This window comes from Phyllobates terribilis, unplaced genomic scaffold (assembly GCF_046119375.1).
Source record: "Phyllobates terribilis strain yellow unplaced genomic scaffold, ASM4611937v1 Scaffold_1__5_contigs__length_1240528914, whole genome shotgun sequence".
In the NCBI taxonomy this organism is placed as follows: domain Eukaryota; kingdom Metazoa; phylum Chordata; class Amphibia; order Anura; family Dendrobatidae; genus Phyllobates; species Phyllobates terribilis.
The window spans coordinates 996,052,834-996,197,012 of NW_027362761.1; positions in this window are offsets into that span (position 1 = coordinate 996,052,834).

The window sequence follows — 144,179 nt, forward strand, 5'->3', positions numbered from 1 at the left end:
TGGCATCATATCCTGCATACTGCCTAAGGAATTATATCTGGTATGTTGTCACTGGGTCTATAAATGTCTAAATGTTTTTCCCTAGGTGTAGAAGAGACCTGCGCCTTAATACGCCATACACCTGCTACCTTCATAATTACCCATGGTGACCTAGATATAAATGCAGTACCCAAACACTCACTATATAAAGGTGCTGCAGATAACTGTCCCAGACCAAATGGTAGACCGTATATAGTGGAAATTGGGATAGGAAATAAAATAATAAGTAATACACTGTTAAAAAAAATAAAGGGAACATCAAATAACACATCCTAGATCTGAATGAATGAAATATTCTCATTGAATACTTTGTTCTGTACAAAGTTGAATGTGCTGACAACAAAATCACGCAAAAATCATCAATGGAAATCAAATTTATTAACCAATGGAGGCCTGGATTTGGAGTCACCCCCAAAATTAAAGTGGAAAAACACACTACAGGCTGATCCAACTTTGATGTAATGTCCTTAAAAGAAGTCAAAATGAGGCTCAGTATTGTGTGTGGCCTCCACGTGCCTGTATGACCTCCCTACAATGCCTGGGCATGCTCCTGATGAGGTTGCGGATGGTCTCCTGTGGGATTTCCTCCCAGACCAGAACAAAAGCATCCGCCAACTCCTCGACAGTCTGTGGTGCAACGTGACGTTGGTGGATGGAGCATGACATGATGTCCCAAATGTGCTCAATCGGATTCAGGTCTGGGGAACGGGAAGACCAGTTCATAGCTTCAATGCCTTCATCTTGCAGGAACTGCTGACACACTCCAGACACATGAGGTCTGGCATTGTCCTGCATTAGGTGGAACCCAGGGCCAACCGCACCAGCATATGGTATCACAAGGGGTCTGAGGATCTCATCTCGGTACCTAATGGCAGTCAGGCTACCTCTGGCGAGCACATGGAGGGCTGTGCGGCCCTCCAAAGAAATGCCACCCCACACCATTACTGACCCACTGCCAAACCGGTCATGCTGAAGGATGTTGCAGGCAGCAGATCGCTCTCCACGGCGTCTCCAGACTCTGTCACGTCTGTCACATGTGCTCAGTGTGAACCTGCTTTCATCTGTGAAGAGCACAGGGCGCCAGTGGCAACTTTGCCAATCCTGGTGTTCTGTGGAAAATGCCAAGCTTCCTGCACGGTGTTGGGCTGTGAGCACAACCTCCATCTGTGGATGTCGGGCCCTCATACCACCCTGATGGAGTCGGTTTCTAACCATTTGTGCAGACACATGCACATTTGTGGCCTGCTGAAGGTCATTTTGCAGGGCTCTGGCAGTGCTCCTCCTGTTCCTCCTTGCACAAAGGCGGAGGTAGCGGTCCTGCTGCTGGATTGTTGCCGTCCTATGGCCCCCTCCACGTCTCCTAGTGTACTGGCCTGTCTTATGGTAGCGCCTCGATGTGCCATCCTGGATGAGCTGCACTACCTGAGCAACTTCTGTGGGTTTTAGAGTCCGTCTGATGCTACCACGAGTGTGAAAGCACAACCAACATTCAAAAGTGACCAAAACATCAGCCAGAAAGCATTGTTACTGAGATGTGCTCTGTGGTCCCCACCTGCAGAAACACTCCTTTATTGAGTGTGTCTTGATAATTGCCAATAATTTCCATCTATTGTCTATTCCATTTGCACAACAGCATGTGAAATTGATTGTCAATCAGTGCTGCTTCCTAAGTGGACAGTTTGATTTCACAGAAGTTTGATTTACTTGGAGTTATATTCTGTTGCTTGTGTTTCCTTTATTTTTTGAGCAGTGTATATTAATTTACCCTTTCATTATACATATGTGGGATAAACTAGTGGAAACAAGTGACTATTTAGATGACCAGATATGGGAAATATTGGGGATAGTAAACCAAACCAATACAGTGCAGGCCCAGATCATCATGGTGGTTAACCAGCATACAATAGTACTAAACTATTTTACTGCCAAGAAAGTAGGAATGTGTCAGATAATATTATAATAGGCCCTACCTGTTTTCATTATATAAGGTCTACAGGGAATTTTCAAGTAAAGTCCAAGATGGAGATAAAACCCCTTAGTGACCACTAGACGTCTTTTTACTGACCTGCAGTTTAAGAGACAAGCGTTCCCCGACAGGTGACAATCCTCTAGCTGTCACCTGTACATTATAGCTGACAACTTGCTGCATCAGCCACGATCAGTGTTGGCACCGACCATGCACGTTTAACCCCTTAGATTCTGCTGTCACTAGTGACTACAGAATCTAAATAGATAACAGAGTGCAGGAGGTTCCTCTTTAACCCCATTAGAATCCTGAGATCTTGATTGTGTGGTCCTGATGTTTGCCATGGCAATTCATGACAAAATAACGGCCTTAGAGTCTTCTGGCTATAGCTGCCTGTTCATAAGTTACCAAAATTTAGGTGGTAAAAATAAACTTTTCATTCTTATCATGACACTTTCCATTACTTCCTGATAAGAACCAGAAAAGTTAATGAACTACCTGAAATCAGTTTGAATATGTTGAGGGGTGAAGTTTTTAAAATATTATCACTTTTGGGTGGTTTCCAACATATAGGACCCCCAAAGTCACTTCAAAACTGAACAGGTCCCTATAAAAATAAATTTTGTAAATTTCCATGAAAAAATTAAAAATCACTGCTACATTTTTAAACGTTTTAAAATGCTAATAAAATAAAACAAAACTTTGCAAATGGTGCTGATGTAAAGCAAACATGAGGGAAATATTATTTAGTAATGTTTTTGTGTGGTATCACTATTGGGATTAAAGGGGTAGTCATTCAAAGTTTGAAAATTGCAATTTTTAAAACATTTTTGTCAAATTTCTGATATTTTTATAAATAAGCGCAAAACATATCTACATTAATTTACGATTATTATAAAGTATCATGAGTCACAAAAAACAATCTCAAAATCAATGGGATATGTTGAAGCATTCCAGAGTTATTACTACATAAAGTGACACTGGTCAGATTTAAAAAAATTGGTCCGGTAACTAAGGGGTTAAAGAAATAAGTGACAATTGGTAGCAGGAAAAACCTAAATACAAGGATTTCTGGTGGAGCAGCACCTTTTCAATTATTCATCCTGCCAAATGATTAAAGGGCATAGGTGCGTGGCTGATGGTCATCCTCCAAGGCATCCTACAGACTGGAATGTTGTTACTATTAGTATATGTAGCTTCCAGAATTGGTATATTTGCTATGACAAGATGTAAGAAGACATGCAAGATCAGGCATCATCACAGGCTGTCGGTTAACCCATCTGCAAAATATAATAGCACTCCCCCAGTAGACATATGTAATGAGATTTACAGGCAACATGCCCATCAGTAAATGGGAACAATCCCCTCCAGGCTATCTTACCTGATGGATAAAATGTCTGTAAGTAATAAAAAGGGAGTAATTGTAATGGATAATATTTTATAGCTTTCTTTCATTAGCATCTAAACAATATATATCTATATTTCTAGCTTTAATATAAAAACAGGATATTGGTTTACTGAAGAGCTGTTGAAGACTGTTGGAAGGTGTTTTATGCCAGTCTTCAGAAATCAGGTTTTTTTTGTAACGTACATATCCTTTCATGGAAATATACTCTAATTTCCTCTTTTCTGTGGGTACAATAAAAAACCTCTGTTCAGGGTATCTGAGACCAGACGAGCCTTGAACACTGAAAGATATGTGGTGTATTTTCTTGTCTCCAATACATCCTAATTTGACCAACACTGAGTGATCTGGAGACCCCTTGTGTCTCACCCCAAATTAGCTCTTCCAGGAAAGCATTTTTCACAACAACATGTTATTAATGTGAAAATAATGAAAAAATAAAAAAAAACATTTTTAAAAAGTCTTGATTTATTCAGTATGAGCAACATGTGCAGAAATATGTGCCCTTACACACCTTGGCATGCTATCAATGATATGTTTTGCCATGCTGAATGCACTTGGGCACACAAATCATAAAGGTCCACTTGTGACAGCTTCCTTTGTCTGACCTCATGTTGCTCATGCTACTGTGAGCAGCCAGGATGGTCTAAACATGCCACTATAGGCTGTAGCACAGTGTCCATTTTAGGACATGATCAGATATCAAAATTAAACATCAGAATGATGTCAGTTTGAGGCTAAATACCCTGTCTGAGAACTGATTTTGACAAGTGTTTTAGACGAGTGATTCTGACGAATGATTTTGACGAGTGATTCTGACGAATGATTCTGACAAATGATTTTGATGAATGATTCTGACAAATGATTTTGACGAATGATTCTGACAAGTGATTTTTATGAGTGATTCTGACAAGTGATTCTGACGAGTGACTTTTACAACTGTAATAATAAAAAAAAGAGAGTAACTGTTCGCTGATGGGACTTGGACCCAAAATTCTGAGTCGCAAAGCCAGTGCACTAACCACTAAGCTATTAACTTAGTTGTAAAAACCTAGGAGTTCTATTTGGTTATATGATTTTCAGTGCAAACTTGTCTAAAACTCATTGGGACATATGTACAGACTGCAAGCAAGCCAAATTCAAATGATGTTTGATTCTGATGTGTGAGTTTGATGTGTGACTTTCTTCAAACATCAGAATCAGAATCACAATTACTTTTAGTCACTTAGTATTTTCATTGTTGATCTCATAAGACAAGAAAAGCTCCCAGCTACTATTATTTGACTGGATAGCCCAATGGTAAGGCATTAGTCTCTGAAACTACAGTGTCAGAGTTCAAATCCTGATAGGAATAAGATTGTTATTTTTTATTTTTTTTTTTTAATCATGCCTGTTTAGCACACAAACTACAGGGGTGTTTTACTTTTAATATCTGACACTCTGATTGTCATCCTGACGGGTTAAGAGTATCAGACACGCTGTCTATTTGCATGGTAAATTACATAGCCAAAGTAAATTGGGAGGCAATAATTTACTACATATCTATTTCCAAGTGACTTTATATTTGCATAATTTCTTAAAGGGGTCTAATGATAAAATGTCTTTATTGTAAATATTTATTTCCATCCACCCAAGTACTGGCTGCAAACTCCCAATTTACTTTGGCTATGTAATTTACCATGCAAATATACAGCGTGTCTGAAACTCTTAACACATCAGTATGACAATCAGAGTGTCAGATATTAAAAGTAAAACACCCCTGTAGTTTGTGTGCTAAACAGTCATAATTAGAATAAAAAAAACAACAAAAAAAACATTCTTCTTCCTATTGGGATTTGAACTCTAACACGGTAGTTTGAGAGACTGATACCTTACGATTGCACTATCCAGTGAAGTAATAGCAACTAGTAGCTTTTCTTGTCTTATGAGATCAACCATGAAAATACTCAGGGTGACTAAAAGTCATTATGATTCTGATGTTTGAAGAAAGTCACACATCAGACTCACACATCAGAATCAAACATCATTTGAATTTGGCTTGCTTGCAGTCTGTACATACGTCCCAATGAGTTTTAGACAAGTTTGCACTAAAAATCATATAACGAAATAGAACTCCAAAGTTTTTACAATTAAGTTAATAGCTTAGTGGTTAGTACACTGTCTTTGGGACACAGAGTTTTGGGTTCAAGTCCCATCAGCGAATAGTTACTTTTTTTTTTTTTATTATTATTACAGTTGTAAAAGTCACTCGTCAGAATTAGTGTTGAGCCACCCCCGTAGTGTTCGAGTTCGGTTCGGTTCGTCGAACACCCGTGTGTTCGCCGAACTGTTCGTCGAACACCTTCGAACACCGTTAAAACCAATGGCAGGCAAACAAAAACACATAGAAACACATAGAAAACACCTTCAAAGGTGTCCAAAAGCTGACAAACTGCTCAGAAGACACAACTAACACATGGAAAAGTGACAAGTACATATAGTCATGCGAAAAGAAAAGAGGTGGAGGAGTAAAAGGAGGGGGAGTCACAGATATAGGCATGTCATGCCCTTCTAAAATCCAAAAAGTGAGAAGCCGACACGTTCAGTCCGCTCCTGCCCGTGCCACCTCCGCGTCGCCGGGTTTGTGCCAGAGCCGCGGTGAACCCTGACGGCCAGCCCCCCTCTCCCAATACTGGTGCCTGTCCGCTGGTGGGTCGAGCGAGCCCCCCTGTGGTGGAGGCAGCTCTAAGCTTTTTAATTTAAATTGTCTCTCTAATTTGAATGAATACACTTTAAATCCATTTACAAGGATCTATTGGAGGGGAAGTCTCATGCCAGCAGCCGCGTAATTCCAGCTCCAGTAGCGTCCACTAAAGCTGCTGCAGTTAAAAAGCTTTTATAAGGATCGAGCTCGGCTGTCCACCGCAAGGCATCCTACTGCCAGTCCCAGCCCCTATGCCTTGGGGTGCCTCCTGATGCTCTTCACTGAGTATCCCGTGGTCCCGAAGCATTTCCTTTGAAAAAATTAAGTGTCCAAACTACAGGTGGTGTAGCTTGCTTAACAGCCGGGATAATCCGCTGACTAGCAGACACTGCTATTAGGCACAAAGAATTTCCTGGGCTAGATGCAGTTAAAAATTTGTAATTAGATACTCTCGTTGGATGCTGAGAAAGCATTCCATAGAGTCTCCTGGCACGCCATATATGATTCTCTTAAAAAGCTTGGGGTAGGGGTCTAGGGGACCCTTTTATAGCCAAAATCACGGCCCTGTATCGCAATACGTCACCTAGGCTGAAGATAAATGGAACTGTAGCACCCTGAGGGCTCGGTTGCTACAGAGGTATTGCACCTCACCCAGAGGTGTGATATCTCACTCTCAGGTAAGGATGTAGTGTGGATCAGGACCCGACACCTGCATGCATTACACCACATTGCTGTGGGGCAGGGCGATCAATATGCCCCTGAGATGGGCACGACAGTCCCTGTCCCTGGCTGGAGTGGGGGGAGGGAACACTGAGGAAGGGGAACCCTGTTGTGCAGGAGCAGGGAGGAAGCAGTTCCTGGGTGCAATGAGAAGGGAGTATAAAAGGTGGGCACCATCTTAGTTCAGTGCAGAGAAGTCTGAGCAGAAGTGGCAGGGAGCAGGGGCTCTGCATGAGCTCTGCTCCGGAGGCGGGCCTAGTAACAGAGGCCCAGGCCTGGAAGAGGGAGAAGGAAGGAAGAGGAGCGGAGAAAGCTCCAGGAAGGAGGAACGAAGGGATCCCAGGTGTGCGGACGGGCGAGTCGCCACCGCACGCCCGAATCCACCTGCGTGGAGGGGTCAGGCCAAAGGGGGAGACCGGTCCCCGAAACTAGTGGAGGCAGGAAACGACCCTCAGCTAGAAACAGGAGGCTGTGACATTTTATGTGGCGCAGCCCCTCGCTACACCCGCTAGGAAGGCACCACATAGGGTCAGGGAAACTGGCGCCAAGTTTACCAAGAGGAGGCCCGAGGCAGCCGGACAGAAGGGTTGGTAAGAAAGGCCAGACAAAGGACACACAAAGGGGGTCCTGTGAAGCGCTCCAAAGTTATCTGGGAGTTGTCTGAGCCCCTCACCTGGTGAGCACAGTACGACGTAGGCAGCCGTTACCTGCAGACGTGGTCTGGATAATAAGAACTGTGAGTAAAGGCCCTGGACTGCATCACTGACTCCGTGTCGTTACTGCTGCTGCCCTGCACCATCACCCCCATCCTCCGCATACACTGCCCTGAGGCTATACTCCTCCCGTGGGGAGTTATGCTACACTCTGCTGCACCCACAACACCAGCCTCAGTGGTCTGCCCTGGAGCGGCGGTTCACTCTGACCGCAATCCACGGGTGGCGTAGTCGGACATTTAAACATCCAAACCACATAAATAGTTCCGCCACTGGTTTGACCACCCTGAGCCACGGAACTGGGTCGCCGCCACGGAGACTACAACCACCAGCATCCACCAAAAAGGGTCCGGCTCCGGGTGTCCCAAGGCCCAGGGGGCGCGTCAGAACATTTTCATCACCTTTCACAATCACCAATGGGACAAGGCAGGGATGTTCTCTGTCCCCTCTCTTATACATCCTAGTGACGGAGCACCTGCTCTCATCAATTCGCCATAACCCCAATATTAGGTGGATTGAGGTGGGAGGCACCGAGTACAAGTGCTCTCTATTTGCTGATGATGTCCTAGTATATATCACTCAATCACATATATCCATCCATGCTGTTATGGCTGAAATAGATCACTTTGTTACATGGTCAAATTTTAAAATCAATGCAGCGAAGTCTGAGGCCCTCGATGTCTCCCTCCCCAAATCCATATAGGATTCCATCCAGTCCAACTTTCCCTTTGCCTGGCCCTCATAGGGTAACAAATACTTAGGAATTCCTATTCATAGAGACCTCTCCCATCTATGTTATCTTAATTTTGGGCCCTTTATTGAACAACTCCATACAGACCACGGTTGGCAAGTTAGAACTGTAAGATTCACTACGTGAACCACTGGTGTTTTGTGGAAAAGCACATGTACACTGTGTTCCAAATTATTATGCAAAAAGTGTTTAGGAGTGATAAGGGAAGAATTTGTTTGTTTGTCAGTTAAACTCATTGATGGTGATGTGTGTCAGGGCTCTTTATATCACTGTAAGCAATTGCAGACACCTGTGCTAATTAGTTTGGCAGGTGTGTCCAATGAAAGGCAAGACTACTTAAGAAGGCTGTCTCAAATTATTAAGCAGCCTACATTTTCTGCCAAAATGGGAAAGAAAAAGGATGTGTCGGCTGCTGAGAAGCAACAAATTGTGGAGTGTTTAGGTCAAGGCATGACTACAATCAACATTGTGCGATGATCAGGATGAAGTGTCTTGGCAATCAAGAAGTATGTAGCTGATTCACAGTACACACGTGTGCTTGCTGATAAGGGCAAATTGAGGATTCTTTCCTACAGGCAATTACGTCAGGTTGAAAGAGCAGCGGCAAAAAAGCCTTGTCATAGCAGCAGACAAGTTTTTGAAGCTGCTGGTGCCTCCAACGTCCCCCGAACAACAAGATGCAGGGTCCTTCAGAGATTTGCAGCTGTGCATATGCCATCCTGTCGACCTCCTCTATCCACTTCACACAAGCAGAAACGGCTCCAGTGGGCCAAACATTACATGAAGACTGATTTCAAAACTGTTTTGTTCACGGATGAGTGCCGTGCAGCGCTCGATGGTCCAGATGGATGGAGTGGAGTATGGCTGGTTGATGGACACCCCACGCAAACACGGCTACAGCGCCAACAAGGAGGAGGTGGAGTAATGTTTTGGGCTGGAATCATGGGGAGAGAGATTGTCGGCCCCTTTAGGATCCCTGAAGGCGCTAAAGATGAACTCCATAATGTATGTGGATTTTCTCAAACAGCACTTCCTGCCATGGTTCAAGAAGAAGAACCGTGTATTTCACAGCAAGATCATTTTTTTGCATGATAATGCACCATCTCATGCTGCACATAAAACATCTGCATCTCTGGCTGATATGGGCATAAAAGGGGACAAACTTATGGTGTGACCCCCATGCTCCCCTGACCTCTACCCCATTCAGAACCTTTGGAGCATCATTAAAAGGAGTGTCTATGATGGCGAGAGGCAGTTCACATCTAAGCAACAGCTCTGGGATTGTATTCTGTCCTCATGCAAAACAATTGAAGCAGAAACCATCCAAAACCTGACAAATTCAATGGACGAGAGAGTTCAGAAGCTCCTTTCGAACAAGGGGTCCTATGTGAAAATGTAACATCACCTAGAATAAAGTTTTGAGTTGAAAACTGTTTGATTTCAGTTTCTAACAACCTGCTAATGCTTATAATTTAAAAAATGACCATTTTTTTGGTCTTTATTAAAATGAAAAGGTTGATCGAAAAGTTTGGGGGATCTAAGAGTGTGGCAACCCAGTAGTCATGATTACTTCGAATTCTGACAATATGAGGGTCATGCTGCAGGTAGTGCAGCAAGAAGGCACTTATGTGTCTTGCGCATCTCGGAGCCCCAAAATTATTTTCCGGGCTAGATGCAGCTAAAAATTATTATTAATTTTAAATCTGGTGAAGCTTTAGTATAGATGGCCTAATAGGATCATTGCTGCACACTGCTACAAAGCCCAAATTATTTTCCAGTCAAGATACAGATAAACATGATTAGTAATTTTAAATCTGGTGGAGCTTATTATAGATGGCCTAATAGAATCAGTGCTGCACACTGCTACAAAGCCCAAATTATTTTCCAGCCAAGATACAGATAAACATGATTAGTAATTTGAAAGCTTAAAACGGTTGGTAGGGTGATTTTAACCAATCATCAAGCTTTTACTCTCCCCAGGATGACACAGGGGTAGAAAAGTCGTTTCGGATCCATGATTTGTTCATCTTTATGAACGTGAGTCTGTCTACATTATCAGTGGAGAGCCGCGTGCGCTTATCTGTCAGCACACCACCAGCAGCGCTGAACACACGTTCAGACAGAACGCTGGCTGCGGTGCATGACAAGATCTCCAAGGCGTAAGTGGCTAGCTCCGGCCATTTATCCAGATTGGAAGCCCAAAAAGAGCAAGGGTCCAGTGACACAGTCATGGCTTCAATGTTTACTTGGAGATACTCCTGTACCATCGTCTCTAGGCGTTGACTATGTGTCAGACTTCTTGTCTCCTGTGGCCTTGCAAAGGATGGGCTAAAAAAGTGGTGAAATGATTCCGCAAAATTGATGTTACCAGCAGATACTGTGGTTCTGTTACGGTTTGAGTGCTGAACACTTGACTGTCCCAGGGTTGGCAAGTTGGAACTGTGCGATTCACTACGTGCACCTCTGGTATTTTGTGGAAAAGCACATGTAAGATTCTGCAACAGTCTCTGCTGATACTCCTGCATGCGTGCATCCATTTCTATGGCAGGAATAATTTCTGCAAATTTACTTTTGTACCGGGGATCTAACAGTGTGGCAACCCAGTAGTCAGGATTATTTCTAATTCTCACAATTCGAGGGTCATGTTGCAGGTAGTGCAGCAAGAAGGCACTCATGTGTGTTGCGCATCCAGGAGCACCAAGTCCCTGTTGTGTTGGTGGCGAGGTAACAATCATGCTTCCTTCCTCTGTCCTCTCCCCCCAACCTCGCACAACAGAAATGTGATCAAGGTCTCCCTCATCTGATGAGTCTTCCATCAGTTCGTCCTCCACTTCTTCCTGGGCTCCTGCACCTTCCTCACTAGTTTGGCTGCTACCATGCGCCCTGGTAAAACCATCTCCCCCACCCTCACATGCCTGCCGCCTTGGTGCTGCCGACCGTCTGGACCTTGCAGATGTTAGCCCTTCCGCTTACAACTCCCCCTCCTCTACTTCCTCCACCTCCTCTTGTGCCACCACCTGACTCCGAATTCTGTTTAACATGTGCTCCAGCATGTAAATCACCGGAATAGTCATGCTGATAATGGCATCGTCAGCACTAAACATCTTCGTCGCCATTTCAAAACTGTGCACAAGGGTGCATAGGTCCCTGATCTGAGACCACTCCTCCAGCGTGATTTGCCCCACCTCTGGATCTCGTTGGCCCAGGCTATACATCAGAACGTATTGCACCAGGGCTTGTCGGTGCTGTCACAGTCGCTGCAACATGTGCAGAGTTGAATTCCACCGGGTAGGCACATCGCATTTTAGCCGGTGAAGTGGCAGGCCCAACGACTTCTGTAGAGATGTAAGTCGCTGAGCTGCGGGATGCGAACGGCGGAAGTGAGCACACAGCGACCGTGCCCTCTGCAGAAGGCCATCTAGTCTGGGGTAGTGGGCTAAAAATTGCTGGACAACCAGGTTCAACACGTGAGCCATACAAGGCACGTGTGTGACATTGCCCCGGCGAAGGGCCGCACCCAGGTTTGCAGCATTGTCGCACACGGCCTTCCCCGGTTTCAGGTCCATTGGAGACAACCATTCATGAAATTGGTTCTCCAGAACTGACCACAACTCCTCAGCTTTGTGACTCACATTTCCCAGACATTTCAATGTAAAAACCGCCTGATGACGTTGAGCCCTACTGCCAGCATAGTAAGGAGGTGTGCAGGATCCCTTCTGCGCAGTTAGACAGCTTGTGGCATGACCAGACAGGCTTTGGGTGCAGGTGGAGGACCGAGAGGAGGTTGAGGAGGCAGAAGCAGTGGAGGAACTTTGACATAAAGAGGATTGACGCGCAACTCGTGGGGACGGCAAGACTTGGACAGCAGCCCCTTGTCCTGCTGTCACCATAGTTACCCAGTGCCCAGTCAGTGACATGTAACGCCCCTGTCCATGCCTACTCGTCCAAGTGTCTGTGGTGAATTGCACCCTGTCACACACAGAGTTTCTCAAAGAAGCGGTGATGTTGTGTGCGACATGCTGGTGGAGCGCAGGCACACCTTTCTTTGAGAAGTAGTGCCGACTGGGCATCTGGTACTGGGGCACTGCGACGGACATAAGGTCTCGAAAATCCTCTGTGTCCACCAGGCGGAAAGGCAGCATTTCTGTAGCCAAGAGCTTGCAGATGGTGAAATTCAACCTCTTAGCTTTCTCATGGCTAGGAGGAAATGGTCTTTTACTTGTCCACATCTGAGGGACCGAGGGCTGGCTATTGTGCTTAGACGGGGTTGATAAGGGTGTCCCCGGCAAACTGCCGGTCTGTGAGGAAGATGCAGGCGGACATGTTAGGTTGCCTTGATCCAAAGGTGGTGCTATCGATGTCGGACAGCGCTCAACACCAGCTGGTGTTACCACCTCCAAAGAAAATGATGACCTGCCAATCACGCTGGCTGTTGCGGGTAAAGAGGTGGCAGGTCTGCGCCCCAAAACAGGTGTGACTGCTGTCCCCCCAGTCACAGAGGATGAAGAGGCCGCGGATGCACAAGATATGGCAGACGGTGGTTGGCCCGGCCGGCTAGGCCGCATTGTAGCACACTGAGCTTCCCACTGCAACTTATGCTTCATGTCCATGTGCCGGTTCATGCATGAAGTACTCAAACTATGTATTTTTTGGCCTCTACTTAGCTTTTGCTGACAAATGTTACAGATAACACGAGTTGGGTCATCTTTATCGATCTGAAAAAATGCCCAGGCTATGCAAGGCTTAGCACCCATGCGACCTTAAGAGCCACCACGACTTGTGGTGAGAGGCAGAGTTGTGTTTGAGGATGCAGTTGTTGACGTGCTTCCAGTACTACGTCTCTGTCCAGGAAGGCGCAACCTGACCTCGTTGTCACTAGCATCTTCCTCCACCTCCTCTGCTGACCTCATCTCTTGGCTGACTGTGGGTTGACAGTAAGTGGGATCTCCAACCTCATCATCATCACCCTGTGCGTTATCACACCCGTCGTCCTCAGAGCCAACCTGTTCCTGCCCTGACAAAAAACGAAAGTTGTCGCTCCAATCAGGTATTTGAGTCTTTTCATCGTCTTCCTCATTGTCTCCACCAACAGGAGTTACAGTTTGGGAATGAGGGTCTACATTATGGTCAGAACCTTCTGCGTCTGGTCCTGGATCCGACTCATAAAGATTCTGGGCATCAGTGCAGATCATTTCCTCGTCTGGATTCACAGAAGCGCTGGAGTCGACCTCTGATTCCCAGGCTATAGTATGAGTAAACAGCTCTGCAGACTCAACCATCTGTTCTACCTCATACTCAGATGGGCAGCTGGAGATTTGGGAGCTGTGAGGAAGCAAGTGTGATTGGGGTGACACCTTTGAGGATTGGAGTATTTGTGATGTTGAAGTTGATGTGGAGGAGAGCCCACTTAAAGGAGCACTTGATATCCGTTGAAGCACCTGCTGTTTTTGTGCCTCATTTGGAATTTGTAGCGATTGGCGTGGCCGTAAGAAAGGGATCTTATCACATTGTCCGCTAAAAGAATTAGACATTTTAGTTTGGCTGGAAGATGGTCTTTCTTCTGCAGATGTTACTGTTGCTTTAACACCTACCCCACGGACACAACCTTTTTTCCCCTTCCCAACACGCCTATTCCCCTTTCCACCAGCAGCAGGCCTTTTTCCACTCATTTTGGTGGTTAACTAATTCACAACTCTGGAGTTGTTTGCACAAAAAAACAATGGATGGGAACCGAGCAGAGCTGAGTGGCCAAACTGTGGCATTAGGCCAAAACTATTGGCTGGGTTAGATGCAGAAAAAAATTATATTCAATTTGCAAACTGATGGAGGTCAGTATAGATGGACTAATAGAACAAGTCCCACACACAGCTAGAAGCCCAAATATTTTTTCAGAGGTAGATGCAGAAAAATTTTTTATTCAGTTTGAAACCTGATGGAGGTCTGTATAGATGGATTAATAGAACAAGTCCCACACACAGCTACAAGCCCAATATTTTTTCAGAGGTAGATGCAGAAAAAAAATATATTCAGTTTGCAACCTGATGGAGGTCAGTATAGATGGACTAAGAGAGAAAGTCCCACACACTGCTAGAAGGCCAAATATTTTTTCAGAGCTAGATGCAGACAAAAAATTATTTTGAATTTGCAACCTGATGGAGGTCAGTATAGGTGGACTAATAGAACAAGTCCCACACACTGCTAGAAGGCCAAATATTTTTTCAGAGCTAGATGCAGAAAAAAATTATATTCAGTTTGCAACCTGATGGAGGTCTGTATAGATGGACTAATAGAGAAAGTCCCACACACTGCTAGAAGGCCACATATTTTTTCAGAGGTAGATGCAGATAAAAATTATTTTTAATTTGCAACCTGATGGAGGTCAGTATAGATGTACTAATAGAGAAAGTCCCACACACTGCTAGAAGGCCAAATATTTTTTCAGAGCTAGATGCAGATAAAAATTATATTCAATTTGCAACCTGATGGAGGTCAGTATAGATGGACTAATACAACAAGTCCCACACACAGCTAGAAGCCCAATATTTTTTCAGAGGTAGATGCAGAAAAAAATATATTCAGTTTGCAACCTGATGGAGGTCTATATAGATGGATTAATAGAACAAGTCCCACACACAGCTAGAAGCCCAATATTTTTTCAGAGGTAGATGCAGAAAAAAATATATTCAGTTTGCAACCTGATGGAGGTCAGTATAGATGGACTAATACAACAAGTCCCACACACAGCTAGAAGCCCAATATTTTTTCAGAGGTAGATGCAGAAAAAAATATATTCAGTTTGCAACCTGATGGAGGTCTGTATAGATGGATTAATAGAACAAGTCCCACACACAGCTAGAAGCCCAATATTTTTTCAGAGGTAGATGCAGAAAAAAATATATTCAGTTTGCAACCTGATGGAGGTCAGTATAGATGGACTAATACAACAAGTCCCACACACAGCTAGAAGCCCAATATTTTTTCAGAGCTAGATGCAGAAAAAAATTATATTCAATTTGCAACCTGATGGAGGTCAGTATAGATGGACTAATAGAATGATGCTATGCCCAAAAGATTTTACTTCACTAGGTGCAGTAAAAAAATTGTTATTCTATACACAGGTGGTATATCTTGCAACACAGATAGGCTACTCCACTGACTAACACACTCTGCAATAGGCCAAAAAGGATTAGCTTTGCTAGATTCAGCCAAATGCTGTGAAAAAAACTTGCACAGCACTGGCACAGACCTGCCTGGCAAAAACTGATAGGAACTGATGTAACCTAGTCCTGAAAAGGACTCCAATTACAATTAGTCTTTACTCCCACAATCTATCTATTTAAGAGCACAGACCTGCCTGATAAAAGTCATAGGAAATGCTGTAACCTAGTCCTTAAAAGGACTGCAATCACAACTATTCCCTACTCCCAAGCTATCTGTAGATTTGTGCGAAAATTGGCTTGAAATTAACAAGGTATAGCGCACACAGCAACAGCGGTGCCGTCTAACACGCAGCTGCAGCAGTGAGAAAATGGTGGCGACGGGGAAAATGGCTTGGTCTTATAGGGCAAGGACATGTGACATACACTGCCAATGACACATGCCCTTGCTTGTGTGAAAAAAAGCACTTCGCTCCGTGTGTGCGCTGCTGATAGGCTGACAGATTGCACCTCCCCACTGTAAATGCGGGAAAGAGAAAAAAAAAATGGAGATCTTCATTGTTCCTTCAGAGATCCATCCCCTGCCCCTCCCCCCGCCCCGCTGTACACTCAAACTGCGTATTAACATTAATTTTCATCATTACTGAGAAAAAATCCAGTTATGATTTTGGTGCACGAACAGTTATCGAACATAACCTCGAACAGCCAAATTTTTCTCAAATTGTTCGTGTTCGCCGAACGGCTCGAACACCGCCCAAAACAGCTCGAATTTGAGATTGGTGAACAGTTCGAGTAGAACAACGCTCATCTCTAGTCAGAATCACTCGTCAGAATCACTCATCAGAATCACTCGTCAAAATCATTCGTCAGAATGACTCGTCAGAATCATTCGTCAGAATCATTCGTCAGAATCACTCGTCAGAATCACTCGTCAAAATCATTTGTCAGAATCATTCGTCAAAATCACTCGTCAGAATCACTCGTCAAAATGACTCGTCAGAATCACTCGTCAGAATCACTCGTCAAAATCACTCGTCAGAATCATTCGTCAGAATCACTCGTCAGAATCACTCGTCAAAATCACTCATCAAAATCTCTCGTCAAAATCATTTGTCAGAATCATTCGTCAGAATCACTTGTCAGAATCACTCGTCAGAATCAGTTGTCAGAATCACTTGTCAAAATCACTCATCAGAATCACTCGTCAAAGTCACTCGTCAGAATCACTCATCAGAATCACTCGTCAAAATCACTTGTCAAAATCACTTGTCAGAATCAGTTCTCAGACAGGGTATTTAGCCTCAAACTGACATCATTCTGATGTTTGATTTTGATATCTGATCATGTCCTAAAATGGACACTGTACTGCAGCTTCTCTAGACTTGTCTGCCTTCGAGCACATCAGTGACGTTATGGACCGGAAATTGCTAAGGGAGCTGACAACAGTGGATCATGATAATGTGCATGCCAAGGAGTATTCAGCATTGCAGAACATACCTCAGACAACCATTGATAACCTCATTGATATCATGCCAAGACGAGTACCGTATGTTTGTGTATGTCTGTGCGTGGCACTCATACTTGATGCTGACTAAACCCAGATGTTTTTAAAATGTTGTTTCTCTTTTTTCTTCTTTTTCATATCATTAACATGTCTGTAGATCCAGCAGCTTTTCCTTCTTGGTGCTGCAATTTTATTATGGAGGATATACTGCACATATTTTCCTCCAGATAGCTAAAATTACCACCAATTTTTAAAAATTCTGAAAAGTTTTCTCTCCAAATATTGACCAATCTTTGGAGCAAAATAGCACGTAATCGACATATATAAAAATCTTTCACATAAAAATTTACAGCTGAACTGGTAATCCATCAGTTGTCATTAGAGAGAATCCCATTAGTAGTTCTGACAAGGTCCATGACCCACAGCAGAGGACTGTGAAAGTAGAGTTGTGGAAGGTTTCTTGAAATGACTGTGGTGTGTGATAAAGATAAAGCAAAGCAGAGAGGTTTTTCTTCTTCAGTGAGCCAAAATTTAATAACACGTCTAGTTTAAAATTGAGCTCACACTCCAATATTTGCATTAACATATTGTGTTTGCCTTGCATTTTTACATTTAAATTCTTTTCTTATGTGATTTCCATTTTAACTAGCGAGCTTTCTTTATACATGCTGAGATAAAAATGGATTTAGCATGTAATTCTGAAGTAATGTACTTTTCATGTGTCCATTCAATCAGTGTTAAAATTGGAAACAAGAATGAACTTTAAAAAGGAATAATTCTTTCTATATAAAAAGAAATATACAATTTACTTAAACCTGTGTAGGGCTGCCGCTCATATGGAGGGAGAATTATTAGTGAAAATAAAAATCAAGAGAAAGAAAGAGACGTAGTGATGTAGCTTTAGCCATCGAGGTCCCTGAAAATTATTTTGCTCTGACATCAGCATTGGAACTTTGCTACAAATAGATTTTAACAAGGGATTAAATAGGTCCATAAGAAAAAATACTAAGGATTCAATCAATATTCAACATTTTTTTAACCCTCCCACTGGTATGTCAGTTTAAACACTTTAACCAACATAAAAAAAACCTTTTAAAAGGGGTAATATAGAATTTGATTGCCCATCAATATATATATATATATATATATATATATATATATATATATATATATATATATATACTAGCTATTGCACCTGTTCTATGCCCGGGTGGCGAGCATTTTTATTGGTAAATGCTCCCCCATCATGTTACGTGCCGCCCCCATCCTGTTACGTGCAGCCCCCATCCTGTTATATGCTGCCCCAGCCTGTTACGTGCAGCCCCCATCCTGTTACGTGCAGCCCCCATCCTGTTACGTGCAGCCCCCATCCTGCGCCCCCATCCTGTTATGTGCAACCCCCATCTTGTTATGTGCTGCCCCCATCTAGAGGCCGGGGGAGGAGTGTGGCGCCCGAGTACTCGTGCGCCCATGCAGTGCTGTCCGGCGCCAATATGTCTTCACTAAAATGGCGCCGGATAGTGCGCTATGTGGAAGCGCCGATTCCGACACCGCACTCCTCCCCTGGACTCCGGCCTAAACAGAGGTGCCACGGCAACATTCCTTCGGGTCAGGTATGTACTTATGGTGCGGGAGCTCGCGGTATGCATTCAGTGTCTATGCATACTGCGATCTCTGGTGCCATATACTTCTCTTACCTGTAACGGCTGGATGTGTTCTTCTGACCAGAGCCAGACTGCTCAGGTACGTCGTGCATGTACAGTCTATAGAGGCTTCGGACAGAAGGACACATCTCTGGTTATATTATAGATGTCCCCCAATTCTGTTAATATCCCCCATCCTGGTATATGGCACCACTCCATCCCTGTATGCATGACACCCCTCCATCCTGATATGCATGGCACCCCTCCATCTCGGTATGCATGGTACCCCTGATCCCTATCCTGGTATGCAAGGCACCCCTCATCCTTATATCCAAGGCCCCCATCATTCTTATATGCAAGGCCCCCCATTATCCTTATCCTGGTATGCAAGGCCTCCCTCATCCCTATCCTTGTATGCATGGCACCACCCATCCTTATACTGGTATGCATGGCACCCCTCATCCCTATACTGGTATGCATGGCACCCCTTTTCCTGGTATGCATGGCACCCCTCATCCCCAATTCTGGTATGCATGGCACCCCTCATCCCCTACCCTGGTATGCATGGCACCCCTCATCCCCTATCCTGGTATGCATGACACCCCTCATCCTTATCCTGGTATGCATTGCACCCCTCATCCCTAATCCTGGTAAGCATGGCACCCCTTTTCCTGGTATGCATGGCACCCCTTATCCATATCCTGGTATGCATGGCACCCCTCATTCCTATCCTCATACGCATGACACCCCTCATCCTTATTCTCGTATGTATGGCCCCCTCATCACCAATCCTGGTATGTATGGCACTCCTCATCCTTATCCTGGTATGCATGTCACCCCTCATTCCTATCCTTGTATGCATGGTACCCCCTCATCCCTCTCCTCGTATGCATGGTACCCCCTCATCTCCAATCCTGGTATGCATGGCACCCCCCATCCCTATCCTGGTATGTATGGCAGCCCTCATCCCTATCCTGGTATGTATGGCCTCCTCATCCCCCAATTCTGGTATGCATGGCACCCCTCATCCCCAATCCTGGTATGCATGGCCCCTCATCCCTATCCTGGTATGCATGGCACTCTTTTTACTGGTATGCATAGCACCCCTTATCCTCAATCCTGGTATGCATGGCACCTATCATCCCCTATCCTGGTATGTGTAACATCCCTGGCGGCGTGCTTGCATAGTGCACCACCTCCCACTATGCAAGACCGCAATCTTACCTGTCAGTCCAGCCTGAAAACCTTGCTCCAGTTCATGCTGTGTGCATGTCTCTTGTCTGATTGCTTAGGGCGGCGGCCCGGTTACTTCCTGATTCTTATAGCTGCTGTGGGCGCACTCCTAATGCATCCCCAGCCTATCGCTGTGAGTCACTGGATATTTAAACCCCCTCCACCCAGAAGGAGGTGCCTGAGCAATACCTTCACTCAGTTTGTCTTTGCAACTGAATTGCCAGGTCCTGTCCTGTATCTTGTCTGTTTCTGCCACCCTGGGGGCTGCATACCCAGGCCTGTTATCTCTGACTTCTAGTCTGTTTCCGCCACTCTGGGGGCTGCATACCCAGACCTGTTATCTCTGACTTCTAGTCTGTTTCTGCCACCCTGGGGGTTGCATACCCAGGCCTGTTATCTCTGACTTCTAGTCTGTTCCCGCCACTCTGGGGGCTGCATACCCAGGCCTGTTAGCTCTGACTTCTAGTCTGTTTCCGCCACTCTGGGGGCTCTATACCCAGACCTGTTATATCTGACTTCTAGTCTGTTTCCGCCACTCTGGGGGCTGTATACCCAGGCCTGTTACCTGTGACTTCTAGTCTGCTTCCGCCACCCTGGGGGCTGTATACCCAGGCTCGTTCTTGTAGCTCATTGCAGTATCAGTTCCTGTCTGAACTGTCTCCTAGCCTGTTACCTGTTTGTCTCTATGTCCGCACCTTCCCTTTTCTTGCAGTGTCTGAACCTGCACCTAACTCCAACTCGTTGTCTCTGTGCTTCAGTTTGTGAGTTTTGTGTCCACTCGCTACTTCATAGTAAGTACCTTGTGTGTATCTGGTTCTGCTTGTCCCTTTTCCCTTCCTCCGTATCTACCTCCTGTGTTCTAGCCATCTTCCTGTATTTTCCAGTCTGTTCCATGTGAACAGAGTCCAATCCTCTCTGCCTGCACCTTCAGCCCTGTTCGGCTCTGCTTGCTCACAGCGCCTGTGGTTTCCCTCTCCTCTGACTTGCCCACCGCTACGGCGGCATCTCTCTGCTCAGCCTTGCCCACCGCTCCGGCGGCTTCTCTCTGCTCAGCCTTGCCCACCGCTCCGGCGGTTCCGCTCTGCTCTGCCTTGTCCACCGCACCTGCGGTTTCGCTCTGCTCTGCCTTGTCCACCGCACCTGTGGTTCCGCTCTGCTCTGCCTTTTCCACCGCACCTGTGGTTCCGCTCTGCTCTGCCTTGTCCACCGCACCAGCGGTTTCGCTCTGCTCTGCCTTGTCCACCGCACTTGCGGTTTCGCTCTGCTCTGCCTTGTCTGTTTCCCAGTCTGTACTGGACCCTATCCAGCCTGCGCTCCAACCTGCTAGTACCTTCCTGTCTGCACTCCAGCCGTGCTTGCCAGTATCTTCCTGTCTGCACTCCAGCCGTACTTGCCCGTGCCCACCTGTCTGCATACCAGCCGTGCTTGCCAGTGCTCACCTGTCTGCATACCAGCCGCGCTTGCTAGTGCCCACCTGTCTGCATACCAGCCGTGCTTGCCAGTACCCACCTGTCTGCATACCAGCCGTGCTTGCCAGTATCCACTTGTCTGCATACCAGCCATGCCTGCCAATACCCACCTGCCTGTATGCCAGTCTAACCTACCTGTTCCTGCATTCCATGGTGTGGGTCAACAGCTGTAACCGGGGTCTGACCTGGAGTAGCACCTGGTCCTGCTGCTCGGTTCCTCCTTGGTTCATGGAGTCGACTGAGCCGCCATGCGACCTTGGTCTAATCGGGTTGATACTTAGTCACGCCCCTCCAGGCACTCCTCGTTTCATGGTACAGTGGGATCACTAATCACGCTCATGCCAGTCAGTCCGGGCACGAGCGTAACAGTATGCATGGCACCCCTCATCCCTATCCTCGTATGCATGACACCCCTCATCCCTATCCTGATATGCATGGCACCCCTCATCCTTATCCTGGTATGCATGGCACCCCTCATCCCTATCCTGGTATGCATGGCACCCCTCTTCCCTATCCTGATATGTATGGCCTCCTCATCGCCCAATCCTGGTATGCATGGCATCACTCATTCCCAATCCTGGGATGCATGCCCCTCATCCATATCTTGGTATGCATAGCCCTTCATCCCTATCCTGGTATGCATGGTCCCCTTCATCCCTATCCTGGTATATATGGCATCTCATCCATATTCTTGTATGTATGGTACCCCTCATCCTTATCCTGGTAAGCATGGTACCCGTCATCCCTATCCTGGTATGCATGGTACCTCCTCATCCCCAATCCTAGTATGCATGGTACCCCCTCATCCCCAATCCTGGTATGCATGGTCCCCCCTCATCCCAATCTTGGTATGCATGGTTCCCCCTCATCCCCAATCCTGGTATGCATGGTACCCCCTCATCCCCAATCCTCCCCCCTCATCCCCAATCCTGGTATGCATGGCCGCTCATCCATATTCTGGTATGCATGGTCCCCCTCATCCCTATCCTGGTATGCATGTCATCCCTCACCCCTCAATCCTGGTATGTATGGCGCCCTTCATCTCTATCCTGGTATGCATGGTATCCCCTCATTCCGTATCCTGGTAAGCATGACACGCCTCATGCCCCAATCCAGGTATGTATGGCCCCTCATCCCTATCCTGGTATGTATGGCCCCTCATCCCTATCCTGGTTAGCATGGTACCCCTCATCCTCCAATCCTGGTATGTATGGCCCCTCATCCATATCCTGGTATGTATGGCCTCCTTATCCCTATCCTGGTATGTATGGCCCCTCATCCGTATTCTGGTAAGCATGGTACCCCTCATCCCTATCCTCGTAAGCATGGAACCCCTCATCCCCCAATCCTGGTATGTATGGCCCCTCATCCGTATCCTGGTATGTATGCCCTCTTCATCCCTATCCTGGTATGTATGGCCCCTCATCCGTATCCTGGTAAGCATGGTACCCCTAATCCCTATCCTGATAAGCATGGTACCCTTCATCCCCCAGTCCTGGTATGCATGGCACCCCCTCATCCATATCCTGGTATGCATGGTACCCCCTCATCCCTATCCTGGTATGTATGGCCCTTCATCCATATCCGGGTATGTATGGCCTCCTCATCCCTATCCTGGTATGCATGGCCCCTCATCCATATCCCGGTATGTATGGCCTCCTCATCCCTATCCTGGTAAGTGTGGTGCCCCTGCGGGTCCAGTTGCCACAAGGGGTACTGCATCTCAGACAGAGGTGTGGTACCCCACTCTCAGGTAAGAAGGGAGCACTACCCAGGACCCACACACCTACATCCAACACTACACCGCTCCAGACCAGCAGGCGGGACAAGATGCACTTGGTCACTGCTGAGCCCTGTCCCTGGCTGGAAGGGCAGAAATCCAAAAGAGAGGGAACCATGTAGTGGGTGTGGATGGAGGAAGTAGTTTAGGGGAGCACTGAGGGAAGCATATAAAAAGAAGGGGGGAAAGATCTAGAAGGAGTTCTGCTCAGGGGAGCAGTTGAAGACAGTTTTGCTCAGGGGAGCAGTTCAGTTCAGTCCTGCTCTGGAGAGCAGAGGAGTGTGACCCAGTGAGAGAGGCCCAGGAGGAGAGTGAGCAGAGAAGACAGGAGCAGTGGGAAAGGCCCCAGATATAGAGGGGATCCTAGTGGCATGGCGAGTGCGGAGTCCACCCGTGCGCCCGAGTTCACGCTGAATGTGGAGGGATCAGGCTGCAGTAGGGGACAGGCCCCAGACTAGTGGAGTACTTTAAGGCTCAGCTAGAAAACCGGAGGTTGCAGTATCTTCAAGTGCCATAGTCACAATCCACACATAATCGCTGAAAAGGACGTTGCCACTGGCTTGGGACACTGTGTGTGAGGCGTAGGGCAGGAGGGCGAGAGGGAGCACAGAGAGACGACCTGGGAAGGTACATAAGAAAGGGGTCCCGTTCAAGTGCTTCCAAAATGTCTGAGAGTTGTCTGGATCACTTCCCCGGGGAACACAGGACAACGTGGGCGGTTACAGACTGGTCACTGTAACCTGGAGAACTTAACAAATGTGAGTAAAACCTGAAGACTGCACCCCACTGTGTCCTTGAATAATTGCTGCACCATCACCTGCCTTGCACTACACCAGCAATATCTGCAACATCCATCTAATATACTGCCCTGGGGCCTAGCTCTGTCCGTGGAGAGCTGAATTATCTTTGCTGCGTCACCATCAGCCACAGTGGATCTGCACCGCAGCGGCTGCCCCATATAGCCACATACCACGGGTGGCGTCACAAACTTATTCCCCAAATACTTTATTCCCCAATTTACTCTTCACTGTTCTTTATTTTATTTGGTTGCCCTGGGCCATGGACCGGGTCACTGCCACTGTGACTACCCCAATAGAAGAGGAACGGCCCGGCTCGCAAGTACCCCACAGTCCAGGGGGCGCGCCCTCTTCATGGTACCCCTCATCCCTATCCTGGTAAGCATGGTACCCCTCATCCCTATCCTGGTAAGCATGGTACCCCTCATCCCACAATCCCAGTATGTATGGACCCCCTCATCTCCCAATCCTGGTATGCATGGCCCCTCATTCCCATCACACTGCACACACACAATAAAGCAAACACTTCTACTCACCTTTCTTCCCTGTGCTCCAGCGCTGCTTCCCGTTCTGCCGGAGTCTGGGTGAGGAGTGTGGCGCCGGAGTACGAGCATGCCCATACCGCGCTGTCCGGCAGCATTTTGTTGAAGACACACTGAAAATGTGTCTTCAGTAAAATGGCACCGGATAACGCCCTATGCGCATGCGCCGACTCTGAAGCTACAGTCCACCCCAGCCTCCGGCCAGAACACAGGCACCGCGGCAACACTCCTACGGGTCAGGTATGTCAGGTATACACTATATATGCTGTGGGATTAACAAGTGCTACATTAACCTTTTATGGTGGTGATTTCTATTGCTACTACAGAGGGTCATATAGCTATCACTGATATGATATAGTATATTTTGAGTCTTGAGAGTACTAGACAGTATAGTTCTGGCACTTTTTAAGCTATATTAACACTTGTGGTGAATGGGGCTTTATTTATATTTTTTTCTTAGGGGAAAGTTAGGGCCTATTTGGGTTAGTCTAGTGGGGCGTTACTCCTTGTTTACCTGGAATGCCAACCTCTGTGGGTAGGAATGAGTCAGCTCTAGGCTATAACAGGATCTGTTATTATAAATGATTGGGGCCACTAATCAATCCTATAGTTACTAATTACTAACTTTGATAACATAGCTTCCTTCTTAGAAATTAAGCATCTGTTCCCGATATGGTATAAACCAGAACATTTTGGTCCAAAGGAGATGTCATCTGAGAGTGACATCATACATGTATAAGAAACATTGTCATTTTTCCTTTTATATACAGTACAGACCAAAAGTTTGGACACACCTTCTCATTTAAAGATTTTTCCGTATTTTCATGACTATGAAAATTGTACATTCACACAGAAGGCATCTAAACTATGAATTAACACATGTGGAATTATATACTTAACAAAAAAGTGTGAAACAACTGAAAATATGTCTTATATTCTAGGTTCTTCAAAGTAGCCACCTTTTGCTTTGATGACTGCTTTGCACACTCTTGGAATTCTCTTGATGAGCTTCAAGAGGTAGTCACCGGAAATGGATTTCACTTCACAGGTGTGCCCTGTCAGGTTTAATAAGTGGGATTTCTTGCCTTATAAATGGGGTTGGGACCATCAGTAGTGTTGTTCAGAAGTCTGGTGGATACACAGCTGATTGTCCTACTGAATAGACTGTTAGAATTTGTATTATGGCAAGAAAAAAGCAGCTAAGTAAAGAAAAACGAGTGGCCATCATTACTTTAAGAAATGAAGGTCAGTCAGTCCGAAAAATTGGGCAAACTTTGATAGTGTCCCCAAGTGCAGTTGCAAAAACCATCAAGTGCTACAAAGAAACTGGCTCACATGAGGACCGCCCCAGGAAAGGAAGACCAAGAGTCACCTCTGCTTCTGAGGATAAGTTTATCCGAGTCACCAGCCTCAGAAATCGCAGGTTAACAGCAGCTCAGATTAGAGACCAGGTCAATGCCACACAGAGTTCTAGCAGCAGACACATCTCTACAACAACTGTCAAGAGGAGACTTTGTGCAGCAGGCCTTCATGGTAAAATAGCTCCTAGGAAACCACTGCTAAGGACAGGCAAGAAGCAGAAGAGACTTGTTTGGGCTAAAGTACACAAGGAATGGACATTAGACCAGTGGAAATCTGAGCTTTGGTCTGATGAGTCCAAATTTGAGATCTTTGGTTCCAACCACTGTGTCTTTGTGCGATGCAGAAAAGGTGAACAGATGGACTCTACATACCTGGTTCCCACCGTGAAGCATGAAGGAGGAGGTGTGATGGTGTGGGGGTGCTTTGCTGGTGACACTGTTGGGGATTTATTAAAAATTGAAGGCATACTGAACCAGCATGGCTACCACAGCATCTTGCAGCGGCATGCTATTCCATCCGGTTTGCGTTTAGTTGGACCATCATTTATTTTTCAACAGGACAAGACCCCAAACACACCTCCAGGCTGTGTAAGGGCTATTTGACCAAGAGGGAGAGTGATGGGGTGCTACGCCAGATGACCTGGCCTCCAAAGTCACCAGACCTGAACCCAATCGAGATGGTTTGGGGTGAGCTGGACCGCAGAGTGAAGGCAAAAGGGCCAACAAGTGCTAAGCATCTCTGGGAACTCCTTCAAGATTGTTGGGAGACCATTTCCGGTGACTACCTCTTGAAGCTCATCAAGAGAATGCCAAGAGTGTGCTAAGCAGTCATCAAAGCAAAAGGTGGCTACTTTGAAGAACCTAGAATATAAGACATATTTTCAGTTGTTTCACACTTTTTTGTTAAGTATATAATTGCACATGTGTTAATTCATAGTTTTGATGCCTTCAGTGTGAATGTACAATTTTCATAGTCATGAAAATACGGAAAAAAATATATATATATTTGCTGTCTTATAAATATCATATGCTGATATATTAGGTTATCTCTGAGAGGGGTAAATAGGTGACCTATATATTAATGCCGTATTACACGTTCTAGGGACTCTAGTGCTGTATTTTAGGAATTAGGTCTTTATAATTTACTGTACGTCAGGCAGAACTCCTATGCACATCACATACCTGGGATGACACTGTATGCCTGATTACGGTAAACTACTTGCAATCTAGATGTACAGTTGCAATCATTTGTGAGAAATGGAATAATATTAATCAATGTGGCCAGTGTGAAGATTGCAAGATTTCAGGTTTTATTTTAATTCAATGATTTTAAAAATTGAGTAAAAAATGATCACATTTTAAACAAATACATTTTCCTTAAAAGTCTGTTTAAAACAATAGGCCATTTCCTTATGACACATTTACTTTAATGTTGATATTGGTTGTTTCCTTACAGAGAACATTGCAAATATTAAAGAACTCATTCCATACTATCAAATTACCTATTATGGTATGTATAAACCTAACAAAATGGTAGAGCTGTTTTATGCTAGTAGTTACCAAAGACAGCCATCCATAAAAACCTGTGCCCATGGGCATCACGTAAAAGATAAACAATAGCAAAGATTGCACTTTGTAATAGTCGACTTTGTAACAAAGTTTTCATGTTGAACTGGACACATGATGTAATAGTGGCTGCAGAGGGGGATCAAACAGTTTTGCTATGTTTTAATTTTGCCTTTTCATTGTGAAGATATTAGCAATCAAAATATTTGGCACCTAATGAGTTAACTTTTTAGAGTCCAAGTGGGTGTTATCATATAGTATTCACTGGGGGCTGCACTTATATTCCCAGTATGATGCTGACCAATCATAAGCAGTGTGACTAAGTCACTGGCAGAGTACTGGAGGGGAGATATGTTTCACTGCGGCTGTTAGCTTCAGTGAATTGAAATCTTGAAGTTTTCTCCAGCATGTTATGTGCTGGGGAATTAAGCCGCCATTTTAAAAGGGATTGGTTTTTGTGAATCGCCATAGTTTGGGTGGGAGGCCATTCATCATATCTCGACCCAAGGGTGTGGTCTGGGCTATATATAGCCAGCCTTTTCACTCAGGTGTTGTTCAATCTATGGAGAAGCTAGCGCTTGAGAGAGAGGAGCTTGTGTTTTTGTGCTAACCTGGACCGTGTGTTATTGTTAACCCTGAGTGGCCGGACCCCGGCCGACATCAGGACTGTTCTGTACCTTTTTCTTTACTGTTATGCCAAAAGGGCCATGTTTATTTTATGAACTTTGTTGTGATTTATACGGTTTAAATAAACTACCAAGAAATTTAGAGAGATAGTGTTCCATGTCTACCTCCAAGTTCAGCAGAGTGAGACAATCTACCACAGCAGCAGTAACATACTAGAGAAAAAACATGACTCTGCCTTTGCTTAGAGCATGGGAGGGCGGCGACTTTCCACCTCCCCTGTTTTCCAGCTAAATTCCTGTCTGCTCCTGAGTATGATCCAGAGAGAAGGGGAGGTGTGCCTGCACCCCACTCCTGGATCAGGGGCCACCTGACCACATAAAGTGTAGGCTGCACTGATAATGCAAGCACTGCATTATCTCTGCTGTCTCCAAAGGTAGAAGGGCAGAAAAATCTGTGATTATGTCATCAGGGTCACATGATCAAACACCATAAGTCCTTCTGCCAGCCTGAGTGTGCAGTCTAAATAAACCCAAACCATATTTTATATAGCACAGAATTGTCAAACTTTTTTTTTTTATTATGCTTTGCTTCTATAGTGCTATCATATTCCGCTGCACTTTTTATACATTACTATCACTGTCCTCAATGGGGCTCTCAATCTACGTTACTTCTACGTCTTTGGAATGTGGGAGGAAACCAGAGCACCTGGAGAAAACTCATGTGTACGCCATACTTTGCACAAAAGTGATTGGTAGAAGTGAAATAAAGGGAACAGAACAATACAGAGTACATTGATGGCGTGGGGGTATGTGAGCAAACATTCACTCAGTGACATAATTCTGTAGTAGACTCTTGGTTACAGTATATTATGAGGTTCTGTAGTAGCTGAGGTATATTATGAGATTCTACAGCAGCTGCTGCAGAACATGGTAATAAACACCTTAACTGCTGCAAGACTTCTGGAACTCATAATGCAACTCAGCTGCAGCCAAACCAAATAATATATACTCAGCTGCTTCAGAACCTCATATTACATCACAACTGCTGTAGAACATCAAAATACACACATGAGATGCTGCAGAACTTTGTAACACACTCCAGCTGCTGCAGAACCCCATAATACATACATCAGCTGTTGCAGAACTTTATAATACACCTCGTCTACTGCAGAGCCACATAGTGTGCCTCAGCAGTTGCAGGACTTCATAATACAGCTCAGTTGCTACAAAACCTTAATATAACACCTCAGCTGCTGCAGAACTTCATAATTATTATTATTATTGTCATTATTATTAATTTATATAGCGCCATTGATTCCTTGGTACTGTACATAAGGAGGGGTTACATACTAAATACAGATATCACAGTAAACAAACTAACAATGATAAAATGGTACAGAGGGAAGAGGACCCTGCCCTTGTGGGCTTACATTCTACAGGAATGTGGTGGAGACAGTAGGTTGAGGGGTTGCAGTAGCTCCGGTGTTGTTGGTTGAGGCGGCAGCAAGCAAGGTCATGGCAGGCTGTAAGCTTGTTTGAAGAGATTGCTTTCAGGTTCCGTCTGAAGGATCCAGGTGTGGTGGATAATCAGACGTGTTGAGGCACAAAATTCCATAGGATGGGGGATATTCGGGAGAAATCTTGGAGGCGATTGTGTGAGGAACGAATAAGTGTGGAGAAGAGAAGGAGGTCTTGGGAGGACCGGAGGTTGCGTGAGGGAATATATAGGGAGATTAGTTCAGAGATGCACGGAGGAGAGAGGTTATGGATGGCTTTGTAGGTCAGTGTTAGTAGTTTGAACTGGATACGCTGGGGGAATGGGAGTCAATGAAGAGATTTGCAAAGGGGGGTAGCAGAGGAGTAGCGAGGCGAGAGATGAACAAGTCGTGCAGCAGAGTTGAGAATGGACTGGAGGGGTGCGAGAGTGTTAGCAGGCAGGCCACAGAGGAGGATGTTGCAATAGTCGAGGCGGGACATGATGAGGTCATGCACAAGCAGTTTAGTAGATTGAGGGTTGAGCAAAGGACGGATTCTAGAAATATTTTTGAGCTGGAGATGACAGGAGGTGGCGAGAGCTTGGATGTGGGGTTTGAAGGACAGGGCAGAGTCAAGGGTTACTCTGAGGCAGCGGATTGTCGGTACAGGGGAGAGAGTAATGTCATTTATTGTGATAGAAAGATAAGGTGGGAAAGATATGTGAGATGGGGGAAAGATAATGAGTTCAGTTTTGTCCACATTGAGCTTGAGGTAGCGGGAGGAGAAGAAGGAGGATATGGCTGCTAGACATGCTGAGATTCTGGACATCAGCGTACAGATGGTACTGGAAGCCATGGGATTTTATGAGCTTTCCCAGGCCAAGGGTATAGATTGAGAAGAGTAGGGGTCCTAGGACAGAGCCTTGAGGGACTCTAACAGAGAGCGGGCGGGGTGAGGAGGTAGTGTGGGAGTGGGAGACGCTAAATGTGCAGTTAGAAAGGTATGAGGAGATCCAGGATAGGGCAAGGTCTTTGACGTCAAAGGAAGAGAGGATCTGTATTAGGAGGCAATGGTCAACTGTATTGAAAGCAGAGGACAGGTCAAGAAGAAGCAGTACAGAGAATTGTCTGTTAGCTTTGGCTGTAAGTAAGTCATTGGTGATTTTGGTAAGGGCAGTTTCGGTGGAATTGTGGGGGCGGAAGCCGGATTGACGCTTGTCGAAGAGAGAGTTAGATGAAAAGTGGGAGGAAAGTTAGCGTGAACTAGGAGTTTGGAGGCAATTGGGAGCAGCGATATGGGGCGATAGCCGGACAAGGCGGTTGGGTCGAGGGATGGCTTTTTGAGGATGGGTGTGATTATGGCATGTTTGAAGGCAGCGGGGAAAGTACCAGAAGATAGTGATAGGTTGAAGAGATGGGTTAGGGATGGGATGAGTGTGGGGGTGAGGTTGTGGAGGAGGTGGGATGGGATGGGGTCGAGTGCACATGTGGTGAGGTGTGATTTGGAGAGGAAACGAGTAAGGTCTCTTTCCGTGATGTTGGGAAGGGAGGTTATGGGGGTAGGGAAATGGTGTGGAAAACAAAGGGGTTGTGGTGGTTGGACAGTGAAGACTTGCCGTGTTTGGTTAATCTTGTTTTGGAAGTGTGTGGCAAACTCCTCAGCAGAGATAACGGAGGTCAGAGGGGGCAGTGGAGGGTGGAGGAGAGAGTTAAAAGTGTTGAATAGCTGTTTGGGGTTGTAGGATAGGGAGGATATAAGGGTTGTGAAGTAAGCATGTTTAGCAGAGGTGAGTGCTGATTTGAATGCAAGTGTTGCTTGTTTGAATGCAGTGAAGTCATCTTGCGTATGTGTTGTCTTCCAACGCCGCTCCGCAACCCTGGACGCTTGTCGAAGCTGTTTAGTGAGGTTGTTGTGCCAGAGTTGCCTGTTGACTCGTCGCGCTCTGCCATGCACAAGAGGGGCGACCGAGTCAATAGCTGATGCGAGAGTGGCACTTTCTGTATCATGGAGTGAGGATATGGATGTCAGTGGTAGAATAGAGTCAGAGAGTGTGTGAATGTCTAGATGTGCAAGGTTTCTGCGGGGGTGTGCTAGTTGCTGGACATGGGTGACAAGTGAGGAGGACAGGGATGATAATGTGAGAAGATGGTGGTCCAATATGGGTAGGGGGGAAGTTGTGAAGTTAGATAGGGAGCAGAGTCGGGTGAAGATCAGGTCTAGTGTGTGTCCGTCTGTGTGGGTGGCTGAGGAGGACCACTGAGTAAGTCCCATGGATGAAGTAAGCGACAAGAGTTTGGATGCTGCTGACTGGCGAGTGTCAGTGGGGATGTTGAAATCGCCCATGATGATTGTGGGAATGTTACCAGAGAGAAAGTAAAGAAGCCAGGTGGAGAATTGGTCGATAAAGGCAGTGATCGGGCCCGGGGGTCGGTATATGACAGCCACTTGGAGGTTGGAGGGAGATTAAATTCGGACAGAGTGGACTTCAAAAGAAGGGAGAATAAGGGAGGGAATAGGAGGAGTAGGGCTAAAGGTGCAGTTGTTAGAGAGGAGAAGACCCACTCCTCCACCATGTTTGTTTCCAGGACAAGGAGTGTGGGTGAAGTGGAGGCCGCCGTAACACAGCACAGCAGGGGAGGCAGTGTCAGAGGGTGTTAGCCATGTTTCTGTGATGCCCAGGAAGGAGAGATGACAAGAGGTAAAGAGGTTGTGGACAAAATGGAGCTTGTTGCAGACAGAGCGTGCATTTCACCGTGCTCCAGAGAGAAGGAGCAGCGGGGTGGGCGTCAGGGTGACTGGTTTTGCGTAAGAGAGGTTGTGGTAGTTTGCAGTTGGTTTGATGTGATAGGTGGGGGAATTGGTGGAGGGTGCAAGCTGTGGGGGTCCAGGATTGGGAGATATGTCGCCAGCAGTGAGGAGAAGCAGAGAGAGTGAGAGCAGGTGGGAGAAGGAGAGTGTCTGGCTTGTTTTATGTTTTGGGAGGATTGATCTGAGGTTGAGGAGCAGGTCTGTAGATGAGGTTCGGTGGGGAAGTAGGAGGGAAGGAGAGATGATGGTTTGGTTAGAGGGTGCTGGGGTTTGGGGATAGCAAAAGAGAGTGAGGATTAGTGGGGCAAAAACAGTAAGGGCATATGTAAGCATAATGAAAGTGTAAGGGAGAATGAGAAAGAGAATCTAAGTACAAATAGTAGATAGTTATCCGTACCTTCTGGTCACTTCTGACCTATATCTGGCATACTTCATTTTCAGACCCTTAAAAAGCAACCCTTTAAAAGCCAGACCCATCTGTGCCAGACTAGGCTTGATTGATTTATGGAGCTCTGGCCAGCACATTAGGTGGGTCAGGTGTGCAGGAGGGGAGGAGTCGCAGGGACACTGCTCACAAAAGCATGGGTGGAGGGGGGAGAGTAATTAGGACACAGAGGCTAAATGAATTCAGGAAACAGACAGATAGGGATCAGTGTGTATTGGGATCAAAGGATTGAGGTGATGAACATGCAGATTGGACCGAACATATCAAGGACAGATAGAATGAAATTATCAGGGATCAGTGGATACACAGCAGATAATGGATACAGGGAACGTACCAGGATAATTCACACCTCAGCTACTACCAGACCTCAAAATACACATCTCGTTTGCTGCAGAAATTTATAATACACACATCAGCTGCTGCAGAACCTTATAATACACACCTCAGGTGCTGCAGACCCTCATATTATCCTGTTAACAAGAGTTTGCTCTAAAATGATGTCACTGAATTAATGTTTGCTCTTATACTCTTGCTCATCAGTGCACTCTGCACAGAACTATTCATTTCAATTAATTTCTACCAATCACACCCTGCATTGCCCCTATGACTGAAAACTGGTGGCTTCCGGGAGATAATACAGCAACTCAATTTTCTCCAGGTAACTGCACTTTCAATAAGGCAGCATTGTAATGCTATTTACCTGCATATTAACCCAATACCTGCAGGTAAATATCATTTTCCAAGGTGAACTCAGATTTGCTATGCCAGTGACGGATGTCATATCAGGGGGCTTGTTTTCAGCTGTAACTGGAGCTCCATTGGATGCCCAAGTTACAGTAAAAACTGCGCTATTAAAATAAAATTAATTCCCTCCATGAATCTTTTATGACTTTTATGGACATATGATTTACCAAAATATATATCAAACAAAGTAGAGAAATGTAATAAAATATGTGATAAGAATAAAAAAGTTCCCCCTCCCACAAAGGTACAAAAATAATTCTCCAAATACATTTTAAATTGTAAATATTACATTAAAAAAATCTATTCTTATAAGTCATCCACATGTTTATGTGGCACTCAAGAGGGTCTGGTTGCCACAGTGGTAGTAATACCATGTCTGGGAGCAAAACAGGAGTTTCCTGGTCAGGGACACATGACATGCAACACCTCCTGTTCCAGACCAGAGAGGGGAGGATCCTGCCCTATATAACTGGATCTGGAGGCGGGGTTAGGGAGTCTAAGTTTAGTCTAGTCAGTGTTAGGAGTCTGATAGGACTAAGGAGCAAGGAGCTGAGGACTGGAGCTGTGCGGAGCTCGTCCTAGCCGGAGTAGATACAGAGGACCGGACACCGGAGTCCGAGGCTGTGGGACCCTTCAAGCCCAGCAGCAGATACCACAAGGCAGGAGATTGTAGGTCTCCAGGCCAACAGAAGCCCGGAGGCTCAGCCACACGAAAGGACCAGTACCGCCACAGAGGAGCGAGGAATACACGGGATCCGAGTCGCCAGCCATACGGGTGAGCAGCACGTTACACTCAGGGACGTGGGCTATAACATGACTATAAGTGAGATAGCCAAAAGAGTACAGTCAGAACGGCAGGCCTACAACTCAACCTGGCCAAGGGACTTCTAGGATTGCTCCCAGACTGACGAGGCCCTCATCCCTAGCAAGTACTCCCGTCGGGGCCTATATACTTGTGACCAGTAAAGACCCCAGGACTGCACTGCAAAGACTCCGTGTCATTATTACTGATTCAGGCACTATCACCATCATCATCCTTACACGCTGCCCTGAAGCTACACTCCAACTGTGGGGAGTTACATCACCCTGCTGCGCACACCACCAGCTTCAGTGGACTGCCCCGCAGCGGCGGTTACCAATAACTGCAATCCACAGGTGGCGTAGTCGGACTATCTATAACTGAGACACATAGTCTACCCTGGTTTGACCGCCCTGGTTCACGGACCGGGTTGCTGCCACGGTAACTACAACCTCCAGCATCTACAAGGCCGGTCGCCGGGTATCCCCATGGCCCAGAAGGCGCGTCATTTACATTACACAGTAATTATTGATGCGCGAACGAACGCACTCGCCACTGCTCGGTATTCGCCCGAGCATCCAGCTGCATATAATCCGTGCTAGGCAGGCAGGCAGTGTATGTTTCAGACTGCAGTGCATGATACAGCACAAAAGGGTCACTTGAACATCCTGTTAGTATAGGTATTCCACAACATACACTACCTTTCAAAAGTTTGGGGTCACCCAGACAATTTTGTGTTTTCCATGAAAACTCATACTTTTATTTATCAAATGATTTGAAAATATAGTCCAGACATTGACAAGGTTAGAAATAATGATTTTTATTTGAAAGAATAATTTTCTCCTTCAAACTTTGCTTTCATCAAAGAATGCTCCCTTTGCAGCAATTGCAGCATTGCAGACCTTTGGCATTCTAGCTGTTAATTTGCTGAAGTAATCTTGAGAAATTTCACACCATGCTGCCTGAAGCCCCTCCCACAAGTTGGATTGGCTTGATGGGCACTTTTTGCGTACCATATGGTCAATCTGCTCCCACAACAGCTCAATGGGGTTGAGATCTGATGACTGCGCTGGCCACTCCATTACAGATAGAATACCAGCTGCCTGCTTCTTCCCTAAATAGTTTGTGCATAATTTGGAGGTGTGCTTTGGGTCATTGTCCTGTTGTAGGATGAAATTGGTTCCAATCTAGCTCTGTCCACAGGGTATGGCATGGCGTGGCAAAATGGAGTGATAGCCTTCCTTATTCAAAATCCCATTTACCTTGTACAAATCTCCCACTTTACCAGCACCAAAGCAATGCCAGACCATCACATTACCTCCACCATGCTTGACAGATGGCGTCAGGCACTCTTACAACATCTTTTCCGTTGTTCTGCATCTCACAAATGTTCTTCTGTGTGATCCAAGCACCTCAAACTTTGATTCGTATGTCCATAAAACTTTTTTCCAATCTTCCTTTGTCCAATGTCTGTGTTCTTTTGCCCATATTAATCTTTTCCTTTTATTAGCCAGTCTCAGATATGGCTTTTTCTTTGCCACTTTGCCCTGAAGGCCAGCATCCCGGAGTCGCCTCTTCACTATAGTCGTTGACACTGGCATTTTGCGTGTACTTTTTAATGAAGCTGCCAGTTGAGGAGCTGTGAGGCGTCGATTTTGAAAACTAGAAACTCTAATGTACTTGTCTTGTTGCTCAATTGTGCAGCGGGGCTTCCCACTTCTTTTTCTACTCTGGTTAGAGCCTGTTTGTGCTCTCCTCTGAAGGGAGTAGTACACACTGTTGTAGGAAATCTTCAGTTTCTTGGCAATCTCTCGCATGGAATAGCCTTCATTTCTAAGAACAAGTATAGACTGTTGAGTTTCACATGAAAGTTCTCTTTTTATGCCCATTTTGAGAGTTTCATAGAACAAACAAATGTAAGGCTCCAGATTCTCAACTAGCTCAAAGGAAGGTCAATTTTATAGCTTCTCAAATCAGCCAAACCATTTTCAACTGGGCTAACATACTTGTACAAGGGTGTTCTAGGGTTTTCTAAACATCCATTAGCCTTCTTACACAGTTAGCAAACACAATGTACCATTAAAACACTGGAGTGGTGGTTGTTGGAAATGGGCCTCTTTACACCTATGTAAATATTGCAATAAAAACAAGACGTTTGCAGCTAGAATAGTCATTCACCACATTAACAATGTATAGAGTGTATTTCTGATTCATTTATTGCTAGCTTCATTGAAAAAAAATGTGCTTTTCTTTAAAAAATAATGACATTTGTAAATGACCCCAAACTTTTGAACGGTAGTGTGTTATGGGTCCGGGTGGTGGAACCTCTGTGCCGCGGTGCAAGGAGGAACCCAGAGGAGCGTAACTAAGTATCAACCCGAACCGACCCTGGTCGGATGGCGGCTAACGACTCCGTGACCAGGGAGGATCCGGGCAGAGGGACCAGGTGCTACTCTTACGACCTTGTAAGAGAGCAGGTGGCTCCCACGGGTCAGATGGCTGGGACTGACCGGTATGACGGATGGACACAGCAAGCAGGCAGAAGTCTCTGGTATAGCTGACAGGTGGTCACGGTACGTGACAGCAGAGCAGGTAGTTGTCTCTAGGTTTACCAGGCGGGTGGTCACGGAAAGTGACGGCAGGAGCCTCCAGGTAGGCTATCAGGTGGTCACGGCAAGTGACGGCCAAGCAGGGTGAAGTCTCTAGGCTAGCAGGCAGGTGGTCACGGCAAGTGACAGCAGAGCCTCCAGGTAGGCTAGCAGGTAACACACGGGTAACAGGCGAGCGCTCCCAGGTGAGCGGGTTAGCAAGCACTACAGGTAGCAGGCAGGTGACAGGCAGGTTCTTCCTGGTAAGCAGGTGGACTTGCCCATAGACAGACTGGCGGATGACCGGAGACAGAATGTCGGGCTGGAGAGTAGACAAGCTGGCAGACAGGACTGGTAGTCAGGCTGGCAACGGGACCTGAGGGCTGAAGCAGAGGTAAGTATACTTGTGCAACAACTTTTGCTCGGCACCTCCATTTTGGAGGAGGTGCCTTATATATGGGAGGTCCTCCAGCAATTGGCTGGGGACTCCTTAGGACGGCACGCGCGGCCCCTTTAAGAGAGAGGGAGCGTGCGCCCTAAGCACAGTGCCTGGGAAGGAACGCGCGCCGGCCGCAGCAGGAAGAGGAGTGCTGGAGGACGCCGCGCGGGGAGCGGGGAGGTGAGAGGGACTGTGTTTCTGCCTGGCAGGAGGCAGAGACGCCGATGCTACAGTACCCCTGCCTTTACGCCCCCTCTTTTTTAGGCTGGCTAAAAGATTTTCAAGGAGAAGCGTGGAATGGACGTTCTCCCTGGGTTCCCAAGTTCTCTCCTCTGGGCCAAACCCCTTCCAATCCACCAGAAAAAAGGTTCTCCCTCTTACCCCCTTGGTGGCCAGAATATTCTCTACCTCAAAAACGTCCTCAGCAGAAACCGGAGCAGGAGGAGTATCTGAATTATTGGAGAATGAGTTAAAGACAGCAGGTTTGAGGAGAGATACGTGGAAGGAGTTCAGCAAATCTCTTCATCCGCTCGGAGGACTGAAGAAGTGCGGATCTAGTACTCTCCCAGTTAGTGGAGAATTCACTGACCAGAGACTCCGCAGCAGGGTTGTTCACAGAAGCGGAGACGGGAAACGGAATCCGAGGGTGTTGGCCATAGACAATAAAGAACGGGGACTTGGAAGTGGATTCTCTCTCATAATTGTTATAAGAGAATTAGGCCCATGGTAGGAGGTCCACCCAATCAGTAAGGTGGGCATTGACAAAGTGCTGGAGGTAGGTGGTAAGGATCTGGTTGATCCGCTCTACCTGACCATTGGACTGTGGTTGGTAAGCGGAGGAGAAATACTGGGTGACACCCAGCAGCTTACAGGTAGCTCTCCAGAAGCGTGAGGTGAACTGAACCCCTCGATCCGACACGATGTGGAGGGGTAGGCAATAAAGACGAAAGATATGGTGAAAAAAGTCCTTAGCAAGCTCTGATGAGACCAGGCAGAGGAATGAAGTGGGCCATTTTAGAAAAGCGATCTGCAACCACCCAAATGACTATACAATCGGCAGAAACAGGGAGATCGGTAATAAAGTGCAAAGCAATGTGTTGCCACGGGGCAGCAGGTACGGGAAGAGGCAGGAGATGACCGGCTGGTAAATGTCTGGGAACTTTGTTGCGGGCACAAGATGAACAAGCTGAGATGAAGTCTACCACATCCTTACGCAGGGTAGGCCCCCAGTAATGCCGGGTAATGAGCAGGAAGGTCTTCTTTTGGCCAGCATGGCCAGATAGTTTAGTAGAATGACCCCAGCGAAGAACCTTCTCATGGTCTGGAACCGCTACAAACGTCTTACCGGGCGGAAGAGGAGTTACATCCAAGGGGGCCACATTCATCACCTTGGAGGGGTCAATGATGTGCATAGGTTCCTCCTCTAGATCGGAGGACAGGAAGGATCGGGACAAGGCATCGGCTTTGACATTCTTGTCCGTCGGGCGGAAATATAGGATGAAGTCGAAGCGGGCAAAGAACAAAGACCACCGGGCCTGACGCGGATTGAGTCTTTGGGCATTCTGGAGATATGCCAGATTTTTGTGATCCGTATAGATGATCACCGGGTAAAGAGCCCCCTCAAGCAGGTAGCGCCACTCCTCCAGCACCAATTTGAAGGCTAGCAATTCTTGGTCACCTATGGATTAGTTGCGCTCAGATGAGGAGAAGATTTTGGAGAAGACGCCGCAGGTTACTATTCTCCCGGAAAAAGATTTTTGGGTGAGCACCGCTCCGGCTCCGGAGGAGGAATCATCAACCTCCAGGTAGAATTGTTTATTGCAGTCTGGAAGGTGCAGTACTGGGGCAGAGGAGAAGGCTTGCTTTAAGGAAAGGAAGGCCTCCTCGGCTTCGGGCGACCATACCTTGGGATTAGCCCCCTTACGGGTGAGCGCAGATATGGGAGCAGTCCGGGACGAGAAGTGTGGAATGAAGAGACGATAGTAATTGGCGAAGCCCAGGAATCGCTGAATCGCCTTCAACCCCTCCGGACGGGGCCACTTTAGGACAGCAGAGAGTTTCTCGGGATCCATTCTTAAGCCTGTCTGAAAGATAACATAGCCCAGGAATGGAAGAGAGGTCTGCTCGAAGAGGCACTTCTCGTATTTAGCATAGAGGTGGTTCTGCCTGAGCCTAAGCAGGACCTGACGAACATCCCTCCGGTGTGTGGGAAGATCCGGAGAGAAGACCAAGATGTCGTCCAGGTATACCACCACACAGGAGTAAAGAAGATCACGGAAGATGTCGCTGACCAGTTCTTGGAAGACGGCAGGAGCATTGCAGAGACCGAAGGGCATCAGACGGTACTCATAGTGACCGTCACGGGTATTGAATGCCGTCTTCCACTCGTCTCCTTTCCGGATACGGACCAGGTTATACGCTCCACATAGATCCAGCTTGGCGGTCAAAAAACGCGGAGATGAGTGGCAGGGGGTATTTAATGTTTACCATGATCTTATTGAGTCCTCTATAGTCAATACAAGGGCGTAGCGAGCCATCTTTTTTTCTGACAAAGAAGAATCCGGCTCCAGCTGGGGAGGTAGACTTCCCGATGAATCCCCTTGCCAGATTATCTTCAATGTACTCAGACATGGCCCGGGTTTCGGCCGCAGACAACGGGTAAATACTCCCAAGGGGTGGAGTGGCGCCAGGTACCAGGTCGATCGGGCAATCATATGGCCTATGAGGGGGCAATGTCTCTGCTTCTTTTTTACTGAAGACGTCTGCATAGGGCCAGTAAGGAGCTGGAAGACCGGGTAGATTAGCTGGGGTAGGTGGGGGATGAACCAGGCGAACCAGAACCAGGCAGGTCCTATGGCAGTCGGGCCCCCACCGGAGTACTTCACCGGATTGCCAGTTCAACAGGGGTTCATGTGTCTGGAGCCAGGGGAGACCTAGCAATAGGGAGTGAGAGAGTCCGGGTAGCACATGGAAGGAGATTTTCTCAGAGTGCAGCATTCCCACCTGCAGGGTTATGGGTTCAGTGACGAGCAGGATGGTCACCGGAAGGTGTCCTCCATCCACGGAGGTGACTGACAATGGTTCAGCCAGAGATTTGGTGGGAATACAGTATTTCTCTACCAGGGACCAGGGACCAAGGAAATGAGGTTTCCAGCAGCTCCAGAATCCAGGTGGGCGAGTTCAAAGTGATGGTTCTCTCCCCAGGAGATAGAGACAGACAGAGTCAGAGATGGAGAGGGCTTACTTTTGCCTAGGATGACCTCTCCGTGCGGTCCTAGACACTGGCGTTTCCCCGCTTCTCCGGGCAGGAACGGATGAAGTGCTCTTTACTGCCACAATAGAAACAGCTTCCTTCGGCTCGGCGTGACTCTTGGCGAGATTTGACCATCTTGGTCTGGTCGGTCAGCCTAGGTTCAGGCAAGTGCGCCTGGGGAGTGACTAGTTAAGAGGCAGGACTCAGGAAAGAAGGAGCAAGGCGAGAAAAGTCTCTCTCCTGGGAAGTCTCTTTGGCACGTTCTTGGAATCGGATGTCAATCCGGGTAGCTAGTGACACCAGGTCATCCAGGGTGGTAGGAATGTCCCGAACAGCTAACTCGTCCTTAATCCGACCGGAAAGACCCTCCCAGAAGACAGACACCAGAGCCTCATTTTCCCAGGCAAGCTCAGAAGCGAGGGTACGGAACCGTATGGCATATTGGCCCACGGTGAGACTCTCTTGGCGGAGACGTAGCAGAGAGGAGGCAGAAGAGGTTTTCCGTCCAGGTTCATCGAAGACTTTCCGGAAAGCAGCGAGGAAAGACGACAGGTCGGACACCAGGGGGTCCACTCTCTCCCACAGGGGATTCAGCCATGCCAGTGCCTCCCAAGTGAGATGGGACATGATGAAGGCCACGTTGGCCCGGTCGGAGATGAACTGGTATGCCAAGAGCTCAAAGTGCAGGGTGCACTGGTTTATGAAACCGCGAGCTAAAGCGGGGTCGCCGGCAAAGCGTGGAGGTGCCAGGAGCCGAGGTCCATAGCCGGGTGCCATAATGGGACTGGATTGCGGTGCCGCAGGAATAGGCACGGCTGGGCCAGAGATAGACACAGACGAGTCAAACAATGCGCCTAGACGAGAGTTAACGGACCGTAGATAGGTCAGCACCACCTCCTGCTGAGTTCTCTGACGTAAGACTTCCTGGTGCAGATCGTAGATCTAGGGGCCACAGGGTTCCATGGCCTGAGTAAACTGTTACGGGTCCGGGTGGTGGAACCTCTGTGCCGCGGTGCAAGGAGGGACCCAGAGGGGCGTAACTAAGTATCAACCCGAACCGACCCTGGTCGGACGGCGGCTAACGACTCCGTGACCAGGGAGGATCCGGGCAGAGGGACAAGGTGTTACTCTGGGGACGACCTTGTAAGAGAGCAGGTGGCTCCCACGGGTCAGATGGCTGGGACTGACCGGTATGACGGATGGACACAGCAAGCAGGCAGAAGTCTCTGGTATAGCTGACAGGTGGTCACGGTACGTGACAGCAGAGCAGGTAGTAGTCTCTAGGTTTACCAGGCGGGTGGTCACGAAAAGTGACGGCAGGAGCCTCCAGGTAGGCTATCAGGTGGTCACGGCAAGTGACGGCCAAGCAGGGTGAAGTCTCTAGGCTAGCAGGCAGGTGGTCACGGCAAGTGACGGCAGAGCCTCCAGGTAACACACGGGTAACAGGCGAGCGCTCCCAGGTGCGCGGGTTAGCAAGCACAGCAGGTAGCAGGCAGGTGACAGGCAGGTGCTTCCTGGTAAGCAGGTGGACTTGCCCATAGACAGACTGGCGGATGACCGGAGACAGACTGTCGGGCTGGAGAGTAGACAAGCTGGCAGACAGGACTGGTAGTCAGGCTGGCAACGGGACCTGAGGGCTGAAGCAGAGGTAAGTATACTTGTGCAACAACTTTTGCTCGGGCACCTCCATTTTGGAGGAGGTGCCTTATATATGGGAGGTCCTCCGGCAATTGGCCGGGTACTCCTTAGGACGGCACGAGCGTGCCCCATTAAGAGAGAGGATGCGCGCGCGCGCACCCTAAGCACGGTGCCCGGGAAGGAGCGTGCGCCGGCCGCAGCAGGAAGAGGAGCTCTGGAGGACGCCGCGCAGGGAGCCGGGTGGTGAGAGGGACGGCAGGAGGCAGAGACGCCGATGCTAAATAGTGTATATCTATTAGTGTTGAGCCACCCCCGTAGTGTTCGAGTTCGGTTCGGTTCATCGAACACCGGTGTGTTCGCCGAACTGTTCGTCGAACTGTTCGTCGAACACCTTCGAACACCGTTAAAACCAATGGCAGGCAAACAAAAACACATAGAAACACATAGAAAACACCTTCAAAGGTGTCCAAAAGCTGACAAACTGCTCAGAAGACACAACTAACACATGGAAAAGTGACAAGTACATATAGTCATGCGAAAAGAAAAGAGGTGGAGGAGTAAAAGGAGGGGGAGACACAGATATAGGCATGTCATGCCCTTCTAAAATCCAAAAAGTGAGAAGCCGACACGTTCAGTCCGCTCCTGCCCGTGCCACCTCCGCGTCGCCGGGTTTGTGCCAGAGCCGCGGTGAACCCTGACGGCCAGCCCCCCTCTCCCAATACTGGTGCCTGTCCGCTGGTGGGTCGAGCGAGCCCCCCTGTGGTGGAGGCAGCTCTAAGCTTTTCAATTTAAATTGTCTCTCTAATTTGAATGAATGCACTTTAAATCCATTTACAAGGATCTATTGGAGGGCAAGTCTCATGCCAGCAGCCGCGTAATTCCAGCTCCAGTAGCGTCCACTAAAGCTGCTGCAGTTAAAAAGCTTTTATAAGGATCGAGCTCGGCTGTCCACTGCAAGGCATCCTACTGCCAGTCCCAGCCCCTATGCCTTGGGGTGCCTCCTGATGCTCTTCACTGAGTATCCCATGGTCCCGAAGCATTTCCTTTGAAAAAATTAAGTGTCTAAGCTACAGGTGGTGTAGCTTGCTTAACAGCCGGGATAATCCGCTGACTAGCAGACACTGCTACTAGGCACAAAGTATTTCCTGGGCTAGATGCAGTTAAAAATTTGTAATTAGATACTCTCGTTGGATGCTGAGAAAGCATTCCATAGAGTCTCCTGGCACGCCATATATGATTCTCTTAAAAAGCTTGGGGTAGGGGTCTAGGGGACCCTTTTATAGCCAAAATCACGGCCCTGTATCACAATACGTCACCTAGGCTGAAGATAAATGGAATTGTAGCACCCTGAGGGCTCGGTTGCTACAGAGGTATTGCACCTCACCCAGAGGTGTGATATCTCACTCTCAGGTAAGGATGGAGTGTGGATCAGGACCCGACACCTGCATGCATTACACCACATTGCCGTGGGGCAGGGCGACCAATATGCCTCTGAGATGGGCATGACAGTCCCTGTCCCTGGCTGGAGTGGGGGGAGGGAACACTGAGGACGGGGAACCCTGTAGTGCAGGAGCAGGGAGGATGCAGTTCCTGGGTGCATTGAGAAGGGAGTATAAAAGGTGGGCACCATCTTAGTTCAGTGCAGAGAAGTCTGAGCAGAAGTGGCAGGGAGCAGGGGCTCTGCATGAGCTCTGCTCCGGAGGCGGGCCTAGTAACAGAGGCCCAGGCCTGGAAGAGGGAGAAGGAAGGAAGAGGAGCGGAGAAGGCTCCAGGAACGAGGAATGAAGGGATCCCAGGGGTGCGGACGGGCGAGTCGCCACCGCACGCCCGAATCCACCTGCGTGGAGGGGTCAGGCCAAAGGGGGAGACCGGTCCCCCAAACTAGTGGAGGCAGGAAACGACCCTCAGCTAGAAACCGGAGGCTGTGACATTTTATGTGGTGCAGCCCCTCGCTACACCCGCTAGGAAGGCACCACATAGGGTCAGGGAAACTGGCGCCAAGTTTACCAAGAGGAGGCCCGAGGCAGCCGGACAGAAGGGTTGGTAAGAAAGGCCAGACAAAGGACACACAAAGGGGGTCATGTGAAGCGCTCCAAAGTTATCTGGGAGTTGTCTGAGCCCCTCATCTGGTGAGCACAGTACGACGTGGGCAGCCGTTACCTGCAGACGTGGTCTGGATAATAAGAACTGTGAGTAAAGGCCCTGGACTGCATCACTGACTCCGTGTCGTTACTGCTGCTGCCCTCCACCATCACCCCCATCCTCCGCATACACTGCCCTGAGGCTATACTCCTCCCGTGGGGAGTTATGCTACGCTCTGCTGCACCCACAACACCAGCCTCAGCGGTCTGCCCTGCAGCGGCGGTTCACTCTGACCGCAATCCACGGGTGGCGTAGTCGGACATTTAAACATCAAAACCACATAAATAGTTCCGCCACTGGTTTGACCACCCTGAGCCACGGAACCGGGTCGCCGCCACGAAGACTAGAGCCACCAGCATCCACCAAAAAGGGTCCGGCTCCGGGTGTCCCAAGGCCCAGGGGGCGCGTCAGAACATTATTATTATTATTATTATTATTTATTATTATAGCGCCATTTATTCCATGGCGCTTTACATGTGATAGGGATATGCATAACAAAAGCATTTACATAATCTTAACAAAACGAGTCAGCGACTGGTACAGGAGGAGCGAGGACCCTGCCCGCGAGGGCTCACAGTCTACAAGGGATGGGTGAGGATACAGTAGGTGAGGGTAGAGCTGGTCGTGCAGTGGTGTTTACTGCAGGTTGTAGGCTTGTCGGAAGAGGTGGGTCTTCAGGTTCCTTTTGAAGGTTTCCACGGTCGGCGAGAGTCTGATATGTTGGGGTAGAGAGTTCCAGAGTAGGGGGGAAGCACGGGAGAAATCTTGTATACGATTGTGGGAGGAGGAGATAAGAGGGGAGTAGAGCAGGAGATCTTGTGAGGATCGGAGGTTGCGTGCAGGTAAGTACCGGGAGACTAAGTCACAGATGTATGGGGGAGACAGGTTGTGGATGGCTTTGTATGCCATGGTTAGAGTTTTGAACTGAATTCTCTGGGCAATAGGGAGCCAGTGAAGGGATTGACAGAGAGGAGAGGCCGGGGAATAGCGGGGGGACAGGTGGATTAGTCGAGCAGCAGAGTTTAGGATAGATTGGAGAGGTGCAAGAGTGTTGGAAGGGATGCCACGGAGCAGGAGGTTGCAGTAGTCGAGGCGGGATATGATGAGGGCATGCACTAGTGTTTTTGCAGAGTCTTTGCTGAGGAATGCACGGATCCGGGAGATGTTTTTGAGTTGGAGTCGGCAGGAGGTGGAAAGGGCTTGAATATGTGGCTTGAAGGAGAGATCAGAGTCCAGGGTTACCCCAAGGCAGCGAGCTTGTGGGACTGGGGAGAGTGAACAGCCATTGACGTTGATGGATAGGTCGGATGGGGGATGTGAATGAGAGGGTGGAAAGATGATGAACTCTGTTTTATCCATGTTGAGTTTTAGAAACCTGTCGGAGAAGAAGGATGAGATGGCGGACAGACATTGTGGGATTCTGGTTAGTAGGGAGGAGATATCGGGTCCAGAGAGGTAGATCTGTGTGTCGTCAGCATAGAGGTGATACTGAAAGCTGTGAGACTCTATGAGCTGTCCCAGGCCGAAGGTGTAGATGGAGAAGAGCAGAGGTCCTAGAACTGAACCTTGGGGGACACCGACAGATAGGGGACGAGATGAGGAGGTGGTGCGTGAGTGGGAGACGCTGAATGTCCTGTCTGTTAAGTATGAGGAGATCCAAGATAGAGCCAAGTCCGTGATGCCAAGAGATGAGAGAATCTGGAATAAGAGGGAATGGTCCACTGTGTCAAAGGCAGATGACAGGTCCAGAAGGAGGAGGATGGAGTAGTGTCGCTTGGATTTGGCATTTAGTAGGTCGTTGGTGACTTTGGTCAGGGCAGTTTCAGTCGAGTGATGCGGTCGGAAGCCAGATTGTAGACGGTCGAAGAGGGAGCAGGAGGAGAGGTGGGAGGACAGTTCAAGGTGGACATGTTGTTCTAGAAGTTTTGAGGCAAAGGGGAGGAGTGATATGGGGCGGTAGCTGGTCAGAGAGGAAGGGTCAAGGGAGGGCTTTTTGAGGATGGGTGTGATTGCGGCATGTTTGAAACATGAGGGGAAGACTCCGGTTGTTAGTGATAGATTGAAGAGGTGGGTTAGGGTTGGGATGAAGACTGAGGTGAGGTTAGTGATGAGGTGGGATGGGATTGGGTCAAGTTCGCAGGTGGTGAGGTGTGATTTGGAGAGTAAAGAGGAGACTTGACCTTCTGTAATGGTGGAGAAGTGGGGTTTGGAGGAGGAGGGTTGAGTAGATATGAGGAGGGGTTGTGTGGACTTTAGGCCAAAGTTTTGTCTGATGGTGTCAATCTTCTGTTTGAAGAATGAGGCAAAGTCGTCAGCTGAGATGAGAGAAGAGGGAGGAGGTGCTGGGGGACGAAGGAGAGAGTTGAAAGTGTTAAATAGCTGTTTAGGGTTGTGAGATAGGGAGGATATGAGAGATGAGAAGTAGGTTTGTTTTGCTGTAGTGAGTGCGGACTTGAAATTAGTGAGGGATTGCTTGAATGCGATGAAGTGCTCGATGGAGTGAGACCTTTTCCATCTCCGCTCCGCAACCCTGGAGGCCCGGCGCAGTTCTTTGGTAAGTTTAGTGTGCCAGGGTTGCCTGTTGAATGTGCGAGGTGTAGTGTGTGTGAGAGGGGCGATCGAGTCTAGAGCTGCAGCTATTGTGGTGTTATATGAAGCAGCAGCAACGTCTGCATTGTGCAAGGAATTTATGTCTGTGAGAGGAAGGAGGGATTCAGAGAGAGAGTGTAGGTCAAGGTGTTTGAGATTTCTGCGAGGGTGTGTGAGTTTGTGGAGTGGGGATTGTGCACCCGGAGAGGAGAGGGTAGAGAATGTGAGGAGGTTATGGTCAGAGAGAGGGAGTGGTGAGTTAGAGAGGTTAGATAGGGAACAGAGGCGGGTGAAGATGAGGTCCAGTGTGTGGCCATCTTTGTGGGTGGGTGTGGAAGACCATTGAGTGAGTCCAAAGGAGGAAGTGAGGGATAGGAGCTTAGAGACAGACGAGTGGGGAGTGTCAATGGGGATGTTGAAGTCACCCATTATGATAGTGGGGATGTCAGTGGAAAGGAAGTGAAGCAGCCAGGTAGTGAAATGGTCTAAGAAGGTGGTGGCTTGCCCTGGGGGTCGGTAAACGACGGCCAGTTGGAGGTTGGAGGGGGAATAGATGCGCACACAGTGCACCTCAAAAGAGGGGAGTGTAACGGAGGGTGGCAGTGGGATTTTGGTGAAAGCGCAGAGTTCTGATAGGAGGAAACCTACGCCTCCACCATGTTTGCCATCGGGGCGGGGGGTGTGGGAAAGGTGGAATCCGCCATATGAAAGGGCAGCTGGGGAGGCTGTGTCAGAGGGGGTGAGCCAGGTTTCGGTGATGGCGAGGAAGGAGAGTTTGTTTGTAATGAAAAGATCGTGGATGAAGGAAAGTTTGTTGCAGACAGAGCGAGCGTTCCATAGAGCTCCTGTTAGTATAGCTGAGGAGGTGGGTATTAGTTGGATGGGTATGAGGTTAGAAGGGTTGCGACAGCTTGAGGAAGGTCGTGGATAGGAGGTAGAAGTAACTGTGGGGATATGGCGAGGAGGACCAGGATTTGGAGAGATATCTCCAGCAGTGAGGAGGAGCAGAGAAAGTGTTAGCAGGTGGGAGCAAGAGAGAGCATGAGGTGGCTGTCTGTGTTTGGAGATCCAGGATTGAATGTTGAGGAATAATTTGGAGGAGGAGGTGAGATGAATGGGGAGGATAGAGGGAGAGATGATGAGTTTCTTACTTGGTGTAGGGATTTGAGGGGTTATTAGAAAGTGGAGGACTATAGAGGAAAAAGTGAGAGCTAACAGAAACATAGTTTAAGGAGAGTAAGTGGTCAAAGTGTTTGTTACCTGACTCCTGCCCTGACTAACTGCCTCTGAAATAACTGCCACTTCTCTCCGAAGCCACTTTGCACAAGAAGACGCGTGCACACCCCAGCACGCGTGCACCCCTTACAGAGAGTCTAAATATATAGGCCACATTAAACTATATCAGGTGTAGGGCATTGTGGGAACGGCTTGTGGATAAATTAACAGCTGGTCATTTCAACAGGAGATGGCTGGGTGATCAAAGACAGAGCCAGGACGCAAGTCTCTGCAGTTTAGCACCTCTAAAAATCAGATAAGGTATATAGTGGGGAAAGAACAAACATATGTGAATATTGATTGGAGTGGGACAGATGAAGCAGGGGAATTATGCAGAGCATGTACCAGAGAGATGGGTCAGCAGAGCATTAGAAGACAGCATACATAGGAGCAGGGGAATTATGCAGAGCATGTACCAGAGAGATGGGTCAGCAGAGCATTAGAAGACAGCATACATAGGAGCAGGGGAATTATGCAGAGCATGTACCAGAGAGATGGGTCAGCAGAGCATTAGAAGACAGCATACATAGGAGCAGGGGAATTATGCAGAGCATGTACCAGAGAAATGGGTCAGCAGAGCATTAGAAGACAGCATACATAGGAGCAGGGGAATTATGCAGAGCATGTACCTGTGGAAAGAGAAGAAGAAGACGAATGTTAGTCCATGGCCTCTGAAATAACTGCCACTTCTCTCCGAAGCCACTTTGCACAAGAAGACGCGTGCACACCCCAGAACATTTTCATCACCTTTCACAATCACCAATGGGACAAGGCAGGGATGTTCTCTGTCCCCTCTCTTATACATCCTAGTGATGGAGCACCTGCTCTCATCAATTCGCCATAACCCCAATATTAGGTGGATTGAGGTGGGAGGCACCGAGTACAAGTGCTCTCTATTTGCTGATGATGTCCTACTATATATCACTCAATCACATATATCCATCCCTGCTGTTATGGCTGAAATAGATCACTTTGTTACATGGTCAAATTTTAAAATCAATGCAGCGAAGTCTGAGGCCCTCGATGTCTCCCTCCCCAAATCCATATAGGATTCCATCCAGTCCAACTTTCCCTTTGCCTGGCCCTCACAGGGTATCAAATACTTAGGAATTCCTATTCATTGAGACCTCTCCCATCTATGTTATCTTAATTTTGGGCCCTTTATTGAACAACTCCATACAGACCACGGTTGGCAAGTTAGAACTGTAAGATTCACTACATGAACCACTGGTGTTTTGTGGAAAAGCACATGTACACTGCGTTCCAAATTATTGTGCAAAAAGTGTTTAGGAGTGATAAGGGAAGAATTTGTTTGTTTGTCAGTTAAACTCATTGATGGTGATGTGTGTCAGGGCTCTTTATATCACTGTAAGCAATTGCAGACACCTGTGCTAATTAGTTTGGCAGGTGTGTCCAATGAAAGGCAAGACTACTTAAGAAGGCTGTCTCACATTATTAAGCAGCCTACATTTTCTGCCAAAATGGGAAAGAAAAAGGATGTGTCGGCTGCTGAGAAGCAACAAATTGTGGAGTGTTTAGGTCAAGGCATGACTACAATCAACATTGTGCGATGATCAGGATGAAGTGTCTTGGCAATCAAGAAGTATTTAGCTGATTCACAGTACACACGTGTGCGTGCTGTTAAGGGCAAATTGAGGACTCTTTCCTACAGGCAATTACGTCAGGTTGAAAGAGCAGCGGCAAAAAAGCCTTGTCATAGCAGCAGACAAGTTTTTGAAGCTGCTGGTGCCTCCAACGTCCCCCAAGCAACAAGATGCAGGGTCCTTCAGAGGTTTGCAGCTGTGCATACGCCATCCTGTCGACCTCCTCTATCCACTTCACACAAGCAGAAACGGCTCCAGTGGGCCAAACATTACATGAAGACTGATTTCAAAACTGTTTTGTTCACGGATGAGTGCTGTGCAGCGCTCGATGGTCCAGATGGATGGAGTGGAGGATGGCTGGTTGATGGACACCCCACGCAAACACGGCTACAGCGCCAACAAGGAGGAGGTGGAGTAATGTTTTGGGCTGGAATCATGGGGAGAGAGATTGTCGGCCCCTTTAGGATCCCTGAAGGCGCTAAAGATGAACTCCATAATGTATGTGGATTTTCTCAAACAGCACTTCCTGCCATGGTTCAAGAAGAAGAACCGTGTATTTCACAGCAAGATCATTTTTCTGCATGATAATGCACCATCTCATGCTGCACATAAAACATCTGCATCTCTGGCTGATATGGGCATAAAAGGGGACAAACTTATGGTGTGACCCCCATGCTCCCCTGACCTCTACCCCATTCAGAACCTTTGGAGCATCATTAAAAGGAGTGTCTATGATGGCGGGAGGCAGTTCACATCTAAGCAACAGCTCTGGGAGGGTATTGTGTCCTCATGCAAAACAATTGAAGCAGAAACCATCCAAAACCTGACAAATTCAATGGACGAGAGAGTTCAGAAGCTCCTTTCGAACAAGGGGTCCTATGTGAAAATGTAACATCACCTAGAATAAAGTTTTGAGTTGAAAACTGTTTGATTTCAGTTTCTAACAACCTGCTAATGCTTATAATTTCAAAAATGACCATTTTTTTGGTCTTTATTAAAATGAAAAGGTTGATCGAAAAGTTTGGGGGATCTAAGAGTGTGGCAACCCAGTAGTCATGATTACTTCGAATTCTGACAATATGAGGGTCATGCTGCAGGTAGTGCAGCAAGAAGGCACTTATGTGTCTTGCGCATCTCGGAGCCCCAAAATTATTTTCTGGGCTAGATGCAGCTAAAAATTATTATTAATTTTAAATCTGGTGAAGCTTTAGTATAGATGGCCTAATAGGATCAGTGCTGCACACTGCTACAAAGCCCAAATTATTTTCCAGTCAAGATACAGATAAACATGATTAGTAATTTTAAATCTGGTGGAGCTTATTATAGATGGCCTAATAGAATCAGTTCTGCACACTTCTACAAAGCCCAAATTATTTTCCAGCCAAGATACAGATAAACATGATTAGTAATTTGAAAGCTTAAAACGGTTGGTAGGGTGATTTTAACCAATCATCAAGCTTTTACTCTCCCCAGGATGACACAGGGGTAGAAAAGTCAATTCGGATCCATGATTTGTTCATCTTTATGAACGTGAGTCTGTCTACATTATCAGTGGAGAGCCGCGTGCGCTTATCTGTCAGCACACCACCAGCAGCGCTGAACACACGTTCAGACAGAACGCTGGCTGCGGGGCATGACAAGATCTCCAAGGCGTAAGTGGCTAGCTCCGGCCATTTATCCAGATTGGAAGCCCAAAAAGAGCAAGGGTCCAGTGACACAGTCGTGGCTTCAATGTTTACTTGGAGATACTCCTGTACCATCGTCTCTAGGCGTTGACTATGTGTCAGACTTCTTGTCTCCTGTGGCCTTGCAAAGGATGGGCTAAAAAAGTGGTGAAATGATTCCGCAAAATTGATGTTACCAGCAGATACTGTGGTTCTGTTACGGTTTGAGTGCTGAACACTTGACGGTCCCACGGTTGGCAAGTTGGAACTGTGAGATTCACTACGTGCACCACTGGTATTTTGTGGAAAAGCACATGTAAGATTCTGCAACAGTCTCTGCTGATACTCCTGCATGCGTGCATCCCTTTCTATGGCAGGAATAATTTCTGCAAATTTACTTTTGTACCGGGGATCTAACAGTGTGGCAACCCAGTAGTCAGGATTATTTCTAATTCTCACAATTCGAGGGTCATGTTGCAGGTAGTGCAGCAAGAAGGCACTCATGTGTGTTGCGCATCCAGGAGCACCAAGTCCCTGTTGTGTTGGTGGCGAGGTAACAATCATGCTTCCTTCCTCTGTCCTCTCCCCCCAACCTCGCACAACAGAAATGTGATCAAGGTCTCCTTCATCTGATGAGTCTTCCATCAGTTCGTCCTCCACTTCTTCCTGGGCTCCTGCACCTTCCTCACTAGTTTGGCTGCTACCATGCGCCCTGGTAAAACCATCTCCCCCACCCTCACATGCCTGCCGCCTTGGTGCTGCCGATCTTCTGGACCTTGCAGATGTTCCGCATACAACTCCTCCTCCTCTACTTCCTCCACCTCCTCTTGTGCCACCACCTGACTTCGAATTCTGTTTAACATGTGCTCCAGCATGTAAATCACCGGAATAGTCATGCTGATAATGGCATCGTCAGCACTAAACATCTTCGTCGCCATTTCAAAACTGTGCAGAAGGGTGCATAGGTCCCTGATCTGAGACCACTCCTCCAGCGTGATTTGCCCCACCTCTGAATCTCGTTGGCCCAGGCTATACGTCAGAACGTATTGCACCAGGGCTTGTCGGTGCTGCCACAGTCGCTGCAACATGTGCAGAGTTGAATTCCACCGGGTATGCACATCGCATTTTAGCCGGTGTAGTGGCAGGCCCAACGACTTCTGTAGAGATGTAAGTCGCTGAGCTGCGAACGGCGGAAGTGAGCACACAGCGACCGTGCCCTCTGCAGAAGGCCATCTAGTCTGGGATAGTGGGCTAAAAATTGCTGGACAACCAGGTTCAACACGTGAGAAATACAAGGCACGTGTGTGACATTGCCCCGGCGAAGGGCCGCACCCAGGTTTGTAGCATTGTCGCACACGGCCTTCCCTGGTTTCAGGTCCAGTGGAGACAACCATTCATGAAATTGGTTCTCCAGAGCTGACCACAACTCCTCAGCTGTGTGACTCACATTTCCCAGACATTTCAATGTAAAAACCGCCTGATGACGTTGAGCCCTACTGCCAGCATAGTAAGGAGGTGTGCAGGATCCCTTCTGCGCAGTTAGAAAGCTTGTGGCATGACCAGACAGGCTTTGGGTGCAGGTGGAAGACCGAGAGGAGGTTGAGGAGGCAGATGCAGTGGAGGAACTTTGACATAAAGAGGATTGACGCACAACTCGTGGGAACGGCAAGACTTGGACAGCAGCCCCTTGTCCTGCTGTCACCATAGTTACCCAGTGCCCAGTCAGCGACATGTAATGCCCCTGTCCATGCCTACTCGTCCAAGTGTCTGTGGTGAAATGCACCCTGTCACGCTTTCTCAAAGAAGCAGTGATGTTGTGTGCGACATGCTGGTGGAGCGCAGGCACACCTTTCTTTGAGAAGTAGTGCCGACTGGGCATCTGGTACTGGGGCACTGCGACGGACATAAGGTCTCGAAAATCCTCTGTGTCCACCAGGCGGAAAGGCAGCATTTCTGTAGCCAAGAGCTTGCAGATGGTGAAATACAACCTCTTAGCTTTCTCATGGCTAGGAGGAAATGGTCTTTTACTTGTCCACATCTGAGGGACCGAGGGCTGGCTATTGTGCTTAGACGGGGTTGATAAGGGTTTCCCCGGCAAACTGCCGGTCTGTTAGGAAGATGCAGGCGGACATGTTAGGTTGCCTTGATCCAAAGGTGGTGCTATCGATGTCGGACAGCGCTCAACACCAGCTGGTGTTACCACCTCCAAAGAAAATGATGACCTGCCAATCCCGCTGGCTGTTACGGGTAAAGAGGTGGCAGGTCTGCGCCCCAAAAGAGGTGTGACTGCTGTCCCCCCATTCACAGAGGATGAAGAGGCCGCGGATGCACAAGATATGGCAGACGGTGGTTGGCCCGGCCGGCTAGGCCGCATTGTAGCACACTGAGCTTCCCACTGCAACTTATGCTTCATGTCCATGTGCCGGTTCATGCATGAAGTACTCAAACTATGTATTTTTTGGCCTCTACTTAGCTTTTGCTGACAAATGTTACAGATAACACGAGTTGGGTCTTCTTTATCGATCTGAAAAAATGCCCAGGCTATGCAAGGCTTAGCACCCATGCGACCTGAAGAGCCACCACGACTTGTGGTGAGAGGCAGAGTTGTGTTTGAGGATGCAGTTGTTGACGTGCTTCCAGTACTACGTCTCTGTCCAGGAAGGCGCAACCTGACCTCGTCATCACTAGCATCTTCCTCCACCTCCTCTGCTGACCTCATCTCTTGGCTGACTGTGGGTTGACAGTAAGTGGGATCTCCAACCTCATCATCATCACCCTGTGCGTTATCACACCCGTCGTCCTCAGAGCCAACCTGTTCCTGCCCTGACAAAAAACTAAAGTTGTCGCTCCAATCAGGTATTTGAGTCTTATCATCGTCTTCCTCATTGTCTCCACCAACAGGAGTTACAGTTTGGGAATGAGGGTCTACATTATGGTCAGAACCTTCTGCGTCTGGTCCTGGATCCGACTCATAAAGATTCTGGGCATCAGTGCAGATCATTTCCTCGTCTGGATTCACAGAAGCGCTGGAGTCGACCTCTGATTCCCAGGCTATAGTATGAGTAAACAGCTCTGCAGACTCAACCATCTGTTCTACCTCATACTCAGACGGGCAGCTGGAGATTTGGGAGCTGTGAGGAAGCAAGTGCGATTGGGGTGACACCTTTGAGGACTGGAGTATTTGTGATGTTGAAGTTGATGTGGAGGAGAGCCCACTTAAAGGAGCACTTGATATCCGTTGAAGCACCTGCTGTTTTTGTGCCTCATCTGGAATTTGTAGCGATTGGCGTGGCCGTAAAAAAGGGATCTTATCACATTGTCCGCTAAAAGAAGTAGACATTTTAGTTTGGCTGGAAGATGGTCTTTCTTCTGCAGATGTTACTGTTGCTTTAACACCTACCCCACGGACACAACCTTTTTTCCCCTTCCCAACACGCCTATTCCCCTTTCCACCAGCAGCAGGCCTTTTTCCACTCATTTTGGTGGTTAACTAATTCACAACTCTGGAGTTGTTTGCACAAAAAAACAATGGATGGGAACCGAGCAGAGCTGAGTGGCCAAACTGTGGTATTAGGCCAAAACTATTGGCTGTGTTAGATGCAGAAAAAAATTATATTCAATTTGCAACCTGATGGAGGTCTGTATAGATGGATTAATAGAACAAGTCCCACACACAGCTAGAAGCCCAATATTTTTTCAGAGGTAGATGCAGAAAAAATATATTCAGTTTGCAACCTGATGGAGGTCAGTATAGATGGACTAATACAACAAGTCCCACACACAGCTACAAGCCCAATATTTTTTCAGAGGTAGATGCAGAAAAAAATATATTCAGTTTGCAACCTGATGGAGGTCAGTATAGATAGACTAATACAACAAGTCCCACACACAGCTAGAAGCCCAATATTTTTTCAGAGGTAGATGCAGAAAAAAATATATTCAGTTTGCAACCTGATGGAGGTCTGTATAGATGGATTAATAGAACAAGTCCCACACACAGCTAGAAGCCCAATATTTTTTCAGAGGTAGATGCAGAAAAAAATATATTCAGTTTGCAACCTGATGGAGGTCTGTATAGATGGATTAATAGAGCAAGTCCCACACACAGCTAGAAGCCCAATATTTTTTCAGAGTTAGATGCAGAAAAAAATATATTCAGTTTGCAACCTGATGGAGGTCTGTATAGATGGATTAATAGAACAAGTCCCACACACAGCTAGAAGCCCAATATTTTTTCAGAGGTAGATGCAGAAAAAAATATATTCAGTTTGCAACCTGATGGAGGTCTGTATAGATGGATTAATAGAACAAGTCCCACACACAGCTAGGAGCCCAATATTTTTTCAGAGGTAGATGCAGAAAAAAATATATTCAGTTTGCAACCTGATGGAGGTCTGTATAGATGGATTAATAGAACAAGTCCCACAAACAGCTAGAAGCCCAATATTTTTTCAGAGGTAGATGCAGAAAAAAATATATTCAGTTTGCAACCTGATGGAGGTCTGTATAGATGGATTAATAGAACAAGTCCCACACACAGCTAGAAGCCCAATATTTTTTCAGAGCTAGATGCAGAAAAAAATTATATTCAATTTGCAACCTGATGGAGGTCAGTATAGATGGACTAATAGAATGATGCTATGCCCAAAAGATTTTACTTCACTAGGTGCAGTAAAAAAATGGGTATTCTATACACAGGTGGTATATCTTGCAACACAGATAGGCTTCTCCACTGACTAACACACTCTGCAATAGGCCAAAAAGGATTAGCTTTGCTAGATTCAGCCAAATGCTGTGAAAAAAACTTGCACAGCACTGGCACAGACCTGCCTGGCAAAAACTGATAGGAACTGATGTAACCTAGTCCTGAAAAGGACTCCAATTACAATTAGTCTTTACTCCCACAATTTATCTATTTAAGAGCACAGACCTGCCTGATAAAAGTCGTAGGAAATGCTGTAACCTAGTCCTTAAAAGGACTGCAATCACAACTATTCCCTACTCCCAAGCTATCTGTAGATTTGTGCGAAAATTGGCTTGAAATTAACAAGGTATAGCGCACACAGCAACAGCGGTGCCGTCTAACACGCAGCTGCAGCAGTGAGAAAATGGTGGCGACGGGGAAAATGGCTTGGTCTTATAGGGCAAGGACATGTGACATACACTGCCAATGACACATGCCCTTGCTTGTGTGAAAAAAAGCACTTCGCTCCGTGTGTGCGCTGCTGATAGGCTGACAGATTGCACCTCCCCACTGCAAATGCGGGAAAGAGAAAAAAAAAATGGAGATCTTCATTGTTCCTGCAGAGATCCATCCCCTGCCCCTCCCCCCACCCCGCTGTTCACTCAAACTGCATATTAACATTAATTTTTATCATTACTGAGAAAAAATCCAGTTATGATTTTGGTGCACGAACAGTTATCGAACATAACCTCGAACAGCCGAATTTTTCTCAAATTGTTCGTGTTCGCCGAACGGCTCGAACACCGCCCAAAACAGCTCGAATTTGAGATTGGCGAACAGTTTGATTAGAACAACGCTCATCTCTAATATCTATATCAATCTGAACTAACAGTCCTAGCATATAATCAGTGCTAGGCAGGCAATGTATGTGGCAGACTGCAGGTTATGATACAAGAGGGTCCATTGAACGTCCTGTCTGCTGCTGCTGTAATAATTACAGATATTTCTAGACATAGAAAGGCATTTTTTTTTATCTTAATTGTGAATATTTGCTTAAAAAGCAATCCAGAGTACACAATTTTTCTGCTCACTGCAGAATCAAGCCAGATCTGTTCCATATTTCAGCGATCAAAATCTAGAAATTTGAACTGAACAGGAAGATATTGGCCTCATTTTCCATTCTGTTGCAGTGTGTCGGTGAAGCTATTCACACTAGGTCTCCGTGTAGAATAATATTAGTAAATTACAGGCCTACAATTTAAAGCCATGGTTCTCTGTCAGACATATCACCAAAAAGACGTCACAAATCATACATTTCTTCCATTTTCATTCCGTTGCAGTGTGTCGGTCAAACTATTCACACTACTTCTCCGTGTAGAATAATATTAGTAAATTACAGGCCTACAATTTAAAGCTGTGGTTCTCTGTCAGACATATCCCCTAAAAGACTGTTCAAAAATCATACATTTCTTCCATTTTCATTCCGTTGCAGTGTGTCGGAGAAGCTATTCACACTATTTCTCCGTGTAGAATAATATTAGTAAATTACAGGCCTACAATTTAAAGCCATGGTTCTCTGTCAGACATATCACCAAAAAGACGTCACAAATCATACATTTCTTCCATTTTCATTCCGTTGCATTGTGTCGGTCAAGCTATTCACACTACTTCTCCGTGTAGAATAATATTAGTAAATTACAGGCCTACAATTTAAAGCTGTGATTCTCTGTCAGACATATCCCCTAAAAGACTGTTCAAAAATCATACATTTCTTCCATTTTCATTCCGTTGCAGTGTGTCGGTGAAGCTACTCACACTGCTTCTCCGGGTAGAATAATATAAGTAAATTACAGGCCTGCTATTTAAAATCGTGGTTGTCTGTCAGATGTATCACATAAAACTGCGTTCCAAAATCAGCCAATACTCGCAAAAGTGGAAAATATTGTCCTCCATTTAAAATGGGCAAGGTGCGTGGCAAGTGACGGGGAAGTGGATGTGATGGTGATGGTGCATGCAGAGGCCGAGGACCTGGCCGTGGGAGAGGTGAAACAAAAAAACACATCTTGTCGCTTGACCTTCCTGTCAAAATTACTAGTGGACCGCAGAGAACTACTATTGAACACGACACTGTATTCCAAATAATTATGCAAAAAGTGTTTAGGAGTGATAAGGTATGAATTTTTTTGTTTGTCAGTTAAACTCATTGATGGTGATGTGTGTCAGGGCTCTTTATATCACTGTAAGAAATTGCAAACACCTGTGCTAATTAGTTTGGCAGGTGTGCCCAATGAAAGGCAAGACTACTTAAGAAGGCTGTCCCACATTATTAAGCAGCCTACATTTTCTGCCAAAATGGGAAAGAAAAAGGATGTGTCAGCTGCTGAGAAGCAACAAATTGTGGAGTGTTTAGGTCAAGGCATGACTACAATCAACATTGCCAAAACACTTCATCCTGATTAGAGATGAGCGTTGTTCTACTCGAACTGTTCGCCAATCTCAAATTCGAGCTGTTTTGGGCGGTGTTCGAGCCGTTCGGCGAACACGAACAATTTGAGAAAAATTCGGCTGTTCGAGGTTATGTTCGATAACTGTTCGTGCACCAAAATCATAACTGGATTTTTTCTCAGTAATGATGAAAATTAATGTTAATACGCAGTTTGAGTGTACAGCGGGGTGGGGGGAGGGGCAGGGGATGGATCTCTGCAGGAACAATGAAGATCTCCATTTTTTTTTCTCTTTCCCGCATTTGCAGTGGGGAGGTGCAATCTGTCAGCCTATCAGCAGCGCACACACGGAGCGAAGTGCTTTTTTTCACACAAGCAAGGGCATGTGTCATTGGCAGTGTATGTCACATGTCCTTGCCCTATAAGACCAAGCCATTTTCCCCGTCGCCACCATTTTCTCACTGCTGCAGCTGCGTGTTAGACGGCACCGCTGTTGCTGTGTGCACTATACCTTGTTAATTTCAAGCCAATTTTCGCACAAATATACAGATAGCTTGGGAGTAGGGAATAGTTGTGATTGCAGTCCTTTTAAGGACTAGGTTACAGCATTTCCTATGACTTTTATCAGGGAGGTCTGTGCTCTTAAATAGATAGGTTGTGGGAGTAAAGAATAATTGTAATTGGAGTCCTTTTCAGGACTAGGTTACATGAGTTCCTATCAGTTTTTGCCAGGCAGGTCTGTGCCAGTGCTGTGCAAGTTTTTTTCACAGCATTTGGCTGAATCTAGCAAAGCTAATCCTTTTTGGCCTATTGCAGAGTGTGTTAGTCAGTGGAGTAGCCTATCTGTGTTGCAAGATATAACACCTGTGTATAGAATACCAATTTTTTTGCTGCACCTAGTGAAGTAAAATCTTTTGGGCATAGCATCATTCTATTAGTCCATCTATACTGACCTCCATCAGGTTGCAAACTGAACATAATTTTTTTCTGCATCTAGCTCTGAAAAAATATTTGGGCTTCTAGCAGTGTGTGGGACTTGGTCTATTAGTCCATCTATACTGACCTCCATCAGGTTGCAAATTAAAAATAATTTTTTTCTTCATTTAGCTCTGAAAAAATATTTGGGCTTCTAGCAGTGTGTGGGACTTGTTCTATTAGTCCTTCTATACAGACCTCCAGCAGGTTGCAAATTGAATATAATTTTTTTCTGCATCTAGCTCTGAAAAAATAGTTGGGCTTCTAGCGATGTGTGGGACTTGGTCTATTAGTCCATCTATACTGACCTCCATCAGGTTGCAAATTAAAAATAATTTTTTTCTGCATCTAGCTCTGAAAAAATATTTGGGCTTCTAGCAGTGTGTGGGACTTGGTCTATTAGTCCATCTATACTGACCTCCATCAGGTTGCAAATTAAAAATAATTTTTTTCTGCATCTAGCTCTGAAAAAATATTTGGGCTTCTAGCGGTGTGTGGGACTTGGTCTATTAGTCCATCTATATTGACCTCCATCAGGTTGCAAATTAAAAATAATTTTTTTCTGCATCTAGCTCTGAAAAAATATTTGGGCTTCTAGCAGTGTGTGGGACTTGGTCTATTAGTCCATCTATACTGACCTCCATCAGGTTGCAAATTAAAAATATTTTTTTCTGCACCTAGCTCTGAAAAAATATTTGGGCTTCTAGCGGTGTGTGGGACTTGGTCTATTAGTCCATCTATACTGACCTCCATCAGGTTGCAAATTAAAAATAATTTTTTTCTGCATCTAGCTCTGAAAAAATATTTGGGCTTCTAGCAGTGTGTGGGACTTGGTCTATTAGTCCATCTATACTGACCTCCATCAGGTTGCAAATTAAAAATAATTTTTTTCTGCATCTAGCTCTGAAAAAATATTTGGGCTTCTAGCGGTGTGTGGGACTTGGTCTATTAGTCCATCTATACTGACCTCCATCAGGTTGCAAATTAAAAATAATTTTTTTCTGCATCTAGCTCTGAAAAAATATTTGGGCTTCTAGCAGTGTGTGGGACTTGGTCTATTAGTCCATCTATACTGACCTCCATCAGGTTGCAAATTAAAAATAATTTTTTTCTTCATTTAGCTCTGAAAAAATATTTGGGCTTCTAGCAGTGTGTGGGACTTGTTCTATTAGTCCTTCTATACTGACCTCCAGCAGGTTGCAAATTGAATATAATTTTTTTCTGCATCTAGCTCTGAAAAAATAGTTGGGCTTCTAGCGGTGTGTGGGACTTGGTCTATTAGTCCATCTATACTGACCTCCATCAGGTTGCAAATTAAAAATAATTTTTTTCTGCATCTAGCTCTGAAAAAATATTTGGGCTTCTAGCAGTGTGTGGGACTTGGTCTATTAGTCCATCTATACTGACCTCCATCAGGTTGCAAATTAAAAATAATTTTTTTCTGCATCTAGCTCTGAAAAAATATTTGGGCTTCTAGCAGTGTGTGGGACTTGGTCTATTAGTCCATCTGTACTGACCTCCATCAGGTTGCAAATTAAAAATAATTTTTTTCTTCATTTAGCTCTGAAAAAATATTTGGGCTTCTAGCAGTGTGTGGGACTTGTTCTATTAGTCCTTCTATACTGACCTCCAGCAGGTTGCAAATTGAATATAATTTTTTTCTGCATCTAGCTCTGAAAAAATAGTTGGGCTTCTAGCGGTGTGTGGGACTTGGTCTATTAGTCCATCTATACTGACCTCCATCAGGTTGCAAATTAAAAATAATTTTTTTCTGCATCTAGCTCTGAAAAAATATTTGGGCTTCTAGCAGTGTGTGGGACTTGGTCTATTAGTCCATCTATACTGACCTCCATCAGGTTGCAAATTAAAAATAATTTTTTTCTGCATCTAGCTCTGAAAAAATATTTGGGCTTCTAGCGGTTTGTGGGACTTGGTCTATTAGTCCATCTATACTGACCTCCATCAGGTTGCAAATTAAAAATAATTTTTTTCTGCATCTAGCTCTGAAAAAATATTTGGGCTTCTAGCAGTGTGTGGGACTTGGTCTATTAGTCCATCTATACTGACCTCCATCAGGTTGCAAATTAAAAATATTTTTTTCTGCATCTAGCTCTGAAAAAATATTTGGGCTTCTAGCGGTGTGTGGGACTTGGTCTATTAGTCCATCTATACTGACCTCCATCAGGTTGCAAATTAAAAATAATTTTTTTCTGCATCTAGCTCTGAAAAAATATTTGGGCTTCTAGCAGTGTGTGGGACTTGGTCTATTAGTCCATCTATACTGACCTCCATCAGGTTGCAAATTAAAAATAATTTTTTTCTGCATCTAGCTCTGAAAAAATATTTGGGCTCCTAGCGGTGTGTGGGACTTGGTCTATTAGTCCATCTATACTGACCTCCATCAGGTTGCAAATTAAAAATATTTTTTTTCTGCATCTAGCTCTGAAAAAATATTTGGGCTTCTAGCAGTGTGTGGGACTTGGTCTATTAGTCCATCTATACTGACCTCCATCAGGTTGCAAATTAAAAATAATTTTTTTCTTCATTTAGCTCTGAAAAAATATTTGGGCTTCTAGCAGTGTGTGGGACTTGTTCTATTAGTCCTTCTATACTGACCTCCAGCAGGTTGCAAATTGAATATAATTTTTTTCTGCATCTAGCTCTGAAAAAATAGTTAGGCTTCTAGCGGTGTGTGGGACTTCGTCTATTAGTCCATCTATACTGACCTCCATCAGGTTGCAAATTAAAAATAATTTTTTTCTGCATCTAGCTCTGAAAAAATATTTGGGCTTCTAGCAGTGTGTGGGACTTGGTCTATTAGTCCATCTATACTGACCTCCATCAGGTTGCAAATTAAAAATAATTTTTATCTGCATCTACAGTACCTCTGAAAAAATATTTGGGCTTCTAGCAGTGTGTGGGACTATTTGTATTAGTCCATCTATACTGACCTCCATCAGGTTGCAAATTCAAAATAATTTTTTTCTGCATCTAACCCAGCCAATAGTTTTGGCCTAATACCACAGTTTGGCCACTCAGCTCTGCTCGGTTACCATCCATTGTTTTTTTGTGCAAACAACTCCAGAGTTGTGAATTAGTTAGCCACCAAAATGAGTGGAAAAAGGCCTGCTGCTGGTGGAAAGGGGAATAGGCGTGTTGGGAAGGGGAAAAAAGGTTGTGTCCGTGGGGTAGGTGTTAAAGCAACAGTAACATCTGCAGAAGAAAGACCATCTTCCAGCCAAACTAAAATGTCTACTTCTTTTAGCGGACAATGTGATAAGATCCCTTTCTTACGGCCACGCCAATCGCTACAAATTCCAGATGAGGCACAAAAACAGCAGGTGCTTCAACGGATATCAAGTGCTCCTTTAAGTGGGCTCTCCTCCACATCAACTTCAACATCACAAATACTCCAGTCCTCAAAGGTGTCACCCAAATCGCACTTGCTTCCTCACAGCTCCCAAATCTCCAGCTGCCCGTCTGAGTATGAGGTAGAACAGATGGTTGAGTCTGCAGAGCTGTTTACTCATACTATAGCCTGGGAATCAGAGGTCGACTCCAGCGCTTCTGTGAATCCAGACGAGGAAATGATCTGCACTGATGCCCAGAATCTTTATGAGTCGGATCCAGGACCAGACGCAGAAGGTTCTGACCATAATGTAGACCCTCATTCCCAAACTGTAACTCCTGTTGGTGGAGACAATGAGGAAGACGATGATAAGACTCAAATACCTGATTGGAGCGACAACTTTCGTTTTTTGTCAGGGCAGGAACAGGTTGGCTCTGAGGACGACGGGTGTGATAACGCACAGGGTGATGATGATGAGGTCGGAGATCCCACTTACTGTCAACCCACAGTCAGCCAAGAGATGAGGTCAGCAGAGGAGGTGGAGGAAGATGCTAGTGACGACGAGGTCAGGTTGCGCCTTCCTGGACAGAGACGTAGTACTGGAAGCACGTCAACAACTGCATCCTCAAACACAACTCTGCCTCTCACCACAAGTCGTGGTGGCTCTTCAGGTCGCATGGGTGCTAAGCCTTGCATAGCCTTGGGCATTTTTTCAGATCGATAAAGATGACCCAACTCGTGTTATCTGTAACATTTGTCAGCAAAAGCTAAGTAGAGGCCAAAAAATACATAGTTTGAGTACTTCATGCATGAACCGGCACATGGACATGAAGCATAAGTTGCAGTGGGAAGCTCAGTGTGCTACAATGCGGCCTAGCCGGCCGGGCCAATCACCCTCTGCCATATCTTGTGCATCCGCGGCCTCTTCATCCTCTGTGACTGGGGGGACAGCAGTCACACCTGTTTTGGGGCGCAGACCTGCCACCTCTTTACCCGCAACAGCCAGCGTGATTGGCAGGTCATCATTTTCTTTGGAGGTGGTAACACCAGCTGGTGTTGAGCGCTGTCCGACATCGATAGCACCACCTTTGGATCAAGGCAACCTAACATGTCCGCCTGCATCTTCCTCACAGACCGGCAGTATGCCGGTGACACCCTTATCAACCCCGTCTAAGCACAATAGCCAGCCCTCGGTCCCTCAGATGTGGACAAGTAAAAGACCATTTCCTCCTAGCCATGAGAAAGCTAAGAGGTTGAATTTCACCATCTGCAAGCTCTTGGCTACAGAAATGCTGCCTTTCCGCCTGGTGGACACAGAGGATATTCGAGACCTTATGTCCGTCGCAGTGCCCCAGTACCAGATGCCCAGTCGGCACTACTTCTCAAAGAAAGGTGTGCCTGCGCTCCACCAGCATGTCGCACACAACATCACCGCTTCTTTGAGAAACTCTGTGTGTGACAGGGTGCATTTCACCACAGACACTTGGACGAGTAGGCATGGACAGGGGCGTTACATGTCGCTGACTGGGCACTGGGTAACTATGGTGACAGCAGGACAAGGGGCTGCTGTCCAAGTCTTGCCGTCCCCACGAGTTGTGCGTCAATCCTCTTTATGTCAAAGTTCCTCCACTGCTTCTGCCTCCTCAACCTCCTCTCGGTCTTCCACCTGCACCCAAAGCCTGTCTGGTCATGCCACAAGCTTTCTAACTGCGCAGAAGGGATCCTGCACACCTCCTTACTATGCTGGCAGTAGGGCTCAACGTCATCAGGCGGTTTTTACATTGAAATGTCTGGGAAATGTGAGTCACACAGCTGAGGAGTTGTGGTCAGCTCTGGAGAACCAATTTCATGAATGGTTGTCTCCACTGGACCTGAAACCAGGGAAGGCCGTGTGCGACAATGCTGCAAACCTGGGTGCGGCCCTTCGCCGGGGCAATGTCACACACGTGCCTTGTATGGCTCACGTGTTGAACCTGGTTGTCCAGCAATTTTTAGCCCACTATCCCAGACTAGATGGCCTTCTGCAGAGGGCACGGTCGCTGTGTGCTCACTTCCGCCGTTCGCATCCCGCAGCTCAGCGACTTACATCTCTACAGAAGTCGTTGGGCCTGCCACTTCACCGGCTAAAATGCGATGTGCCTACCCGGTGGAATTCAACTCTGCACATGCTGCAGCGACTGTGGCAGCACCGACAAGCCCTGGTGCAATACGTTCTGACGTATAGCCTGGGCCAACGAGATTCAGAGGTGGGGCAAATCACGCTGGAGGAGTGGTCTCAGATCAGGGACCTATGCACCCTTCTGCACAGTTTTGAAATGGCGACGAAGATGTTTAGTGCTGACGATGCCATTATCAGCATGACTATTCCGGTGATTTACATGCTGGAGCACATGTTAAACAGAATTCGGAGTCAGGTGGTGGCACAAGAGGAGGTGGAGGAAGTAGAGGAGGAGGAGTTGTATGCGGAAGGGCTAACATCTGCAAGGTCCAGACGGTCGGCAGCACCAAGGTGGCAGGCATGTGAGGGTGGGGGAGATGGTTTTACCAGGGCGCATGGTAGCAGCCAAACTAGTGAGGAAGGTGCAGGAGCCCAGGAAGAAGTGGAGGACGAACTGATGGAAGACTCATCAGATGAGGGAGACCTTGATCACATTTCTGTTGTGCGAGGTTGGGGGGAGAGGACAGAGGAAGGAAGCATGATTGTTACCTCGCCACCAACACAACAGGGACTTGGTGCTCCTGGATGCGCAACACACATGAGTGCCTTCTTGTTGCACTACCTGCAACATGACCCTCGAATTGTGAGAATTAGAAATAATCCTGACTACTGGGTTGCCACACTGTTAGATCCCCGGTACAAAAGTAAATTTGCAGAAATTATTCCTGCCATAGAAAGGGATGCACGCATGCAGGAGTATCAGCAGAGACTGTTGCAGAATCTTACATGTGCTTTTCCACAAAATACCAGTGGTGCACGTAGTGAATCTCACAGTTCCAACTTGCCAACCGTGGGACCGTCAAGTGTTCAGCACTCAAACCGTAACAGAACCACAGTATCTGCTGGTAACATCAATTTTGCGGAATCATTTCACCACTTTTTTAGCCCATCCTTTGCAAGGCCACAGGAGACAAGAAGTCTGACACATAGTCAACGCCTAGAGACGATGGTACAGGAGTATCTCCAAGTAAACATTGAAGCCACGACTGTGTCACTGGACCCTTGCTCTTTTTGGGCTTCCAATCTGGATAAATGGCCGGAGCTAGCCACTTACGCCTTGGAGATCTTGTCATGCCCCGCAGCCAGCGTTCTGTCTGAACGTGTGTTCAGCGCTGCTGGTGGTGTGCTGACAGATAAGCGCATGCGGCTCTCCACTGATAATGTAGACAGACTCACGTTCATAAAGATGAACAAATCATGGATCCGAAACGACTTTTCTACCCCTGTGTCATCCTGGGGAGAGTAAAAGCTTGATGATTGGTTAAAATCACCCTACCAACCGTTTTAAGCTTTCAAATTACTAATCATGTTTATCTGTATCTTGACTGGAAAATAATTTGGGCTTTGTAGCAGTGTGCAGCACTGATCCTATTAGGCCATCTATACTAAAGCTTCAGCAGATTTAAAATTAAAAATAATTTTTAGCTGCATCTAGCCCGGAAAATAATTTTGGGGCTCCGAGATGCGCAAGGCACATAAGTGCCTTCTTGCTGCACTACCTGCAGCATGACCCTCATATTGTCAGAATTCGAAGTAATCATGACTACTGGGTTGCCACACTCTTAGATCCCCCAAACTTTTCGATCAACCTTTTCATTTTAATAAAGACCAAAAAAATGGTCATTTTTGAAATTATAAGCATTAGCAGGTTGTTAGAAACTGAAATCAAACAGTTTTCAACTCAAAACTTTATTCTAGGTGATGTTACATTTTCACATAGGACCCCTTGTTCGAAAGGAGCTTCTGAACTCTCTCGTCCATTGAATTTGTCAGGTTTTGGATGGTTTCTGCTTCAATTGTTTTGCATGAGGACAGAATACCCTCCCAGAGCTGTTGCTTAGATGTGAACTGCCTCCCGCCATCATAGACACTCCTTTTAATGATGCTCCAAAGATTCTGAATGGGGTAGAGGTCAGGGGAGCATGGGGGTCACACCATAAGTTTGTCCCCTTTTATGCCCATATCAGCCAGAGATGCAGATGTTTTATGTGCAGCATGAGATGGTGCATTATCATGCAGAAAAATGATCTTGCTGTGAAATACACGGTTCTTCTTCTTGAACCATGGCAGGAAGTGCTGTTTGAGAAAATCCACATACATTATGGAGTTCATCTTTAGCGCCTTCAGGGATCCTAAAGGGGCCGACAATCTCTCTCCCCATGATTCCAGCCCAAAACATTACTCCACCTCCTCCTTGTTGGCGCTGTAGCCGTGTTTGCGTGGGGTGTCCATCAACCAGCCATCCTCCACTCCATCCATCTGGACCATCGAGCGCTGCACGACACTCATCCGTGAACAAAACAGTTTTGAAATCAGTCTTCATGTAATGTTTGGCCCACTGGAGCCGTTTCTGCTTGTGTGAAGTGGATAGAGGAGGTCGACAGGATGGCGCATGCACAGCTGCAAACCTCTGAAGGACCCTGCATCTTGTTGTTCGGGGGACATTGGAGGCACAAGCAGCTTCAAAAACTTGTCTGCTGCTATGACAAGGCTTTTTGGCCGCTGCTCTTTCAATCTGACGTAATTGCCTGTAGGAAAGAGTCCTCAATTTGCCATTATCAGCACGCACACGTGTGTACTGTGAATCAGCTACATACTTCTTGATTGCCAAGACACTTCATCCTGATCATCGCACAATGTTGATTGTAGTCATGCCTTGACCTAAACACTCCACAATTTGTTGCTTCTCAGCAGCCGACACATCCTTTTTCTTTCCCATTTTGGCAGAAAATGTAGGCTGCTTAATAATGTGAGAGAGCCTTCTTAAGTAGTCTTGCCTTTCATTGGACACACCTGCCAAACTAATTAGCACAGGTGTCTGCAATTGCTTACAGTGATATAAAGAGCCCTGACACACATCACCATCAATGAGTTTAACTGACAAACAAACAAATTCTTCCCTTATCACTCCTAAACACTTTTTGTATAATAATTTGGAACGCAGTGTACATGTGCTTTTCCACAAAACACCAGTGGTTCACGTAGTGAATCTTACAGTTCTAACTTACCAACCGTGGTCTGTATGGAGTTGTTCAATAAAGGGCCCAAAATTAAGATAACATAGATGGGAGAGGTCTCTATGAATAGGAATTCCTAAGTATTTGATACCCTGTGAGGGCCAGGCAAAGGGAAAGTTGGACTGGATGGAATCCTATATGGATTTGGGGAGGGAGACATCGAGGGCCTCAGACTTCGCTGCATTGATTTTAAAATTTTACCATGTAGCAAAGTGATCTATTTCAGCCATAACAGCATGGATGGATATATGTGATTGAGTGATATATACTAGGACATCATCAGCAAATAGAGAGCACTTGTACTCGGTGCCTCCCACCTCAATCCACCTAATATTGGGGTTATGGCGAATTGATGAGAGCAGGTGCTCCGTCACTAGGATGTATAAGAGAGGGGACAGAGGACATCACTGCCTTGTCCCATTGGTGATTGTGAAAGGTGATGAAAATGTTCTGACGCACCCCCTGGGCCTTGGGACACCCGGAGACGGACCCTTTTTGGTGGATGCTGGTGGTTGTAGTCTTCGTGGCGGCGACCCAGTTCCGTGGCTCAGGGCGGTCAAACCAGTGGCGGAACTATTTATGTGGTTTTCATGTTTAAATGTCCGACTACGCCACCCGTGGATTGCGGTCAGAGTGAACCGCCGGTACACGGCAGACCACTGAGGCTGGTGTTGTGGGTGCAGCAGAGCGTAGCATAACTCCCCACGGGAGGAGTATAGCCTCAGGGCAGTGTATGCGGAGGATGGGGGTGATGGTGCAGGGCAGCAGCAGTAACGACACGGAGTCAGTGATGCAGTTCAGGGCCTTTACTCACAGTTCTTATTATCCAGACCACGTCTGCAGGTAACGGCTGCCCACGTCGTACTGTGCTCACCAGGTGAGGGGCTCAGACAACTCCCAGATAACTTTGGAGCACTTCACAGGACCCCCTTTGTGTGTCCTTTGTCTGGCCTTTCTTACCAACACTTCTGTCCGGCTGCCTCGGGCCTCCTCTTGGTAAACTTGGCGCCAGTTTCCCTGACCCTATGTGGTGCCTTCCTAGCGGGTGTAGCGAGGGGCTGCGCCACATAAAATGTCAGAGCCTCCGGTTTCTAGCTGAGGGTCGTTTCCTGCCTCCACTAGTTCGGGGACCGGTCTCCCCCTTTGGCCTGACCCCTCCACGCAGGTGGATTCGGGCGTGCAGTGGCGACTCGCCCGTCCGCACCCCTGGGATCCCTTCATTCCTCGTTCCTGGAGCCTTCTCCGCTCCTCTTCCTTCCTTCTCCCTCTTCCAGGCCTGGGCCTCTGTTACTAGGCCCGCCTCCGGAGCAGAGCTCATGCAGAGCCCCTGCTCCCTGCCACTTCTGCTCAGACTTCTCTGCACTGAACTAAGATGGTGCCCACCTTTTATACTCCCTTCTCAATGCACCCAGTAACTGCTTCCTCCCTGCTCCTGCACTACAGGGTTCCCCTTCCTCAGTGTTCCCTCCCCCCACTCCAGCCAGGGACAGGGACTGTCGTGCCCATCTCAGGGGCATATTGGTCGCCCTGCCCCACGGCAATGTGGTGTAATGCATGCAGGTGTCGGGTCCTGATCCACACTCCATCCTTACCTGAGAGTGAGATATCACACCTCTGGGTGAGGTGCAATACGTCTGTAGCAACCGAGCCCTCAGGGTGCTACAGTTCCATTTATCTTCAGCCTAGGTGACGTATTGCGATACAGGGCTGTGATTTTGGCTATAAAAGGGTCCCCTAGACCCCTACCCCAAGCTTTTTAAGAGAATCATATATGGCGTGCCAGGAGACTCTATGGAATGCTTTCTCAGCATCCAACGAGAGTATCTAATTACAAATTTTTAACTGCATCTAGCCCAGGAAATACTTTGTGCCTAGTAGCAGTGTCTGCTAGTGAGCGGATTATCCCGGCTGTTAAGCAAGCTGCACCACCTGTAGTTTAGACACTTAATTTTTTCAAAGGAAATGCTTCGGGACCATGGGATACTTAGTGAAGAGCATCAGGAGGCACCCCAAGGCATAGGGGCTGGGACTGGCAGTAGGATGCCTTGCGGTGGACAGCCGAGCTCGATCCTTATAAAAGCTTTTTAACTGCAGCAGCTTTAGTGGATGCTACTGGAGCTGGAATTACCGCGGCTGCTGGCATGAGACTTGCCCTCCAATAGATCCTTGTAAATGGATTTAAAGTGTATTCATTCAAATTAGAGAGACAATTTAAATTAAAAAGCTTAGAGCTGCCTCCACCACAGGGGGGCTCGCTCGACCCACCAGCGGACAGGCACCAGTATTGGGAGAGGGGGGCTGGCCGTCAGGGTTCACCGCGGCTCTGGCACAAACCCGGCGACACGGAGGTGGCACGGGCAGGAGCGGACTGGCCATGTCGGCTTCTCACTTTTTGGATTTTAGAAGGGCATGACATGCCTATATCTGTGTCTCCCCCTCCTTTTACTCCTCCACCTCTTTTATTTTCGCATGACTATATGTACTTGTCACTTTTCCATGTGTTAGTTATGTCTTCTGAGCAGTTTGTCAGCTTTTGGACACCTTTGAAGGTGTTTTCTATGTGTTTCTATGTGTTTTTGTTTGCCTGCCATTGGTTTTAACGATGTTCGAAGGTGTTCGACGAACAGTTCGACGAACAGTTCGGCGAACACACGGGTGTTCGACGAACCGAACCGAACTCGAACACTACGGGGGTGGCTCAACACTAATCCTGATCATCGCACAATCAAGAAGTATGTAGCTGATTCACAGTACACACGTGTGCGTGCTGATAAGGGAAAATTGAGGACTCTTTCCTACAGGCAATTATGTCAGGTTAAAAGAGCAGCGGCAAAAAAGCCTTGTCATAGCAGCAGACAAGTTTTTGAAGCTGCTGGTGGCTCCAAAGTCCCCCGAACAACAAGATGCAGGGTCCTTCAGAGATTTGCAGCTGTGCGTAACCATCCTGTCGACCTCCTCTATCCACTGCACACAAGCAGAAACGGCTCCAGTGGGCCAAACAATACATGAAGACTGACTTCAAAAATGTTTTGCTCACTGATGAGTGCCGTGCAACGCTCGATGGTCCAGATGGATGGAGTGGAGGATGGCTGGTTGATGGACACCCCACGCAAACCCGGCTACGGCGCCAGCAAGGAGGAGGTGGAGTAATCTTTTGGGCTGGAATCATGGGGAGAGAGATTGTCGGCCCCTTTAGGATCCCTGAAGGGGTAAAGATGAACTCCATAATGTATGTTGAGTTTCTCAAACAGCTCTTCCTGCCATGGTTCAAGAAGAAGAACCATGCATTCCGCAGCAACATCATTTTCATGCATGATAATGCGCCGTCTCATGCTGCACATAACACATCTGCATCTCTGGCTGCTATGAGCATAAAAGGGGACAAACTTATGGTGTGATCCCCATGCTCCCCTGACCTCAACCCCATTGAGAACCTCTGGAGCAACATCAAAAGGAGTGTCTATGATTGCGGGAGGCAGTTCACATCAAAGCAACAGCTCTGGGAGGGTATTCTGTCCTCATGCAAAACAATTGAAGCAGAAACCATCCAAAACCTGTCAAATTCAATGGACGAGAGAGTTCAGAAGCTCTTTTCGAACAAGGGGTCCTATGTGCAAATGTAACATCACCTAGAATAAAGTTTTGAGTTGAAAACTGTTTGATTTCAGTTTGTAATAACCTGCTAATGCTTATAATTTCAAAAATGACCATTTTTTTGTTCCTTCTTAAAATGAAAAGGTTGAAAACTCTGCTGTGCATAATAATTTGGAACATGCATTTTGAGTGCAGTTTAAGTGTTTTATTTTTTTTAAAATATACTGTTATCATAGGCAGTTTGTACAAAAACCTTTCAATTGTACTCTAATAGTTATTTGACTGGAAAATTACAATGACTGCAATTCATATAGGTAATTTGGGAATATCTGAGAAAATATTATTTGCATAATAATTTGGAACACAGTGTATTGTATAACAGATAATGTTTCCAGTCACTTAGCCACCACCACCTCCGCCCTGTCTTCCACATGGTCAAGTCTCAGTAGCCGTGAGTCTGGACCGCATATTACTCACTCTGATCCTCCTTTCTCCCACCATGCCGAGTGCCCAGAGACAACTGATCCCACACTTGGACACTCAGAAGAGCTGATCCCTTTTCCATTTGTAGATTCGGGCCTCTCGTCTGGCCAGCTTCAAGCGAGTCAAGAGGAGAACGCGTGTAGCGATGCCCAAATATTGGAACAGCCATGGTCACACGAAGGCAATGGTGGTAAAGTGCAATTACTGTCTCTAGAGGTGGATGATGATGATGAGACACAATTGCCAGAAAGTTAGGAGAAGGAACAGGGTGCAGAAGTGGAAGACGAGGGGGTGGATGATATACTAACTGATCCAACCTGGCAGAGGGACACACAGAGCGAGGACAGCAGCACACAGGGAGAGGGAGGTGTAGCACCACAATTGGCAGGAAGAAACAGTGTGGTGGCAGCAGACACAAAGAGGAAAAGCGTTACTTGTAACGCCAACACGACGGAAGTTGCCAGTACAAACTGTTAGGTCTTCCCGAGTCTGGTTGTTTTTTAAAGACTCTGCCGATAACCCCAAAAGGGCCATTTGCATCACCTGCCAGGCCAGCATCAGCAGGGGTAGCAAAACTACAAGCCTGACCACCACCAGCATGATCAGGCACATGGCAGCAAAGCACCCGACTAAGTGGGCCGAACCCCAGGGTCCAGCAACAGTGTCTGCGGGTGACAACACTGCTTCTTCCACTGTTGTGTGTACACGCCAATCCCCTGTCCATGGCGCATGCCAAGATGCTTCCCGCCCACCTGTCTTTGAACACTCTCAACTAGCACCATCAGCAAGCACGTCCACATCCTTGTCCCAACGCAACATTCAGTTGTTCGTACCCCAGTCCTTGGAATGCAAGTTCAAATACACAGCCAACACCCCACAGGCCTCACTACTAAATTCACATATTTCGCGAATGCTTGCGCTCTAAATGTTCCCTTTTAGGCTCGTGGAGACAGAAGCTTTCCTCAATCTGTTGGCGGCTGCTGTTTCTTGGTATTCGATCCCCAGCTGCCATCCCTGCAATACACGAGCACGTGTCCCACAATATTAGACGTGCCCTCAACAACACAGCTACTGGGAAAGTCCACTTAACCTCGGAAACTTAGACAAGTGCTTTTGGGCAGGGACGGTACATCTCGCTGACGGCACACTGGGTTAATATAGTGGAAGCCGGGACCCAGTCAGAACTTGGGACGGAACATGTCCTCTCGACGCTGAGGATTGTGGGCCCTGAGTCAATCACGGTTGCCCACACATTCTACAGCTCTTACACCTCCTCCTCTTCAGCATCCATCTCCGAAATGACCACATCAGTCGCAAGCTGGAAGCACTGCAGCACTGCCTCGGCCAAGTGGCAACAGGCTTTGCTGAAGCTAATATGCTTTGGTGACAAACCACACAACGCTGAAGAGTTGTGGACAGCTCTTAAAGAGCAGGCAGATCTGTAGCTGATACCGCTGACCCTAGAGCCTGGCATGGTCATGTGAGACAATGGCCGGAATCCGGTGATGGCTCTGAGGTGAGGCGAGCTCACACACGTACCATGCCTGGCCCATGTATTTAACCTCGTGGTTCAGCGATTTCTAAAAACGTATCCAAATCAGTCGGATCTGCTTGTCAAAGTACGCTGCCTGTGTGCCCATTTTAGTAAGTCAGCTACAGCTTCCACTACCCTTGCCATGCTTCAGCAGCATTTGCAGCTTCCAGCGCACCGACTGCTCTGCGATGTCCCCACGTGTTAGAACTCTATATTGCAGATGTTGGGAAGGATTTGTGAGCAGAAGAGGGCAGTTGTTGACTACGAGCATCAACAAGGTCGTCGGTATTCAGGTCAGACTCCACACATAAGATCTCAGGAGTGGACATGGATGTCAGACATATGTACCATCCTCCAAAACTTTGAGGACTCCATCAAGATGGTGAGCGGCTATGACGCCATAATTAGAGTCACCATCTTTCTTCTCTGTCTTCAGAAACGCTCTCTGCTCACAATTAAAGAGGATGCATGGCACACGGAGCACGATGAGATGGAGCAAGGAACCATACAGGGTGATTACACACAGCCCAGCCTCATCTCATCCCAACATGGATTGGGTGACAATGAGGAAGAGGAGGAGGAAGAACAGGAGCTAGTTTCCAATAGACGGTAGTACCTGCACAACTGTCATACCATGTGTTCAGCGTGGATGGCCTGAGGACAGGCAGGAGGAGGAAGAGGAGGATGAGAGCATGGTCAGTCATCCATTTGGTGAGCACACGGAAGTCTTGCCTCTTTGCAGTCTGGCACACATGGCTGAGTTTATTTTACGCTGCCCTTCCCGTGACCCTCGCGTAGTCCAAGTTTTGGATGACAGTCATTATTGGTTGGTGACACTTCTAGACCCACGCTACAAGGAGAACTTTCTGTCTCTTATTTCTGCGCTGAACAGACCTAGTAAAATGGGGCAGTACGAAAAGGCATTTGTTGCAGAATTATTAAAAAAAATTCACATCTGAAAACGCTGGCGGCAGAGGTTCATTGGACAACCAAGGAGTACAGGCGAGAGAGACACAAATGCAATAAAGCAGAGGCAGAGGAACACTGTCAAAGTTCTGGGACAGTTTTCTCAGACCCTCCCATCGCACAAGCACTGATGCGCGGGGTACTCTCTCAAGGAATGAAAAGTTTCGGAAGATGGGGAGCGAGCACCTAGCTGACCGTACCAACGTCCTCCGTGAGTCCTCTATGCCTTATATTTATTGGTATCCAAGCTGGACGTGTGGCATGAACTGGCTCTCTACGCCTTGGAGGTCCTGGCCTGCCCTGCCACTAGCATTTTGTCATAGCAGGTTTTTAGTGCTGCCAGTGGAATTATAACTGATAGGCGCATGCGCCTGTCAACTGAAAATGCTGACAGGCTGACTCTTATAAAAATGAACAAGGGCTGGATTGGGCCAGACTTCTCAACACCACCGAATAATAGCAGCGTAACATAAACTCACATACAGTGTCTTTTTTTTGGGGAGGTCTAACTCTATTCCCATGCACTTATGTCTTCACACCCAGACATAGTTATACGCTTCCTGATTTTGTCTATTTTCTCTTGTCCTCCTGCTTCTCCGCATCCTCATCCTCCACCACCATATCACCACCATATGTACCATATCAACATATCTACGTCTCTTGCAAGGGACATTGGAGTTCCTCCAAATTTTTGGCAGCCGTTGCTTCACTGCATAGGCAAACAGTATGGGAGACCCACTTCCTTATAATGGGAACATTGTTTTCATGAGGCCCTCCGACCTCTACATCTCTTGCAAGGGGCATTGGAGTTCCTCCAAATATTTGGCAGCCGTTGCTTCACTGCATAGGCAAACAGTATGGGAGACACAAAACCTAATAATGGGAGCATTTTTTGCAAGAGGCCCTCCGACCTCTACGTCTTTTGCAAGGGCATTAGAGGTCCTCCAAATTTTTGGCACACGTTGCTTCACTGGATAAACAAACAGTATGGGAGACACAGTTCCTAATAATGGTAACATTGTTTCCAGGGGGCCCTCCGACATCTACTTCTCTTGCAAGGGGCATTGGAGTTCCTCCAAATTTTTGGCAGCTGTTGCTTCACTGCATAGGCAAACACTATGGGAGACTCACTTCCTAATAATGGGAACATTGTTTTCAGGAGGCCCTCCGACCTCTACGTCTCTTGCAAGGGGCATTGGAGTTCCTCCAAATTTTTTTCAGCCATTGCTTCACTGCATAGGCAAACAGTATGGGAGTGATACTTCCTAATAATGGGAGCATTTTTTGCAAGAGGCACTCCGACCTCTACGTCTCTTGCAAGGGGCATTGGAGTTCCTCCAAATTTTTGGCAGCCATTGCTCCACTGCGTAGGCAAACAGTATGAGAGACACAGTTCCTAATAATGGTAACTTGTTTTAAGGAGGCCCTCCGACCTCTACATCTCTTGCAAGGGGCATTGGAGTTCCTCCAAATTTTTGGCAGCCGTTGCTCCACTGCGTGGCCAACAGTACGGGATACACAGAAGAGATGAGCGTTGTTCTACTCGAACTGTTCGCCAATCTCAAATTCGAGCTGTTTGGGCGGTGTTCGAGCCGTTCGGCGAACACGAACAATTTGAGAAAAATTCGGCTGTTCGAGGTTATGTTTGATAACTGTTCGTGCACCAAAATCATAACTGGATTTTTTCTCAGTAATGATGAAAATTAATGTTAATACGCAGTTTGAGTGTACAGCGGGGTGGGGGGAGGGGCAGGGGATGGATCTCTGCAGGAACAATGAAGATCTCCATTTTTTTTTCTCTTTCCCGCATTTACAGTGGGGAGGTGCAATCTGTCAGCCTATCAGCAGCGCACACACGGAGCGAAGTGCTTTTTTTCACACAAGCAAGGGCATGTGTCATTGGCAGTGTATGTCACATGTCCTTGCCCTATAAGACCAAGCCATTTTCCCCGTCGCCACCATTTTCTCACTGCTGCAGCTGCGTGTTAGACGGCACCGCTGTTGCTGTGTGCGCTATACCTTGTTAATTTCAAGCCAATTTTCTCACAAATATACAGATAGCTTGGGAGTAGGGAATAGTTGTGATTGCAGTCCTTTTAAGGACTAGGTTACAGCATTTCCTACGACTTTTATCAGGCAGGTCTGTGCTCTTAAATAGATAGGTTGTGAGAGTAAAGACTAATTGTAATTGGAGTCCTTTTCAGGACTAGGTTACATCAGTTCCTATCAGTTTTTGCCAGGCAGGTCTGTGCCAGTGCTGTGCAAGTTTTTTTCACAGCATTTGGCTGAATCTAGCAAAGCTAATCCTTTTTGGCCTATTGCAGAGTGTGTTAGTCAGTGGAGTAGCCTACCTGTGTTGCAAGATATACCACCTGTGTATAGAATACCAATTTTTTTACTGCACCTAGTGAAGTAAAATCTTTTGGGCATAGCATCATTCTATTAGTCCATCTATACTGACCTCCATCAGGTTGCAAACTGAATCTAATTTTTTTCTGCATCTAGCTCTGAAAAAATATTTGGCCTTCTAGCAGTGTGTCGGACTTTCTCTATTAGTCCATCTATACTGACCTCCATCAGGTTGCAAATTCAAAATAATTTTTATCTGCATCTACAGTACCTCTGAAAAAATATTTGGGCTTCTAGCTGTGTGTGGGACTTGTTGTATTAGTCCATCTATACTGACCTCCATCAGGTTGCAAACTGAATATATTTTTTTCTGCATCTACCTCTGAAAAAATATTGGGCTTCTAGCTGTGTGTGGGACTTGTTGTATTAGTCCATCTATACTGACCTCCATCAGGTTGCAAACTGAATATATTTTTTTCTGCATCTACCTCTGAAAAAATATTGGGCTTCTAGCTGTGTGTTGGACTTGTTGTATTAGTCCATCTATACTGACCTCGATCAGGTTGCAAACTGAATATAATTTTTTTCTGCAACTAGCTCTGAAAAAATATTTGGCCTTCTAGTAGTGTGTCGGACTTTCTCTATTAGTCCATCTATACTGACCTCCATCAGGTTGCAAATTAAAAATAATTTTTATCTGCATCTACAGTACCTCTGAAAAAATATTTGGCCTTCTAGCAGTGTGTCGGACTTTCTCTATTAGTCCATCTATACTGACCTCCATCAGGTTGCAAATTCAAAATAATTATCTGCATCTACAGTACCTCTGAAAAAATATTTGGGCTTCTAGCTGTGTGTCGGACTTGTTGTATTAGTCCATCTATACTGACCTCCATCAGGTTGCAAACTGAATATATTTTTTTCTGCATCTACCTCTGAAAAAATATTGGGCTTCTAGCTGTGTGTGGGACTTGTTGTATTAGTCCATCTATACTGACCTCCATCAGGTTGCAAACTGAATATATTTTTTTCTGCATCTACCTCTGAAAAAATATTGGGCTTCTAGCTGTGTGTGGGACTTGTTGTATTAGTCCATCTATACTGACCTCCATCAGGTTGCAAACTGAATATATTTTTTTCTGCATCTACCTCTGAAAAAATATTGGGCTTCTAGCTGTGTGTGGGACTTGTTGTATTAGTCCATCTATACTGACCTCCATCAGGTTGCAAACTGAATATATTTTTTTCTGCATCTACCTCTGAAAAAATATTGGGCTTCTAGCTGTGTGTGGGACTTGTTGTATTAGTCCATCTATACTGACCTCCATCAGGTTGCAAACTGAATATAATTTTTTTCTGCATCTAGCTCTGAAAAAATATTTGGCCTTCTAGTAGTGTGTCGGAATTTCTCTATTAGTCCATCTATACTGACCTCCATCAGGTTGCAAATTAAAAATAATTTTTATCTGCATCTACAGTACCTCTGAAAAAATATTTGGCCTTCTAGCAGTGTGTCGGACTTTCTCTATTAGTCCATCTATACTGACCTCCATCAGGTTGCAAATAAAAAATAATTTTTATCTGCATCTACAGTACCTCTAAAATAATATTTGGGCTTCTAGCTGTGTGTGGGACTTGTTGTATTAGTCCATCTATACTGACCTCCATCAGGTTGCAAACTGAATATATTTTTTTCTGCATCTACCTCTGAAAAAATATTGGGCTTCTAGCTGTGTGTGGGACTTGTTGTATTTGTCCATCTATACTGACCTCCATCAGGTTGCAAACTGAATATATTTTTTTCTGCATCTACCTCTGAAAAAATATTGGGCTTCTAGCTATGTGTGGGACTTGTTGTATTAGTCCATCTATACTGACCTCCATCAGGTTGCAAACTGAATATAATTTTTTTCTGCATCTAGCTCTGAAAAAATATTTGGCCTTCTAGTAGTGTGTCGGACTTTCTCTATTAGTCCATCTATACTGACCTCCATCAGGTTGCAAATTAAAAATAATTTTTATCTGCATCTACAGTACCTCTGAAAAAATATTTGGCCTTCTAGCAGTGTGTCGGACTTTCTCTATTAGTCCATCTATACTGACCTCCATCAGGTTGCAAATTCAAAATAATTTTTATCTGCATCTACAGTACCTCTGAAAAAATATTTGGGCTTCTAGCTGTGTGTGGGACTTGTTGTATTAGTCCATCTATACTGACCTCCATCAGGTTGCAAACTGAATATAATTTTTTTCTGCATCTAGCTCTGAAAAAATATTTGGCCTTCTAGCAGTGTGTCGGACTTTCTCTATTAGTCCATCTATACTGACCTCCATCAGGTTGCAAATTAAAAATAATTTTTATCTGTATCTACAGTACCTCTGAAAAAATATTTGGCCTTCTAGCAGTGTGTCGGACTTTCTCTATTAGTCCATCTATACTGACCTCCATCAGGTTGCAAATTCAAAATAATTTTTATCTGCATCTACAGTACTTCTGAAAAAATATTTGGGCTTCTAGCTGTGTGTGGGACTTGTTGTATTAGTCCATCTATACTGACCTCCATCAGGTTGCAAACTGAATATATTTTTTTCTGCATCTACCTCTGAAAAAATATTGGGCTTCTAGCTGTGTGTGGGTCTTGTTCTATTAATCCATCTATACAGACCTCCATCAGGTTGCAAACTGAATATAATTTTTTTCTGCATCTAGCTCTGAAAAAATATTTGGCCTTCTAGTAGTGTGTGGGACTTTCTCTGTTAGTCCATCTATACTGACCTCCATCAGGTTGCAAACTGAATATATTTTTTTCTGCATCTACCTCTGAAAAAATATTGGGCTTCTAGCTGTGTGTGGGTCTTGTTCTATTAATCCATCTATACTGACCTCCATCAGGTTGCAAACTGAATATAATTTTTTTCTTCATCTAGCTCTGAAAAAATATTTGGCCTTCTAGCAGTGTGTCGGACTTTCTCTATTAGTCCATCTATACTGACCTCCATCAGGTTGCAAATTCAAAATAATTTTTATCTGCATCTACAGTACCTCTGAAAAAATATTTGGGCTTCTAGCTGTGTGTGGGACTTGTTGTATTAGTCCATCTATACTGACCTCCATCAGGTTGCAAACTGAATATATTTTTTTCTGCATCTACCTCTGAAAAAATATTGGGCTTCTAGCTGTTTGTGGGACTTGTTGTATTAGTCCATCTATACTGACCTCCATCAGGTTGCAAATTGAATATAATTTTTTTCTGCATCTAACCCAGCCAATAGTTTTGGCCTAATACCACAGTTTGGCCACTCAGCTCTGCTCGGTTACCATCCATTGTTTTTTTGTGCAAACAACTCCAGAGCTGTGAATTAGTTAACCACCAAAATGAGTGGAAAAAGGCCTGCTGCTGGTGGAAAGGGGAATAGGCGTGTTGGGAAGGGGAAAAAAGGTTGTGTCCGTGGGGTAGGTGTTAAAGCAACAGTAACATCTGCAGAAGAAAGACCATCTTCCAGCCAAACTAAAATGTCTACTTCTTTTAGCGGACAATGTGATAAGATCCCTTTCTTACGGCCACGCCAATCGCTACAAATTCCAGATGAGGCACAAAAACAGCAGGTGCTTCAACGGATATCAAGTGCTCCTCTAAGTGGGCTCTCCTCCACATCAACTTCAACATCACAAATACTCCAGTCCTCAAAGGTGTCACCCAAATCGCACTTGCTTCCTCACAGCTCCCAAATCTCCAGCTGCCCGTCTGAGTATGAAGTAGAACAGATGGTTGAGTCTGCAGAGCTGTTTACTCATACTATAGCCTGGGAATCAGAGGTCGACTCCAGCGCTTCTGTGAATCCAGACGAGGAAATGATCTGCACTGATGCCCAGAATGTTTATGAGTCGGATCCAGGACCAGACGCAGAACGTTCTGACCATAATGTAGACCCTCATTCCCAAACTGTAACTCCTGTTGGTGGAGACAATGAGGAAGACGATGATAAGACTCAAATACCTGATTGGAGCGACAACTTTCGTTTTTTGTCAGGGCAGGAACAGGTTGGCTCTGAGGACGACGGGTGTGATAACACACAGGGTGATGATGATGAGGTTGGAGATCCCACTTACTGTCAACCCACAGTCAGCCAAGAGATGAGGTCAGCAGAGGAGGTGGAGGAAGATGCTAGTGACGACGAGGTCAGGTTGCGCCTTCCTGGACAGAGACGTAGTACTGGAAGCATGTCAACAACTGCATCCTCAAACACAACTCTGCCTCTCACCACAAGTCGTGGTGGCTCTTCAGGTCGCATGGGTGCTAAGCCTTGCATAGCCTGGGCATTTTTTCAGATCGATAAAGATGACCCAACTCGTGTTATCTGTAACATTTGTCAGCAAAAGCTAAGTAGAGGCCAAAAAATACATAGTTTGAGTACTTCATGCATGAACCGGCACATGGACATGAAGCATAAGTTGCAGTGGGAAGCTCAGTGTGCTACAATGCGGCCTAGCCGGCCGGGCCAACCACCGTCTGCCATATCTTGTGCATCCGCGGCCTCTTCATCCTCTGTGACTGGGGGGACAGCAGTCACACCTGTTTTGGGGCGCAGACCTGCCACCTCTTTACCCGCAACAGCCAGCGTGATTGGCAGGTCATCATTTTCTTTGGAGGTGGTAACACCAGCTGGTGTTGAGCGCTGTCCGACATCGATAGCACCACCTTTGGATCAAGGCAACCTAACATGTCCGCCTGCATCTTCCTCACAGACCGGCAGATTGCCGGGGACACCCTTATCAACCCCGTCTAAGCACAATAGCCAGCCCTCGGTCCCTCAGATGTGGACAAGTAAAAGACCATTTCCTCCTAGCCATGAGAAAGCTAAGAGGTTGAATTTCACCATCTGCAAGCTCTTGGCTACAGAAATGCTGCCTTTCCGCCTTGTGGACACAGAGGATTTTCGAGACCCTATGTCCGTCGCAGTGCCCCAGTACCAGATGCCCAGTCGGCACTACTTCTCAAAGAAAGGTGTGCCTGCGCTCCACCAGCATGTCGCACACAACATCACCGCTTCTTTGAGAAACTCTGTGTGTGACAGGGTGCATTTCACCCAGACACTTGGACGAGTAGGCATGGACAGGGGCGTTACATGTCGCTGACTGGGCACTGGGTAACTATGGTGACAGCAGGACAAGGGGCTGCTGTCCAAGTCTTGCCGTCCCCACGAGTTGTGCGTCAATCCTCTTTATGTCAAAGTTCCTCCACTGCTTCTGCCTCCTCAACCTCCTCTCGGTCTTCCACCTGCACCCAAAGCCTGTCTGGTCATGCCACAAGCTTTCTAACTGCGCAGAAGGGATCCTGCACACCTCCTTACTATGCTGGCAGTAGGGCTCAACGTCATCAGGCGGTTTTTACTTTGAAATGTCTGGGAAATGTGAGTCACACAGCTGAGGAGTTGTGGTCAGCTCTGGAGAACCAATTTCATGAATGGTTGTCTCCACTGGACCTGAAACCAGGGAAGGCCGTGTGCGACAATGCTGCAAACCTGGGTGCGGCCCTTCGCCGGGGCAATGTCACACACGTGCCTTGTATGGCTCACGTGTTGAACCTGGTTGTCCAGCAATTTTTAGCCCACTATCCCAGACTAGATGGCCTTCTGCAGAGGGCACGGTCGCTGTGTGCTCACTTCCGCCGTTCGCATCCCGCAGCTCAGCGACTTACATCTCTACAGAAGTCGTTGGGCCTGCCACTTCACCGGCTAAAATGCGATGTGCCTACCCGGTGGAATTCAACTCTGCACATGTTGCAGCGACTGTGGCAGCACCGACAAGCCCTGGTACAATACGTTCTGACGTATAGCCTGGGCCAACGAGATCCAGAGGTGGGGCAAATCACGCTGGAGGAGTGGTCTCAGATCAGGGACCTATGCACCCTTCTGCACAGTTTTGAAATGGCGACGAAGATGTTTAGTGCTGACGATGCCATTATCAGCATGACTATTCCGGTGATTTACATGCTGGAGCACATGTTAAACAGAATTCGGAGTCAGGTGGTGGCACAAGAGGACGTGGAGGAAGTAGAGGAGGAGGAGTTGTATGCGGAAGGGCTAACATCTGCAAGGTCCAGACGGTCGGCAGCACCAAGGCGGCAGGCATGTGAGGGTGGGGGAGATGGTTTTACCAGGGCGCATGGTAGCAGCCAAACTAGTGAGGAAGGTGCAGGAGCCCAGGAAGAAGTGGAGGACGAACTGATGGAAGACTCATCAGATGAGGGAGACCTTGATCACATTTCTGTTGTGCGAGGTTGGGGGGAGAGGACAGAGGAAGGAAGCATGATTGTTACCTCGCCACCAACACAACAGGGACTTGGTGCTCCTGGATGCGCAACACACATGAGTGCCTTCTTGCTGCACTACCTGCAACATGACCCTCGAATTGTGAGAATTAGAAATAATCCTGACTACTGGGTTGCCACACTGTTAGATCCCCGGTACAAAAGTAAATTTGCAGAAATTATTCCTGCCATAGAAAGGGATGCACGCATGCAGGAGTATCAGCAGAGACTGTTGCAGAATCTTACATGTGCTTTTCCACAAAATACCAGTGGTGCACGTAGTGAATCTCACAGTTCCAACTTGCCAACCGTGGGACCGTCAAGTGTTCAGCACTCAAACCGTAACAGAACCACAGTATCTGCTGGTAACATCAATTTTGCGGAATCATTTCACCACTTTTTTAGCCCATCCTTTGCAAGGCCACAGGAGACAAGAAGTCTGACACATAGTCAACGCCTAGAGACGATGGTACAGGAGTATCTCCAAGTAAACATTGAAGCCACGACTGTGTCACTGGACCCTTGCTCTTTTTGGGCTTCCAATCTGGATAAATGGCCGGAGCTAGCCACTTACACCTTGGAGATCTTGTCATGCCCCGCAGCCAGCGTTCTGTCTGAACGTGTGTTCAGCGCTGCTGGTGGTGTGCTGACAGATAAGCGCATGTGGCTCTCCACTGATAATGTAGACAGACTCACGTTCATAAAGATGAACAAATCATGGATCCGAAACGATTTTTCTACCCCTGTGTCATCCTGGGGAGAGTAAAAGCTTGATGATTGGTTAAAATCACCCTACCAACCGTTTTAAGCTTTCAAATTACTAATCATGTTTATCTGTATCTTGACTGGAAAATAATTTGGTCTTTGTAGCAGTGTGCAGCACTGATCCTATTAGGCCATCTATAATAAGCTCCACCAGATTTAAAATTAAAAATAATTTTTAGCTGCATCTAGCCCGGAAAATAATTTTGGGGCTCTGAGATGCGCAAGACACATAAGTGCGTTCTTGCTGCACTACCTGCAGCATGACCCTCATATTGTCAGAATTCGAAGTAATCATGACTACTGGGTTGCCACACTCTTAGATCCCCCAAACTTTTCGATCAACCTTTTCATTTTAATAAAGACCAAAAAAATGGTCATTTTTGAAATTATAAGCATTAGCAGGTTGTTAGAAACTGAAATCAAACAGTTTTCAACTCAAAACTTTATTGTAAGTGATGTTACATTTTCACATAGGACCCCTTGTTCGAAAGGAGCTTCTGAACTCTCTCGTCCATTGAATTTGTCAGGTTTTGGATGGTTTCTGCTTCAATTGTTTTGCATGAGGACAGAATACCCTCCCAGAGCTGTTGCTTAGATGTGAACTGCCTCCCGCCATCATAGACACTCCTTTTAATGATGCTCCAAAGGTTCTGAATGGGGTAGAGGTCAGGGGAGCATGGGGGTCACACCATAAGTTTGTCCCCTTTTATGCCCATATTAGCCAGAGATGCAGATGTTTTATGTGCAGCATGAGATGGTGGATTATCATGCAGAAAAATGATCTTGCTGTAAAATACACGGTTCTTCTTCTTGAACCATGGCAGGAAGTGCTGTTTGAGAAAATCCACATACATTATGGAGTTCATCTTTAGCGCCTTCAGGGATCCTAAAGGGGCCGACAATCTCTCTCCCCATGATTCCAGCCCAAAACATTACTCCACCTCCTCCTTGTTGGCGCTGTAGCCGTGTTTGCGTGGGGTGTCCATCAACCAGCCATCCTCCACTCCATCCATCTGGACCATCGAGCGCTGCACGGCACTCATCCGTGAACAAAACAGTTTTGAAATCAGTCTTCATGTAATGTTTGGCCCACTGGAGCCATTTCTGCTTGTGTGAAGTGGATAGAGGAGGTCGACAGGATGGCGTATGCACAGCTGCAAACCTCTGAAGGACCCTGCATCTTGTTGTTCGGGGGACGTTGGAGGCACCAGCAGCTTCAAAAACTTGTCTGCTGCTATGACAAGGCTTTCTTGCCGCTGCTCTTTTAACCTGACGTAATTGCCTGTAGGAAAGAGTCCTCAATTTGCCCTTATCAGCACGCACACGTGTGTACTGTGAATCAGCTACATACTTCTTGATTGCCAAGACACTTCATCCTGATCATCGCACAATGTTGATTGTAGTCATGCCTTGACCTAAACACTCCACAATTTGTTGCTTCTCAGCAGCCGACACATCCTTTTTTTTTCCCATTTTGGCAGAAAATGTAGGCTGCTTAATAATGTGAGAGAGCCTTCTTAAGTAGTCTTGCCTTTCATTGGACACACCTGCCAAACTAATTAGCACAGGTGTCTGCAATTGCTTACAGTGATATAAAGAGCCCTGACACACATCACCATCAATGAGTTTAACTGACAAACAAACAAATTCTTCCCTTATCACTCCTAAACACTTTTTGCATAATAATTTGGAACGCAGTGTACATGTGCTTTTCCACAAAACACCAGTGGTTCACGTAGTGAATCTTACAGTTCTAACTTGCCAACCGTGGTCTGTATGGAATTGTTCAATAAAGGGCCCAAAATTAAGATAACATAGATGGGAGAGATCTCTATGAATAGGAATTCCTAAGTATTTGATACCCTGTGAGGGCCAGGCAAAGGGAAAGTTGGACTGGATGGAATCCTATATGGATTTGGGGAGGGAGACATCGAGGGCCTCAGACTTCGCTGCATTGATTTTAAAATTTTACCATGTAACAAAGTGATCTATTTCAGCCATAACAGCAGGGATGGATATATGTGATTGAGTGATATATACTAGGACATCATCAGCAAATAGAGAGCACTTGTACTCGGTGCCTCCCACCTCAATTCACCTAATATTGGGGTTATGGCGAATTGATGAGAGCAGGTGCTCCGTCACTAGGATGTATAAGAGAGGGGACAGAGGACATACCTGCCTTGTCCCATTGGTGATTGTGAAAGGTGATGAAAATGTTCTGACGCACCCCCTGGGCCTTGGGACACCCGGAGCCGGACCCTTTTTGGTGGATGCTGGTGGTTGTAGTCTTCGTGGCGGCGACCCGGTTCCGTGGCTCAGGGCGGTCAAACCAGTGGCGGAACTATTTATGTGGTTTTGATGTTTAAATGTCCGACTACACCACCCGTGGATTGCGGTCAGAGTGAACCGCCGCTACAGGGCAGACCGCTGAGGCTGGTGTTGTGGGTGCAGCAGAGCGTAGCATAACTCCCCACGGGAGGAGTATAGCCTCAGGGCAGTGTATGCGGAGGATGGGGGTGATGGTGCAGGGCAGCAGCAGTAACAGCACGGAGTCAGTGATGCAGTCCAGGGCCTTTACTCACAGTTCTTATTATCCAGACCACGTCTGCAGGTAACGGCTGCCCATGTCGTACTGTGCTCACCAGGTGAGGGGCTCGGACAACTCCCAGATAACTTTGGAGCGCTTCACAGGACCCCCTTTGTGTGTCCTTTGTCTGGCCTTTCTTACCAACACTTCTGTCCGGCTGCCTCGGGCCTCCTCTTGGTAAACTTGGCGCCAGTTTCCCTGACCCTATGTGGTGCCTTCCTAGCGGGTGTAGCGAGGGGCTGCGCCACATAAAATGTCAGAGCCTCCGGTTTCTAGCTGAGGGTCGTTTCCTGCCTCCACTAGTTCGGGGACCGGTCTCCCCCTTTGGCCTGACCCCTCCACGCAGGTGGATTCGGGTGTGCGGTGGCGACTTGCCCGTCCGCACCCCTGGGATCCCTTCATTCCTCGTTCCTGGAGCCTTCTCCGCTCCTCTTCCTTCCTTCTCCCTCTTCCAGGCCTGGGCCTCTGTTACTAGGCCCGCCTCCGGAGCAGAGCTCATGCAGAGCCCCTGCTCCCTGCCACTTCTGCTCAGACTTCTCTGCACTGAACTAAGATGGTGCCCACCTTTTATACTCCCTTCTCAATGCACCCAGGAACTGCTTCTTCCCTGCTCCTGCACTACAGGGTTCCCCTTCCTCAGTGTTCCCTCCCCCCACTCCATCCAGGGACAGGGACTGTCATGCCCATCTCAGAGGCATATTGGTCGCCCTGCCCCACGGCAATGTGGTGTAATGCATGCAGGTGTCGGGTCCTGATCCACACTCCATCCTTACCTGAGAGTGAGATATCACACCTCTGGGTGAGGTGCAATACGTCTGTAGCAACCGAGCCCTCAGGGTGCTACAGTTCCATTTATCTTCAGCCTAGGTGACGTATTGCGATACAGGGCCGTGATTTTGGCTATAAAAGGGTCCCCTAGACCCCTACCCCAAGCTTTTTAAGAGAATCATATATGGCGTGCCAGGAGACTCTATGGAATGCTTTCTCAGCATCCAACGAGAGTATCTAATTACAAATTTTTAACTGCATCTAGCCCAGGAAATACTTTATGCCTAGTAGCAGTGTCTGCTAGTCAGCGGATTATCCCGGCTGTTAAGCAAGCTACACCACCTGTAGTTTAGACACTTAATTTTTTCAAAGGAAATGCTTCGGGACCATGGGATACTTAGTGAAGAGCATCAGGAGGCACCCCAAGGCATAGGGGCTGGGACTGGCAGTAGGATGCCTTGCGGTGGACAGCCGAGCTCAATCCTTATAAAAGCTTTTTAACTGCAGCAGCTTTAGTGGACGCTACTGGAGCTGGAATTACCGCGGCTGCTGGCATGAGACTTGCCCTCCAATAGATCCTTGTAAATGGATTTAAAGTGTATTCATTCAAATTAGAGAGACAATTTAAATTAAAAAGCTTAGAGCTGCCTCCACCACAGGGGGGCTCGCTCGACCCACCAGCGGACAGGCACCAGTATTGGGAGAGGGGGGCTGGCCGTCAGGGTTCACCGCGGCTCTGGCACAAACCCGGCGACACGGAGGTGGCACGGGCAGGAGCGGACTGGCCGTGTCGGCTTCTCACTTTTTGGATTTTAGAAGGGCATGACATGCCTATATCTGTGTCTCCCCCTCCTTTTACTCCTCCACCTCTTTTATTTTCGCATGACTATATGTACTTGTCACTTTTCCATGTGTTAGTTATGTCTTCTGAGCAGTTTGTCAGCTTTTGGACACCTTTGAAGGTGTTTTCTATGTGTTTCTATGTGTTTTTGTTTGCCTGCCATTGGTTTTAACGGTGTTCGAAGGTGTTCGACGAACAGTTCGACGAACAGTTCGGCGAACACACGGGTGTTCGACGAACCGAACCGAACTCGAACACTACGGGGGTGGCTCAACACTAATACACAGTTCCTAATAATGGTAACATTGTTTTCATGAGGCCCTCCGACATCTACGTGTCTTGCAAGGGGCATTGGAGTTCCTCCAAATTTTTGGCAGCCAGTGCTTCACTGCATAGGCAAACAGTATTGGAGACACACTTCCTATTAATGGGAGCATTTCTTGCATGAGGCCCTCCGACCTCTACGTTTCTTGCAAGGGGCATTGGAGTTCCTCCAAATTTTTGTCAGCCGTTGCTCCACTCCGTAGGCAAACAGTATGGAAGACACAGTTCCTAATAACAGTAACATTGTTTTCAGGAGGCCCTCCGGCCTCTACGTCTCTTGCAAGCGGCATTGGAGTTCCTCCACATTTTTGGCAGCTGTTGCTTCACTGCATATGCAAACAGTATGGGAGACACACTTCCTAAAAATGGGAACATTGTTTTCCGGAGGCCCTCCAACCTCTACGTCTATTGCAAGGGGCATTGGAGATCCTATAAATTTTTGACAATCATTGCATTCACTTCATACCCTTTAACTGTTTAGCAGACCCTCTCCTTTCTAATTGGAACATATCGTTACTGTGGCCCAGCTCTCTGTGTCTTTAAATTGTTAATAGTGTTTTTCCAAAATTTTGGCAGCTCTTGCAGTCACATTACCACTGTAGGAGACCCGCTCCTTTATAATGGGAACATTTTTTTTACTGAGACCCTCCTCTATGTCTCTTCAAAGGGGTATTGGGTTGCGTCCAAATTTTTAGCAGCCCTTGCAGTCACTGCATATGCAATAATAGTATAGGAGACCTACTCGTTCATAATGGGATCAACAATGCATAGCTGGCTAATGGCTCTCTAACAATAGCGAGGGCCGACTGCTGGCCCTTTAAGAATAGTAAGGGCCGCCTGATGGCCCTATAAAAATAGGCTTTGTGACTTTAAGAGTCCCTGCATCATAAATGAAACAGGATGTGTCTGATGATGTGTTAACCACCACATCGCCAGATAAGGTTGTAAAATGTTAAAATGACATTTCCTGGTGAATGCATTTGTCCAGAAAAAAAAAAGTAAAAAAAAAAAAAAATACAATTTTTTTAAATAACACAGTAGAATCTTTGCTTAATATAAAAACCAGACTCGCCAGTGTAACCTCAATGTAATCACATTGTTCACCTCCTCCTCCAGTTTGACCTCCATCTCTGAAATGACCACATCAGTCACAAGCTGAAGGCACTGCAGCACTGCCTTGGCCAAGCGGCAACAGGCTGTGCTGAAGATAACATGCTTAATGCTTAGGTGACAAACCGCCCACCGCTGCAGAGTGGTTGAAAGCTGTAACACAGCAGCCTGATCTGTGACTCTCTTCACCTATCTATGTGCAATATTATCTACTATATCTTATTTATATACAGGAAGGTATTCTGTTACAGCTAGCTCCATTAATAGTGGTTTTTGTCCACTATTTTTTATGGTGTTTTAACTGTTGGTTGGTATATTGTTCTGTATATGTGTGTCTGAATTTATATGTTTTGAATAAATTGATTGTATATTTATAGTAATCTATTTATTGTTGATTATTTGGGTGATCACCGTAGCAAGCATATCTTCTTCTCTCTTTTGACTGTTCTGTGTATTATGTTTTGATATGCTAGGGGTAGATCCCGAATATTGGATGGTGCCCTCCAATATAGTAGAGTATACAGCCAGGCATGGTCATGTGTGACAATGGGCAGAACCAGGTGGTGACAAACAAATGACAGCTGGAGTAGATACGGTTTCCCTCTATGCCAGTCCTTTCACCGAGCTAAAGAATATGGCTGTGGTGAAATACAACTCCCACTGAGAATCAGTTTCAAACTGAAAAACATTGGGCCCACCAGAGGATTTGTTTCTGAGGGCTCAACTCTCCCCCGCTCAAGAGCCCCATAGCTGCTGCAAAGTTTGCGCCTATCATGAACTCTCCTGATGGAGAAGCCAGGGCCCACCGGAGGATTCTTTGGTGGGCTCGTCCAACCCTGCCGAGAAGCAGCCCTGGCTAAGAAATGTGTTTGGGAAGGTTCCCGGACACTCTATGGCTGCATTTTTAATGTGGACTGGCTCCGTATCATCCCTGGCCACATTCACCTGTCCATGTGTTTGTGGTTAGGCAGTACTTCCCACCTAAGTGCACTGGGGAGGGCACGGGTAATGTTGTGGGACCCATGCTTGTGAAAGGCGGAGACGACACCAGGAGAAATAGTGGCAGCTGGAGACCGAGTATGGACATGCGGCTGCTGCCATGAGGTTGTAGACAGCTTCTGCCTTCACGAGCCTAAAAGGCCACATTTCAAGTGCAAGCAGCTGCCCAGAAATCTGATAGTATAGTATTGCAGCCCGTGGGTGGGTGGCTGGCTGCATACTTGCGCTTGCATTCCAAGGAATGGGGTAGGGACAGCTGAACACTGCGCTGGGACAAGGATGTGGACTGTGATTGTTGCAAGTCTGCAACGACAGGTGCAAAGCGGGAGGCATCTTCGCATGTGCCAAAGTTCACCTATGGTGGGCATACTTTTAGGCAGTGACCTGGGAGTCAGAAATGCTCCAGAGGTCTTCCTCATGCTGTTCCCATATCTTTTCAGCACTGTATGCATGTTTCTGATGATGTGTCACACACCACATGGCCAGATTATTTGTAAAATGTAAAAATGACATTTCCCAGTGAATGCATTTGTCATGGTTGAAAGCAATGCAAAAGTGCAAAAATGCATCAAAAACGCTATGTGTGAACATAGCCAAGATGTGGAGAAGCATTTTTTTTTTGGTTATTTATTTTGCCCTATATACAAATCATTACCCTGGAAAGGATGTTCTTTAACATATTTCCCAGGAAAATCCATTTTGGTTTTGTTTTTGCATGTTTTATTGTGAGTCCGTAAAAGTGGCGTAATACCTCTGACAACATTGTGGACAGCAGTGATCTGGGAATCAGAGATGCTTCCAGGGGTCTTCCCCATGCTGTTCCCATGTCATTTGAGCACTGTTTCCATCGATTTGGGCGATGTTTAGGTCCTCTGCAGACCGCCGGAGGGAGCCGCCTGAAAAATGCTCGAGTTTCCCATAGAGTTATATTGGGCTCGTTACTCGGACCGAGCACTCGAGCATTCCAATTTGCTAGACTCGAACAATGAGTACCCGAGCATTTCAGTGTTCGCTCATCACTAACAGTAATTTACTGTATATCTACCCCCCGAACAGTGCTGTAAAATAATGCAATTTCTACCACATAAAACAAGGGTTTACACAGCCTCGTCAATGAAAATATAATATTACAGCTGCTGAAATGTGAAAGGGTAAAAGAGAAAAAAAATGTGGCCAGTCTTTGAGGTTCATTTGAGCCCTCACATTAAAGGGTTAAACTCATGTTAAGCAACATCATTACTCACATATTAAAATATCTCCTTGTTAAAAAAAGGGAATTTCAGCTTCTCAAATTAAGATTAGTGAAGCTTTTCAAAATATTGTGGAGCAGTCTTTTATAAAAAATCACTTGAAGGTATACCCAACAATGGTGTTTCTCTTTCGGTTTATAATTCTAACCATTCTTTACATGATCAGGGCAGCATTGGCTTGTCAGATAGCATTTTAGTATTGTAATAAATGTCATTGCTTCTAAACTTTATGTTTATTTCTTGTGTATCATAATGTTTGCTCCTACAATCTGCTGCTAGGTTACAGTCTAGCCATGTACAAGAAAGTAGAAAGGAAAGGAGCCCATCTTTATAAATTTCTGGATGATGTATCACCCATTCATCTCCATTCATTGCCTTATGGGATTCAAGCAATTTTATGGCCGGGATGCAGTGTGCATGGGCTGATTATTAATCATGCCAAGCCATTTTACAATATCACACTCTTTGTAGAAACAGAATGGAAAAATGATTTTATTGAATGGCATTCCAAGATAAAAATTATATCTCTGAAATACTTTTTCTGGATATAACATCCATATAGCACTTATTATTCCTCTGAATATTAGTTTTTATTCTTTCACAAATGAGGTGTTATCACATTGTAGAAAAAGTTAATGTGTCAGTGCCAACACAGCTCATTCTACTGAAATACGGTAGAATTTAATCTATTCCCAATCTACTATTTTTATTATGTTACTGTTAATAGGGTAAAAATGCAAATACAATTATAATATATGAAACATAATATGTGGATGTGTACCTGTTATGTAGATCTGTTTGAGTTCTTTAAAAGTTGTCTTAATATATGGAAGTATACAGTGACCTTGTTCCATGGTCAGGCTACATTAGTTTAAGGCACCCTACATGAGCAATACTGTATACTGGTAAATTAAGTTTTGGCTATCAGATGAATAATTTGAAGCTCTGGGCCCAAAGGCAAAGAATTCTCTAGGTCCTCTTAATATGGCACAGCTCCTACTCCAGCACACCCCTAATGTTTAGTCTCTTGTGCCCACTTTGTAAGTTAATTCTGTCAAGTTTCACATTGTTTTATGTTCTCATGCTGGTTTTTGATCTGAAAAACAGACTGCTATAATAAAAAAGTGACTTTGAGTCAGGCATTATACTAAGTTAAAAGAAATTGTTCCATAAATAAATGTTTACTGCATTAGATTACTCCAAATGTAACAATTCGTCATTTGACATTTGAAATAAATTATAGATATTGTATACATAGAAGTAACAAACTTATTGTGTCTCCTGGTGAATTCTTTTGACTTCTTGTCAGAACATAATATTGTCACACAGAAAGATACACACAGTATCTGCCCTCTTATAACATATTAATCAGTTCAGTGCGGGTGGCAGCCACATTTTCTGTATAGATAAGTTAGATGGCCTGGATCCTCTTGTGCACGGGTTGGAGAATAATTTCAACTACTGTGCAGGCAAGCTAGTATGAAACAACATACTACATGCAACATCTTCTGTATAGTACTAGATACATTATGTAAAGATTTAAAGAGAGGAAGAAAAGAGCACCAGGGAGCACAATAACAAGTATGCGACACCCATAACTAGAAAAAAGTGTTGTTGTTTTTCATAAATTCAGTTGAAAACTGGCTTCACTTTGTGTGAGGTTGGTTAATCGGTGAGACAGCCTCTACAACCATTTCCGACCAATGCCAAAAACAAGTAATAGTTTTGGGCAATTTCCTATTCCATAACATTCATTTTCATCATTGTGATCTCATGGGTTATCAAATCTGCTAGCACAATCTACTTATACCAAAATAATTAAAAACATTTGTACATGTTGCCATTATAAAATATCATTTGTCCTAAAAGAAAACACACTCTCATTCATCTACAGAAAAATAAGAAAAAACCTATGGCTTTTTGAGTTGAGGATGGAAAATAGAAAATCATCGTCTCTGTAATACTGTCAGCATTGCAATTGTCAGAGCCAAGCTAGAGCAAGACATTTTTAATTGCTTACCGCTAAAGCCTTTTTTACCTTCCTGACCAGGCCAAATGTTTCAAATCGGACATGTATCACATTATGTAGCAATTGGTGATGAGCGAGCATGCTCGCTACTGCTCGGTGCTCGCCCGAGCATCTCACTGCTCTAGATGCTCGGCGCTCGCAGAGTATTTCCGGGTTGCTCGGGCGGGAACTCTGGTCCCCTCCGTGCATGTTTGGCGCTCTTTAGAGAGCCAATGAACATGCAGGGATTGCCTGCCATGCACTGTAATGCCGTAGCCATGTTGGTTGTGGGCATTACAGTGATTGGCTGGCCGCATAGCGTCATCAGGTCTATATAAGACCTCTGGCGCCGCCATGCTCGTCTCAGTCATTCCGGATCAGACAGGGTAGGGAGAGCTGCTGCTGTGTCAGGGAGAGATTTGATCATGTATTAGGTAGTGTAGGGAGAAAAATCGTCCATTACACATATCCATCTTAACCCTAGAACGCATACCTGGGGCCTCGCAGGCCTGCTAGGTTACTTGTTTTACTATTTTCTGCAAGATAACTTTAGTTAGAATTTGGAAACTCTAGGTATTCCTCAGGTATATAGTTGTTAACAATTTCCAGTTGTTCATATATTTTTATGTTATAGGCATTTCTGTAAATCAACTCTTTTTTGGGACTACCCCATATTCACATACCTGGGGCCTTTTAGGCCTGTACTTGGTTTACATTTGATCCACAGTCTTTTTGTCTGTACTGTTACTTAGAAGGAAAACATATCGCTTCAGGAAGAAAAAAACATGGAAAAATATAACAAAAGAGGAACTATATGGTTATATTGCCCTTACTCTTCTGGCAGGGTGTACAAAATCGTACGATGTTCCAATCAGAGAATTATTTCTGAACCCTTTTTCAGATCCACACTACAAAGCTACAATGTCAGTCAATAGATTTGAGAATATTCGGAGAAGCCTTCGTTTTGATGATAAGAGAACTCGTCCTGTGAGGTTGGAAACAGATAAATTATCCCCTCATTGGATGACAATGAGGAAGAGGAGGAGGAGGAGGAAGGACAGGAGTTAGTTTCATGCACTATAGACGGTACTACCTGCACAGCTGTCATACCGTCTGTTCAGCGTGAGGACAGAGGACAGAGAGGAGGAGGAAGAGAGCATGGTCAGTCATCCTCTTGGTGAGGTCACGGAAGTCTTGCCTGTTAGTAGTCTGGCACGCACGGCTGACTTTATGTTACGCTGCCTTTCCCATGACCATCGCGTTCTAAAAATTTTGGGTGACAGTCATTACTAGTTGGTGACACTTCTAGACCCACGCTACAAGGAGGACTTTATATCTCTTATTACTGAGGTGGACAGGTGTACAAATATGGGGCAGTACACGAAGGCCCTTGTTGTGGAACTATTAAAAAAATTCCCATCTGAAAACGCTGGCAGCAGAGGGCACACTTCGTTGGACAACCAAGCAGTACAGGCGAGAGAGATACAACTTCCATCCAGCAGAGACAGGGGAACACTGCCAAAGTTCTGGGAGAGTTTTCTCAGACCCTCCCATCGCACAGGCCCTGAGGCGCGGGGTACTCTCACAAGGAGTGCAAAGTTTGGGAAGATACTGAGGGAGCAAATTGCCGACCGTACCAACGTCCTCCGTGATTCCTCTGTGCCTTATAATTATTAGGTATCCAAGCTGGATACGTGGAATGAACTGGCTCTCTATGCCTTGGAGGTCCTGGCCTGCCCTGCTGCCAGAGTTTTATCAGAGCGGGTTTTTAGTGCCGCTGGTGGAATTATAACTGATAAGTGCATCCACCTGTCAACTGAAAATGCTGTCAGGCTGACTCTTATAAAAATGAACAATGGCTCGATTGGGCTTGACTTCTCAACACCAACGAATGATAGCAGCGCAACATAAACTCAAATCCATTGTCTTTTCTTGGGAGGTGTATTCCCATGCACATTTTCACGCCCACACATGGGCATACGCTTCCTGATTTTGGCTATTTGCTCTTGTCCTCCTCCTTCTCTTCATCCTCCACCACCATATCAGAGGGTGACCGTGGTCCGTGATGCAACACCCACATAATTTTATTAAAGGGTGTTTTTGATGCCCGTAAAAAAATTTTTTATACAGTATGTTTATGTATACCCCCAAGGGGTAAATGTTTGTCAGCCCATACACTTACTGCATGAGCATTACAAGTATAGGAGGCCCGCTCCTTTCTAATGGGAACATGTCGTACCTTGTTACTGTGGCCCTGCTCTGTGTGTCTTTAAATTCTTAGTGGGGTTTTTCCTAAAATTGGTCAGCCGTTGGACTCACTGCATACCCTATAACTATATAGCAGACTTTCTCCTTTCTAATGGGAACATGTCGTACCTTGTTACTGTGGCCCTGCTCTGTGTGTCTTTAAATTCTTAGTGGGGTTTTTCCCAAATTTTGGCAGCCCTTGCCCTTGCAGTTACAGCATGGGCATTACCACTATAGGAGACCTGCTCCTTTATAATGGGAACATTTTTTTTACTGAGACCTTTCTCTATGTCTCTTCAAAGGGGTATTGGGTTGCGTCCAAATTTTTGACAGCCCTTGCAGTCACTGGATACACAATTACAGTATAGGAGACCCACTTGTTAATAATGGGAATAACAAAGCATAGCCTGCTGATGGGTCTCTAACAATTGCTAGGGCCGACTGCGGGCCTTTTAAGAATAGTAAGGGCCATCTGATGTCCCTATAAAGATAGGCTTTATGACTTTCAGAGTCCCTCCATCATAATTAAAACAGGATGTGTCTGATGATGTGTCACACACCACATTGCCAGAAAAGGTTGTAAGATGTTAAAATGACATTTCCCGGTGAATGCATTTGTCTTAAAAAATAACATAAAAAAACAAAACAATAGGATCTTTCTTATAAAAATGTATAAAAAACAGCGTCACCAATTTAGCCTCAATATAATCACATTGTTCAGCTCATGCACCTCCTCCTCCATCTCCGAAATGTCCACATCAGTCACAAGCTGAAAGCACTGCAGCACTGCCTTGGCCAAGCGGCAACAGGTTGTGGTGAAGACAACATGCTTAATGCTTAATTGACAAACCACCCAGCACTGCAGAATTGTTGAAAGCTGTAACACAGCAGCCTGATCTGTGACTCTCACCGCTGAACATACAGCCAGGCATGGTCGTGTGTGACAATGGGCGGAACCTGGTGATGGAGAAATGACAGCCGGGGTAGATACGGTTTCCTTCTGTGCGAGTCCTTTCACCGAGCTAAAGAATATGACTGTGGTGAAATACAACTCCCACAGAGAAGCTGTTTCAGATTGAAAAACATTGTGCCCACCAGAGGATTTGATTATGAGGGCTAACCTTTCTCACCCGCTCAAGAGCCCCAAAGCAGCTGCAAAGTTAGCGCTATCATGAACTCTCCTGAGGTAGATGCCAAGGCACACCAGAGGATTCTCTGGTGGGACCGTCCAACCCTGCCGAGAATCTGTCCTGGCTATGAAAAGTGTGTGGGAAGGTTCCCGGACACTCTATGGCTGCTTTTTTACTGAGGAGGAAACACACGCAAACACGGGGAGAACATACAAAGTCCTTGCAGATGTTGTCCTTGCTTGGATTTGAACCCAGGATGCCAGCGCTGCAAGTCTTCAGTGCAAACCACTGATCCAATGTGCTGCCAATCACCCTCTAATATCTAGCAGGCTGGAGAAACTTGCACCTACTGCCACTCTATATTCAGCTCCTTGGTGAGAAAATGAATTTGGGCAGCCACTCAGTCTACCAAATAAAATTCCTGAGAAGGAAATTGGTGATGGCTTCGCTACTGGTACTGGGGGCAGTGCTAATACCATGGCGTCGTACCATAGTTTGCTGCAAATATTCCAGGCTGGCAGGATGCAAGCAAATTCCCACAGAAAAGTACCAGCAGCAATGTTCAGGCCACATTTCAAGTGCAAGCAGCTTTAGAGGAATTCCTGGGAGAAATGACATGCTGGGTAGATATGGTTTCCCTCTATGCCAGTCCTTTCATCAAGCAAAATACAATTCTTAGCAAAAAAAGTTGTGGACTGGCTCCGTACCATCCCTGGCCACATTCACCTGTCCACGTGTTTGTGGTTAGGCGCTCCTTCCCTGTAAGTGCACTGAGGAGGGCAGAGATAATGTTGTGGGACCCGTGCTTGTGGAAGGCGGAGGCGATACCAGGAAATATAGTGGCGGCTGGGGATCGAGTATGGACACCCAGCCGCCGCCGGAATGAAGTTGTGAAAAGCTTTCGCCTCCACGAGCTTAAAAGGCCATATTTCAAGTGCAAAGAGCTGCACAGAAATCTGGCAGTTTAGTGTTGCGGCCTGTGGGTGGGTGGGTGGCTGGCTGCATACTTTCAATTGCATTCCAAGTAACAGAAAACTAAGCAGATGGTGACCTCTATCATCATCATGGCCTCATCTCGGCACTATGAACTCTCCTGAAGGAGAAGCCAGGGCCCGCCTGAGGAGTCTCCGGTTCTCTGGTGGGCCTGTCCAACCCTGCCGAAAAGCAGCCCTGGCTAAGAAAAGTGTGGGGGAAGGTTCCCGGCACTCTATGGCTGCCTTTTTAATGTGGATCGGCCATGCTTATGCATGGTATTTCTCAAAACACATTACAGATCAGGCCATTGTCCAATCCAACTCTGTATTCAAAAAGTTAAATGCGCAAAGAAAGATGTGTGTGTGTCAAAGCACCACCGACAAGCGCGAGTTGATGTTGGATGGGCTGCCATTGCTTCTGCAACAAGCTCAATTACAGGACTTCCTGGGAGAAATGACACGCAGGTTAGATATGGTTTCCCTCTTTGCCAGTCCTTTCACCGAGCTAAATACAACTCTTAGCAAAAAAAATTGTGGACTGGCTCTGTACCGTCCCTGGCCACATTCACCTGTCCACTTGTTTGTGGTTAGGTGCTCCTTCCCAGTAAGTGCACTGGGGAGGGCACGGATAATGTTGTGGGACCCGTGCTTGTGGAAGGTGCAGGCGATACCGGGAAATATAGTGGCGGCTGGGGACCGAGTATGGACACCCGGCCACTGCTGGCATTAGGTTATGAAAAGCTTCCACCTCCACGAGCCTAAAAGGCCACATTTCAAGTGCAAGCAGCTGTCAAAAATTTGGCAGTATAGTATTGCAGCCTGTGGGTGGGTGGGTGGCTGCCTACATACTTGAGCTTGCATTCCAAGGAGTGGGGAAGGGACAACTGAACGCTGCAGTGGGACAAGGACTTGGACGGTGATTGTTGCAAGTCTGCAATGACAGGTGCATGGTGGGAGGCATCTTCGCATGTGCCAAGGATCACTTATGATGGGCACACTTTTAGGCAATGACCTGGGAGTCAGAGATGCTTCCAGAGGTCTTCCCCATGCTGTTCCCATGTCTTTTCAGCACTGTATGCATGTGTCTGATGATGTGTCACACACCACATGGTCAGATAAGGTTGTAAAATGTTAAAATGACATTTCCCGGTGAATGCATTTGTCTTGGTTGAAAGCAATGCAAAAGTGCAAAAACGCATCAAAAACGCTATGTGTGAAGATAGTCCAAGGTGTGGAGGAGTATTTTTGTTTTTGGTTATTTATTTTGCCTTATATACAAGTCATTACCCTGGAAAGGATGTTCCTTAACATATTTCCCAGGAAAATCCTCCATTTTGGTTTCGTTTTTGTATGTTTTAAAGTGAGTTCGAAAAAGTTGCGTAATACTCTGACCACGTCGTTGACATTAGTGATCTGGGAGTCAGAGATGCTTCCAGGGGTCTTCCTTATGCTTTTGCCATGTCATTTGAGCACCGTTCCCATCGATTTGGGCAATTTTTAGGCCCTCTGCTAACCGCCGGGGGGAACCGCCTGAAAAATGCTCGAGCTTCCCATAGACTTACATTGGGCTCGTTGCTCGGGTCGAGCAACCGAGTATTCCAATTTGCTTGACCCGAGCAACGAGTACTCGAGCATTTTAGTGCTCGCTCTTCACTAGTAGCAATAACTCTGATATGCTTTTAGATATCCCAATGAATGTCAGAGTGTTTTTTTTCATGAAACATTGTACCTTATGCTAGTACTACATTTAAGTCAACATAATTTATTTATGAAAATACCTAAAGCTAGGCAAACATTTTAAAAGAATTGCAATTTTTGAACTTTGAATTTCTATGCCCTTAAAAGAGTCTTACAACACAAATAGTTAATAGAGAGCATTACCATATGTCTATTTTAACTCAGCAACATTTTTGAAAGGATTTAATTGTTGTTAGGATGATAAAAGGGTTACAATTTTAGCAGGAAGTTTTCATTTTTTCAGTGAAATTTATCAACCTATTTTGTTAGGGATCACTTCACATTTGAAGTGACTTAGCGGGGCTTATATACAGTACAGACCAAAAATTTGGACACACCTTCTCATTTAAAGATTTTTCTGCATTTTCATGACTATGAAAATTGTACATTCACACTGAAGGCATTAAAACTATGAATTAACACATGTGAAATTATATACTTAACAAAAAAGTGTGAAACAACTGAAAATATGTATTATATTCTAGGTTCTTCAAAGTAGCCACCTTTTGCTTTGATGACTGCTTTGCATGACTCTGTACTGTATCAGAAAACTCCCAAAAATCCAATTGGTGGCATTGCTCCCAAATTTTTCATTTTCACAACTATAAAAGGAGAAAATGAATCACATAGTTTGTTATGAAATATCTACTGAGTACTTTGAGACCCCAAATGTGGTCAGAAATTACTGTTTGTGTATATGACAAGGCTCAAAAGGCAAGGAGTATTTTTTTATTTTTGCAGTGCAAATATGTCTGAAATAGGTTGTGGATGCCTTGTGAAATTTGCAATGCCCTCAGAAATCCATCACATGTGGTCCTATTCGGAAATCTACTCCTCTCAAGAAATTAATTTATGGGTGTAATGAAAATCTTGAAACTATACAGGTATTTCACATAATGTTATAATATTGGGTTGTGAAAATAAAATATTTTGTTTTTTTTAGACAGAAAAGTACTGTTTTGGCACATGGAAGGGCATGGAAATAATTATGAAGCATCATTTTTGCTGGAATAGATTGTGCCATGTCACATTAAGATAGTCCACAAGGTGCCAAAATGGCATAAACCCCAACAAGTGACCCTAATTTGGAAACTACACCCTTTGAAGAATTTGTCTAGGGGTGCATTGAGCATTTTGAACCCACATGTACTTCATAGAATTTTAAAACATTGGACAGTAAAACTTAAAAAATTATTTTTTTCCACTAAAATATTACATAATTTATAACGAAATTTCACCTGAACACATCAATACCCCATGTGTGGCAAGAAGCTACTGTACAGGCACACTGAACCATCATCAGTACACAAATACAGTACAAAAGTACTATATCATATATCACCAAAATCACCATAACTATATTAGTATATTATCAGAATTACCATCAATACATGAACACTTCACAAGAATCACAATGAGTGCCTGATTACAGCACTTGAATCACTATCAGTGCATGAGAATGGCTGGTTTTGGAAAAGTAGTTCCAAGTTCAGCAGTACTTTATCTGAGGAGTAAAAGGTACTTGGAAGTCTGGGTGACCCCCTCGACAATCATCCAGACTTAAGTGTTTTCCAGATGGCCTGCTTGCTTGATAGTGTATGAAGCTGTCCTTCAGAAAATGTCCAGCATGACCACAGTGGAAGCAGAGTCCAAGATTGTGCATGCATCTCCTCTCAGTGGTCTGAGAGTTGGCAGCTCCAACTTCCCTTGGTTCCACCTTAGGTAGGTGGACAGATTCGGGGGAAATGACCCAAGTCTCCTGTTACTCATCATGTTTCTTTCAAATCCTGCAGTCCAACCAAATGGCCTCAGCCATAGCCTCCCCCAAGGAACAGGGTGGAGTATGCAGAACCAGAGTGCTCTTAAAAGTATCCGAGAGGCCTCAGCGAAACTGACACCTGAGCCCTCCATCATTCCACAGAATTTCAGTGGGCCATTGCCGAAACTCGGTACTATAGTCCTCAGCCATGTAGCCCCCAGGGTCAGGTTCATCATCTTTGCCTCTGCGACATAGAATCTGTCTGGTTTGATGTAGATTAACACTAAGACGTCAAAAAAAGCATCAACAGATGACTGTTCTTGTGCTTGAAGGGGGGAAAGAAAATGCCCAAATCTGAGGACTCCTTCGCAGTATGGACATGATTATTCCCACTTGCTGGTAATCATTCTCTGATAACTGGGGTAGAAGGGTAAAAAATAGCCTACAACTCTCCCTGAACACCCTCAACAGGTTTTTCTCCCCTGAATAGTTGTCAGGAAGGGCCATTACTATTTCAGGGGAAACAAACTGCACATCAGAGGATTCTGACACAACATCCACTGCTGGCGTATTCATCAAACTAATCAACTGACCCTACAACAGATATTACAATGATTCAATACTCTGGTATTCCATGGCAAAATCCTGAATAATCAGCGTCAGATACTCCACCTGGTTATATACTGGTGAACAGGATCTATACTGGAAAAAAGACAAATGTATGGGCCAGTTGTAAAGTGGTAATGTGACGCTAGTCACTACTCATGGACAAGCCTCAATGCTGGGTAGTCGAGAGTTCCAAGGTCAAAAGCCAGGAGGGTACGTTATAGACAGAGGAGTGAGACAAAGGCGTAGTCAGGGTAAAGTCCGGGGTCAGAATTCCAAGAAGGTAGTGGATCACGACAAAAGGGCTAGGCAAACGCGAGGTCAAAGGCAAATCCGAAGTCCAGCAACAAAGATCAGAATACAGGACTAGGAGCACAGAGCACACCTCTTGAGCAAAGCTACAATTGGCAGCAATCTAAAGCAGAGAGCTGGTTAAATAGCCAGGTAATTACTCTAAACGGGAGAAACATAGATAAAGCCTTCTCACACCCTGGTCCTGATTGGATGGCTAAACTGCCACTCAAGACACTGACAGCTCAGCATGCCCCTGTCCTAGATTGGATGGCATAATTGTCATACACTGCATTCAGTCATACTGATAGGAGTAATTGTGGCATGTAGAAAGCGTTTCTGCATTAGTTAATCCTGATAATGCAACAAAGTGAGCTTGTGCACTGAATCGGTCAACCACTACCCAAAATAACAGTTTTCCCAACAGACAAAGGCAAATCAGTAATGAGAACCATGGACAAATGAGTCCATGGTCTTTTTGGAATTGGCAATTTCCTGGTCGGTTAGTTGTGACAGACTTTAGCATGTGCGCAAGTTTCACAAGCAGATACAAAATTCTTAATATCATTATAAATAGATGACCACCAAGAGAGTCTAACAATAGCTTTCCATGTAGCAGTAAGCCCAGGATGACTACTCCAGATGGATTCATGAAACTCTTGCAACAGATATATAGAAAAGAAAAATTGTCAGCTCACCCTTGGGAGATTGTAATGATTAAGGACCGGAGGGTCTGAAGCGCGTCTGCCCAGTTCCCTCCCCACTTGGGGCTGTGACATTTATGCTTACTGTGATCCTTTTTTAATATTGTCTAATAAACTTTGTCATTTTATGTGATTTCCGAAGCTGAAATCTTTTTCTCCTGATCAGACGCAATCTTAGGTACACCGGCACAAATAATTTGGAACTTGGAGTACCAGAAGAGGCCAACGGCTGGTCTTTACGGAACTCCGCATCCAACTTCGAGGATACCAAAGAAACAACAATACATTGAGGAAGAATGAAGGATGGTGGCTCTGGAGGAGAAAGCAAATCAAGGCTGCGTAAAAAAGCGTCAACCCTCACATTATTGAACCCAGGCCTGAACGTGATCGAAAAATTTAATCTAGAAAAAAATAAGGACCAACTGGCCTGTCTTGGGGTTAAACATTTAGCTGATTTAATATAATCTACAGTTTTAGAATCTGTCACCACCTTGACTTGATGAACTGCCCCTTTAGAAAATGTCTCCATTCTTCAAAAGCCAAGTTAACTGCAAGCAGCTTAACATTATAATTTCTCTCAACAGACAAAAATTTCCTAGAGAAAAATGCTCATGTTCGCAAGTTGGTCAGTGTTTTAGAACCTTGAGATAATACAGCCCCAACCTCGACCTCTGAAGTATCCACCTCCACAATGAATAGTTTCTGGAAGTCAGGTTGGATTGAAACTGGAGAAGGCATAATACACTCTATTAATTTATTAAATGCTCCAATAGCATCCATCTACCAAAATTTAAGATAAGCCCCCTTACATGTGAGATCAGTGAGAGGATTATCAATCTGTGAAAAACTTTTCTGTGGTAATTGGAAAATTCTAAAAAATTTAACAATTTAAGGTCATGAGGTTGAGCCCAATCAATCATGGTCTACACATTTCCAGGATCCATCTTAAGCACTACAGCCGAAACAATGAACCCCAGGAATGATATCTCTTGAACAGAAAAGGTACAATTCTCCAGATTAGCAAATAAAAAATTCTCTCTAAGCTTTCGTAAAACAAAATGGATATGTTTATGGATGGTGCGAATCCAGATCGGGCAAAAAAAATGTAATATTGTCATGGTATGCTACAAAAACCTTCCAATGCAATCAGCAAAGATATCGTTCATAAAATTTTGAAATACCGCTGGCACATTAGTTAATCCAATGGTCATGACAAGATTTTCAAATAGGTCCCAAGACATTAAAAACGCTGTTTTCCACTCATCACCATCTCGGGTGCATATAAGCTCTAAGATCCATTTCAAAAAACAATTTAGCCTCCATGAGCTGATTATATACAGTACAGAGCAAAAGTTTGGACACACCATCTCATTTAAAGATTTTTCTGTATTTTCATGACTATGAAAATTGTACATTCACACTGAAGGCATCAAAACTATGAATTAACACATGTGGAATTATATACTTAACAAAAAAGTGTAAAACAACTGAAAATATGTCTTTTGCTTTGATGACTCCTTTGCACACTCTTGATGAGCTTCAAGGGGTAGTCACCGGAAATGGTTTTCACTTCACAGGTGTGCCCTGTCAGGTTTAATAAGTGGGATTTCTTGCCGTATAAATGGGGTTGGGACCATCAGTTGTGTTGTAAAGAAGTCTGGTGGATACACAGCTGATAGTCCTACTGAATAGACTGTTAGAATTTGTATTATGGCAAGAAAAAAGCAGCTAAGTAAAGAAAAACGAATGGCCATCATTCATTACTTTAAGAAATGAAGGTCAGTCAGTGTGAAAAATTGGGAAAACTTTGTAAGTGTCCCCAAGTGCAGTTGCAAAAACCATCAAGCGCTACAAAGAAACTGGCTCACATGAGGACCGCCCCAGGAAAGGAAGACCAAGAGTCACCTCTGCTTCTGAGGATAAGTTTATCCGAGTCACCAGCCTCAGAAATTGCAGGTTAACAGCAACTCCGATTAGAGACCAGGTCAATGCCACACAGAGTTCTAGCAGCAGACACATCTCTTCAACAACTGTTAAGAGAAGACTTTGTGCAGCAGGCCTTCATGGTAAAATAGCTGCTAGGAAACCACTGCTAAGGACAGGCAACAAGCAGAAGAGACTTGTTTGGGCTAAAGAACACAAGGAATGGACATTAAACCAGTGGAAATCTGTGCTTTGGTCTGATGAGTCCAAATTTGAGATCTTTGGTTCCAACCACCATGTCTTTGTGCGACGCAGAAAAGGTGAACGGATGGACTCTACATGCCTGGTTCCCACCATGAAGCATGGAGGAGGTGTGATGGTGGAGGGTGCTTTGCTGGTGACACTGTTGGGGATTTATTCAAAATTGAAAGCATACTGAACCAGGATGGCTACCACAGCATCTTGCAGCGGCATGCTATTCCATCCGGTTTGCGTTTAGTTGGACCATCACTTATTTTTCACAGGACAATGACCCCAAACACACCTCCAAGCTGTGTAATGGCTATTTGACCAAGAAGGAGAGTGATGGGGTGCTACGCCAGATGACCTGGCCTCCACAGTCACCAGACCTGAACCCAATCGAGATGGTTTGGTGTGAGCTGGACCGCAGAGTGAAGGCAAAAGGGCCAACGAGTGCTAAGCATTAGAGATGAGCGTTGTTCTACTCGAACTGTTCGCCAATCTCAAATTCGAGCTGTTTTGGGCGGTGTTCGAGCCGTTCGGCGAACACGAACAATTTGAGAAAAATTCGGCTGTTCGAGGTTATGTTCGATAACTGTTCGTGCACCAAAATCATAACTGGATTTTTTCTCAGTAATGATGAAAATTAATGTTAATACGCAGTTTGAGTGTACAGCGGGGTGGGGGGAGGGGCAGGGGATGGATCTCTGCAGGAACAATGAAGATCTCCATTTTTTTTTTCTCTTTCCCGCATTTACAATGGGGAGGTGCAATCTGTCAGCTTATCAGCAGTGCACACACGGAGCGAAGTGCTTTTTTTCACACAAGCAAGGGCATGTGTCATTGGCAGTGTATGTCACATGTCCTTGCCCTATAAGACCAAGCCATTTTCCCCGTCGCCACCATTTTCTCACTGCTGCAGCTGCGTGTTAGACAGCACCGCTGTTGCTGTGTGCGCTATACCTTGTTAATTTCAAGCCAATTTTCGCACAAATCTACAGATAGCTTGGGAGTAGGGAATAGTTGTGATTGCAGTCCTTTTAAGGACACACATGAGTGCCTTCTTGCTGCACTACCTGCAACATGACCCTCGAATTGTGAGAATTAGAAATAATCCTGACTACTGGGTTGCCACACTGTTAGATCCCCGGTACAAAAGTAAATTTGCAGAAATTATTCCTGCCATAGAAAGGGATGCACGCATGCAGGAGTATCAGCAGAGACTGTTGCAGAATCTTACATGTGCTTTTCCACAAAATACCAGTGGTGCACGTAGTGAATCTCACAGTTCCAACTTGCCAACCATGGGACCGCCAAGTGTTCAGCACTCAAACCGTAACAGAACCACAGTATCTGCTGGTAACATCAATTTTGCGGAATCATTTCACCACTTTTTTAGCCCATCCTTTGCAAGGCCACAGGAGACAAGAAGTCTGACACATAGTCAACGCCTAGAGACGATGGTACAGGAGTATCTCCAAGTAAACATTGAAGCCACGACTGTGTCACTGGACCCTTTCTCTTTTTGGACTTCCAATCTGGATAAATGGCAGGAGCTAGCCACTTACGCCTTGGAGATCTTGTCATGCCCCGCAGCCAGCGTTCTGTCTGAACGTGTGTTCAGCACTGCTGGTGGTGTGCTGACAGATAAGCGCACGCGGCTCTCCACTGATAATGTAGACAGACTCACGTTCATAAAGATGAACAAATCATGGATCCGAAACGACTTTTCTACCCCTGTGTCATCCTGGGGAGAGTAAAAGCTTGATGATTGGTTAAAATCACCCTACCAACCGTTTTAAGCTTTCAAATTACTAATCATGTTTATCTGTATCTTCGCTGGAAAATAATTTGGGCTTTGTAGCAGTGTGCAGCACTGATTCTATTAGGCCATCTATAATAAGCTCCACCAGATTTAAAATTAATAATAATTTTTAGCTGCATCTAGCCCGGAAAATAATTTTGGGGCTCTGAGATGCGCAAGACACATAAGTGCCTTCTTGCTGCACTACCTGCAGCATGACCCTCATATTGTCAGAATTCGAAGTAATCATGACTACTGGGTTGCCACACTCTTAGATCCTCCAAACTTTTCGATCAACCTTTTCATTTTAATAAAGACCAAAAAAATGGTCATTTTTGAAATTATAAGCATTAGCAGGTTGTTAGAAACTGAAATCAAACAGTTTTCAACTCAAAACTTTATTCTAGGTGATGTTACATTTTCACATAGGACCCCTTGTTCGAAAGGAGCTTCTGAACTCTCTCGTCCATTGAATTTGTCAGGTTTTGGATGGTTTCTGCTTCAATTGTTTTGCATGAGGACAGAATACCCTCCCAGAGCTGTTGCTTAGATGTGAACTGCCTCCCGCCATCATAGACACTCCTTTTAATGATGCTCCAAAGGTTCTGAATGGGGTAGAGGTCAGGGGAGCATGGGGGTCACACCATAAGTTTGTCCCCTTTTATGCCCATATCAGCCAGAGATGCAGATGTTTTATGTGCAGCATGAGATGGTGCATTATCATGCAGAAAAATGATCTTGCTGTGAAATACACGGTTCTTCTTCTTGAACCATGGCAGGAAGTGCTGTTTGAGAAAATCCCCATACATTATGGAGTTCATCTTTGGCGCCTTCAGGGATCCTAAAGGGGCCGACAATCTCTCTCCCCATGATTCCAGCCCAAAACATTACTCCACCTCCTCCTTGTTGGCGCTGTAGCCGTGTTTGCGTGGGGTGTCCATCAACCAGCCATCCTCCACTCCATCCATCTGGACCATCGAGCGCTGCATGGCACTTATCCGTGAACAAAACAGTTTTGAAATCAGTCTTCATGTAATGTTTGGCCCACTGGAGCCGTTTCTGCTTGTGTGAAGTGGATAGAGGAGGTCGACAGGATGGCGTATGCACAGCTGCAAACCTCTGAATGACCCTGCATCTTGTTGTTCGGGGGACTTTGGAGGCACAAGCAGCTTCAAAAACTTGTCTGCTGCTATGACAAGGCTTTTTTGCCGCTGCTCTTTCAACCTGACGTAATTGCCTGTAGGAAAGAGTCCTCAATTTGCCCTTATCAGCACGCACACGTGTGTACTGTGAATCAGCTACATACTTCTTGATTGCCAAGACACTTCATCCTGATCATCGCACAATGTTGATTGTAGTCATGCCTTGACCTAAACACTCCACAATTTGTTGCTTCTCAGCAGCCGACACATCCTTTTTCTTTCCCATTTTGGCAGAAAATGTAGGCTGCTTAATAATGTGAGACAGCCTTCTTAAGTAGTCTTGCCTTTCATTGGACACACCTGCCAAACTAATTAGCACAGGTAAAACCTACAAAAGACAAAAAATATATCTCATACCCTACCATCATTATATATAAATGTAAAGCAAAGTTGCATAATAAATATAGGGTACTTAGTGAACTATTTTTGATCAAAAAAAGTATACAAGCCGTCCCACCTAAATTGGGACGGTACATATACTGTCTATATTAAAAACCTTAGCACAGGTGTCTGCAATTGCTTACAGTGATATAAAGAGCCCTGACACACATCACCATCAATGAGTTTAACTGACAAACAAACAAATTCTTCCCTTATCACTCCTAAACACTTTTTGCATAATAATTTGGAACACAGTGTACATGTGCTTTTCCACAAAACACCAGTGGTTCACGTAGTGAATCTTACAGTTCTAACTTGCCAACCGTGGTCTGTATGGAGTTGTTCAATAAAGGGCCCAAAATTAAGATAACATAGATGGGAGAGGTCTCTATGAATAGGAATTCCTAAGTATTTGATACCCTGTGAGGGCCAGGCAAAGGGAAAGTTGGACTGGATGGAATCCTATATGGATTTGGGGAGGGAGACATCGAGGGCCTCAGACTTCGCTGCATTGATTTTAAAATTTGACCATGTAACAAAGTGATCTATTTCAGCCATAACAGCATGGATGGATATATGTGATTGAGTGATATATACTAGGACATCATCAGCAAATAGAGAGCACTTGTACTCGGTGCCTCCCACCTCAATCCACCTAATATTGGGGTTATGGCGAATTGATGAGAGCAGGTGCTCCGTCACTAGGATGTATAAGAGAGGGGACAGAGAACATCCCTGCCTTGTCCCATTGGTGATTGTGAAAGGTGATGAAAATGTTCTGACTCGCCCCCTGGGCCTTGGGACACCTGGAGCCGGACCCTTTTTGGTGGATGCTGGTGGTTGTAGTCTCCGTGGCGGCAACCCGGTTCCGTGGCTCAGGGCGGTCAAACCAGTGGCGGAACTATTTATGTGGTTTTGATGTTTAAATGTCCGACTATGCCACCCGTGGATTGCGGTCAGCGTGAACCGCCGCTCCAGGGCAGACCGCTGAGGCTGGTGTTGTGGGTGCAGCAGAGCGTAGCATAACTCCCCACGGGAGGAGTATAGCCTCAGGGCAGTGTATGCGGAGGATGGGGGTGATGGTGCAGGGCAGCAGCAGTAATGACACGGAGTCAGTGATGCAGTCCAGGGCCTTTACTCACAGTTCTTATTATCCAGACCACGTCTGCAGGTAACGGCTGCCCACGTCGTACTGTGCTCACCAGGTGAGGGGCTCAGACAACTCCCAGATAACTTTGGAGCGCTTCTCAGGACCCCCTTTGTGTGTCCTTTGTCTGGCCTTTCTTACCAACCCTTCTGTCCGGCTGCCTCGGGCCTCCTCTTGGTAAACTTGGCGCCAGTTTCCCTGACCCTATGTGGTGCCTTCCTAGCGGGTGTAGCGAGGGGCTGAGCCACATAAAATGTCACAGCCTCCTGTTTCTAGCTGAGGGTCGTTTCCTGCCTCCACTAGTTTGGGGGACCGGTCTCCCCCTTTGGCCTGACCCCTCCACGCAGGTGGATTCGGGCGTGCGGTGGCGACTCGCCCGTCCGCACCCCTGAGATCCCTTCGTTCCTCGTTCCTGGAGCCTTCTCCGCTCCTCTTCCTTCCTTCTCCCTCTTCCAGGCCTGGGCCTCTGTTACTAGGCCCGCCTCCGGAGCAGAGCTCATGCAGAGCCCCTGCTCCCTGCCACTTCTGCTCAGACTTCTCTGCACTGAACTAAGATGGTGCCCACGTTTTATACTCCCTTCTCAATGCACCCAGGAACTGCTTCCTCCCTGCTCCTGCACTACAGGGTTCCCCTTCCTCAGTGTTCCCTCCCCCCACTCCAGCCAGGGACAGGGACTGTCATGCCCATCTCAGGGGCATATTTGTCGCCCTGCCCCACGGCAATGTGGTGTAATGCATGCAGGTGTCGGGTCCTGATCCACACTACATCCTTACCTGAGAGTGAGATATCACACCTCTGGGTGAGGTGCAATACCTCTGTAGCAACCGAGCCCTCAGGGTGCTACAGTTCCATTTATCTTCAGCCTAGGTGACGTATTGCGATACAGGCCCGTGATTTTGGCTATAAAAGGGTCCCCTAGACCCCTACCCCAAGCTTTTTAAGAGAATCATATATGGCGTGCCAGGAGACTCTATGGAATGCTTTCTCAGCATCCAACGAGAGTATCTAATTACAAATTTTTAACTGCATCTAGCCCAGGAAATACTTTGTGCCTAGTAGCAGGGTCTGCTAGTCAGCGGATTATCCCGGCTGTTAAGCAAGCTACACCACCTGTAGTTTGGACACTTCATTTTTTCAAAGCAAATGCTTCAGGACCACGGGATACTCAGTGAAGAGCATCAGGAGGCACCCCAAGGCATAGGGGCTCGGACTGGCAGTAGGATGCCTTGCGGTGGACAGCCGAGCTCGATCCTTATAAAAGCTTTTTAACTGCAGCAGCTTTAGTGGACGCTACTGGAGCTGGAATTACGCGGCTGCTGGCATGAGACTTGCCCTCCAATAGATCCTTGTAAATGGATTTAAAGTGTATTTATTCAAATTAGAGAGACAATTTAAATTAAAAAGCTTAGAGCTGCCTCCACCACAGGGGGGCTCGCTCGACCCACCAGCGGACAGGCACCAGTATTGGGAGAGGGGGGCTGGCCGTCAGGGTTCACCGCGGCTCTGGCACAAACCCGGCGACACGGAGGTGGCACGGGCAGGAGCGGACTGAACGTGTCGGCTTCTCACTTTTTGGATTTTAGAAGGGCATGACATGCCTATATCTGTGTCTCCCCCTCCTTTTACTCCTCCACCTCTTTTCTTTTCGCATAACTATATGTACTTGTCACTTTTCCATGTGTTAGTTGTGTCTTCTGAGCAGTTTGTCAGCTTTTGGACACCTTTGAAGGTGTTTTCTATGTGTTTCTATGTGGTTTTGTTTGCCTGCCATTGGTTTTAACGGTGTTCGAAGGTGTTCGACGAACAGTTCGACGAACAGTTCGGCGAACACACGGGTGTTCGACGAACCGAACCGAACTCGAACACTACGGGGGTGGCTCAACACTACTAAGCATCTCTGGGAACTCCTTCAAGATTTTTGGAAGACCATTTCCGGTGACTACCTCTTGAAGCTCATCAAGAGAATGCCAAGTGTGTACAAAGCAGTTATCAAAGCAAAAGGTGGCTACTTTGAAGAACCTAGAATATAAGACATATTTTCAGTTGTTTCACACATTTTTGTTAAGTATATAATTCCACATGTGTTAATTCATAGTTTTTATGCCTTCAGTGTGAATTTACAATTTTCATAGTCATGAAAATACAGAAAAATCTTTAAATGCGAAGGTGTGTCCAAATTTTTGGTCTGTACTGTAGGTCAGGAATGAGTGAAAATGGGTAGGTAATTTTAACCGTAATTTTGTTTATCTCACTGAAATCGAAGCAAGGATGGAGATCCCCATTTTTCTATTAACAAAGAAAAATCCAGCAGCTACTGACGAGGAGGAGAGACGACTTTGACCCTTCCGTAAACTTTCATTTACATATTCTTTCACGCCAGTAGGTTCAGGTCCTGATGAACTATTATGAAGGTGAGCTTTAGGTAATTTGCCATTATGGACAAGATCAATTTCACAATCATAAAGATGATAAGGAGTAGTGATGGGTGAGCTTGCTCTGCAGTGCCTGGTACTCGATCGAGCATCCTTGTGCTCAAGACGCTCAGTACTCAATCGAGAATCTGGGTACTCGGGCGCCATGCTCGATTCCATGCCCCGCATGTTTGGTGCCTGATTGTCATCCACTAAACATGCTGGTATTGCCTGCCAATCACACTGCAGAAGAGACAGTGTGTTATATAGTGTTCCAGTACCTGCTAGTGCAACATTAAACCAAACAGCCCATTTTAGGGCTAGTTCAAATAGATTGTATTCTATAATACTGCTCTGAGCTGCAATTAGGGTAGGATTAGCTTCTGGGGTAGGAATAGTGTATTAGAGGCACTTAGAGCAGGGTTGATTGAATTACAATCCTTGGTGCTACAACATTAAACCAACAGCCCTTTCTTAAGGCTAATTCAAATAGATTCTATTCTCTAATAATACTGCTCTAATTTGCAATTATTTAGGGTTTGCGGAGAAGGAATAGCATATTACAGGCATCTAGTCAGGGTTGATTGCATAACAGTTCTTTATGCTGCTACATACAAGCAAAACTCCTTTCAGGGACAATTTAAATAGCTTCTATTCTCTAATAATACCACTCTGATTTGCAATTCGTTTAAGGTTAGCTTGCAGAGTAGCCTCTATATTAGAGACATTTCAGCAGGGTTGATTGCATTACAGTCCTTTTATGCTGCCACGTACAAGCAAAACTCCTTTCAGGGCCAATATAAATAGAATCTATTCTTTAATAGTGATGAGCGAATATGTTCGACATCCGATCTCCAAGCTTAAGTTCGACACGAATGTGGCACATTCAGATTTGGAAAGGCGAGCAACATTTGTTAAATTCGGTAAAATCGGTAACGTTTGGCGAATTTCTGTGGTTATGTTATTGCCGGCCAACTACAGCATTTTTTACTGTTCTACTAGAATAGTGCTTGTGTATGATGAGCGAGGAGATGTGGCAGATCAGTGTGGGGGCTGGTGATAGCTCAGTACAGGTCAGATCAGCGGCGTGCTTTTTTTTTCTGTAGGCGATAACGTTAAGTCAGGAAAGCGTGGCTAGCCAATCAGAGCGCAGGAAGCATCCACAGTGTTCCAGACACAAGGGCTTCTGCGATTGGCTGCTGAAATCACATGTGCTCTCCATATAATAACCAGTCATGTTCCTTCAGCGCCATATTATGCATGTCACTGAAGGAGATAGATGCTGCTGAGTGTGCTCTCTCCTGTGTGATGAGAGATAATAGCTAGATAGATGGGCACTTCTGTGAAATTCAGATAGTTTAGATAAGTCCTGTGCTGTGTACCTGTTCAATCAACCTTGCAGCCCTTTTTTTTGTTTTTGTGCAATTAAAGATATTGCAGAAAGAGCAGGATCTATGGCTTTGAACAGTGATGTGCACCAGTTATACTGTCTGTGTTCCATGCAGACCTTCAATCTATTTTTGCACGTGCTAATGTGATAAAGCAAGCAAACAAGCAAGTCCTCATAGGCCATTTTTTGTTTTTGTGGGGTTGAAATTCAGCTATCTGCAGAGCTTGTTAGTGCAGAGCTTCTGAGTGCAGAGCACAAAATTATTTTTTTTCATTTGCTAGTATGATAGTGCAAGCTGTGTTAGCCCAGTTTGTCATTTTTTTGGTGGATGAACTTCAGCTATTTTCAGAGTAAAAAAAAGTTTTTTTCTGTTGCTAGCCACAGTCCACCAAAGATTTTTTTGTGTCGCAGACATGATACAGTCTGCTAAAATCCACCTACTATTTAAGTGGAGGTGAACCTCAGCTGTTTTCAAAGTAAAAAAATAGTTTTTTTGTCTTGCTAGGCAGAGTCCACAAACAATTTTTTTGTGTGGCAAACGTCATACCCTCTGCTATACCTCAGCTACTACGTTAGTGGCGGTGAACTTCAGCTGTTTTCAGAGTAAAAAACAAAAATTTTTTCTGTCGCCAACGTGTTACACTCTGCTATAAGCCACCTAGTCCTTTTAGTGGCGGTGAAATTCAGCTGTATTCAGAGCTTGTGCAGAGTCAAAAAATCTATTTTTTGCTGTTGCTAACGTTATACAGCAGGCTAGATCTGAGTTTGAAATAGTTTGGAGAATATCTCCTATGTTATACAGGCGTCATCCACAGTTAAAAAATACTTTGGTTCCTAACGTTATTCAGCAGGGACATCTCAGTTTGAAATAGTTTGGAGAATATATCCCATGCTATACCGGCCTCATCCATAGTATAAAAAAATACTTTGGTTTCTGACGTTATACAGTAGGGACATCTCAGTTTGAAATAGTTTGGAGAAAATCTCCTATGTTATACAGGCCTGATCCACAGTAAAAAAATACTTTGTTTGGTTCCTAATTTTATACAGCAGGGACATCTCAGTTTGAAATAGTGTGGAAAATATCTCCCATGTTATACAGGCCTCATCCACAGTAAAAAAATACTTTGTTTGGTTTCTAACGTTATACAGCAGGGACTTCTCAGTTTGAAATAGTGTGGAAAATATCTGCCATGTTATACAGGCCTCATCCACATTAAAAAAATACTTTGTTTGGTTCCTAACGTTAGGCAGCAGGGACATCTCAGTTTGAAATAGTTTGGAGAATATCTCCCATGTTATACAGGCCTCATCCACAGTAAGAAAAAAACTTTGTTTGGTTCCTAACGTTATACAGCAGGGACATCTCAGTTTGAAATAGTTTGGAGAATATCTCCCATGTTATACAGGTGTCATCCGCAGTAAAAAAAATACTTTGTTTGGTTCCTAACACTATACAGCAAGAACATCTCAGTGAGGCATACAGTGTGCATCGCAGCTGTAGTTTTTCAACCTCTGGCAGGTCAATTCGCCAATGCCAAAACATTAGCAGCAGCAGAGTAAGTGTCAGAAGCAATTTCTGTGAGTCCTTTCACACATTTTTTAGACAAGCTTGTGCACCAGCACAACAGAGTACAAGTTTGACATGAGGAGAACGACTGGTTAGGATGGTGGAGGACTATCTAGAGCTCAATACGAATACTGACGCGCCCCCTGGGCCGTGGGGTACCCGGTGCCGGGCCGGTAGATGCTGGGGGATGTCACAGTGGCGGTAACCCAGTCCGTGACCCAGGGCGGTCATTCAATAGGGGAATATTTACAGGGGATTATAGTTTATAAAGTTCGTGACGCCACCTGTGGTATGCGGCTAAGGGAGCCGCCGCCGCGGAGCAGGTCCTCTGGAGCTGATGTTACTGCAGCAGGGATGGTGTGGCTCTCCACAGGTAGAGCTTAGCTCCAGGGCAGTATAGATGTGATAGGTTGTGCTGAGCGTTGTAGTACAGGGACTGGAGGCGCAGCAAGAAACACAGAGACAAGGAAGTGCAGTCCTCAGGGTCTTTACTCACGGTTATTGCAGTTCAAGTTGCAGTCCAAGTTATAGACGCCAAAGTAACTTCCCTCGCCGTGCTGCGCTTACTCAGTGAGGGGTTGAGTCCACCCTCAGATAGCTCTGGAGTACTTAGCAGGACCCCCTTCTGTGTCCTTCCTCTGGCTGTCTCCCTGCACCTCATACCTAGTGTCCCAATCCGGTACCTGCGGGCCTTGTCGGGCGATGTCTGTTCCGTCCCCTGGGTCCTATATAGCTTCCTTCTTTTGGAAGTGCATTGAGGTGAAGGGTGCATTGCTGGAAAAGGGAAAAATAAATAAACAAAACTCTTTAAATCTCTTAGTTTGCGAGTGTGAACGAGCTGCGTGTGTCCGGAGCGTAAGTGCGAACGAAAGTAAGTGTGTGACTTGTTTTTCAGTGAAGAGGTATTGGGAATCCTGCAGAAAATACCTGTGTGAATTGCGGTGAGTGCTGCATTGTGACCTGCTGAGTGCTTTTCTACCTGTTTAGATTTATTGGGCTTTTTAAAACCTATTTTCTCACTAAAGTTTTAGTTTCTTAGTTTACTACCTGTGTATTTAAGGGTTAACTACATTGCACTAAAATCTTGAGGTGTAGCTTTACTCACAAGGGGTTAATTAAGGGGAAGGGGTCATAATTATGGGTTTATAAGGGGCAGCTGGTTGGGCATCCAGTACTTTGGAAGTGCATTGAGGTGAAGGGTGCATTGCTGGAAAAGGGAAAAAAATAAATAAACAAAACTCTTTAAATCTCTTAGTTTGCGAGTGTGAACGAGCTGCGTGTGTCCGGAGTGTAAGTGCGAACGAAAGTAAGTGTGTGACTTGTTTTTCAGTGACTTTGGGTTCAGGGAGTATGGAAGGGAGGACTTTGGACTGAATTTCTGACTGTATTTAATTAATTCTTTACTTTACTTTTTACTTAACATTCTGTATATTGCAATCCCCATTAGGAAATGAGCTCCATTATTGACAATGCTATCCAGTGTACATCTTGCCTCATGTATGTATTCCTTGAACAGCCGGTCGAGGTTGCTTACTGCTGCGCGAGATGTGTGCACGTTGTGCGTTTGGAAGCCCAGATACTGGATCTAAATGAGCAGCTGGCAACACTGAGATCAATTTACAACATGGAAAGGAGTCTGCTGCTCACTGAGCAGCAGCTCATTGGGGTAGATGTGGGGGAGGGTGGTAGTCGGGAGCTGCAGGACAGTGAGATCGCTAGTTGGGTGACAGTTAGAAGGGGTGGTAGAGGGAAGAGTGCCAGGGAGGCTAGTCCTGATCTTGCACATCCCAATAAGTTTGCAAAGTTGGCAGATGAGGGGAGTCACGGTACAGGGGTAGCACTACTGCAGCAAGGCATGTCCCCTGAAAGCCGGAGGAGTGTCAGCTCCAGTAAGGAGGGAAATAGGAGAGTTGGGGAGGCCAGGCAGGTGCTGGTAGTGGGGGACTCAATTATTAGGGGAACAGATAGGGCAATCTGTCACAAAGACAGGGATCGTCGAACAGTGTGCTGCCTACCTGGCGCTCGAGTCTGGCACATCGCTGATCGGGTTGACAGATTACTGGGCGGGGCTGGTGAGGACCCAGCAGTCATGGTGCACATTGGCACAAATGACAAAGTTATAGGTAGGTGGAAGGTTCTTAAAGATGATTTCAGGGAATTAGGCTGCAAGCTGAAAGCAAAGACCTCCAAGGTGGTATTCTCTGAAATACTACCGGTACCACGTGCCACGCCAGAGAGGCAACGGGAGATTAGGGAGATAAATAAGTGGCTCAAGAACTGGTGTAGGAAGGAGGGATGTGGGTTCCTGGAGAACTGGGCCAACTTCTCAGTTGGCTACAGACTCTATGCTAGGGATCGGCTGCACCTTAATGGGGAGGGTGCAGCTGTGCTGGGGGAGAAAATGGCTAGAAGGTTGGAGGAGTGTTTAAACTAGGGATTGGGGGGGAGGGTATTCATTTTATAGGTGGGGAAGATAGTGCAGATAGTGACCTGGGTACAAATAAAGAAATTGGGGGTGGGGTTAGAACAGTCAATAAGGTAAGAAGGAATAGAGGTACAGAGAGATACATAAAATGCATGTACACTAATGCCAGAAGCCTCACCAACAAAATGGAGGAATTAGAATTAATTTAGTTGGAAAATAATTATGACATAGTAGGGATATCTGAGACGTGGCTGGACGAGAGCCATGACTGGGCAGTTAATTTACAGGGCTATAGTCTGTTCAGAAATGACCGTACAAACAAGCGAGGGGGGGGGTGTGTTTATATGTAAAACCATCCTTAAAACCTGTCTTGCGGGAGGATATATGTGAATCTAATGAAAATGTAGAGTCCCTGTGGGTGGAGATAAGGGGAGGGGGAAAAAATAATAAATTACTGATAGGGGTTTGTTATAAGTCTCCAAAAATAATGTAAGTAGCGGAGAATATCCTCGTAAAGCAAATAGATGAAGCAGCGACTCAAGGAGAAGTCATTATTATGGGAGATTTCAACTACCCTGAAATACATTGGGGGACAGAAACATGTAGTTCAAGCAAAGGAAATAGGTTTTTGACTACTATGAGAGACAATTACCTTTCACAACTGGTTGGGGGTCACTTGGGTAATAGTGATCACAAAATAATACGTTTTAATGTAACCTTTAATAAGATGTGTAGTAGAGGGGTTACAAGGACACTAAACTACAGGAAGGCAAATTTCCAACGGTTAAGAGATGATCTTAGTGCAATAAACTGGGACGATATCCTGAGACATAAAGTTACACAAAGCAAATGGGAGACATTTATTAACATCCTGAATATGACCTGTGCACAGTATATACCCCTTGGGAATAAACATGCTAGAAATAGGAGGAAACCACTATGGCTAAATAGAGCTGTAAGGGGCGCAATAAGTGACAAAAAGAAAGCATTTAAAGAACTAAAGCAAGTAGGTAGTGATGAGGCATTAAATAAATATAGAAAATTAAAGAAATTATGTAAAAAACAAATCAAAGCAGCAAAGATTGAGGCAGAGAGAATCATTGCCAGAGAAAGTAAAAATAACCCCAAATTATTCTTTAACTACATAAATAGTAAAAAACTAAAAAATGATAGTGTTTGCCCCCTTAAAAATAGTCTGGGTGAAATGGTGGATGAGGATGAGGAAAAAGCCAATATGCTAAATGATTTTTTTTCAACCGTATTTACACAAGAAAATCGCTTGACAGAAAACATGATTAGTGATAACAAAAATTCTCCAGTAAATGTCACTTGCTTAACCCAGCAGGAAGTACGGCGGCGTCTAAAAATCACTAAAGTTGACAAATCCCCGGGCCCGGATGGGATACACCCGCGAGTACTGCAGGAATTAAGTAACGTCATAGATAGACCATTATTTTTAATCTTTAAAGATTCCTTAATAACAGGGTCTGTACCACAGGACTGGCGTATAGCAAATGTGATGCCAATATTCAAAAAGGGGACAAAAACTGAACTTGGAAATTATAGGCCGGTAAGCTTAACCTCTACTGTGGGTAAAATCCTGGAGGGTTTCCTAAGAGATACTATGATAGAGTATCTGAAGAAGAATAACCTCATGACTCAATATCAACATGGGTTTACGAGGGACCGTTCCTGTCAAACTAATCTGATCAGTTTTTATGAGGAGGCAAGTTCTGGACTGGACCAAGGAAATGCAGTGGATGTTGTGTACATGGACTTTTTAAAAGCTTTTGATACGGTTCCACACAAAAGGTTGATACATAAAATGAGAACAATGGGGATAGGGGAAAATATATGTATGTGGGTTAAGAATTGGCTCAGTGATAGGAAACAAAGGGTGGTTATTAATGGAAAACACTCAGACTGGGTCTCAGTTAACAGTGGGGTACCACAGGGGTCAGTATTGGGCCCCCTTCTTTTTAACATATTTATTAATGACCTTGTAGGGGGCATACAGAGTAATATTTCAATATTTGCAGATGACACTAAACTCTGCAGGGTAATCAATACAGAGGAGGACAATTTTATATTACAGGAGGATCTATGTAAACTAGAAGCTTGGGCTGATAAATGGCAAATGAGCTTTAATGGGATAAATGTAAGGTAATGCACTTGGGCAGAGGAAATAAAATGTATAATTATATGCTTAATTGTAAAACACTGGGCAAAACTGTCACTGAAAAAGACCTGGGTGTATTGGTGGACGACAAGCTCACGTTTAGTGGCCAGTGTCAGGCAGCGGCTGCAAAGGCAAATAAAATAATGGGATGCATTAAAAGAGGCATAGATGCTCATGAGGAGAACATAATTTTACCTCTATACAAGTCATTAGTGCGACCACACTTAGAATACTGTGTACAGTTCTGGTTTCCGGTGTATAAGAAAGACATAGCTGAACAAGAGCGGGTGCAGAGAAGAGCGACCAAGGTTATTAGAGGACTGGGGGGTCTGCAATACCAAGACAGGTTTTTACACTTGGGGTTATTTACTGTGGAAAAAAGAAGGCTTAGGGGTGATCTTATTACTATGTACAAGTATATGAGGGGACTGTACAAAGACCTTTCTACTGATCTTTTTACTCTGAGGCCTGAGACGGGGACAAGGGGGCATCTTCTACGTCTGGAGGAAAGAAGGTTTAATCATAATCACAGACGGGGATTCTTTACTGTAAGAGCAGTGAGACTATGGAACTCTCTGCCGCATGATGTTGTAATGAGTGATTCACTATTAAAATTTAATAAGGGCATAGATGCCTTTCTTGAAAAGTATAATATTACAGGTTATAAATACTAGATTCCTTGATAGGGCGTTGATCCAGGGAACTAGTCTGATTGTCGTATGGAGTCGGGAAGGAATTTTTTTCCCCAATGTGGAGCTTAGTGTTTGCCACATGGTTTTTTTTTGCCTTCCTCTGGATCAACAAGTTAGGCTATGGGTTGAACTAGATGGACTTAGTCTTCCTTCAACCTTAAAAACTATGTTACTATGTTACCTTCTTGGTGAGACTGATATGGAATGTTGGCTTCAGGACTTGAAATACTGCAGCCTCCGGTTTCTAGTTGAGTCATAAAGTTCTCTGCTAGTTGAGGGACCGATCCCCTTTGTGTGGCCTGACCCCTCCACCTCCCGGCAGATTCGGGCGTACGGGCGGCCTCTCGCACTGCCCGTACCCCTGGGGTCCCTTCTGTTCTGTTCCTGGAGCCCTTCCTGCTCCCTCTTCTCTTCCTTCAGTCCTGGGCCTCTCCTCAGGCCCTCTGCCTGAGCAGAGCTCCTGCAGAGCCCTGCTCCACTCCTCTCACTGTAGACTGTTCTCTCTCTCTCCTCAGACTGACTGAACTTTCTAAGATGGCTTCCCTATTTATACCTTCCTCTCATGTGCTCCCCTAAGCTACTTCCTCCACCCACACCCACTACATAGTTCCCCCTCTCTGGGTTCCCCCCCACTCCAGCCAGGAAAGGGGCTCAGCAAGGACCAGAGGCATCTTGCCCCTCCAGCTGGCCTGGAGTGGTGTGTTGGATGCAGGTGTTAGGGTCCTGAGCTGTACTCCTTCCTTACCTGAGAGTGAGATACCACACCTTTGGTTGAGATGCAGTACCTCTGTGGCGACTGAACCCTCAGGGGCGCCACAATACCATCAGTGAGGATTTTGACCCTTTTACATTTTGGTCTTCAAAAATGGATGCATGGCCTGAGCTCGCCTGTCACGATTGGAGGTTTTATCATGCCCGGCAGCCAGCGTTCTCTCAGAACCTGTGTTCAGCATCGCTGGTGGTGTCCTGACAGATAAGTGCACTCGCTTGTCCCATGAAAGAGTTAACCGCCTAACTTTCATCAAGTTGAACAAGTCATGGATCTCAAAGGAATTTTGCACCCCAATTGCAGACTGTACAGAGTAGGCGATGTTGTAGTTTTTAGTGTTCTGCATTGATCTTGTGGAATTGCAGATGTTGCTTGTGTGCCTGCTCTTGCTTCGGCTGCAGGTTTTGGGCCCTAATTTTTGGAAATGTGGAGAATACAGATTGGGTCTCCATCTATTGGGTTGGCTGTAGTGGAAGAGGTGTCGGTCCCCATTATACTACTTATACTCTACTGAAATTGATGCCACTTTCATGGTTTTAGGCCCAAATGTTTTCAAATGTGAACACTCCTGATTGGATCTCCATCTACTGGGTTGGCTGTAGGGGAAGAAGTGTCGGTCCTAAATATACTATTTGTACTGTACTGAAATTGATGCCACTTTGTTAGTGTCTGCCAGTAATTTATGGAAATGTGGGGAATCCTAATTGGGTCTCCATCTATTGGGCTGGCTGTAGGAGAGGAAGTGTCGATCCTAATTATACTATTTCTACTGCACTAAAATTTATGCCACTTTGTTGGTGTCAGCAAGTAATTTTGGGAAATGTGGGGAATGCTGATTGGGTCTCCATCTATTGGGTTGGCTGTAGTGGAAGAGGTGTCGGTCCACATTATACTACTTATACTCTAGTGAAATTGATGCCACTTTAGTGGTTTTAGGCCCAAATGTTTTCAAATGTGAACACTCCTAATTGGGTCTCCATCTACTGGGTTGGCTGTAGGGGAAGAAGTGTCGGTCCTAATTATACTATTTGTACTGTACTGAAATTGATGCCACTTTGTTGGTGTCTGCCAGTAATTTTTGGAAATGTGGGAAATCCTGATTGGGTCTCCATCTACTGGGTCGGCTGTAGTGGAAGAGGTGTCAGTCCCCATTATACTACTTATACTCTAGTGAAATTGATGGCACTTTGGTGGTTTTAGGCCCAATTTTTTTCAAATGGGAACAGTCTTGATTGGGTCTCCATCTACTGGGTTGGCTGTAGGGTAAGAGGTGTCATTCCTAAATGTACAATTTCTACTCTACTGAAATTGATGCCACTTTGGTGGTGTCTGCCAATAATTTTTGGAAATGTGGGGAATCCTGATTGGGTCTCCATCTACTGGGTTGGCTGTAGGGGAAGAGGTGTCATTCCTAATTGTACAATTTCTACTTTACTGAAATTGATGCCACTTTGGTGGTGTCTGCCAATAATTTTTGGAAATGTGGGGAATCCTGATTGGGTCTCCATCTACTGGGTTGGCTGTAGGGGAAGAAGTGTTGGTCACAGACCACTACCAGCCTGAACACCACCAGCATACTATGGCACATGCCATCCAAGCATCCAACTAGGTGGGCTGAAAGTCTGGGTCCACAATCAGTGTCTGTGGGTGACACCACTGCCTCTTCCTCTGTGCTATGTGCTTGCGAATCCCTTGTCCAGGATGCAGGTGTGGATGACTCCCTCCCTGTACCTGTCTTTGCATATACGCAACCACCATCAGCAATCACGTCCACTTACTTGTCCGAGTGCAGCGTTCAGCTGTCCCTACCACAGGCTTTGGAATGCAATTGGAAATATTCAGCCACCTACTCACAGGTCCAAACATTAAACGTTCACATTTCCAGACTGCTTGCCCTGGAAATGTTGCCGTTTAGGCTTGTGGACACTAAGACTTTCTGCAATCTCATGGCGGCATTCATCCCTTGGTACTCGGTCCTCTGCAACTATTATTTCTCCAGTAAAGCTGTCCCTGCCTTACACCAGCTTGTGTTCCATAACATAACCTGTGCCCTGACCAACGCAGCACAGTTTTATTTTGATCATCCACGGATTTGAGCCAAATCTGAGACTGGCAAGCTGCACCCACTGCTCACTCCCTTCTTAAGTTGATTCTGTGGGCAACCTGGGCTCAGATGAGGGCAACATTTCCGACCCACAGATACCCACCAGTTGTTTCCAACCACTAAATAGTTGTCATCTATAATGTAGCCGTGCCTTTCCCGCATCACTCGGATCTTAAGACTGAAAGGTTTGATCCTGCCAACTTCACTACAATGATCATGTGGTCTTCACTCCAAATTTTTAGAGAGTCATCATGTGATCCTAGCTCTTATTTTTTCCAGGGTGTGTATGATGCTCTCCTTCATAATTTTTACAGGATGTGTATGAGGTCTACCTCTTCAATTCTCTTACATATATATGTATAGCCCCCAGGGATAATTGTTTTGTAGTCCTTGCACTTAGTGCATAGACTTTATAATGTGTAGAATTTATAATATGTACCTGACAATTTTAACAGAATTTGTATGAGTGCCTACTTTAAGTCTAATGCAGGGTGTATCAGAGTCCATCTTCCTTCAAATTTTTGGCACTTCTTGCATTGACCACATAGGCTTTGTGAGTTTCAGAGTTGCTCCTTCATAAATGAAACAGGATGTGTCTAACCATTTCACACACACTACATGCTCAGATAAGGTAATAAAATGTTAAAATTACATTTACTGGTGGATTTTTTTTGACCATTTAAAGCAATGAAAAAGTTCAAATATGCTGTGTGTGAACTTAGCCTAAGGAGTGGAGGAGGCGTTTTTTTCTCTTTTTAATTTTGCCTTATATACAAGTGATTACATAGGAAACAATGTTTCCTAAGATATTTTCTTGTAAAATCTGTTTTATCTTCGATTTGGTATGTTTTATTATCAGTCCATAAAAGTCGCATAATACTCTTACAAAATTGTTCCCAGCAGCAACCTGGGAGTCAGAGATGCATCCAGGCATCTTCCCCATGCTGTTCCTATTCCATTTCACTGCTGTTTCCATCCATTTCAGAGATTTTAGTGCCCCGACCCCAGACATCCTGGGAGGGTCTGCCGGTCAAAATGCTCGAGTTTCCCATTGACTTCCATTATACTTGCTACTAGCATCCAAGCGTTTTTTGTGCTCATCCATCACTAATGAGGAGGTAAAATCTCTGCCTCTTTTTCCGAGAACACATCTCCGAAGACTTTCAGGTACCCCGGCAGACCCTCCAGACTAGCAGAGCAAATTTGTACAGAACTAAGACATCTCTTATAAGAATTTGGGCTCCACTTAACAATATCCTTCCGACACCAATTACAGGATTGTGAATACATAGCCATGGAAGCCCCAATATAAAACCAGCAGGTAAATTGTCCAACACATAGCAGAAGATGGACTCAGAGTGAAGTGTTCCCACTTTAAATGTGAACTTCACCGTTACCAACTGGATAAGATTCTGGAGTAACAGTGTTTTGTTAATGGCAAAAATTTGAATGGGTCTTTCCAACCTAACTGTCCCTAACCGTAATTTCATAACCATTTCAGAATCAATGAAGTTGGTGGCAGACCCACCGTCAATGAAAGCTAATGCAGAAAACTATTGGCTCTTAAAAAGTAGTTCCATGTTTAGCAGTATTTTGTCATCTGACGAATTAAAACGTATCTGTAAGTCTGGGCGACCTTCTCAACAATCATCCAGACTTAGGCATTTCCCGTCAGTTTGATTGCTTGAAGGCGTGCAGAGCAGTCCTCAGGGAAATGTCCAGCTCAACCACAGTTGAGGCAGAGTCCGAGATTATGCCAAAGTATCTTCTCAACGGCCTGAGAGCTGAAAGGTCCAACCTCCCTTGGTTCTGCCTTAGGTAAGTGGATGGACTAGAGAAGAATAACCAAAAACCCCTGCCGGTCATCACATCTCGAATTCTTCGATCTATTCAAATGGCATGAGTCATGGCCTCCCCAAGGAACAAGGTGGAGTATGCAGAGCCAGAGCATCCTTAAGGCTATCAGAAAGACCTCTGTTGAACTGTCATTTGAGAGCTGCATCATTCCACAGAACATCAACGGACTATTGCCAGAATTCGGAACTATAGTCCTCAGCGATACAGCCCCCCAGTGTCAGTTTCATGATTTTTGCTTTTGTGACCTGGTCCTTTTTAGGTTCATCATAGATCATCCCTAAGGCATCAAAAAAGGCATCAACAAAAGACTGTTTTGGGGCTAGTGGAGAAAGAAAATGCCCAAGTCTGAGGGCCCCCTCGTATTAGGTGTTACGCTCATGCCCGGACTGACTGGCATGAGCGTGGTTAGTGGTCCCACTGGGCCATGAACCAAGGAGTGCCGGGAGGGGCGTGACTAGGGGCCTCGCCAGATCCGACCACGAACACACAGCGGCTTAATTGACTCCGTGGTCGGAGGAGGGATGTGGGAGGTGGCCCAGGTGCTACACCAGGTCAGACCCCAGTCACAGCTGTTGACCCACACCAGGGAATGCAGGAACGAGCAGGCACGGCTGGTATGCAGACAGGTGGATACTGGCAGGCACGGCTGGTATGCAGACAGGTGGGTACTGGCAGGCATGGCTGGTATGCAGACAGGCAGGTACTGGCAGGCATGGCTGGTATGCAGACAGGCGGGTACTGGCAGGCACGGCTCATATGCAGACAGGCATATACTGGCAGGTAGGAACGCAGGATGGATAGGGACCAGTACAGACTGGAATACAGGAATAGAGCCGCAGGTGCGGTGGACAAGCAGAGCAGAACCGCAGGCGCGGAGGACAAGCGGAGCAGAGCAGAGCGAAACAGCAGGTGCGGAGAACAAGCAGAGCAGAGCGAAACCGCAGGTGCGGTGGACAAGCAGAGCAGAGTGAAACTGCAGGTGCGGAGGACAAGCAGAGCAGAGCAAAACCGCAGGTGCGGTGGACAAGCAGAGCAGAGCGAAACCGCAGGTGCAGTGGACAAGCAGAGCAGAGCGAAACTGCAGGTGCGGTGGACAAGCAGAGCAGAGCGAAACCACAGGTGTGGTGGACAAGCAGAGCAGAGCGAAACCGCAGGTGTGGTGGACAAGCAGAGCAGAGGGAAACCGCAGGTGCGGTGGACAAGCAGAACGAAACCGCCGGTGTGGTGGACAAGCAGAGCAGAGTGAAACCGCCGGTGCGGAGGACAAGCGAGGCAGAACAGAGCAGAGCAAAACCGCAGGTGCGGAGGAACAAGTGGAGTAGAACAGGGCAGAGTGAAACCGCAGAGCAGAAGGTGCAGGCAGACAGGACAGGGCTCTGTTCACATGGAACAGACTGGGAAACACAGGAAGATAGTTAGAACACAGGAGGTAGATACGGAGGCAGGGAAACGGGACAAGCAGAACCAGATACACACAAGGTACTTACAATGAAGTAGCAAGTGGACACAAAACTCACAAACAGAAGTACAGAGACAACGAGTTGGAGATAGGTGCAGGTTCAGACACTGCAGGAAAAAGGAAGGTACGGACATAGAGACAAACAGGTAACAGGCTAGGACACAGTTCAGACAGGAACTGAACCCGGAACAAGATACAGGTAACCGGCCTGGGTATACAGCCCCCAGGGTAGCGAAACAGACTAGAAGTCACAGATACAGGTAACAGGCCTGGGTATACAGCCCCCAGGGTGGCGGAAACAGACAAGAAACTGGACAGGACCTGGCAACTCAGTTGCACAGAACACACTGAAAGAAAGTGTTTCTCAGGCACCTCCTACTGGGTGGAGGGGGTTTAAGTATCTAGTGACTCACAGCAATAGGCTGAGGACGCATTAGGAGTGCGCACACTGTAACTTTAAGAATCAGACAGTAACCGTGCCGCCGCCCTAAGCAATCAGACAAGAGACATGCACACAGCAAGTACTAGAGCAAAGTGTGCAGCCTGGACTGATAGGTAAGTTGGCGGTCTTGCACACTGGGAGATAGTAAGCCATGCCAGCACGCCGCCAGGGATGTTACAGTAGAGACTTGATTATTCCCACCCGATGGGAGTCATTCCCTGAAGACCTTTGTCGTAAGGTAAAAAATTGTCTACAGCTCTCCCTGAATACCCTAAACTGGTCTTTCTTTCCCAAAACATGTATCAGGAAGTGATACTACTGGTTCTGGTTTGTAAGGGACCAACTGCACATCAAAAGGCACAAAAGTCATAACTACAGTCGGTAGTGGAGAACTTTGGGAAGCACCCATAGTACTAAAAAACTGACCCTGCAGCTAGAACTGTGAAAATTCTAGCTTCTGGTGCTCCCTGGCCATATCCTGGACTATCTGGGTCAGAATCGCCACCTGATCACACAGTGAATGAGTTGGATCCATATTTTGGGGAAAAAAGCATATGGCCAGTCATAATTTGATACATTTTACTACTCATGGACAAGCCTTGCGGCAAGGTACTCAAACATTCCAAGGTCATATACCAAGAGAGCCTGTCATAAACTAAAGGAGAAAGACAATGACATAGTCGGGTCATGGTTCAAGGTCAGAATACCAGGAAGATAGCAGATCAGAGAAAAGGGGCTAGCAAAACTATGGGCAGAAGAAGATCCAAGGTCAGGCAGCAATAGATCAACAAACAGAGCACAGGAATATGAGGCAAACATGCATCACTGAGCAAATGCTATGACTGGTGGAGATCTGGGACTGACAGCTTAGCTAAGTAGCTGGGTAATCACTCAGAACAGAGAATACCTGAATGAAGCTCAGCATCTCACAGTACCAGATTGCATGGCTAAGCTGCCTATCAAAATATCCACAGCTCAGCGTGTCCCTGCACTAAAGTGGACGACTGAGCTGTCACTCTCTGCATCCAAGACACAATGAGTGGAGGAATTTTGACAGTTGCTCTGCTGCTTTCTAGTGCATGAAGAATTTAGAAAAAAAATGTGTAATTCAAATGCAGATGTGTCCACGAAAGGAAAAACATCCAGCTTCCAGTATATAAAAATGTCAAATTGTATTTAATCCATTAAAAAAGTGAAAAAATATACATACTTTGCAAAGTATGTATATTTTTTCATTTTTTAATGGATTAAATAAAATTAGATGTTTTTTATATATACTGGAAGTTGAATCCTTTACCTTTCTTGGACACATCTATCTAAAATGCCATGCAGTGGGATGTTTTAGAGGTTTCCCCACTGACTGAATAATTTTTGAAAGGGTGAGCTGGATCATTTTGTTTATTTGTAATTCAAATGCCTCAGAATAATCTGCCAGACCAGCTACACTATATCCCTGATCAGTCGCTCTGGGTATGGTTCTTTTTCTGGCACCTCTCCTATCTATATCTCCCCCTATCAATTGAATCTATATTATTATTCACATACTCCATCACTCATCCTTTTCATTGTTGCAGTTGTTCTTTGTAGAGTGTTTGTCCTATGTTTTAGGGTGATCTCTCTCTATCTCTATTTCCGAGCTGTGAGGTATGAGGACCTCTCACATATCATCCTAAAATGGCTGCTATACCATGTGATGTGAGAACTGCAAGATATTATGGAAAAGCCCACTTACCGCACTTGAGGTCATCTCAGCCTTCTGTGGCTGATGCAGTTTTCTGCAGTGTCTACAGCGTCTAAAATAGTAGTGACCACTTTAGGCAATTCATACGAATTGAACTTCAAATTGTTCGATGGTATTGCAAAATGGATAAGAATCTGTCTTTATTTCTCAGCATTGAAACACCATAAATCTTGGCCAAATCCCCGACTCCATTTGTTAAAATACAACTTCAATCTTGCAAGCAACCATTTCATGCTTCACTGTTGCCTGCAGACATGCATTATTGTACTGCTCTTCATCCCGTACAGCCAAATATTTCAAATTTTGACTTATCAGTCCAGACCAACTGCGTTTGACGCACCCCAGATTTTATGTTTGTGTACATAGTTGATTCACTTGGCCTTTTTTCCACGGCAAAGGTACTTTTTTGAATCAAATATACCTTTAAAACCACTTCTGACTAGTTTTTGCCAGCTCTAAGATGATGGCACTGCTGAACATCTTTCAATTTTGAAGGGAAGTAAGCTTGATGTGTCTCATCTACTGCAAAGTTTCCTTGGTTTATCTCAAAGTTACTATTTCTTGCTGTCCTCAGCGATGAGAAATATAGACAGATACTTATCCATAATGCAACATCATCAGGCAGATGTCTGTTTGTCAGCAAATTTAAATTGCAGAAGGACAATGATCTCAAACATACAGCCAATGTCATTAAGAACTGTCTTCAGTTTAAAGAAAAACATGGAGTCCTGGAAGTGATGATAAGGCCCCAGAGAGCCCTCAACACAACATCATCAAGTCTGTCTTGGATTACATGAAAAGACAGAAGTATTTGTACAAGCTTACATCCACAGAAGTTCTGTGGTTAGTTCATCAAAATATTTGGAACAACCTTCATACCGAGTTCTTTCAAAAACTGTGTGTAAGTGTACCCGAAGAATCGATGCTGTTTTGAAGGCAAAGGTGGTCACACCATTTATTGATTTGATTTAGATTTCCTTTTTGTTCATTCACTTTTCATTAATTGATAAAAATAATAATCTATACACAGTTCTATTTTTTTAAAGCATTTTTACTTTGCATAATATTTTCCACAAACCTTTAGCATAGTATTGTACTTATTTTTGTGCTGTTCATCAGGAAGATGTTCAATGCTTTACAAAAGAAGTCAATAGAAATGCTAAAAAAGAAGACCTGAAGAAACCCGTGTATCTTTTTTAGGGGTTTTATTAGCATTATTGCTGCAAAAAACGCTGTCTCCATATATGGATTTAGGAAAAAAGACACAAAAAAACACTAAAAAACACTGATGGAATGAATATTTGAAAAAGTTCTTAGGATACTACCAAAAATGCAAAAAAATATGCCTCAGTTTCTAAAACTGCATAGAAAAGGAGAGATTCCTGAAACATCTTTGACTTAATGAAAAAAAGATGATTAACTGCTGTAATAAATTGCAACGTGAACATACCCTTAAACTCCTCTCCCAATGAGTATGCTTGTCTATTCTGGCTACTGTAAATGACTGAATCCTGGCTGCAAGTGAAATATACACATGAACTCTACACACATAAACTTTTAAGAACAACTCTGCACACTCGCCTTATCTATTTTATTTTCTTTTCCAGCCATCCTAACCAAGGATCTGACAACCTTTGCTGTACATGAAGCTGATTGTTACAGCAGCATCTATCTGTGTTAGAGTGTGGTGCAGAGCGCAGACTCATTTATGCCCGTGTCTGTGTATCTTGGACATGGTTGACAAAATGCCTAACTATTGCTCTGCAAAGAAATAGAAATTTAAAAAAAAAACATTTTCTTAAATGCCAAAGGGTTATTATGTATTTAATTTCTAGACTTAAATTTATATTTCAGTCATTTTCAGCACTGTACAAAGGAGTTATTTATTTTCTCAAGCAGCAACGGTAAAAATAAGACAAAAGAGCGTAATTAAATTTTCTCCAGAGATGACTATAAATCAATTGTTCTATAGTACTAATAAAAGGACATTTGGGTAGGCGTTGAAAAACTCAGACACGCTACACATAATTTATTAGTTTGTTATTGGCCTAAACACAGCTCACACAAGCGGAAATCACATAAACCAGCATCTCTACCAAAATCCCATGAAATGTGTTAATTATTGTATGATTTTCTGGTAGTTTATAAGAGTGGAAATGTAAGAGAAGTCAGAGATGTGTGAGTTTCTGAAGCTTATTAGTGTAGAAGAGACAAGAAGGTCATGGGCAAAGTGGAAGCTACAATAAATGATCTGGATATTAATGACTAAAGTGTTGTTGTGGTAAGAAGGAATTGAGAGGTCAAAAATAGAACTTTAAATGAACCTATCTGTATTTAGAGATGAGCGTTGTTCTACTCGAACTGTTCGCCAATCTCAAATTCGAGCTGTTTTGGGCGGTGTTCGAGCCGGTCGGCGAACACGAACAATTTGAGAAAAATTCGGCTGTTCGAGGTTATGTTCGATAACTGTTCGTACACCAAAATCATAACTGGATTTTTTCTCAGTAATGATGAAAATTAATGTTAATACGCAGTTTGAGTGTACAGCGGGGCGGGGGGAGGGGCAGGGGATGGATCTCTGCAGGAACAATGAAGATCTCCATTTTTTATTCTCTTTCCCGCATTTGCAGTGGGGAGGTGCAATCTGTCAGCCTATCAGCAGCGCACACACGGAGCGAAGTGCTTTTTTTCACACAAGCAAGGGCATGTGTGATTGGCAGTGTATGTCACATGTCCTTGCCCTATAAGACCAAGCCATTTTCCCCGTCGCCACCATTTTCTCACTGCTGCAGCTGCGTGTTAGACGGCACCGCTGTTGCTGTGTGCGCTATACCTTGTTAATTTCAAGCCAATTTTCGCACAAATATACAGATAGCTTGGGAGTAGGGAATAGTTGTGATTGCAGTCCTTTTAAGGACTAGGTTACAGCATTTCCTACGACTTTTATCAGGCAGGTCTGTGCTCTTAAATAGATAGATTGTGGGAGTAAAGACTAATTGTAATTGGAGTCCTTTTCAGGACTAGGTTACATCAGTTCTTATCAGTTTTTGCCAGGCAGGTCTATGCCAGTGCTGTGCAAGTTTATTTCACAGCATTTGGCTGAATCTAGCAAAGCTAATCCTTTTTGGCCTATTGCAGAGTGTGTTAGTCAGTGGAGTAGCCTATCTGTGTTGCAAGATATACCACCTGTGTATAGAATACCAATTTTTTTACTGCACCTAGTGAAGTAAAATCTTTTGGGCATAGCATCATTCTATTAGTCCATCTATACTGACCTCCATCAGGTTGCAAACTGAATATAATTTTTTTCTGCATCTAGCTCTGAAAAAATATTTGGGCTTCTAGCAGTGTGTGGGACTTGGTCTATTAGTCCATCTATACTGACCTCCATCAGGTTGCAAATTAAAAATAATTTTTTTCTTCATTTAGCTCTGAAAAAATATTTGGACTTCTAGCAGTGTGTGGGACTTGTTCTATTAGTCCTTCTATACTGACCTCCAGCAGGTTGCAAATTGAATATAATTTTTTTCTGCATCTAGCTCTGAAAAAATATTTGGGCTTCTAGCGGTGTGTGGGACTTGGTCTATTAGTCCATCTATACTGACCTCCATCAGGTTGCAAATTAAAAATAATTTTTTTCTGCATCTAGCTCTGAAAAAATATTTGGGCTTCTAGCAGTGTGTGGGACTTGGTCTATTAGTCCATCTATACTGACCTCCATCAGGTTGCAAATTAAAAATATTTTTTTTCTTCATTTATCTCTGAAAAAATATTTGGGCTTCTAGCAGCGTGTGGGACTTGTTCTATTAGTCCATCTATACTGACCTCCATCAGGTTGCAAATTAAAAATAATTTTTTTCTGCATCTAGCTCTGAAAAAATATTTGGGCTTCTAGCAGTGTGTGGGACTTGGTCTATTAGTCCATCTATACTGACCTCCATCAGGTTGCAAATTGAATAAAAAAATTTTCTGCATCTAGCTCTGAAAAAATATTTGGGCTTCTAGCGGTGTGTGCGACTTGGTCTATTAGTCCATCTATACTGACCTCCATCAGGTTGCAAATTAAAAATAATTTTTTTCTGCATCTAACCCAGCCAATAGTTTTGGCCTAATACCACAGTTTGGCCACTCAGCTCTGCTCGGTTACCATCCATTGTTTTTTTGTGCAAACAACTCCAGAGTTGTGAATTAGTTAACCACCAAAATGAGTGGAAAAAGGCCTGCTGCTGGTGGAAAGGGGAATAGGCGTGTTGGGAAGGGGAAAAAAGGTTGTGTCCGTGGGGTAGGTGCAGAAGAAAGACCATCTTCCAGCCAAACTAAAATGTCTACTTCTTTTAGCGGACAATGTGATAAGATCCCTTTCTTACGGCCACGCCAATCGCTACAAATTCCAGATGAGGCACAAAAACAGCAGGTGCTTCAACGGATATCAAGTGCTCCTTTAAGTGGGCTCTCCTCCACATCAACTTCAACATCACAAATACTCCAGTCCTCAAAGGTGTCACCCAAATCGCACTTGCTTCCTCACAGCTCCCAAATCTCCAGCTGCCCGTCTGAGTATGAGGTAGAACAGATGGTTGAGTCTGCAGAGCTGTTTACTCATACTATAGCCTGGGAATCAGAGGTCGACTGCAGCGCTTCTGTGAATCCAGACGAGGAAATGATCTGCACTGATGCCCAGAATCTTTATGAGTCGGATCCAGGACCAGACGCAGAAGGTTCTGACCATAATGTAGACCCTCATTCCCAAACTGTAACTCCTGTTGGTGGAGACAATGAGGAAGACGATGATAAGACTCAAATACCTGATTGGAGCGACAACTTTAGTTTTTTGTCAGGGCAGGAACAGGTTGGCTCTGAGGACGACGGGTGTGATAACGCACAGGGTGATGATGATGAGGTCGGAGATCCCACTTACTGTCAACCCACAGTCAGCCAAGAGATGAGGTCAGCAGAGGAGGTGGAGGAAGATGCTAGTGACGACGAGGTCAGGTTGCGCCTTCCTGGACAGAGACGTAGTACTGGAAGCACGTCAACAACTGCATCCTCAAACACAACTCTGCCTCTCACCACAAGACGTGGTGGCTCTTCAGGTCGCATGGGTGCTAAGCCTTGCATAGCCTGGGCATTTTTTCAGATCGATAAAGATGACCCAACTCGTGTTATCTGTAACATTTGTCAGCAAAAGCTAAGTAGAGGCCAAAAAATACATAGTTTGAGTACTTCATGCATGAACCGGCACATGGACATGAAGCATAAGTTGCAGTGGGAAGCTCAGTGTGCTACAATGCGGTCTAGCCGGCCGGGCCAACCACCGTCTGCCATATCTTGTGCATCCGCGGCCTCTTCATCCTCTGTGACTGGGGGGACAGCAGTCACACCTGTTTTGGGGCGCAGACCTGCCACCTCTTTACCCGCAACAGCCAGCGTGATTGGCAGGTCATCATTTTCTTTGGAGGTGGTAACACCAGCTGGTCTTGAGCGCTGTCCGACATCGATAGCACCACCTTTGGATCAAGGCAACCTAACATGTCCGCCTGCATCTTCCTCACAGACCGGCAGTTTGCCGGGGACACCCTTATCAACCCCGTCTAAGCACAATAGCCAGCCCTCGGTCCCTCAGATGTGGACAAGTAAAAGACCATTTCCTCCTAGCCATGAGAAAGCTAAGAGGTTGAATTTCACCATCTGCAAGCTCTTGGCTACAGAAATGCTGCCTTTCCGCCTGGTGGACACAGAGGATTTTCGAGACCTTATGTCCGTCGCAGTGCCCCAGTACCAGATGCCCAGTCGGCAATACTTCTCAAAGAAAGGTGTGCCTGCGCTCCACCAGCATGTCGCACACAACATCACCGCTTCTTTGAGAAACTCTGTGTGTGACAGGGTGCATTTCACCACAGACACTTGGACGAGTAGGCATGGACAGGGGCGTTACATGTCGCTGACTGGGCACTGGGTAACTATGGTGACAGCAGGACAAGGGGCTGCTGTCCAAGTCTTGCCGTCCCCACGAGTTGTGCGTCAATCCTCTTTATGTCATTTTTCCTCCACTGCTTCTGCCTCCTCAACCTCCTCTCGGTCTTCCACCTGCACCCAAAGCCTGTCTGGTCATGCCACAAGCTTTCTAACTGCGCAGAAGGGATCCTGCACACCTCCTTACTATGCTGGCAGTAGGGCTCAACGTCATCAGGCGGTTTTTACATTGAAATGTCTGGGAAATGTGAGTCACACAGCTGAGGAGTTGTGGTCAGCTCTGGAGAACCAATTTCATGAATGGTTGTCTCCACTGGACCTGAAACCAGGGAAGGCCGTGTGCGACAATGCTGCAAACCTGGGTGCGGCCCTTCGCCGGGGCAATGTCACACACGTGCCTTGTATGGCTCACGTGTTGAACCTGGTTGTCCAGCAATTTTTAACCCACTATCCCAGACTAGATGGCCTTCTGCAGAGGGCACGGTCGCTGTGTGCTCACTTCCGCCGTTCGCATCCCGCAGCTCAGCGACTTACATCTCTACAGAAGTCGTTGGGCCTGCCACTTCACCGGCTAAAATGCGATGTGCCTACCCGGTGGAATTCAACTCTGCACATGTTGCAGCGACTGTGGCAGCACCGACAAGCCCTGGTGCAATACGTTCTGACGTATAGCCTGGGCCAACGAGATTCAGAGGTGGGGCAAATCACGCTGGAGGAGTGGTCTCAGATCAGGGACCTATGCACCCTTCTGCACAGTTTTGAAATGGCGACGAAGATGTTTAGTGCTGACGATGCCATTATCAGCATGACTATTCCGGTGATTTACATGCTGGAGCACATGTTAAACAGAATTCGGAGTCAGGTGGTGGCACAAGAGGAGGTGGAGGAAGTAGAGGAGGAGGAGTTGTATGCGGAAGGGCTAACATCTGCAAGGTCCAGACGGTCGGCAGCACCAGGGCGGCAGGCATGTGAGGGTGGGGGAGATGATTTTACCAGGGCGCATGGTAGCAGCCAAACTAGTGAGGAAGGTGCAGGAGCCCAGGAAGAAGTGGAGGACGAACTGATGGAAGACTCATCAGATGAGGGAGACCTTGATCACATTTCTGTTGTGCGAGGTTGGGGGGAGAGGACAGAGGAAGGAAGCATGATTGTTACCTCGCCACCAACACAACAGGGACTTGGTGCTCCTGGATGCGCAACACACATGAGTGCCTTCTTGCTGCACTACCTGCAACATGACCCTCGAATTGTGAGAATTAGAAATAATCCTGACTACTGGGTTGCCACACTGTTAGATCCCCGGTACAAAAGTAAATTTGCAGAAATTATTCCTGCCATAGAAAGGGATGCACGCATGCAGGAGTATCAGCAGAGACTGTTGCAGAATCTTACATGTGCTTTTCCACAAAATACCAGTGGTGCACGTAGTGAATCTCACAGTTCCAACTTGCCAACCGTGGGACCGTCAAGTGTTCAGCACTCAAACCGTAACAGAACCACAGTATCTGCTGGTAACATCAATTTTGCGGAATCATTTCACCACTTTTTTAGCCCATCCTTTGCAAGGCCACAGGAGACAAGAAGTCTGACACATAGTCAACGCCTAGAGACGATGGTACAGGAGTATCTCCAAGTAAACATTGAAGCCACGACTGTGTCACTGGACCCTTGCTCTTTTTGGGCTTCCAATCTGGATAAATGGCCGGAGCTAGCCACTTACGCCTTGGAGATCTTGTCATGCCCCGCAGCCAGCGTTCTGTCTGAACGTGTGTTCAGCGCTGCTGGTGGTGTGCTGACAGAAAAGCGCACGCGGCTCTCCACTGATAATGTAGACAGACTCACGTTCATAAAGATGAACAAATCATGGATCCGAAACGACTTTTCTACCCCTGTGTCATCCTGGGGAGAGTAAAAGCTTGATGATTGGTTAAAATCACCCTACCAACCGTTTTAAGCTTTCAAATTACTAATCATGTTTATCTGTATCTTGACTGGAAAATAATTTGGGCTTTGTAGCAGTGTGCAGCACTGATCCTATTAGGCCATCTATAATAAGCTTCACCAGATTTAAAATTAAAAATAATTTTTAGCTGCATCTAGCCCGGAAAATAATTTTGGGGCTCCGAGATGCGCAAGACACATAAGTGCCTTCTTGCTGCACTACCTGCAGCATGACCCTCATATTGTCAGAATTCGAAGTAATCATGACTACTGGGTTGCCACACTCTTAGATCCCCCAAACTTTTCGATCAACCTTTTCATTTTAATAAAGACCAAAAAAATGGTCATTTTTGAAATTATAAGCATTAGCAGGTTGTTAGAAACTGAAATCAAACAGTTTTCAACTCAAAACTTTATTCTAGGTGATGTTACATTTTCACATAGGACCCCTTGTTCGAAAGGAGCTTCTGAACTCTCTCGTCCATTGAATTTGTCAGGTTTTGGATGGTTTCTGCTTCAATTGTTTTGCATGAGGACAGAATACCCTCCCAGAGCTGTTGCTTAGATGTGAACTGCCTCCCGCCATCATAGACACTCCTTTTAATGATGCTCCAAAGGTTCTGAATGGGGTAGAGGTCAGGGGAGCATGGGGGTCACACCATAAGTTTGTCCCCTTTTATGCCCATATCAGCCAGAGATGCAGATGTTTTATGTGCAGCATGAGATGGTGCATTATGATGCAGAAAAATGATCTTGCTGTGAAATACACAGTTCTTCTTCTTGAACCATGGCAGGAAGTGCTGTTTGAGAAAATCCACATACATTATGGAGTTCATCTTTAGCGCCTTCAGGGATCCTAAAGGGGCCGACAATCTCTCTCCCCATGATTCCAGCCCAAAACATTACTCCACCTCCTCCTTGTTGGCGCTGTAGCCGTGTTTGCGTGGGGTGTCCATCAACCAGCCATCCTCCACTCCATTCATCTGGACCACCGAGCGCTGCACGGCACTCATCCGTGAACAAAACAGTTTTGAAATCAGTCTTCATGTAATGTTTGGCCCACTGGAGCCGTTTCTGCTTGTGTGAAGTGGATAGAGGAGGTCGACAGGATGGCGTATGCACAGCTGCAAACCTCTGAAGGACCCTGCATCTTGTTGTTCGGGGGACGTTGGAGGCACAAGCAGCTTCAAAAACTTGTCTGCTGCTATGACAAGGCTTTTTTGCCGCTGCTCTTTCAACCTGACGTAATTGCCTGTAGGAAAGAGTCCTCAATTTGCCCTTATCAGCACGCACACGTGTGTACTGTGAATCAGCTACATACTTCTTGATTGCCAAGACACTTCATCCTGATCATCGCACAATGTTGATTGTAGTCATGCCTTGACCTAAACACTCCACAATTTTTTGCTTCTCAGCAGCCGACACATCCTTTTTCTTTCCCATTTTGGCAGAAAATGTAGGCTGCTTAATAATGTGAGAGAGCCTTCTTAAGTAGTCTTGCCTTTCATTGGACACACCTGCCAAACTAATTAGCACAGGTGTCTGCAATTGCTTACAGTGATATAAAGAGCCCTGACACACATCACCATCAATGAGTTTAACTGACAAACAAACAAATTCTTCCCTTATCACTCCTAAACACTTTTTGCATAATAATTTGGAACGCGGTGTACATGTGCTTTTCCACAAAACACCAGTGGTTCACGTAGTGAATCTTACAGTTCTAACTTGCCAACCGTGGTCTGTATGGAATTGTTCAATAAAGGGCCCAAAATTAAGATAACATAGATGGGAGAGGTCTCTATGAATAGGAATTCCTAAGTATTTGATACCCTGTGAGGGCCAGGCAAAGGGAAAGTTGGACTGGATGGAATCCTGTATGGATTTAGGGAGGGAGACATCGAGGGCCTCAGACTTCGCTGCATTGATTTTAAAATTTTACCATGTAACAAAGTGATCTATTTCAGCCATGACAGCAGGGATGGATATATGTGATTGAGTGATATATACTAGGACATCATCAGCAAATAGAGAGCACTTGTACTCGGTGCCTCCCACCTCAATCCACCTAATATTGGGGTTATGGCGAATTGATGAGAGCAGGTGCTCCGTCACTAGGATGTATAAGAGAGGGGACAGAGGACATCCCTGCCTTGTCCCATTGGTGATTGTGAAAGGTGATGAAAATGTTCTGACGCACCCCCTGGGCCTTGGGACACCCGGAGCCGGACCCTTTTTGGTGGATGCTGGTGGTTGTAGTCTTCGTGGCGGCGATCCGGTTCCGTGGCTCAGGGCGGTCAAACCAGTGGCGGAACTATTTATGTGGTTTTGATGTTTAAATGTCCGACTACGCCACCCGTGGATTGCGGTCAGAGTGAACCGCCGCTACAGGGCAGACCGCTAAGGCTGGTGTTGTGGGTGCAGCAGAGCGTAGCATAACTCCCCACGGGAGGAGTATAGCCTCAGGGCAGTGTATGCGGAGGATGGGGGTGATGGTGCAGGGCAGCAGCAGTAACGACACGGAGTCAGTGATGCAGTTCAGGGCCTTTACTCACAGTTCTTATTATCCAGACCACGTCTGCAGGTAACGGCTGCCCACGTCGTACTGTGCTCACCAGGTGAGGGGCTCAGACAGCTCCCAGATAACTTTGGAGCGCTTCACAGGACCCCCTTTGTGTGTCCTTTGTCTGGCCTTTCTTACCAACACTTCTGTCCGGCTGCCTCGGGCCTCCTCTTGGTAAACTTGGCGCCAGTTTCCCTGACCCTATGTGGTGCCTTCCTAGCGGGTGGAGCAAGGGGCTGCGCCACATAAAATGTCAGAGCCTCCGGTTTCTAGCTGAGGGTCGTTTCCTGCCTCCACTAGTTCGGGGACCGGTCTCCCCCTTTGGCCTGACCCCTCCACGCAGGTGGATTCGGGCGTGCGGTGGCGACTCGCCCGTCTGCACCCCTGGGATCCCTTCATTCCTCGTTCCTGGAGCCTTCTCCGCTCCTCTTCCTTCCTTCTCCCTCTTGCAGGCCTGGGCCTCTGTTACTAGGCCCGCCTCCGGAGCAGAGCTCATGCAGAGCCCCTGCTCCCTGCCACTTCTGCTCAGACTTCTCTGCACTGAACTAAGATGGTGCCCACCTTTTATACTCCCTTCTCAATGCACCCAGGAACTGCTTCCTCCCTGCTCCTGCACTGCAGGGTTCCCCTTCCTCAGTGTTCCCTCCCCCCACTCCAGCCAGGGACAGGGACTGTCGTGCCCATCTCAGGGGCATATTGGTCGCCCTGCCCCACGGCAATGTGGTGTAATGCATGCAGGTGTCGGGTCCTGATCCACACTCCATCCTTATCTGAGAGTGAGATATCACACCTCTGGGTGAGGTGCAATACGTCTGTAGCAACCGAGCCCTCGGTGCTACAGTTCCATTTATCTTCAGCCTAGGTGACGTATTGTGATACAGGGCCGTGATTTTGGCTATAAAAGGGTCCCCTAGACCCCTACCCCAAGCTTTTTAAGAGAATCATATATGGCGTGCCAGGAGACTATATGGAATGCTTTCTCAGCATCCAACGAGAGTATCTACTTACAAATTTTTAACTGCATCTAGCCCAGGAAATACTTTGTGCCTAGTAGCAGTGTCTGCTAGTCAGCGGATTATCCCGGCTGTTAAGCAAGCTACACCACCTGTAGTTTGGACACTTAATTTTTTCAAAGGAAATGCTTCGGGACCACGGGATACTTAGTGAAGAGCATCAGGAGGCACCCCAAGGCGTAGGGGCTGGGACTGGCACTAGGATGCCTTGCGGTGGACAGCCGAGCTCGATCCTTATAAAAGCTTTTTAACTGCAGCAGCTTTAGTGGACGCTACTGGAGCTGGAATTACACGGCTGCTGGCATGAGACTTGCCCTCCAATAGATCCTTGTAAATGGATTTAAAGTGTATTCATTCAAATTAGAGGGACAATTTAAATTAAAAAGCTTAGAGCTGCCTCCACCACAGGGGGGCTCTCTCGACCCACCAGCGGACAGGCACCAGTATTGGGAGAGGGGGGCTGGCCGTCAGGGTTCACCGCGGCTCTGGCACAAACCCGGCGACACGGAGGTGGCACGGGCAGGAGCGGACTGGCCGTCTCGGCTTCTCACTTTTTGGATTTTAGAAGGGCATGACATGCCTATATCTGTGTCTCCCCCTCCTTTTACTCCTCCACCTCTTTTCTTTTCGCATGACTATATGTACTTGTCACTTTTCCATGTGTTAGTTGTGTCTTCTGAGCAGTTTGTCAGCTTTTGGACACCTTTGAAGGTGTTTTCTATGTGTTTCTATGTGTTTTTGTTTGCCTGCCATTGGTTTTAACGGTGTTCGAAGGTGTTCGACGAACAGTTCGACGAACAGTTCGGCGAACACACGGGTGTTCGACGAACCGAACCGAACTCGAACACTACGGGGGTGGCTCAACACTATCTGTATTATGAGCAGCTTGTAGATGATTCTGAAACCTTTTTTTGTTTACAGTATGGTTACAGCCTACCCTAGGTATGAACAGATAATGTCAAAGTTATCTGTACTATAAATTGATATATTTCTACACAGTAATTAGTTTGATCATAAGATGCCTTTATTTTTTTACTTTTGCTTATTTAACAACTACAAATGGCATGACATCTCATCAGCTTCTGTTCATAATGAAGCTTTCTACTTCTTGCACATGAACTACGGTAAATATTATCGATATGCATGTGTAGCATACAGTGTAACATGTAGTTTGTGTGTAACATACATTGTGTGTGTAGCATGTAGCATGTGTCTGTAACATACAGTATGTGTGTTTGCAACTTACAGAGTTTGTATGAGTGTATGTGTGGCACCCCAGGGGTCTGGTTTCCACAGTAACGGCAATGTTATGTCTGAGAGCAGGTGGGAGGTCTCTTGGTCAGGGATCCTGTGCATGCCACACCTCCTGCCCAGTCCTGGGAGGGGAAGAACTTCCCCTATATAAACCTAGGGCTGAGGCAGGGTTAGTGAGTAGAGAAGAAGTTGAGACAGAGAAGAGAAGCAGCATAGGAAGAAACAACAGGAGCTCTGTGGGAGCAGTACTACAAAGAGTCAGGGGCTGGCAGCTGCAGAGCTCGCCCTGACTGAGAAGCTATCACCGGACCCGGAGTCCGAGGCTGTGGGGACTAACTCCTATCCAGCAGCAGAAACCGACCGGCAGGGGATTTCAGGTCCTCTGGCCAAGAAACCCGAAGGCACGGTCACACGCATGGGACCAGCACCGCCGTCGTGGAGCGGAAGCTACTAGAAGGCCCCGAGTCACCGGCCATGCGGGTGAGCACCACACGGTACACTCAGGGACGTGGGCTACTTATACCCGCCTCTAGCCAGGTAGCCAGAAGAGTACAGTTAGTTTGGGAGGCCTACAACTCCGCCTGGCCAGGGGAGATCCCATCTGCTCAAGGACTGACCAGGCCCCAATCGCTAGCCAGTACGCCGGGAGGGTCTATCTTTGTCACCAGTAAAGACCCTGAACTACACCGTACCGTCTCCGAGTGGTTCCTGCTACCCCCATCATCCACGTCGGCTGCCCTGAGGCCATACCCCTCCCGTTGGGGGTGATACTATCACGCTGCACAATCCTACCACCGGCCTCAGCGGTCTGCCCTGCAGCGGCGGCTCCTTCGCTGCATTCAACGGGTGGCGTAGTCGTACAACATCTACCACTAATACAGCACCACTTAGTCTGACTCCCTGGGCACGGACCGGGTCACCGCCACGAGACTACAACCCTCAACAGATCCGGCTCCGGGTAAGCTCCCGCGTGCGCAACGCTGCGCGACACAGGCCCAGGGGTGCGTCAACTTTTGGCGTAGTCGGCAGGATTTCGTGCCCGCAACCACCGGGTACTGCGTGCCTGAAAAAGACTGTTCAAACTTACCAGTGGTGAAGATTCCCGCCATCCGGCGCCATCTTCAGCCTTCCTCCCGCCATCGGTGAAGATTCCCGCCATCCGGCGCCATTTTCAGCCTTCTTCCCGCCTTCCGTGGAGTTTTCCCGCCGTTGGACGCCATCTTGAAGACGCCGCGCGGGAAGAAGAGGGGCGTGGACTCCAAAAGCGCGCGAGAACTGAAGCCCCGCCTCACGTCCAGACGTCGCGTAAGGTCCTGGAAGGAGCCCAGCAGACGCTGACGTCACAGGAGCGCGACGGAAGGTCCTCAACCCTGACGATCCACTGCGGAGCCGCGGCCTACGGAAGAGGATCATCGCAAGGAAGGCCACGGTCCACTAGGGTTGAGAAGGATGTCGGATACGGAGGAGAGCTTCACCGCTTCAACCCCCGCCAGCGCCACCGCCGTTGCGGTCATGCCTTTCACCATGCCCTATATCCCGGGGGCAGCCTGGCTACCCCAGTACTCAGCGGAGTCAGAGTCGCAGAGATACTAACCCGGCTGAGGGACACCTTTGATACCCGCACCTCAGCCGAGATCAAGCTTAAATTCTACGGGTGCAAACAGCGGGCACATGAGAGTATAAGGGACTATGCCCTGAACCTACAAGAGGCCCTCAGAGCCATTAAGCAGACCGACCCTGACGGCGTGGGAGACGAGGACAGGCTGTTGACTGAACAATTTATAGAGGGTTTATATTGCAATGCCCACCGAACCCAGTTGCGGGCAATGGCCTTACAGGACCCTCATCTGGGATTTGCACAGTTCAAGGACAGAGCCATCCGGGTGCTCCGAGAACCGGCACCAGGTGGCGTTGTGACCCACAGACGCCCCACTACCACTTACCACCAGGAGGTGGCACCCTTGTCGGCAGGGCCTGTGGGAGCTGATGCGCAGGCTTTGAACAATGACCCAGCTCCAGACCTGCACCATCAGGTCCAAGAGCTAGCTAAAAGCGTTGCCGCGCTAACCCGAACTGTGCAGTCTTTACAGGTTTCCACTCCAGGGAAGATCCAGCTGGCATCAGGACCGGAAGACATCCCGTGGCGTCGACCAAGGAGGACCCCACCGGCCAGAGGAAGACCCAGCGACCGATACAACGAGGATGGACAACCCATCTGCCGCCGCTGCAATCAACCCGGACATATGGCAAGG